We start from the raw sequence: 121,780 nt of genomic DNA, 5'->3' as shown, positions 1-121,780 counted from the left end.
ACATGACATCATAAAGTTCAGATTTGAAATCAGAGAAACTATACTAGGATAGAAGATATTCTTTGAACAAGAGTTTCAATAACATATACATCTACTCAGAAAAAAAACAGCAATTATAAAACATTAAAATTCTTTAGCATCCTTATTATAAAAGAGAAATATATATGTAATTGGGGCTTTTGGAAATTGTAATAGTCAGAATTCTTTTTTTCAGAATGGCTCCTAACATGGTGGCTAGTACTTTAATCTGCCGTTCTCTAAAGATTGTGCTCACTGTAAGTCTGAGGGATGGGGGGAGGGGGTGTAGGGAAGGGGCCCGACATTAGACTGGGGCCAAGAATGTGCTAGCTGAATATACTTTAAACTTTGCCCAGTCGCTCTGTGCATACATTAGACTGGGGCCAAGAATGTGCTAGCTGAATATACTTTAAACTTTGCCCAGTCGCTCTGTGCATAACCACCCAGTTTTATCTGCTAGCTTATTGTCACCAGCTACTGCTGTACTCAAAACAGCTACCAACAGGATCAGTATGTTCCAATTACTAGTGCTACTTAAGTAACCACCCAAACTTAGTGTCTTCAAACAATAAGCGTTCTATTATGCTCATGCTTCTGTGGCTCAGGAATTTGGACAGGGTACAATAGGGGTGGCTTTTCTCTATCCTGCAGTGTTTTGAGGCCTCGGCTGGGAAAACTAAGGACGAGGGGTGGCTCCAACAGCTGGTGGCTCTAATCTTCTGGAGTCGTCTTGACTCACATGGCTGATGACCGGGCTGAGATGACTTGAAGCCATCACTCAACCAGACCCACCTACACAAGGCCTGTCCACATGGCTTGGGCTTCTTGCAGCATGGCAGCTGGGTGTTGAGGGGCCATTGCAAAAGACCTGGAAGAAGCTGCCTTGGAAGCTGCGTGCAGCATTACTTCTGCTACAGTGTCTTGGTTCTAAGTGAGACGCTTGCTATAAAGCTGTATCAGATAGAAGGCCTTCAAAGAATGTGTGGACATGCTTTAAAGCTGCAACAGTACATACTGAAAGGAAGAGTTGGCCGTGTGCCACGATAGTTGGCCTTTAGGATTGCCATATCTTCAACAGAAATGTGGATCAGTAAGTCTTTTGTAACAGGGACTATTAGTACAAATCTTTAATGAGCAAGGACACAAAGGTGCCAGTGAATGTTAGTCTTGTGTCTGGTAACAAAGTGCAAATATTAGTCTGAACCTGGCAGTTGTGTCATCAACTCAGACCCTCTGTATTGTCAGTGCTCTTCAGCCAAAGACTATCAGGACCACACCTGTACCTGAATGTGCTGGGTTTAGTACTTGTTGTCGTGAGGCAGAATATACACCATGGGGAACTGTGGGGTATGTCAGTAAGAGGGTGTTCAAAAGAACTTATAGGATTTGGGCTTTGGTTGGATAATTTGGGAGAGGGCCTAAGAAACCGGAGGTACACTCTAGCTTAGATGCTGTCAGAAAGCAGGGGCAATTCTATGATTAGGTATTTCATTCAATCTTACCTGTAGGGAGGACAGTAGAGTACGGATTAAGTTGTAATTTGTTTAATAAAAAAATTGTCACATTTATCGAGAGAGGATGCTTGGTGTAAAAGAGTAAAAACCTGTCCAGGACTGAAGGACTGAAAATTAGCTCATACTGAAAAAGAAGGAAGTAGCCCTGCCTATTAATGAGTCTGGGAGGACAGACACAGGTAAAGCCAGCTGCAAATTTAACAGGAAACATTTTTCCCCAAGGCCATGACCACCTCTTTGTGTGACCACTGCTCTGTTAACAATGATGCCTCCAGACCTGCTTTGCTATCCTCACCCATCTTTTACTGGGGATACCCAATTGCTAAACTGCACTCACCTCATGATAACAGCCAGTCCCTCAGTTAAACCCTGCTTCTAATCCTGTGCAGAAACAGCATCCAACCAGGAAGTGTTCTCTCTTCCCTTAGAGCTTCCTCAGAATTCTTCAGCAGGAACCCAAACCTTACAACGATGACACCCTCCTCCCCCTGTGGAGAGCACCATTTGTGTTTCCTCTGAAGTGTGCTTCCTTCCTTACATGTCAAATATTTTGTCAGACTACAGGCTTGAGCCTGGTGGTCTTTGGCTGACTAGACTTTAGCAGATGTAAATAATTTAAGGTCATGTATGCTACTGCTGTATTGTGTAAGCCTAGCAAAATGCCAGCCCTGGATGAACTGGACACTGCTGCTGCATCCAAGCATCTGGAGGTCATGTTTCTGGTAGGTTTGTACTGCTATAAATTCATAGTCACCACCTTCATTTAGGCTGTCAGTGCTGCCTGTAATCTTACTATTTCTTCATTCTCTTGTTTAATTCAAACCCTCCCTACTCTGCTTGCCCCTTTATTCCCTAAAGACTTGCTTCACTGGAAAAAAAAAAAAGCCACCAGACAAATGTACACAAATGCATCTGCATGTACTTCATTCCTCCTCTTCCTGTATAAGAAGTATCCCTCCACCTATTAAAAACCAGTTACTCAACATGTGCTTGAATCCCATGCCCTCTCACTCTCATGAACTCTGTTGTTACTTGGTCTGTAATTTTTTAAAAAAATCTTTCTGCATCGGCCCTTTGCATGAGCTGTTGACCATGCCATTCCTCTCATCAAAAGAAATCTGGCCCTTACATTTCTCTCCAATTACAGTCCTATCTTTGGTTCCTAGTCAGACTTCTCAAGTGTTTTCCCATTTTTTTTCCATTTCCTTACCCATTTGCTCTTCAAACCCCCTATAGCTTCTGCCACCACTATATACAACAGACCTCATTAGTCAATAATGATGTCCATGTCATTAAGTTGAATAAAGACTTCATTCTTTAGCTTGTTCTCTAGGCAAGACACCAAAATTGAATACACCCAGGCATCTAGAATACAATAGCTTGCTTTCTAGCTTTTGTGCTGTTTCTCAGTGTTTGGGGGGATTCTTTTCCCTTACCTAATCTGTAAGAACTGGTGTTCCTCAAAGCTCAGTCCTAAGCATTCTTTTCTCATGTCACAATTTCCTTGGACTATTTCATCTTCTCCTGAAGCTTCAGTTAGCATCTATCACCGTTGACCTCCATATTTATTTCTAATCTCCTGATTCTAGACCTTTACTAACTTGTTTCCACTGGGAGGTCTCACAAAATTTGGCATACTATTCCCTAAGTTTACTCTTCTTACATTCCCCTCTCATTGATGGCACTGACACCTACTCACTTTCCCCAATCAGAAACCCCTGGAATTGTTTTTAACTCCTACTCTTAAATCATCCCCAAGACCAAAGAGTTGATCTAAATATTTCTTGGAGCTATGCTCTCCATTCTCACTGTCCAGTCTTGAGTCTGAACTGCCATCATCTCTCCTGTTGCTCTTTCAAAAGCCTTTTACTGGGCTCCACACGTCTGTTCTCATATCCTACAATCCACTCTCTATTCAGCAGTTCCAGGAATTTTTCTAAAGTACAAAAAGCACCACAAAACCCCTCTGTAGTAGACAGAATTTATATATAGGAGGTTCTTATACAATGGAGGGGGAAAAGGTGGGAGTTGGATAGGACCTAAGTTAGCACTGTGTAATAAAACTGATGTTACAGATCAATGAAAACATGGCTGTCTGAGGATGCCCTTATTACACTTTACATAAGATTGAGGTCAATTTGCATATAAGACTTTTAAAAATGGAGATGAATTTAAGGAGCTATACTTCAATCCCTTAGGGCTGCCACCTTTTGCTTAAAGCCCTTGTAATAGTTTACCACTGCTATTAAGATAAAGTCCATAATTCATATATCTGTACTACCTACCTCTATAGCCCAATTTCAGGCTTCTCTCCCCTAAGAAGAGCCTCTCTCTTCTCTTTAATCATTCTTAAACCAAACTGGCTTTTTTTTCAGCCCTTTTAAGGGGCCAGATCTTTCCTTTGGGCCTCAGAGCCTTAACACAAGGCTGTTACCTCTGCTTGAAACACTTTCCCCCTCTACTTGGCTAACACCTACTTAGCCTTTGGATTTCAGTGAAAATATTTCTTCAGTCTAGGTTAGGTCTGCCCACTATATACTCCCACAGACCTCTGTATTTTATCTTAGGAACACTTATCACAACTGTGATCAAATTATTGTCCAGTCGTTTCTTTCCAGTTAATCTCCAGCCCCCATCCTCAACCCGGGTCTCATTCGCTGCTTTATCCCCAGCACGCCCAGCACGTAAAAGGCTCTCCATAAATACTTGTTTTAATGGAAATAAATAAATATAGCAGACGCGTCCACTTGCCATTGTAGAAAAAGATTTAAAAGGTGCAGAGAAACTGTTGAAAGACATTTTCTGATACCAAACTAGGAAAAGAAGGTCTCTATCTTTGCCCAATTTTTTAACGGCTTTATTGACGTATAATTGCTTAGATTATTTAAATAAGCATTACTCCACTAAATTATACCTCTGTAGCTATCTCGGATAGACCATCAGAATGCAAGTCCCAACCAGGCTTGAAACAACCAGGTCAGACCAGCTCCTTGTGGGGTACCGGAAGTAAAAACCGGAGAGGAGCGGACCAGCTTCCGGACTGGGAGCCCCCGCCTCCCCTACTTCCGGTCCCGCCCCCAAGTGCGAGCGGAGGGCGGGGTCAGGTCGGGACTTCCGGTCTTCATTTGTAAAGTGGGGCGGCTTTTCTAGGATGCGGGAAGGTTTGAATCGCAGCTGTTTGCCATCGCTTCCTCTCCGGGGTCAGAGCTGTCGCTGCTGCTGCCGCTGCTCCTCCGCTCCTCTGACTCGACGAAAGACCGCCAAATACTCTCCCTGTGGCCTTATTCCTCTCGGTTATGATTGTTTTCTTTCATCGAGAAACATAACTTGCTGGTAATTTGTTAAACTCAAGACAAATTCCTCGAGAAGCAGTCGTGGGCAGGCGCAGACGTTTCTACTCCGACCATTTTGGCAATTCAAAAGCACAAGGGCCGTTGATTGTCCTCATTTCCACGACTTTTCAGCTCAGAACTGCTTGCTGTGTGAGTTTAAGATGTTGGTTGTTGTTTTGATGAGGCCTTTTTCTGTAACTAGATAGCGCATTTTGAAAAATGAGGTTCCCGTTTATGTCAAGAACAAACTTGTGGCTTTTTGATCGTTAAATGTACTCGGACGTAATGTGCTGGGTAGTGAAAACACAAACAGGAATAGGACAGTAGAGATGAGGCTGGAAATTTAGGTTGGAGCTGGATTTTTTTTTTTATGATGCCAGGAACTTTAGACATTTCTACTGTTTCTTGTGTATGCTTGATTATTTAAATAATCTAAACAACAATTATACCCCAATGAGCTGTTAAAAAAAAAAAAGAAAACTTGTTTAAAGATAAAGACCTTTTTCCAATTGTCATCAGAAAATATGTTTTCCAACTGTGTATCTGCACTTGTTTTTTTCAGAAATAGCAAGTTGATATCATGCATATATATGATACATATAGCTGCAATATAAATATATTTATTGCTATGAATATTTATTGCCGTTTAACAAGTATGTAGACAAGTGATGTAAAGCTTTTGGTATGGTCGGGTTGTGGAAAGTTACTTGTGAGGGCAGTACTGGAGATGGATTGGAGAGGGGAAAAACTGGAAAAAGGTCCCAGACAGTCTACAGGAATGGAGGGGAAAGTTGAGGCCTGAAATAGGAAAAGGAGGAGCCAGATTTATGGGGGAGACTGACTAAATCAACAGGACTTGTTACTTGGATGTAAAGGGAAACACTGAGAAATCAAATATTGCTAACATTGAGATGCCATTAACTCAAATTGCAAATTCAGGAGGAGCAAGAATTTTAAAATTCACTTATATATTCTTATATATTACTTATATATTTATCATTTAAAAAAATTTATTGCACCCTTATTATTGGCCAAGTATTGTTTTAGGTGCCAGGGATAGAACTGTGAATAAGACAGATGAGGGCCCTGCTCTGACTGAGTTTATGTCCTAGTGGGAAAAGACTAAAAGCAAGTAAATAAATAGAACAGTTTTGATAGTAATAGATATTATGAAGAAAAACGATGAAATGGTTAAAAAGTGATTGGGAGATGGTTGGGAACAACTTTAACTGGTCAAGTTAGGCCTTTGAGGAAGTTAGAAATTTGTGCTGAGATATTAACGGTGCCAAAGAACCAGCCATGTGATGAGCCAGGGAAAGGACATGCTAGGCAGAAGGAACAGTGCAAAGGTTCTGACATGTGATACAGCTTTCTTAAAAAACATTAAAAAGGCCAACGTAGCTAAGTTGTCCTGAACAAGGAGGAGAGGGTTAGGAGATGACATTGGAGAGGTAGAAGATGACATTGGAGAGGTAGATGGGGGCAGGTTGTATGGCTTTTATAGGCTGTGGTTAAGAATTTGAGTTTGGGGCTTCCCTGGTGGTGCAGTGGTTAAGAATCCACCTGCCAATGCAGGGCTCACGGGTTTGAGCCCTGGTTCGGGAAGATCCCACATGCCAAGGAGCAACTAAGCCCATGCACCGCAACTACTGAGCCTGTGCTCTAGAGCCCATGAGCCGCAATTACTGAGCCGGTGTGCCACAACTGAAGCCCATGTGCCTAGAGCCTGTGCTCCGCAACAAGAGAAGCCACCGCAATGAGAAGCCTGCGCACCACAACGAAGAGTAACACCCGATCGCTGCAACTAGAGAAAGCCCGTGCACAGCAAAGAAGACCCAATGCAGCCAAAAATAAATAAATAAAATAAATTAATTAAAAAAAAATTATTCAGGTTTTATCTAAGTGCAAATGTTGGGTTGTAAGTCAAGAAGGGTTAGATCTCATTTTTATTTTAAAAGGTCCCTCTAGCTACTGTTTGTAGACTGGCCTCCAGGGAGTTGAGTGAAAGTGAATTAGGGGGTATTACTGAAGTCTGCTTTTGGTGGGAGTGATTAAGTTCCATTTTAGTCATGTGGCGTTTGATGTATCTGTGGAACAGGGACATGAAGAGAGGTCCTGCAGGCAACTGAAAGCTCTGGAGAGAGGTCAGGTAGATTTGGAAGTTCTCTAGAGAAAGAAAATGATTAAAGTTGTGTGAATTTCCTCAGGAGAGCTCATTTAATATTGGTTTAATATTTACTTATATGCTGACATATTCTGCAAAAGATTATAGGCTATATCATATGTAGCTAATTATATACATTGAAAAGGGGTAAGATTTTTTTTAAAAAGCAAGGGTGAGCATAAAAGCAACATGAGTGTATCTAGTAAGAAGAGATGAAATGGGGACTAACTAAGGTCAGGTGCTGATGAATCCTTGATTTGAGAGAATGGTGAAGAAAAGGAATGATTAAACTAAAAAGAGCAATAGATATAGAGGGGGTGGTGGAGGAGGGACCATGGCGCACCCCCCACCCTTTTTTTAAAAAAATAAGAGGCAGAGGAAGAAGAAGTTTGGTGCAAGGGAAGATAGAGAACATTGTCACACGTTGACCAGTTTAGTAGGGTGAAGACTGAAGTCATTGGGTATAGGAAGATACTGGTAACCGTTGTGAAACAATTTCAGTAGAGAGGTGGAGGAGGAAGCTGGATTGCAATTCATCGCAGATTGTTGGGAGAGAAAGCTGACACTGAGTGGATACTATACCTGAGAAGTTTATTGGTAGGAAATAGAGGTAAACTGGGGAAAGTGGTATCCATGGAAAGTTTTTTTTTTCTGACAGGTGAAACTTTATCACCTGAGTAACAGAAGGAGATGATGTCCTAGAAGGGGATGGAGTTAGTTTTAGAAAGAATCATAAAATTTACTAAGCTCCTACAAGGCAACATTCACACTACTGGCACTGTCATACATGTTGTCTCATTTAATCCTCACAACGATCCTGTTACCCCCATTTTACAAATAAGGAAACAACCAACCCAGCCAACCTGTGGTTTATAGCTATGAGCTAGTGGAGTTGGAACCCAGCCCTCCATTCCCCTTCCGTCATACCTATATGGAAAGTGTAAGTGAAAATACAGAGACATTTCAGAGGTAAAGAAGAGGAAATTGAATTCAATGAAATAAGGATGAATCTAAGACACTAGCTGGTTAATTAGCTTTCTGAGTCGTGACATGGATCTACTTCCTTAATGCCAGGCTAGGGGCAAGAATCCAGGTGTTCTTTTCCCTTAGGCCTAATAGTTACTTTTGGCCTGCCTTTTACATGTCCTACAAATGATTTGCTGTATTCTTTTTGCAAAGATGGAATTTGCTTGTTATTTGAAATGAGATACCGAGCATACAATTTTCAGAAGTTAAACTTCAGAAGTAAAGCTACTAAAATGATAAGGGCATTTATAACTTGGTGGGCCATCTCCCTCTCAGTTATCTTCCACACTGAAGTAGAGCCCTTGGGTTAATGAAGGCATTCAGATCACATAAGCGTGTATAGCAAGATAATCACTTTTCATTCAACAAAAGTAAATGCAATGGCAATTTTGTGTTTTGCTTATGTTCACTTATTTTGATAGAACTTTTGTACAGGAAGAGAACTATTTGGTGCTACTGTATTTCTTATTTCCTCAGCCTTTGCCTTGGAAGGACATTTTAGCCATAGTCACATTAATGGCGGCTGAAGTGCAAATAGTACTTTATGAAGATGACTCAGTGGAGGTACAATATGTTGATGGTTCCAGATTGCAGCTTTCTCCCTGTGGCTCTGAATTTTTATTTGAAAAAGCACCTCCTATTTCAGCACATCCTTTACAACAACCAGAAAGAATTCGCCAAAGGACACACTTTGTTATTAGCACGTACCGAGTAAGTAAAGATGACACAAAAACTACTCTTTTTAATACTAAAATATTGTTGAGGTGGCCAGAATATGGAAAATAGTTAGGATTCCAGATTACTGTCATTCTAAATTGATTTTCAAATCATTTTTTAAAATTATTTTGTATTTCTTTTTGTAGGAGCAGCTACAGCGAGCCCTAGATTTCCGTAACTCCTTTGCTACTTGCCCTTTTTTATCTGAAAGCATCATACCTTCTGAAAGGAAAAAGGTAATATTTTTTAAACTTCATTTTTAAAACAAATATTTGAGGACAAGTAATTACAAACAGGTAGTTTAATATTTAGTCTTTTTCTTCATGACACTTTGAGCATAGACATGTTGCTATAAAACACATAGGCCTATATATTTCCACAGACTAGGGTGTTTTGATATTTTGTACATTGAGACACAGAAGTTATATAGTTTCTCTCTCTGCCTTTTTTTTTCCTTTAACATCTTTATTGGAGTATAATTGCTTTACAATGTTGTGTTAGTTTCTGCTGTATAACAAAGTGAATCAGCTATACATATACATATATCCCCATATCCCCTCCCTCTTGCGTCTCCCTACCACCCTCCCTATCCTACCCCTCTAGGTGGTTGCAAAGCACCGAGCTGATCTCCCTGTGCTAGGCGGCTGCTTCCCACTAGCTATCTATTTTACATTTGGTAGTGTATATATGTCCATGCCACTCTTTCACTTCGTCCCAGCTTACCCTTCCCGCTCCCTGCGTCCTCAAGTCCATTCTCTATGTCTGCATCTTTATTCCTGTCCTGCCCTAGGTTCTTCAGAACCATTTATATGTGTTAGCATATATATGTGTTAGATTCCATATATATGTGTTAGCATACGGTATTTGTTTTTCTCTTTCTGACTTCACTCTGCATGACCGACTCTAGGTCCATCCACCCCACTACAAATAACTCAATTTCGTTTCTTTTTATGGCTGAGTAATATTCCATTGTATATATGTGCCACATCTTTATCCATTCGTCTGTCAATGGACACTTAGGTTGCTTCCATGTCCTGGCTATTGTAAATACTGCTGCAGTGAATACTGTGGCACATGACTCTTTTTGATTATGATTTTCTCAGGGTATATGCCCAGTAGTGGGATTGCTGGTTCGTATGGTAGTTCTATTTTTAGTTTTTTAAGGAACTTCCATACTGTTCTCCATAGTGGCTGTATCAATTTACATTCCCACCAACAGTGCAGGAGGGTTCCCTTTTCTCCACACCCTCTCCAGCATTTATTGTTTGTAGATTTTTTGATGACTCTCTGCCTTTTTTTTTTGTAGAAGAGGATTATACTCAGAACTTTACAGATTGGTGACTTATTGATTCTCAGAGGTGTCAAAATTAAATTTTGTGGCCATTTTAAGTAGCTTATGTGTAGTTATTTGTTAATGTGTAGTACCGATGTGTAATTACCTATGGGTATACACATTTTATTCTATTTTGAACTTCTAGGAGTAATAATAACCATCATTTCTTGAGGGTTTACTATGTGCCAAGAACTAGGAATAGTATTAAAAATATTTAATAACACCAGTATGGCATGGGTACCTGTTGATCAAAATGGATGTCCAAACAATCAAAACCAGGTGTATTGGCTACCTACCAAACCCCTTTTTACAGGTGAGGGAACTAAATCTCAGAGAGTTTACCTACTATGTCCATGAACATTTTCTAAGTGGCAAGGTCAGGATCTGAACCCCGTCTGTCTGACTCTGAAGACTGTGTCTCTTAATTACTTTCTGCTACAGTCATGATGCTTGCCTGCTTACTGAGTAACTTTCTGTTGTATTGTCTCATGGCAAAGGAGTCAAGAAAAATTGTAAGCTAATAACTTAGTTTACAAGGCCATTTTTTCCATTGTATCTTTTTTTTTTTCCCATCTGCATTGGGTCTTTGTTGCTGTGGGCGGGGGCTACTGTTCGTTGCGGTGCACAGGCTTCTTATTGCGGTGGCTTCTCTTGTTGGGCAGCACAGGCTCTAGGCGCATGAGCTTCAGTAGTTGCAGCATGTGGCCTCAGTATTTGCAGTGCATGGGCTCTAGGGCATGCAGGCTTCAGTAGTTGTGGCGCACAGTAATTGTGGTGCACGGGCTTCAGTAGTTGTGGCACACAGGCTCTACAGCACAGGCTCCATAGTTGTGGCGCACGGGCTTAGTTGCTCCACAGCATGTGGGATCTTCCCGGACCAGGGATCAAACCTGTGTCCCCTGCATTGGCAGGTGGATTCTTAACCACCGTGCCACCAAGGAAGTCCATCCACTGTATCTTTTGAGTGGTTACGCAGTATTCATTGAAACTACGTAACTTGCTGCTGATGCTGCAGTAGGATCATTAGGTTGTCTAATTCTAGAAAAAAGAATTGTCTGAACTGACCATCCTTATAAAGCAGCTTTGCCATCAATGACTATTGCCCTTAACTTTTTTTATATAATTTTTTTAATTGAAGTATAGTTGATTTACAATGTCGTGCCAATCTGCTGTACAGCAAAGTGACTCAGTTATACACATATAGACATTCTTTTTTTTTTTTTTTTTTTTTGCAGTACGTGGGCCTCTCACTGTTGTGGCCTCTCCCGTTGCGGAGCACAGGCTCCGGACGCACAGGCTCAGCGGCCATGGCTCACGGGCCCAGCCACTCCGCGGCATGTGGGATCTTCCCAGACCGGGGCACGAACCCATGTCGCCTGCATCAGCAGGCGGACTCTTAACCACTGCGCCAGCAGGGAAGCCCGACATTCTTTTTTTTAATATTCTTTTCCATTATGGCTTATCCCAGGAGATTGGATATAGTTCCCTGTGTTATACAGTAGACCTTGTTGTTTATCCATTCTAAATGTAATAGTTTGCATCTACCAACCCCAAATTCCCAGTCCATCCCTCTCCCTTCCCCCCCACACCCCCTTGGCAACCACAAGTCTGATCTGTATGTCTGTGAGTCTGTTTCTGTTTAGTAGATAGGTTCATTTGTGCCACATTTTATTTCTTTATATTTATTTATTTATTTGTTTTATTTTTGGCTGTGTTGGGTCTTCGTTGCTGCATATGGGCTTTCTCTAGTTGCGGTGAGCAGGGGCTACTCTTCGTTTTGGTGTGTGGGCGTCTCATTGCGGTGGCTTCTCTTGTTGTGGAGCACGGGCCCTAGGCGCGCGGGCTTCAGTCATTGTGGCTTACGGGCTTAGTTGCTCCGCGGCATGTGGGATCTTTCCAGACCAGGGCTCGAACCCGTGTTCCCTGCGTTGGCAGGTGGATTCTTAACCACTGCGCCACCTGGGAAGCCCTGTGCCACACTTTAGATTCCACATATATGTGATATCATATGGTATTTGTCTTTCCCTTTCTGACTTACTTCACTTAGTACAGTAATCTCTAGTTGTATCCATGTTGCTGCAAATGGTATGAATACTTCCCTTAATTTTAGCATACTAACATCTGTACACATAGATAGCACTGTAAATTTACAAGGCTTTCTTGACAGTAGTTTTCGTAAATCTAAGGTTTTATATAAATGGAAGGTGAAATGTGTAAATTGGCAAGCTTAACTGATTAAAAGACTGTTATGTGACACTTGCCATTTTTATCTTATATGAAAAGATGCAACAGGCACTGTTACCTGTTATGAATCTGTTTGCTGTTGGTCCAGATCAGTTTACCTTTGAGTAATTCGATTTTTTTAAATGTTGCCCTTTAAGGCACCTGGAATTTAGTGTGTGCTGTACCTGGTGCTATGTAGGACGAGTACCTTATACATGTTATCCTATTTAGTCCATGTGATAATCCTTTGAGATAGCATTTCCCAAATGCTGTTCAATAATTTCAGTACCATTTATTAAATATGTAATTCTCCCTTTCCCCCCTTGTTTTGAAAAACTTATGTTATCGTATGTAACATTTTGAGATACGGTTGAGTCTGTTTCTGTGTTCTCTAAATTGTTCTGTCAGTGATTGTTATTCTGGTTCCATACCATTTAGGTTATGATTGCTTTTCATACAGTAGTGCTGGTCTTCCCTCATTTATATTCTTTTTCAGAGTAGACTTTTGGAGAGGGGCTGCAAATCTATTTATCTCTGATGCATTGTACACTTTAAATCAAACTACGTTTAACATTAAATATAACCAAGATGATTTTTCTTTTTCTTCTTTTCTGTCCTTTTTGTCAGAGAGTGTGTGTGTGTGTGTGTGTGTGTGTGTGTTTTATGTCTACTTTTCTAAGAAATAATCTTAACAATATCAAGTGTTCTCTGGAAAACCATATATAGGCTGACATTTTTCATTCTTTCTAGGTAGTAGAACACAAAACTTTAAGAGCTTTCTTAAGTAACATGTAAGTATCAAATGTATGGAAAAATGGGACTGTTAACAGAAAATACCATCCCTTTTTCTCCCCTCAACTCAGCGTATCTTCACTGACATCTCAGAAGTAAGATGGCCCGGTCTTGATACTGATGATGGCATGATATGTATGCAGAGTGGCACCGTGAAGATATCATCTTTAGATGGTCACGCATACCTTTGCCTGCCCAAATCTCAGCATGAATTTACAGTACATTTTTTGTGTAAAGTAAGCCAGAAGCCAGACTCATCTATCCTACTGTCAGAAAAAAATAATAAAGCCAAAAAGGACAAAGAGGCTGAAAAAGCTGGCAAAATCTGTACATATGGAAGTTTATCAGGACAGAGACTGAAGAATAAAGAAAATGAACTTTATTATCAGATCACGAAATCCAAAGAACCTTTAGAGAAGAGTTGTGTAAATGGAACTGAAGGGAGGGAGGCGCTGTCTTCACCTGGGACAAAAGACACGTGTGTATACACATGGGTAAAGCAGTGCTGGTCAGTGGCCTCCTGTCCGGAGGAATGGGAATATCCTTTGTCTTTAGCACTTCGTTTTCGTAATAAAATCAGCAATATGTCTGGAACTGATGCAGATATCACCCAGAAGAGAATTTTAACTTCTGACGTTTCTGAGGAAAGAGGAAAAGAAGTTTCTGTTCTTCCCAGGGCCCTGTTACTAAGCTGTCCTGTCCCACACCTGCACAGGTAATGGAAGAATGACTTATTTGTCCTAATGCTTTTGGACATTACCTAAGACCTTACCTAAGGATCATTTTTCTTTCGGAATCATCTGATACCATTCATAAGGAAAGTTCAATTGATCTAAAACTTTGCTTGTAACGGATAGTAAATAATGTCCCTGGCTAATGTGTTGCTTATATTTCTTACTTCACATCCATGCATTGGATGTTGGTGGAAGGCTGACTACACTGGGTACTTTGTTAAGCATGGAGACTGTAGAGATGAAGAGTCCCTGCTTTCTAGGAGCTTAGAGTCTAGTAAGGGTCACTATCACTGAAAAGATTATTAAAGTGTGGTAAGTGACGGCACAGAGCTCTGTGGGAGCGAGCCCTGGGAAGCATCCGCTGCTGCCCAGTGGAACCTTTTAGTTCTGTTGCTGGAGCATGGACCTGACGTGTGTGATCATGGGTTCTTTCTTTCATCCATAGCCTCAGAGGACACCTTGTCTTTGGTTAACTGACTGTAAATATGTCCATCTTCAACAGGGATAAACATGGAGAGGCTTCTGGATAGCTAGGTACAGACTTTTACCTTCACTAAGAAATGAATAGCCTAATGGTTATAGATTTGTAACATGAACTCTGTATAAGTAATGTAGTAATAATGATAATAGCTAACACAGAGCACTTACTTTGTGCCAGGCATGGTTATACTTTACCTATTTTGTCCTCATAGTAACCCCATGAGGTAGGTACTATTATCAACCCCATTTTGTAGAGGAACTTGAGACAGAAATGTTGAATAACTCAAGCACAGTCTCACACCTAGTGCTTGTAGAATTGGGATATGATCCCAGGTAGTCTTCTGAGTACATATTTGTTATTGGAAACAAAAAATGGGAATGATTTTTAGCCTTGTCATGATTATGTAGTTAGAATTGGGAATTCCAGTATTATAAGTACACATCAAAAGAGATTTATGCTTCTAAATTAACAGTTTTTCAATAACTTGCCACTGGCCTTGATTGAAATCCATTATCCTTAGGCATGGCTTAACAGGCCTTCTGTTATATGGTCTTTTCGTGGGTCTGTAATCCTCACCACTCTTGCCCTTGCTTTCTCTACTCTTGCTAAACTGGACTTCTTGCGGTCCATAGAATTCTTGCCCAAGCTTTCTTTTACCATGGCACCTACTCTTTCCATGCCAGGAACACTCCTTTTATCTCTCTCAGCTCGCTAACTTATGCTCATTTTCAGGTCTTAGCATAAATAAGCCTTTCTTCCTTAGGGCCATTATTCTGAAGTCCCTAGATTGGATTAGGCTCTGTACAATCCCATAGCATACAGTAATTCTCTTTTCTTTATGTTCAGTATCTACTACTTTATGTCCCTGCTAGATAGAATCTCCATTGAGGGCAGGGACCATGTCTGCTTTCTTGGGTGTCATATCCATAGTGTGTATTGCACAGTGCCTGGCTCACCATAGATATTTCAGTAAATATTTATTGTTTGAATCCTAAATTTTAAAGGTTAGTGAAACTTAATTTATGTATTTATGCTGAGATTCAATAATGAGATTATTAAAAATACTAAGAAAAATACATGGAAAAATAAGATTACAGTTGACTCTTGGACAACACGGATTTGAACTGTGTGGGTCCACTTATACACAGATTTTTTCAATAAATATAGTGCTGTATTTTTATTTTTCAGATCTTTAAATGAACTAAGTATGGCGGGAAAGTTTGTGTTCGATTAGAGATCACAATTTGGGGAATGAACAGAGCTAGGGTTTGAGTGCTGATTTTATCCAAACTGTTTCAGCTTCCTGCCCTTGGGTGAGTCATTTATAAACTCCTGTGTTTTTGAGGCAGAGATAAACAGTACTCGGTTTTCTACTGCACTGGGGTTAGTGCCCCCAACCCCCATGTTGTTCAAGGGTCAACTGTAGTTTTAAATTTCATTAATGCACTTTCATATTAATTTTTACTTTTCTTTGATCTAATGACTTAAGCAAGAAATAAATTTTACTACAGTAGCACTGTTCTGTTCACTTCTAAAGGTAATTACATTAGGCAACCAGAATTAATAGCTTGTATTTTGTCCTTCACAGGTGGGAGTTTTGTGATTCACTTTCACAGAGACAGTTTGTTGAAGAAGAATATTCCTATCCTGAACTAGTGAAAGTGGTTTGGTACAAGGGTATTACCTATAGGTAAGGCACTTGTGTTGCATTTGGAGCTATTTAGCAATGTCACAGAGGGTATAGGACTACCCTTGTGGATAGACTCCCCCGTGAGTACAGTTTTGCCTGGGGCCACCATTCTCCTGTGTTTGGCCCTGAGTTTTACAGATCTCTATGTGTACTAATAAAATTTAAATTAAATTTAATTTAATTAAAACTGAATAAAATTTAATTAATAATTTTATTAGTCCACATAGATGTCTTGTGACTAATTCACATTAACCATATTCACAAGATTTTTGTGACAGCTCCAAAGCCAATGAGGGATTAGTTTTGCTTGTGAATGAAATATTTTGCCAGTTATTTAGGATACCCCTTCCAAGCAATAGGGGATCTAGTCATCTGAATTAGTCACGTCAGAAGGATGCCTGTTGAGCATGGAATTAGAGGAGAAGTTAGCTAGCCTAGAAGAGATTTCAGCCACCATTCATGCCACAAATATTCACTGAATGTCTCCTCTGTGTCTGAACTATTCTATTGAATTATCTCTATTCTACCACAAAGTACACCTCGCTAGTGACTGGAATACTAGTGTTGGCTAGATTCAGAGTTTCACTTCTGTAAATAATGCTAGAAGAGATCTGTGAAATTTTTGTTCTTTGGGGTCTCCTTTTCCTGCATGAAAACCACCTCTTTCTCTTTTTTTTTTTGTTTGTTTTTATTTTTTACTTTTATTTAAAAAAAATTTTTATTGAAGTATAGTTTACAATGTTGTGTTAGTTTCAGGTGTACAGCAAAGTGATTCAGTTATACATATATATGTATGTGTGTGTATATATATATATGTATGTGTATGTGTATGTATATACATATATTCTTTTTCAGATTCTTTTCCCTTAGAGATTATTAAAAAATATTGAGTATAGTTCTCTGTGCTATACAGTAGGTCCCTGTTGGTTATCTATTTTTTATATAGTAGTGTGTATATGTTAATCCCAAACTCCCAATTTATCCCTCCTGCCCTTTCCCCTTTGGTAACCACAAGTTTGTTTTCTATGTCTGTGGGTCTATTTCCGTTTTACAAATAAGTTCATTTGTTTTGTTTTGTTCTGTTTTTTAAGATTCCACATGTAAGTGATATCATATGATACTTGTCTTTCTCTGTCTGGCTTACTTCACTTAGTATGATAATCTCTGGGTCCATCCATGTTGCTGCAAATGGCATTATTTCATTCTTTTTTAAGGCCAAGTGGTATTCCATTGTATATTATACCACATCTTCTTTATCCATTCATCTGTCAACAGACATTTAGGTTGCTACTGTGTCTTGGCTATTGTAAATAGTGCTGCTATGAACATTGGGGTGCATGTATCTTTTTGAATTAGAAATTTCGTCTTTTCTGGATATGTACCCAGGAGTGGGACTCCTGGATCATATGGTAACTCTATTTTTAGTTTTTTAAGGAACCTCCATACTATTCTCCATAGTGGCTACACCAATTTACATTCCCACCAACAGTGTAGGAGGGTTCCCTTTTCTCCACATCCTCACCAACATTTGTTATTTGTGATCTTTTTGATGATGGTCATTCTGACTGGTGTGAGGTGATACAGCATTGTAGTTTTTTTTGTTTTTTTTTTTTTTTTGCGGTACGCGGGCCTCTCACTGTTGTGGCCTCTCCCGTTGCGGAGCACAGGCTCCGCACGCGCAGGCTCAGCGGCCACGGCTCACGTGCCCAGCCGCTCCGCGGCATGTGGGATCTTCCTGGACCGGGGCACGAACCCGTGTCCCCTGGATCGGCAGGCAGACTCTCAACCACTGTGCCACCAGGGAAGCACCCTCATTGTAGTTTTGATTTGCATTTCTCTAATAATTAGCAATGTTGAGCAGCTTTTCATGTGCCTGTTGGCCATCTGTATGTCTTCTTTGGAGAAATGTCTATTTAGATCTTCTGCCCATTTTTTAATTGGGTTGTTTGTTTTTTTGATATTGAGCTATGTGAGCTGTTTATATATTTTGGAAATTAATCCCTGGTCAGTAGCATCATTTGCAGATATATTCTCCCAGTCCATAGGTTGCCTTTTCATTTTGTTTATTGTTTCCTTTGCTGTGCAAAAGCTTTTAAGTTTAATTAGGTTTAGAGAAACTTAGAGAAATTAAAGAAACAATTCCATTTACCATCACATCAAAAAGAATAAAATACCTAGGAATAAACCTACCTAAGGAGACAAAAGACCTGTACTCCGAAAACTGTAAGACACTGATGAAAGAAATTGAAGACGACACAAACAGATGGAAAGATATACTGTGTTCTTGGATTGGAAACATCGACATTGTTAAAATGACTATACTACCCAAGGCAATCTACAGATTCATTGCAATCCCTATCAAATTACCAATGGCATTTTTCACAGAACTTGAACAAAAAAATCTTAAAATTTGTATGGAGACACAAAAGACCCCAAATAGCCAAAGTAATCTTGAGAAAGAAAAATGGAGCTGGAAGAATCAGGCTCCCTGACTTCAGACTATACTACAAAGCTACAGTAATCAAAGTTGTATGGTACTGGCACAAAAACAGACATATAGATCAATGGAATAGGTTAGAAAGCGCAGAAATAAATCCACGCACCTCTGGTCAATTAATCTATGACAAAGGAGGCAAGACTATACAATGGAGAAAAGACAGTCTCTTCAATAAGTGGTGCTGGGGAAACTGGACAGCTACATGTAAAAGAATGAAATTAGAACATTCTCTAACACTATATACAAAAACAAAAATAAACTCATAATAAATAAAAAAAAACCTCATAAATAAAAATAAACTCAAAATGGATTAAAGACTTAAATGTAAGACTGGAAACCATAAAACTCCTAGAGGAAAATATAGGCAGAACACTCCAAAGAGTGTTCAAAAGATAAGTTGCAGCAATATCTTTTTGGATCTGTCTCCTAGAGTAATGGAAATAAACACAAAAATAAACAAATGAGACCTAAACCCACCCCCTTCTGACAATATGTTCTTCATATATGTTTGGATAAAATTGACTTGGCCTAAGTTTTTATAAATTATGTACCCAGTACCTTGATTGTACCTGGCTGCTCCAGGTACAGTCACCTTCTCTTAGGGGTGGCTCTTTTTACACATGGCTAACCTCATCCATCAGGTATTGATTCTACTAGTTTCATTTTTACAGAATAATATTATTTTTAGTTTCTGGAGTTGTCATATTTAACTCCTATGCAATGGGCATTGCTTTGATTACTATAATGTACCAGCCACTGTGAGTGGCAGTGGGATACCAGGATGATAAGACAAGATGCCTGACTTCTAGAAGTTGAGCTTAGCTGAAATAGATACATTAACCAATTCTGGGTGTTCTGTTTATTTTTTGCAAAAAAATTAATTTAGCTGGTTGATGTACAGAATATGAAATTATCCATTTTTTTTAGATAGGCAAAAAAAACCCTCATACTACCTTTTTTTAATATGATTGCCATCATCAATATGTTAATCTCAATGAGAAAAATATTTTTTTAATGATTATTTCTTTTCCTTAGACTTACCCACAAAAATATGAACTCAATAGAGGTTTATCCTGGAGATGGATCTGTTTTCAAATCAGAAGGAGCTTATTTGGGAAACTATTTTATATATTATTCCATTCAAGAAGGATCAGAAGAGGTAAGTTGACAACGAGGTCTCAGCTCAAGAAGATTTTTGGTACATGGCTGTTTCTTAATAATTCTGAATATATATATATATATATATATATATATGGGAAATTTGACCTTCTATAAAATTTCTTGCTACTACTTCTTAGTCTAGAGAATTAATATAATCTTACTGCCAGCATTGGCACAGTAATTACTAACCACCTTATTTTTGCTGTATTCTCATCCAGTATTCTGTCATCCATTTGCCTAAGCAGTTTGTTTTTAAATCAGAAATTAAATTTCTTCTGTCATAGAACTTATCAATAGGAAACACTGAAACCAGCAATACTATTTGGAATCAGTATACTTCTTTGAGTTAATATTTGCATATTAAAAAGCACATTCTTTTCTCTCCACATACAATTGCTTGCATATTTAAAACACCTCTTAACTCCTAAATCTTCATATACAATTAGAGCATTGGACAGGATTGTTCTGTTGTTGAAAACAGTGAAACATAACATGATCTATTTAATATATCAGACCAAAATGTAATCATGTGGAAATTTTGTTAATAGTCTAAATTTGCTTGTTCCCAGTCTGACATTTGAAATCCACCCTTTTATAGGGATTACTATAGTATCACACAGCTTTGCTTCACAGGATGGAACATAATACGTTTTCTTTCTCTATTACAGAGTATTTGAGTGATAAGATTATCATGGTTGCTAGGAAGAAGACTTAAAACTAGAGCAGATTTAACTAGGGAAAATTTCAAACATATGCAAAAGCAGAAAGACTAGCGTAACAGACCTTCATGTACCCATTACCCAGCTTGTTCCATCTATACTTCCCACTGCCGCCTCCACTTCCTATTTATTTCTAAGTAAATCCCAAGTATCATTTTATTCATAAATATTTTAGTATATATTAGAGCAGATTCCCTACTGAAGTCTATTTGTAGGAAAGTATTTATTCAATAAATATTAATTGAACATTCATAGGCAGGCACTCTGTTAAGCACTGGGTAAAGGTGAAGCGTTCTTGCAGTCAAGAGTTCACAGTCTAGTAGTCAGTCAGTCAGGCAAACAGGCAAATGAGATGAAAGCATGACCAGTAGTGTGTGTATGTGTGTGCGTGTGCACGCACACACATGTGTAGTGCATGAGATGATTCAGTAAACAGGCAAATAGAATGGGCATGCATATACATCCACACTACTGACTGCTATGTATCGAGAGTTCAAAAAACTACAAGGCAAATACAGAACATCTTCCTGGAGCTTCGGTTTTACTCAAAGGTGTCGTGGGGAGGGGGTGATAATTTTTATACTGAAGCAAACATATCACATGTGCTTTGGAGATAAAACAAAACTTCCAGACAAGTTAGTTGTGCCTTTGTGGTGGACTGCTTTGGGCTTTACACACTCAGACCCCAGTGAGCAACACATTCATTCTTCTCTGTCTACTTGAGTGAAAAGATTTTGGGAGTAAAATTGTTTGCTCCTTACTTTAACCCATATTCCAAAATAAATTCCAGGTGGATTAAAGGGCTAAATGTAAGAAACCAAACTTTATATTTATTAATAAAGAAAATAAAAGGACAGTGTTTATAGTGTTGTGATAGGGAAGGCCTTCTTAAGTACAATACACAAAACCAGACGGCATAAAGAAAAGTTTGATCAGCTTGAAATTTTTAAATGTATGTTAAATTTTAAATATTTAACTTTTGTTAAATTAGATAAAGTAAAAAAGACAAAGGCCTGGAAGAAAATATTGTACACTATAAATCATTAATAAAAAGACCAGAAAAAAACCTAACAGAAAAATGAGCAAAGGATAAGAATGATTATGCCATGTAACCCATAGTATTTGAAGACATGTTCAACTTTACTACTTGCATCAAAGAAATGCAGATTAAAATAACAATGATATAATATTTTTCACTCATCAAATTGTCAAAAGGTTGATAATATCTACTGCCAGCAAGGGTATGGGGGAAAGGGGTGCTTTCATAGTGTTAATTGGAGTGTAAATTGATTCAGCCTTCATGAAGGCCAACTTGATAATATCAAGTAAAATTGGCTAGAAATTCTGCTTCTAAGGTATCTATCCTAGAAAACTATGAGCACATATATACAAAGAAGCATGGCCAAGGATGTGGACTGTGGCCTTGTTTGTAGTAGCGAAAAACTGGAAGTAATCTAAATGTTCATCAGTAGAAAATGGTGAAATAAGCTGTGGTGATCAGGTCGTGGGAATGTTGGAAGCAGTTTAAAAGAGTGAGGAAGATGTAGACGCATAGAAAGACAGATATTGAAAGATCTCCAAAATGCTGTTGAGTGAAAGAAAAGTTGCATGAGAAGATGTACAATGATATCTTCTGTGTAAAGAACAAAAAACAAACCCCAAACCCAATTATATTACTGTATATAATACATGTGTAAATGCACAGGGAAAGATCTGGGCAGATAAAAACTAAACTGAAGTGGTTACTTTTGGGGAGGAATCTGGGATTTTGTGAGGGAGGAAGAGTTGGGAGGGACTGAAATCTTATATTTTTGAACTCTTTCCCCCTCCCCAAATGTAGTAATGTATCATTGCTTGTATAATTAAAAATTTAAAGAGGAAAGATTGACAGGGACTGACAGTGTAAGTGCTTCCATAGAGATAAACACTTGGTGCTTTGGGTCCACATAAGGAAGGGTACCTGACCCTGTTTGGGAGGCTCCAGGAAAGCCTTCTGGAGGAAGACATGGCAGGAGGAGTTATGCAAAAGAGGGATGGATGTTAGAGGAGCATATAGCTAAGGGAACACTGTTCTTGCTCAACTCTTTGCATGGCTGGCCTTTTGTCATTAGAATTTCTATTTAAATGCCACCTCCCCAAGGAAGCTTTTCCTGACTATCCAGATTAAAGAAGCTACCCATGACACTCCCTATCAAGGTATCCTCCTCTTTTTTTCTTCTTGGCATTTAGTACTTTGTGACATTTTCATATTGATCAATGTTTGTTTACTAACTAACCCACCTAGAGGTAAGCCTTGTCTTGTTCAACACACTATTTTACTAGTTCATAGAACAGTAGATAAATGTCATCTAACTGGAGGCAAGAGTCTGGGGCCAGTATGGAATGCTGAAGGAAATGAAATGGTAGGCTGTAGTAGACTAAAACAGAGGTAGAATGGTGGGGGAAATGTCCACAGAAGAGATTAGACCAAGTTGAGCCAGTTCATTAATGGAGCATGAGAAACCCTATTGCTTTTGGAGAGCCACTGAAGGATTTAAGTAGGGAAGTGACATCATATTTTTGTTAGGTCTTTTCAGAGGAAGATGAACTGAGATGGGGAAGCAGTGGCACTTCAAGCTGTAGAACCAGTTAGAAGACATGTATAGTAGTGCAGAGAAGGAAGTATGAGGGCCAGGCAGTGGTAATGAGAATGGAAAGATAAGAATGGACCCAAGAAGTATTAAGGAGACAGAACTAATGCCTGAACGGGATATTGGGGATGAGGAAGGAGTTGAAAATGATGCCAAGTTATTGAATTAATCAATGAGTGGTGGTACCAGGCACTGGATTAAACCAAAAAAATTTTTAAACCAAAAGTGTATTGATGATGGCATTTTTTGAAGTTACCAAGAGATTTCCATAAAAGATTTAAATTCTATTATAGTTCATTCCCATCTGCCTGATAGTAATTGAAAGAAACTCTTAATTGTAAGATGCATCTTTATTTCAGAGAGGTTAAATTGTGAAAAATAAGCATTTTAGAATTGATGAAATTAGGCAGTGGAAAAAGACAAGAACCTTCGAGGGACTCAGTATCCGATAGAGAAGGACATAAATAATTAAGGTGTGATATTTTGAGTGCCTACCATGTGACTTAGCTGAGCAAAACAGATTCAGCCCCTACCTTCACGAAGCTCCATTCTAGCAGAGAAGACCAACATTAAGTATAAAACATTAAATTGAAATTGTAATGGAAACCAAGAAGCAGGAATAGAGGTTTTCTGTGCTTGTAGACATAACTAGGGGATTTCACCTAGCGTATGGGACCTCCTTAATGGCTTCCCTGATGCTGAAGGAAAAGTAGGAGTTAGTCAGACAAAGGGAGGCGATGGAGGGAGGGAGCTGAGTTCTAGGAAGAGGGAATAACATGTAATGATTGACATACCAGAGGTAAATATGAAGTAGGAGAGAGGGAAAAAATGCAGATTTTGAAGGGAAGGTAATTTCATTTTGACATGTTGAAGTTGAAATGTCTTTGTGATATCTGGTAGAGATTTAGATATTCAAGTCTACAGTCCAGGATAAAAGAGGAGAGATTATTTTTGAGTACCATACTATAGACTAAATTCTGTCCCAGTTGCTTTATATATGTATTATTTTATTAATCCTCGGGACAATGTGGATTGTATCACAGAGAAGGATGAATACAAGGTAGTATCCCCATTTCATAGGTTGTAGGCACTGAGACTTAACACAAGTTTGTATAACCTGCCCATCATTATAGTAGTAAAAGGCACACCTGTGATTTGAATCCAGCTCCGACTTTGAAGCTTATTTTCTCTCACTGATGGTAGAGTATAGGCAACACTCTCTTGTGGTTCAATTCAGACCTCTACTACTACTTAGCCCTCAAGCCTCAGTTTCCTTATCTAAAAAATAGACGTTAGTAGTTCATATCTCTCAGGATTATTTTGAGGAGTAAATGAGATAATCCTTTGTAAACTACATAGCATAGCACCTAGCACATATTATCATCTGTTTAATAAATGTTAGTTGTTGCTGTTGTGATATTTATTATGAACACAGTTTTGGACCCTCCTGGGATTACCCAAGAAGAAACGGGAAATCAGAAGAGAAGGCTGGAGACAGAGTCCTGGTAAACACTAGCATGAAAGAGTCTCAGAAAGAGGAAATTCAGAGGGAATAACAAAACAACATTTTTTTCTAATTCAAGAAGTTGAGCTTGTAAATAATAATATTGTCTTACACAAACTAGCAATTGTTCTTCCATTAATAAAATACAACAAAATGATATAGTCATTCAATTAAAATGGTAATTAAAACAGTTTTTTAAGCCTATTTAGCCGCCGCCTTCTTTTTTTTTTTTTTGTCTAAAGGGAAAATGGGGCTTATGGTAGGTTTCCTGTTAATGCACAGGGAAATTAGTTTGTTAATTTGAGTACAGCCAAGATTTAAATTGAGCAGTAAGTTATAGGCTATTAGAATGTAATTTTTGAGTAGGATAACTTTTGATAGGAGGAATTCTAGACTTTTAAAAAAAAAGGGAAAATGGAAAAGCATCATAAAATACCTTTTAAAGTTACCTTTTATGGGCTGTTGATTAACTTAAAATAACTGCTTGCCTTTTCACTGTATAAATACATATTTTAAGGAAAAAAAATAGCTAAGTAATAATGGCCAAAATTTATTATTGAATCTTTTTTAAAATTTTAAACTAATTTACAGAGAGAAGAGAAAACTTATTCAGTAAATAACCTTCCTCCAGATAGACCAGGAAGTCCATTTTCTGTTTGTTCTCTAATTAAACAGGCAACCAGGTAAGTGCTTCACGTTCAACTGAATCAAGTGTTATGTGTCTGAGAAACTTGATACATTTTCTAGTGGTTCGGATAAGATTAAGAATTGGTGGGTACAGTGGAAATGTCTTTAGTAAAATCTGTCAACTTTTCTGGTCTCATCATTTATAAAATAAAGTGATCACAATGTCATTATAAGAGTACTTCTTGGCACTTCCCTGGTGGTCCAGTGGCTACCACACTCCCAATGCAGGGGGGCCCAGGTTCGATCCCTGGTCAGGGAACTGGATCCCACGTGTTGCAACTAAGAGTTTGCATGCCACAACTAAAAGATCCTGCATGCCGCAGCTAAAGATCCCACATACCACAACAAAAATCCCTTGTGCCACAACCAAGACCCGGCACAGCCAAATAAATAAATAAAGATTAAAACAACAGCAACAACAAAATCCCAATTATTAAAAAAAAAAAAAGTACTTCTGGCTTTGAAATTTGAAGTTAAATATGGAGAAACATCCACATATGGCAAGCAACTGCTGGAAGAAAATAAGTGCCTTTTCTCTAGGTAAGTGTGGCATCATGATTGTTCCTTGGAATCAAGTTGAAGATTTGATGATACATTTGAATTTTCATACTTCTTTATTATCCTAGGAGTAATAATGATTTCTGAGAATGAACAGAAGGTGAACTGTAGTTTGGTTCTTTGGTTCATATGTTTTTTAATTCATTAATCAGTCTGTGGCACCGAGAGGAATGAAAGTGGATTGTTGAATTAAATTATTTGTTTTATAAACTTATGTTTAAGCAACTTCTAAAGTAGATTTGAAGGAGCAGAACTGGTCATTTGATTTTCTAGGGACAGTTGATTCATATCCCCACCACTCTTAGACTATGCTAAACCTTTCAGGTGCTGTGAATCTGTCACTTCTTAAAAAGGAGCAAATTCTGAAAATCCTCTCCATTTGGAGTCATTTCATTGCTAAAAATTAGAGGAATAACCTTAATTATGTAAGATTAGCACAAAGGGAAGCAACAGTAGTAGTTCCCTTCTAGGGGCTTAAGGAAGAAAGAGGTCCAAACGTATTATTGTGGAAACAAGTTACTTGCCTAAAATGTTGTATAGCAGTGAGAATGGGTTGCTAGAATTGGAAAATGACATTATTTGCAAATGTTTAAGTAGTATTTTTCTTGTTGACAGAATTCTTCAGCATTGTGCCAAGATGAAGCTTTCTTTAAGCCATAACTATCATATATGCTGCTGGAAAATGGTATCTTAAATTATTTTAAAAGCAAGATATTTTTAATTGCTTTATTATTTGTATACATACATATAAGTTCAAATTACTTTCATCTAAGTCATGTGAGAAAGTCTTTGTAATATTAATACTGGTTTATTTAAAAAATCCATTTAATAGATAAACACTGCAAAACTGGGCTTTTATGTTATACTTTTACTGTATATAGTTTGTTGTTTCTTTTTTCTTAGAGGGGGAGGACAGGGGAATTGATTGGATTTGAAGTATGTGAAAACATAGTTATTTTGAAACATATTACAGTATTCATTCTATTTCCATAACTGTAAAAGTAAATTTTTTTTAATGCTGACTTGGAGGAAGTGATTCTCAGACCTTGATTTCTGTATCTATACTGCTTTGATTATAAACCTATATGTTGCTGTAGTTCCTAATCTTTGTCTATTTTCTATGTAAAGTTCAGCAGAATGGTGACTTTCCAAAGGTATTAGTACTTAATCTGCTTACAATAGACTCTTTTGGGTAGCCACTTCTGGAAAAGTCAAAGCATCCATAAGGGTTCTACAATATTCAACTTCTGAATGAGAATCTGAAGTTGCCTCAGTGTTCATTAATCATTTCAATCTTATTAGTGGATAACTGTCTTTCTTGCTATTTTTATTTTCTGGTTTTAGGTACCTGGGATAAATGATAGCAATATACTGCCTTTGCTTTTGAGAGAATCGTTCATACCCAACGTGGGAAGATTTCTTGCATACTCTGATGACAAAGTACATGCTGTCTTTTTAGATGGCATTACTCTAACCCTGAATTGGAATTTCAGCTCTCTTATTGAAAAGAGACAGGTAATTATACTTCAGACTTAAATCTATTATTTATTTATTTATTTTTAATCTGTGGAAATAGTACAAAGAAAATGAAGTACCACAGTATCTCTATTTTTTGAAGTATAAAATCTGTCAAGAGGCTTTACTGATCTCATTAGATTTCCTAGCAGAAATCAGAAAGGTGTGACAAATCATCATTTTTATAAAGGTAACTCATTATAGAGAGAGGGACTAGTATTTTTGTTCTTTTGATAATTATCTATATAAGGGTGGTGGTTAAATAATACCCATATCCCATGTAAAACAAAACTTTTAAGTTAGTCAAAATAAAGTTTTAATGATTCATCTACTTCTTTTTTTTTTTTACTGAAACTTAATTAAAAAGAAGGTTTTGTTTTTCAGTTCTAGAATACTAAAACTTACCTTTCCCCCTTGCTTCTTAAGGTAAATCGAGGTCTCAATTTAGGTTGGTGTAAGTTAACTTTTCCTGATGGACAAAATCAGTTAATTCAGATTCAACACCCTGGACCGTATGAAAGGTACTGGAAAGCAATTAAAAAAATAATTTCATGTTAGTAAACAACTTCCTTTTAGACAGAGAGGAAGCATAAAAACATTATTTAAATGTTGTATATATTTTTAGTTTTTCCATGTGGAAAATGCATAAAGTCATTTCAGCGGGTTTCAGTAGCTGCATTGTTTTTGTTTTTGTTTTTGTTTTTTTGGCCATACCGTGTGGCTTGTGGGATCTTAGTTCCCCGACTGGGGATCGAACTCACGCCCCCTATAGTGGAAGCGCAGAGTCTTAACCACTGGACCTCCAGGGAATTCCTCAGCAGGTTTCAGGGTTTACAGTTATATTGGTCTCTAGCATAACTAAATAGATCAGGTCAGCTTTAATCATTTCCATTTGTACTCTAGTGATTTTTCAAAAGAAATGTGTTATAGATATAACTGGCTTGCTGTGGAGGTTGGACTGTGGTCAGCTGTGTTAACCAGTTAACTAATTAATCCCCTAACCAATTTAAACTAAGGCTTACAGCCACAAATAACTAAACGTATGTATTATTTCTGTAAAGTGAAATAAAACAAACTAGCTAACGATTATTCTTAAAATGGAGAAGATTCTTGAAATCAGCTTTTTATGAATATGCTTTTTCTCTTTTGGCTTATGTAATTTGTTATAATAATCATTCTCTTTGTGATGTTCTTGACATGTTAGTGATTTTACTTGAGGATGTTCACAAAACAATTGCTTTTTTTACCTCTTGAATTTATTTTTCTGTTGGGAGTTATTGCATTTTGGTTTAAATGCTCCAACCTTCATTGCTAGTTTGAATAAGTTGCCTCAAAAGATAGTGTCTGTTTAGCAAACATTAACTATTTATTTCAGCCAGTCACTCCAAATCATTCATTTTATTGAACTTGATACTTGTTTTGTGTGTTTGATGAGTTATATGTAATTCTGGATGTGTGTGTGTGTGCATTAACATGTGTGTTCTGGTTTAAATTTTAGAAAGCAAATGCTCACTTAGTCTTGTGTGTAAAGACATTTTCATGATAAAATTTAATGAAATTCATTTTACTTTGAAAAACTAAAAGGAGAATTTAGGTATTAGAACTTTGAATGAAATCCAAGTGTTAACCTGTGTTCTGATTCTTAAATCTCATCTTTATTAATCATATATGTGAGTAAATCATCTTATTCCTGATGAATGAGAAAAACTTGCTTTTTCTTTTTCCAATGAAAACGATTTAAAAATTGCCCTACTTTAGAATTTTTTCTTTATTCTTTTTTCCCAAACTGTCTTAATGATTTTTCCAATTTTTAAATGCTTTTATAAATATTCTACAAGTTCGTTTTTCAAATATCTGTCTTAATGTATTCAATCTAGATATGTGACAACAGTAATATCATGGTGCAGAAGACTGACCCAGACTAGTCAGAAAGAAATGCCTACACATCCTTCATCTTCTGTTCCGGAAGAAAACTGGTATTTGTATTTATTTTAAACTTAATCTGTGTAGAAGAGCCAAGTAATCCTCAAAAATTAAAATGTTAAAAGGTAAACTGACTCTTTTTCCCAAAAAAGCTTTCTCTTAGTTAAATATATTTAACTCCTATGATGTTTTGATAGCTTAAATCTTGAAAATATCTTTAATTGGATATCTCATTTTACATTTCATCATAGTATATTTCATCTGAAGATTTGAAAACTTCATATCAAAATGGGTGACTCTTTTAGTGTAATAAATTCATCCTGAAAACTTTATGGAAAAATTTAGAGGATATATATTTTTTTATCTTAGTAATATTAAAGGAAATAAAATGTTGACTAACATAACAAGCTTTCAGGAAAAGTTGATTTTTAAATAATTTCTATTATATTAATTGCCTCCCCCAAATTAATTGATAAATCAACAAATAAAGCAAGATTTCAGTCCCTCCTGTGTGCCTTTCAGTGTGTATGGGACTAGAACTGGGCTCCGAAGGAATATTTAGGGAAATTAAGACATTTTAGGGAGGAAGCAAGGGCAGAGGTAAAAACGGGTATTTTGGCTTGTGGAGATAGTAAGAAGTTAGTTTTTATGGAGCACACACTTACCTGCTTGGGTGTAGTGTGACTCTGATGGATAGGAATAGACCTTGTAATCAATAGAGGAATTCAGACTTCATAGAATTACAAGTTCCTATATGGAAAAATGACAGGAAGAAAGAGCCTTAGGAAGGTTAGTGTCACTGCAAGAGTATAATCTGATTATATTGGAAAAGAAGGATATCAGGAACAATTTAGGAAGCTTTAAATTAAAGTAAGTTGTAAGAGGACTTACCTGGTGGTCCAGGTGTTAAGACTACGAACTCTCAATGCAGGGGGCCCAGATTGGATCCCTGGTCAGGGAACTAGATCCCACATGCCGTAACTAAGAGCCCACATGCTGCAACTAAAGATCCTGCGTGCCGCAACTAAGACCTGGCACAGCCAAATAAATAAATAAAAAGAATAAAGTAAGCTGTAAGGTGTCTTAGTGCATGGTGAAAAAATATATATACAATAAGCTTGATTTTTATCACCTTTTCCTAAGTTACTTAGAGAAAGAGGTACAATCAAATCAGTAGATGTTATTTGAATATCCAGATATCTTAAGGATTCAGCTTTCCAGGTCCCTCTCTTCAGCTACAGTTTGGGAGCAGAAAAGTTGCCTTAATAGCTAGCAAAAAACATAGTTGGGACGAAAGGGAAATTGTACATGGCTATAAAATTGGTTACTTCATCATTGCTCAGCTGGCAAAGTTTGTAAAATGCTAGCCTTTTTATATGAAAGCTTAGAAGAGGATAACTGTCAAGACAAACTGAGAAGTGAGGGGGTAAGAGAAGTACAGATTGGTGAAAGCAGCTATGTATGGGTGGAAGCAACGCGGAGCAGAGGGGAGACAGGAATTGAGGAGGGGGGAGGGGAGATACGGCACTTGAACAGCTCCATTCCCCTCCCAAAGCCTAAGACATCTCCACAAGAATCAGATGATTCTTGTTTTCTTGTCAAAGTGGATAGGTTGAAGGGAGAGAAGAGATCACATAATAAACAGTTACCTAAATTGTATTTCAGCTGTAAACATAATATACAGCTACCTAAATTGTATTTCAATATTTTATTTCCAACTCACCTTATATTATTAGCTTACTCGTTCAACTTTTTAATAGGAATGCTTGTCAAAAAATAGTACAGGAGATATTTTGTAAGACGTTGGTTTATCATATGAGTGACAGCATTAAAGGTAGTTTGTATGGTTCTGGGTGTACCCAGAAAATGTGTCTCATGTTTAAAAAAGGCAGGGGGAGTGTGTTTTGCAATGATGAAGAGTCGGCGGGTTTTGGAGTAAGTCATATCCAGGTTTTTACTACAGATGCTTAAAATGATGAAAGATCTCTTTTATTCTCCGTTCATAGGCTGGAGTACAAGGAAAGAGTGCAGGCTGATGAGGTGCATGTGGTCCATTGTCTGCCAGTAAAGCAGACAAGTCGTATACCCTATTGTGAGCTGTGAAAAGACTTTTCTAGTGACTTGAATAAAGAGATGTTTTAGCATGAATGTCCTCATTAATTTTGCAGAGCTAGTCCAGTTACACTATTTTCTAGTTGTGTGCCACTGCTCATATTTCATCTAGTGATGAGGGAAAACACAAAGAACACACACATAAGAGGTTCTGCTGGATTTGTGTACATTTAGCCTTCTATCCCACACCAGTTGCCCCAGTATCTGTTTCTGTGGAACATGGTAAGGGCTAATGTTCATATATTAACCCTTCAAGTCAAGAAGAGAATGTTTAGTATACTGTGCTTAAGAAAACAGTGAAATGGTAGTCTATTCCAGAAGAAATTTAATAGAAAGTAGTTATTATGTTTTGACACCTAATTCAGTCGTATAAAAAGTTGGCCCTGGAGACCGTCCATTCCCTAAGAGTTCCATATAAATGAGGTCTTAACTATATGTGTAAGATCCCTTCTCCTCCAAAGAAACTATCTAGGTATGAAGATCAGAAAATTAAATAGTTCAAGAGAAAGCATTACAAAGAAGTTTATGATTAATTAACATACTCCTGTAGGAATTCAAAGGAGAGAGTATTTCTTTCATAGAAGTGATGAGATTTTAGTAGGTTTTTAAAGTTTTAGTAAACCATGAGGAGGAAAGTAGAAGATATGCCATGTCAGTACTGAGTTGTAGCAGGAAGGCTCATTACCTTCAAACCTCAATACTTAATTCAAAAGTCCTGGAGGTGGAGGACTTTTATTCACTTGCCTTACTCGTGAAAGGCACTCAGTAAGCATCAGTTGAGTCAAGGTGATTTGTTGCTAAATAAAGCCAATATAAAGAGAATTCTTAACCTCTAGGTTCTTATGTCAAAAATTCTAACCTTTATGAAAAAAAAATTAAGTATGCTCATTTGAAATATTGTGCATACTTATATAAAAGAATCAGACAACTAGCATGAGGTTTTTTTTGCACAGGTCTGTGGCTTCTGAACTTGAAAAGATACAGAAGTTTAACTGTATCCTTTAAACAGAATGTATTGTCCTGCATAATTTCTCTCTTTCCATTGTAGGCTTAATTCATGACTCTGTACTTTATATTAATCCATACTTATATATTACAGAGCTTTATTGAATAATATTTAAGATTGTAATTTAAGATGTATCTTGTCTATAGGAGGTACATCATGTTAGCATTTGTACTTTTCATTGGGTTTAACTCAGCAAAGGACAGTGAACTGGGGTCAAGATGTCCTATGGAGACTTTCACACTTATATAATTATATTCTAAATTATAACTGAGAACTGTCTCTGACTTCTTTCTTTTTTAAAATTTGTAGGATTTTTATATACTATTATTTGTAAAAAATTTCAGCTTTATTGAGGTATAATTGAAAAAATTATAAGATACTTAAATAGTATATCATAGTGACCTGACACACATACACATTGTGAAAGGATCACCCTGTCTTGTTAATTAACACATATATCACTTCACATATCTATCTTCCTCCTCTCCTCTACCTCACCAACCCTCCCGGGGTAGGTGGTGGTGAGAACATCTGATTTCCACCCTCCTAACAAACCTCAGTCATACAACACAGTGCTATCAGCTACAGTCACCATGTTATACATTAGATCCTCAGACCTTATTCATCTCATAGCTGAAAGTTCATATGCTTTTACCAACCTCTCCCTCTTTCCCCACCCCCAGCCCCTGGCAACTATCAGTCTACATTCTGTTTCCATGAGTTTGACTTTTTAAAAAATTCCACATATGAGTGACACCATGTATTTGTCTTTCTCTGTCTAGCTTAGTTCACTTAGCAAAATGCCGTCAAGGTCCATCCGTGTTGTTGCAAATGTCAGAATTTCGTTCTTTCTCACGGCTGAGTAGTATTCCATTGTGTGTATGTATATGTACCACATCTTCTTTATCCATTCATCCAACAGTGGACACTTAGGTTGTCTTCATATCTTGGCTATTGTGAAAAATGCTGCAGTGAACAAAAGAGTACAGCTGTCTCTTCAATAGACTGTTTTCATTTCTATTTTTTTGTTTTTGTTTTTGTTTTTTTTGCGGAACGTGGGCCTCTCGCTGTTGTGGCCTCTCCCGTTGCGGAGCACAGGCTCCAGACGCGCAGGCTTAGTGGCCATGGCTCATGGGCCCAGCTGCTCCGCGGCATGTGGGATCTTCCCGGACCGGGGCACGAACCCGTGTCCCCTGCATCGGCAGGTGGACTCTCAACCACTGCGCCACCAGGGAAGCCCCGACTGTTTTCATTTCTTTTGGATATATACCCAGAAGTAAGATTGCTGGATCATATGGTAGTTCTATTTGTAAATTTTTGAGGAAACTTCCATACTGTTTTCCACAGTGGCTGTACTAATTTATATTTCTACCAAGGTACACAAGGGTTCTCTTTTCTCCATATCTTTACCAACACTTGTTATGTCTTATCTTTTTGATGATAGCCGTTCTAACAGGTGTGAGGTGATATCTCATTGGTTTTGATTTGCATTTCCCATGATGATTAGTGATGTTGAGCACCTTTTCATGTACCTGTTGGCCATCTGTATGTCTTTGGAAAAGTACCTATTCAGTTCCTCTGCTCATTTTTTAATTTTTTTTTTTTTTTTTTTTTTTTTGCTATTGAGTTGTATGAGTTGTTTGAATATCTTGGATATTAACCTCTTATCAGAAATATAATTTGCAATATTTTCTTCCATTCCATAGGTTGCCTTTTCATTTTGTTGAAGGTGTCCTCTGCTGTGCAAGAGCTTTTTAGTTTGACAAGTACCGCTTGTTTATTTTTGCTTTTGTTTTCTTTGCTTTTGGTGTCAAAAAGTCATTGCCAAGACTGATGTCAAGGAGTTTATTACACCCTATGTTTTCTTCTAGGGGTTTTATGGTCTCAGGTCTTACATTCAAGTCTTTAATCCATTTTGAGTTGATTTTTGTGTATGGTGTAAGGTAGAGGTCCAGTTTTCCCAGCATCGTTTATTGAAGAGTCTATCCTTTCTCCATTGTATATTTTTGACTGTTTGTTGTAAATTAATTGACCATTACAGACATACGTGACTTTATTTCTGGACTTTTTATTCTGTTCCATTGATCTATATTTCTGGTTTCTGCCAATGTCATACTGTTTTGATTACCATAGTTTGAAATCAGAAAACTTCCAGCGTTGTTCTTTCTCAAGTTTGCTTTGGCTATTTGAGGTATTTTTTGGTTCCATACAAATTTCAGTACTGTTTGTTCTATTTCTGTGAAAAATGCCATTAGAATTTTGTATTGTTCAATACATTGAATATTATATTGAATCTGTAGATTGCTTTGTGTAGTATGGACATTTTAACAATATTAATTCTTCCAATTCATGAGTACAGAATATCTTTCCATTTATTTGTGTCTTATTCTGTTTCATCTAATGTCTTATAGTTTTCAATGTACAGATCTTTCACCTTTTTGTTTAAATTTATTCCTAGGTATTTTATTCTTTTTGATGTAATTGTAAATGGAATTGTTTTCCTAATTTCTTTTTCTGATAATTCATTATTTATTTTTATAAATTTATTTTATTTATTTATTTATTTTTGGCTGTATTGGGTCTTCGTTGCTGTGCGCAGGCTTTCTCTAGTTGTGTCAAGCGGGGGCTGCTCTTTGTTGTGGTGTGCGGGCTTCTCACTGCAGTGGCTTCTCTTGTTGCAGAGCATGGGCTCTAGGCATGCAGGCTTCAGTAGTTGTGGCGCGTGTACTCAGTAGTTGTGGTTCATGGGCTCTAGAGCTCAGGCTCAGTAGTTGTGGGACACGGGCTTAGTTGCTCCGCGGCCTGTGAGATCTTCCCGAACCAGGGCTCAAACCCATATACCTGCATTGGCAGGCAGATTCTTAACCACTGCGCCACCAGGGAAGCCCAGGTAATTCATTATTAATGTATAGAAATGCAGCTTATTTTTTTATATTGATTTTGTATCCTGCAACTTTACTAAATTTATTAGTTCTACCAGGTTTTTGGTGGAGACTTTAGCAGAGTCTATATATAATATCATATCATCTGCAAATAGAGACAGCTTTACTTCTTCCCTTCTGATTTGTATGCCTTTTATTTCTTCTTTTTTTTTTTTGTCTAATTGCTCTGGCTGGGACTTCCAGTACTATATTGAATAAAAGGGGTTGAGAGTGAGCATTACTGTCTTATTTCTTATTTTAGAAGAAAAGCTTTCAGCTTTTCACTGTTGAATATGATATTAGTTGTAGGCTAATCATATATAGCCTTTATTATGTTCAGGTATGTTCCCTCTATACCCAGTTTGTTGAGTGTTTTTCTGCATCTATTGACATATGATTTCTATCCTTCATTTTGTTAATGTGGTGTACCACATTAATTTTCATATGTTTAACCATCCTTGTATCCCTAGAATAAATCCCACTTGATCATGGTGTATGACCATTTTAATATATTGTTGAATTTGGTTTGCTAATGTTTTGTTGAGGACTTTTGCATCTATGTTCATCAGAGATACTGGCCTGTAATTTTCTTTTCTTGTAGTGTCTTTATCTGGTTCTGGTTGTCAGGGTAACCGTGGCCTCGTAAAATTAGTTTTGAGGTATATTCTCTCCTCTTCCATTTTTTGGAAGAGTTTGAGAAGGATTGGTATTAATTCTTGTTTAAATATTTAGTAGAATTCACCAGTGAAACCATTTGTGTTGGGAGGTATTTGATTACTGATTCAATTTCCTTACTAGTAATCAGCCTGGATTCAGTATGTTTCTAGGAATCTATCCGTTTCTTTTAGGTTGTCCAATATCTTGGCCTATAATTGTTCATAGTAGTCTCTTATGATCCTTTGTATTGTGTGGTATTGGTTGTGATTTCTCTTCTTTCATTTCTAATTTTATTTGTTTGAGTTTTCTTTTTTCTTGATAAGTCTAGCTAAAGGTTTGTCTATTTTATCTTTGCAAAAAAAACCCAGCTCTTTGTTTCACTGACATTTTCTTTTGTGTATAAGCTCCTTCCAGGGAGATAGCAGCAACCTTGAGTAGGCCAGAGAAAGAATGTGGAGATATCATCTGCCAGCCTCCTGAGTCTCCAGGGAGGATCACATTCAGCCCCTAGGCACATGCTAAATTAGAAGCTTTTAAAACATGCAGATAGGCATACCTCAGGCAGCAGCTTTTAAAGTATGCAAATAGCCCTCTTTGAGGGAAAGACTGGGAGATGGGTGTTTCTGTCTGCTCAGAACTAGGAGTTTTAGGGGCCTGTCCCACACTTAGGAGTCTTAAAAGTTGGAGCATTAGATCTTGGGGCAAACTGTTTACTCCTCAGGGAGAAGCTGGGAATTGTGAGTTCCCCCCTATTGTGCTAAGGGTGGGGCTTATAGTGAAAGTGTGTCTCAACCTTTCTTACCCATTTAATTGTGGATATATTCTTATTCACTCAGTGTATAGGAGTCACTCGGGTAGTTCCTGGATTTCTGACAGCGAGAATTTCTCCATGTGTAGCTGTAGATTCAGTGTCACATTTGTGGGAGGAGGTGAGTTCAGGAACCTCCTACATCACCAGCTTGGACTGGACTCTTACTTCTTTTTCTTATTAAACCTTTTGTTCTGTACATTCCTATCCCACTCATCTAAATTTCTTTTATCCTGTTATTTTTCCATAATCCTATTCAAATAATAAAGTAGCTCTGCAACAGAGGACAGATTCTTTTCACTTTAGATGTTTTAAGTTAAAAATACCCTACACAGATTGTTTGTATTCCTCTCACCCCTACTTTGGTTCCCTTTTATTCCCATATCACTTCTTCATTTAAAGAAATGTTACTGAGGTTTTAATTCTTTTATTTCCTCCCTGTCACCAAACTTCCATCCAAATACAGACATACATACTCTTTTTTCCTTTCCCCCTCTTATAGTCCTAACTAGTCTCTTCATCTATAAGGGATAGACTTGATAAATTCTGAAGTCCCAACTGTATTGTGAATCCAAGAAATCTTCCTCCCAATGGAGAAATAATATTTTAATATGAAGGCTAGTCTTTCTGAATTAAAAACAATTGTAATGAAAAATATGGGGAAAAAGCTCCTTAACTAAGAAACTTAGTATTATTGGAGAACAGTGGTGTCCTAAGCCAGATTTCTAACAAGAAAAATGAACAGTCTTTGGATCACTGTAAACCAAAATCTTCAGAAAACTTGCTAAAAGAAGTTAATGAAAAGAGTGTATCAGTGGCATTGAAAAAAACCTCTGAAATCCTTCAGGATATTGACTGTCTTCTATCAAACTCTAAAAGGTGAAATATGGAATTATTACAATATATTATTAAACCTTGAGGATGTTATTTCAAGCGACTGGTAGAAAATTACTAGAAAGCCAAGAAATTATATATATGACTTCTGTACAATGATTTTATGAGAAATGACATTTAACTTTGGAGGTATTTTACCTGACTTGTAAATTTTAAAATATGTATTTTATTAATAAAGAACTATTTAAAAAATTTGAACAATTTCTTATCTCAGATTTGAGAAAAAATTTTATAAAACTGTAGTTGCTGTTTTGTCTTGTGGAGCATTCACTGTTAATCAAGTTTCTTTCATTTTACTTATGCAGAATTGTGTACATTGATCATTTGCTATTTAGTCTCTCTACTGCAAGTATTTTTCAGTAGAACCATGAAAAGAGAATTAGATCTTAAATAAACAAAACGAAAAACCTTAATGTGGGCAATATTGCTTCAAGCTAAGAATCGAGCACTTTAGCTAAGACTAAATTTTATCTGGACTATCTCATGTACCAGATATTTTCATTTGTTTTGAACATCTCCAAAGATTTATGCTACAAAGTGTATGAAACCAAAAGAGGAATGAGCTCACCAAAAGTGCTATGTATTACACCTGTCTCTTGGGAAAGAACAAAACCATACATCTAAAAAGACTTCAAGACTATACCAGACATAATCAGAAATGTTCAAATTAACTTATGATTTCTTGAAAAGACCAGTCTCTTCACATAAAAGAGAAGAAGCAACAGAGGAAACAACGAGAAAAATAGAGAGCAAAGCAAGCAGAGTGTAGTAGGTTAGGAGAGGTAATGTAAGCAATTTGAATGGGCACAATGCTCTCTTTAGCTCACAGTGGACTCCCTGCCACCTTCAGGTCTCAGCACAAATATCCCTGCCTCAGAGGGGCCTCCCCCAGTTACTATTACATCACCATGTTTACTTCCTTTAGAGCACATATTTCAGTCATTCAACTTCTTTGTGGTCTATATCGTCCGCTAGAACTTGAGCTCCGTAAAGTTATTTTATAGTCTTATTACCAGGCATAGTGCCTGGCATATTGAGAGCGCTCAGTATGTATTGTGTAATGAACAGTTCCTTTGGGCAGCAGACTGTCCACAGAGAAAATAACTAAGTTGTTTTGGTTGCAGGAAACCACCTATGTTGTCCCTAAATAACTCCAGAAAGCCTAGACTATAAGAAATGCACCCATGCTGCCATAAGGGTAATGCCAAACTGTTACTGCATTCAGACAGAAAATATTTGTTCTTAACATGACTAAAAGCACCCAATATTGTGGTTAATGTGTTCAGTAATATTTTTAATAAGCTTTTAAGCTGTGCAGGTAAAATATGTATAATTTCCTCCCTCAGTTGAGTCTTTCCCGTTGGCTAAGAACCAAGAGTGTGACAAGCAATGAAAAGTTCTGTAACAGAAACTCAGCCACACTTTAAGGTTCCGTGAAAGACCTAGAAGTTTGCTTGAGATAGAAGATTCGGATTCTCTATGGTCTCCTTCAACTATGTACTTAATATAATCCCATTGCCGCCCCTGCATTACATCCAACACTTGTTTTGAAAAACCAGGTAGGAAGGAGAAAGAAATTTTCCTCTTTGAGCCCCCGCTTTTCGCCCAGTGCTTACTAGAGCCACATGTCAAGCTCGATGTCTCCTTGGTGCTCACAGAGCAGCCACCACTCCGAGGCAGGGAGTCGGGATGGGAACTGGCCACAGACCCGCTAAACAAGCTGCACCTTGTCCGTCCAGTTAATCAGAGTCAAGCCACCCTTTATGTTGTCTCTTTTTCCGACTCTTGGGCATTCAGTAGTCATGATTAAGCGTTCTAGCCTTCTCACTGCTGTCCACAAGAAAAAGCTGCCCCCAACGTATACCGCACAGCGCCAAAGAGTAATTATCAAGAGCTCCCCAAGGGGGCGGTGGAGCGCCACAGAGGAGCGTAAGGTCCGCAAAGTCGCCCGGTCTTGCGGAGTGAAAAACTCTCTCCTACGCCCACCCTAAAGGATCCCATGCAGGAAGTCGGAAACACCTCTACATCTCCGGGACAGACGGCGGCACCTCTGGGCAGAAGCCCGCGCGTCCCATATTCGGTGAGGTTAATTCGCGTCCCCGGCTTCCCGCCGCCGCGTGGGCGCGCTGTGGACGGCGCCGGCTAAGCCGAGAATGAATCCTCAGGGTCGAGAGAGGGGAACCAACAAGGCACTTTTCACTTCCCACCCGTCGTCCCAAATGTGTCCTTTTGGGGAGCACGACGGTAGGGGAACTCGAGGTACCCAACCCCTCGGCTTAAGAGCCCTCAAGCCGCGTTCCTGGCCGCTTACAGTGGAACCAGTATCCCGGCGTCCTATCGGCCTGCGTCGCGGGCTAGAGCCGCTCAGGCCCGCGGCCGGCGTCTCTATGGTACCGACGGAAGCGGGTGTAGAGGGGCGGAGCCGCCGTTCGCGCGGCTGGCTTGTTTCAGCTGGGGGAGCAGACGGTGGGTGCGGCTGATCCTCAGCGAGGGACCGGGCCGGGGGGTGATTGTATGGACGCTGCGAAACTGCGTCCTGAGGTGGCAGGCCGGAGGCGGGAACCACCTGAACCTGAAGTCTAGAAGATCCAGGTTCCCGATGGGGAAGGCGTGGAGGGGCGGCAGTCGCGTGGGACCCGAGAGCAGGAGGGGTGTGCTCGACAGACACTGGCCGGTGTCTCCGGGATCTGCGCGATCCCTGCACGGCCCTCCTGCTTCGTCGCGCCTTATAGATCCCATGGGCGTCAAGCCCTCGCCTAGGCTTCGCGCCCCTGGCGTTTCCCTGGCTCTGGGCGGGTTGCCGGCGATCTTGCCAGAGTTGCCCATTGCCACCTTACCAGCCACGAGGGCCCTTAAGGCGCCCAGGCTCCCGGGAGGCGTGATTGTGGAGATTGTAACTTGTTCCCTTCCCTGCAGACGCCAGGGCTTTCCATCTATTTTCTTAATCGACATTTTAAAAATTATTGAATCATGCCAACCTTAGGAAAGAATGACTTTGGGAATTTGCTAAGACTTGTTGAAATTCAGAATCGTCTGTATTTGTAATGGTTATAGGAAAGAAACATTCTACATGCAGGTTACGAAGAGTATCCGTGAAAGTGAGCAAGATTTGTGTTTCCTTTCTTTGCAAATTAGCTGAATTAGATTTGGCATCTGCTTTGAGCACTATAGCATTAAAGAAAGTAAATATATATTAAGTTTCACAGCAACTACAGTTCATTGAGGAGGACTTATTTGTAAAGCATAATAAAGGCAGTTTTCGGATTCTAGACGGTGCTTTTTCCTCAGGTTTTTGTAAATATTTGTGATGGGGTTTGGGGTGGGGGAGAAGGGGTGAAGCAGAAAAGGACATTTCTGTTGGGAATTTGCCACCTCTTATTTTTTTGGTAGGAATAACGTCAGAGATTATTAACAAACAATGCACAACAGTGTGTAAAGTAACTGGCTAAGTATGTGTTTGTCGAGTTAAGGAAAGGGAGGATTACTGCTAGGTATACTTTGAAGACCCCATAGTTGATGGCATAGTACTCTTATGGGAATGGTGCGTGGCAGAGTTTGGCCATTGCCGAAAATGGCTCCCGCAAGTCATAGAGAGACATTTATGATCTGGGTAACTGGCTGTTATGGCAGAAATCATTCCAAATAATATCTTCAGTTCACAGGCTGAGGATTGCTAACCTGCTTACCCCCTGTATTAGTATAATGAAATATTAAACACCTTGAGCACATTAACTTCATGCATGACAAGTTTAACAAAATTATAATTACTGCTCTTAATGAACTTACCCAACAAAAGTGAATATGTAAAATAAAGGTGTTTTACAGTTTAAGAGGTTCTGGAGTCCATTCTATTAATGCGGGAGGAGCAGGAAGTGGAAAAAGGAATCAGAGAGAAGAAAAATGGGACATTTAGGTGTTCTAGTCAGAGACAATAAATAAGATGAAGTACAACTACTAAATTACTGTCTCATACTCAGAATCTACTCTAAGTATCTGCACCAGTAGTTGGAGTGGAGTAGATGTCGGAACTGTGTTTCTGGGACCATAATTATACCTTTCTTGAAAAGAGAAACTACTGTTTTAGCTATCCATGCTGCATAACAAATTACCCCAAAACTTAGAGGCTTAAAACAGTAAACAGTTATTATCTCACTGTACCTTTGGGCCAGAACTTTTGGAAGAGGCTTAGCTGGATGGTTCTGCTCAGGGTCTCATGAAGTTGTAGTCCAGATGTTGGCAGTGCTGCAGGCATCTGTAGGCTTGACTAGGGCTGAAAGGATCTGCTTCTGAGTTCGCCCAGGTGAGCTTTTTGTTCCTCTCTCATCAAGCAAGCTGTTTAAACTTTCCATTTAAAATGCATTTTGTGCTGCCCCATTATGTGTATCTGTTCCTATTCATAAACTACTACAGTATATAGACATTTGGAAAACAGTAAGTTTTTCTTTTTCACGTCGCTTTAAATTTGGATCATCATTTAAATACCTTAAGTGATCTTTTCATGTTTCACTTTGCTCATGACACTTAATTAGCTACTCGATCCTTTTTTGTATCTGAACTCATCGAGTAAAACATTAGATGAGTACATTTAAATATATTTAGTGATGACAAAAATTGTTCAGTGAGTAAAAGAAGATGGATGTAATGAAATGGCTTTATAGAGACATCATGCAATTTGCAATTAGGTGTATAATGACCTTTTGTCTGCTTTCTAGGATGAGACTTGACAATAAATTTGCAATTAAATGCATACAGAAGCATAGTTTGAGCGGCAGAAGAGCTTTTCTGTTAGGCCTCTGTGTATACTGTGCCCAGCCTACGTTCTCCTCACAACTCATCCATCTGACTGGCCTTCTTTCTTAGGGCTAATTTACAGGCCACGGCTTACCGAAGGAGGGGGATATTGCTCTGCGGCTATACCTCTCTGGCTTGGTCATTAATTCAAGCTTTCTGTGTCCCAGTTCCCATCCAGCTAAGGGGATAATGATATTATCTTTGGTTCAAAGGAATATTTTATGAACTTTAAAATTATATACACTGAGCCTTTAAACACATTGACTTCTTTATCCATTCAGGTGTCAGATGTTTACTTTGCAAAGCAGAGACCTGATTCATGATGTGTGGAACTATAAATCCTAAGGTATATGGAAAGGATTCATGACCTTGGAGGTTTCTTTTGCATTTTGGTCATATCTCTTGGTTGAAAGTATCTTGAAATCATTATTTCCTAATCCTGGAAGAATCTGTAGACTATAACTCAATCTTAGTGCTTTAGAGAACAATTTTCATTTTTCCAAATGACTAAGAATTTGAGGATGGTTTTAGATTCCATTGTCATTAACAAAATAGTTGTTCTCTGCAAAGCAAGTATTCTTCGCACTAATAAAAAAACTTAAAGGAACCTGCATAAGTTTATTTCATCTGGAGATACAGAAATCTTTCATACAGGCTTTTCATGTACCAACTAATACATAAATGTAAATACATTATTTTTATATTATACTATAAATTTGATGTGAGATTTGCATACAATTTTATTAATGTTATATATTCTAATATTTTATTAATATTTATAATGTTATAAATATGTTTCTACATTTTTAAAAATTATACTTTAAGAAACTGAGCTTAGCATCATGGTCTGAGTTATTAATTCTGACTTTTCAAAGGAGCTTTATTGGTTTTGTTTTCATGATAGTAATAACATTAAAAATTTTTATGAAATCAAAGAAAAGGGAAAAAAAGTAATGATCACATGTAAGCCCACTAGTGAGGGACAAGCCAATTGAACAGCCTTCCAGATTTTTTATGCATATGTACATATTTTTAACAAAAATGTAATATTTTACATACTATTTTTAGGCTACCTTTTAAATTTTAGTATCTATTGAGCATTTCCTATGTCAACAAATATGGGAGTAAGTATTTTTTTAATGACTGCATAATTGTATGGAATTTATTTCACTAGCCCTGTATTTTGGACACATAGTTTCTAATTTTTCCTTATTATAAACAATGCTGTGCTGAACATCCATGTGTAACTCTTTGTATTTATCTAATTCGTTTCTTAGGATAATTTCCTAGAATTGGAAATCCTGAGTCAAGTGTTTGCTCATTTATTAATCATTTTTGATACATATTGTCAAATTGTCTGCTAGAAGAGTTATACCAATTTATACAACTGCTAATACTGAGTGATCGTTTCCTCACCACAAACAAATCATTAGCAATCTTTCGTCGATCTTATGTTGAAATCTCATTGTTTTAAATTCAATTGATTACCAATAAAGTTGAAATCTTTTAATAGTTTTCTTTGACCGTTTGTATTTATTCCTTTTCCAAATTGCCTTTTCATAGACATTGCCATGTTATTATTGGGATACGTATTTTTTCTTCTTGTTAGTTTTAAAAGCCCTTAGTAAAGTAGGGCTTCTAATCTTTCTCCATCATAAATGTTCAAAATTTCCTCCATTTATTAGTCTTTAATTTTGACATGCAGCAGTCTACATTTTTATATAGTTATGTCTATCAGTATTTTTTTTATTTTTATTTTTTTGCGGTATGCAGGCCTCTCACTGTTGTGGCCTCTTCCGTTGCGGAGCATAGGCTCCGCACGCGCAGGCCCAGCGGCCATGGTTCACGGGCCCAGCCGCTCCGCGGCATGTGGGATCTTCCCAGACCGGGGCACGAACCCGTGTCCCCTGCATCGGCAGGCGGACTCTCAACCACTGCGCCACCAGGGAAGCCCCCAACTCCAAGTTTTGAGAGCAAAGAAACAAATATGCCAAGAATCTTTTATGACAGCAGCAGATAGGGCAGTACTAGCAGCAATGCCAATGATAATATGTGGTGATGGGTCAGGCAGTGTAAGCTGGGCTCAGGGTCAGAGAGGTCTTCACCACAGGTGTCTGGTGTCATTTTCACTGAGGTGCTTGAGGCAGAGTTTGAAGCCTGGTTCTTGAAACCTGGCAAGTCTGTGATTTCCCAATATCCTTTTAATGGTTTTTGCTTTTACTTAGAGTCCTTTCTCTTCCGTGCACTTAAGAACCCTAACTGACACAGGATCTGAGCGAAATAATTGTTCCTTACCAATTTGGAATTATACATACATTTCCGCCTTCCCCAAACACACACTTGACCTGTCTCAGACTTTGCATTTACCTTTCAGTATTCATATTACTCTGCTTTTGCAAGTTTATTGGCATTAACTCTTTCGACTGCCAATCTGAAAATGTTTTGTGAAGTTGCTAAAAGAAAATCTCTTTTATGATTTTGATGAGAGTTACATTAAATTTATAGATTAATTTGAGGAGGATAATACCATCCATGTTGTCTTCTTCCTCAGTAAAATGGTCTGGCTCTTGTATCAGTAAAGTTCCATCAAAGGAACAGAACTACTTTGCGTGCTAAGGAATAAGAAGTTTAGACCTGCTGTAATCGTGGGGCTCGGAGGGCAGGCGCTGCAGGCTGTTGCCTCTGAGTCTGTTTTTGAACCTGAATCTGCAGCAAGTCGGGAGGGGAAGGTAGATGTGGATGAGAACAAGGACAGAATGGAACCCGCACTGGCCTCTCACCAAATCCAGTTTTGATGCTGTGGGTGACCTGCAGGAGAGGCTGGCACTCTTGACCTTGGGGCTGCACATGCAGGCCCAGGATTTGGAGAAGCTGAAGGAAGATACGGTGAAGGCTGAAGGAGCTGCAGGCCTAGCTGCTTGCTCATGCCAGCAAGGTGAGCTGACAGATCAGCAGCAAGACGTGCGAGCTCCATGGTGCGTCCAGCACCAACCTTTAGAGTTAAAAAGTGTGGCTGCTGCTTCACTTCCGCCTTCCAAGTCCCATGTACAGTGTCTCCTGTAGCCAGCACTACAAAGAACTATAAAAGGAAGGGGATTCTCGGAAATGTCCTTCCAACTTAGCTGCGTTAACATAGCACAAAGCCACCAGAGCTCTAAACAGCTGATTGATAAAGCACAGTTTTGACATTTTCTTCACATGCATTACCTGTTTAGTTTATTCCTTGATGTTTGAATTTTTATTGCTGTTGTGAACGTTCATTTTCCTGTATTTTCCCCTTATGATTATTGCTGGTATATTAATAATTTATCTTGAATTAGCCGCCTTTTGCAACTTAAATTCTAACAATTTTCAATTTATTCTCTTGGATAGGCAGTCATTTCACTTACAAACTAATATAATTGTTTTCTTCCTGATAAGGTAATGATACATTTTCTCTCTCCCTCCCTCTATCCCTTCCTTGCCTCATTACATTGATTAAAACTGCCAGAACAATATTATAATAGCTGTACTGTTTTGACTTTAAAGGTAATGTTTCTTGGTTTTCATTCATTTTGGTTTCTTATAACCTAGCAGTTCTTAATGTTTAGTGAACGTAAGAATTACCTGGTATTCACACTTGCTAAAAATGGAGATTTCCAGGAACACATGCTACATTTTACTAAATGCCATTTAATCATTTAATAGGCAATACCTGGTGGATAACAGATACAGTGTATGATGATTTTTATTTAATTCATTCAATAAATACTTGTTGAGCATCCACTGTGTGCTAAAAGATAGTGGTGAACAGATAGACAAAGTCTGCTCTCTGAGCTTTTGTTTTCTTTCCTGAAATGTTTATAGAGCATAAACACTTGAAAAGTAAGCAAGTCTTTTGGCTCTAACAGAATTATTTGCACCACCATTTAAGCTTAGTTTCTTCGAGCTAATCAGGTCACTGTTTTTCTTTTAAGCAGTTTAAAAGTGATGAATTATATATTGCATTGTGGTCAGAGAATTTGGCCTGAACATTTCCACTTTTTAGATTTTGTTGAAGTTTTTCTTGTGCATGAGTAAATGTGTAATTAAATTTTATAAGTGAGCCACAGACATTTGGAAATAATGTGTATTCTATGTAATATACACAGTTTTAGACCTGTATATGAAATAAAATTTGTAATTAAATTATTCAGACTGTCTGTATCTTTTTTTTTTTTTTGACATGTAAGCATCTTCTTATCTAACTTTACTATGACTTGAATATTTTATCCCTTTTAGTCCCACTAAGTCTTTTGCCATAAATTGTGATTGATGGTAGTATTACCACAGCTGCTTAGTTTTGTTTGTGTTTTCTAGGTATGTATTTTCTCATCTCTTTATTTTCTATATTGCTAAGACTTTTTGTTTGAGATGTTTTCTTATGAACAGTAACTTGGGAGATATTTACTTCTGTTCCAATCTGTCTCTTTATAGAGAAATTTAATACATTCACATATATTATAGTATTTGTGTTTGATGTGTTTGTTTCCTTTTTTACTTTTTTGGTGGGTGGGGGTGGGAGTAAAATTTTCTTCTTCATTTTTTTCCTTTTCTGTTTTGCTATATTGAGCAAGTTTTCTGTATTCCTCTCTTCTTCCCCTAGAAATTTAGAAGTGCTGCTCCTTATTTTTTCCCCAGAAATCATATATAAAAGTGTTATAATTTCTAAGGTAAAAATCTTAAAATTTGCAGTTGTCACATAGGGGCCATAATTTAGTTGTTTAGAACCCTATTGTCATAGTCCTGTTCTCCCAGAGCTCTGTAATTGTTGTCCCGCAATATTTGGTGTTGATGTTAATCACATTCTCTTTCTTTTGCAGATAACCATTGTTGTTGATGATGATGTGTTTTTTGGACATGGAAACTCTTAAGGATTTTCTCTATATTTTTATTTTTTTAACGGTTTTTATACACTATTTATACATTAATTATAAACAATAGCAGTAAAAGCTTTCCAAACATTGGCAAGAAAAGCCAAAAAATTGTTGGTCTTCCTTACATTTTCTTGAAATTCTGCTAGGCACTCAAAATGAGGAGCGCTATCTGACACCTCATAGTCCCTTGCTTCATTTAGGCTCAGGGAAAACATAAATAGGCTCTCAGGATGCTTAGGGTCAATATTAGTGAATAGAAACTGCAACTTATCACCATAAATTTTTCGAATTTCTAGTCCCACTCGACCTGTATACAGGTCTGCAGATTTCTGTAGCCTTTTCAACCTCTCTTCTTTAGCTTTGTTAGCAGTGGAAATAGTTTCCCTCTTTCTAGCATATTCTTCCTTAAGGTCCTGGATGTCTGCAGTCAGTGCGTCCAGGTCCTGCTTTTTGTCTTTTACTTCAGCAATCAACTTCAACACATTCTCTTTCTTTTCTTGAGTGAGCTTATTCTGCCTGCAGATCTGATTTTGATATTCCAGAAACATCTCAACCATTCGTTCTTCTTCCTTTAATTTCACAGCCAGCTTTTCTGCAAATGCTTTAATGGAATCCTTGTAGGTATCTCTTAGGCCCACCATCTGACAGGAGGTGTCACTGACAGTGCTTTTGAACTTATTCCAAAATTCATTTATGCTTTTATCGAATAGTGCCAGTTCGTCCTCTACCATTGTGTAAGACAATGCGATACCAGCCAACAGCGGGTCTCCAGAATCAGATCCCGCAGCCGCGCCAACTTTCCTATTTCAAAACTCTCTTTATTGTTTGAATTTGTTTTTTCTTTCAATGCCCACCTCTTTGTCCTTTTTTTCTCCCTCAAGCTTTGGGAAAATTCTTTGAAAGTATTTTTACTCACTAATTGTGTTTTTTAAAGCATTCATTTTACTATGCATTGCTTCTATTGACTTTTATTTGGGCCATCAGGTTTTTTATCCCCATAATCTCTTTCTTGTTTTCAGATGTTCCTTTTACATGAAAGGCTGCTACTGTTACTGACAATAAAATGTTTTCCCTAACTTTTTAACATCTTTATTGGAGTATAATTGACATGTAATAAACTGTACATATTTAAAATGTGCGATTTTATATGTTTTGATGTGGGTATGAGACTATGAACCGTGAAACTGTTACCACAATCAAGATGATGAACGTATCTGTCCCTCCAGTTTCCTTATGATCCTTTTTTTTTTTTGGCGGTACGTGGGCATCTCACCGCCGCGGCCTCTCCAGTTACGGAGCTCAGGCTCCGGACACGCAGGCTCAGCGGCCATGGCTCACAGGCCCAGCCGCTCCGCGGCATGTGGGATCTTCCTGGACGGGGGCACGAACCCGTGTCCCCTGCATCGGCAGGTGGACTCTCAACCACTGCGCCACCAGGGAAGCCCTTACGCTCCTTTTGAATCCTTCCTGCCCTTCCGGTCTCCAGGCAACCACTGATCTGCTTTCTGTCACTTAGATTAGTTTGTATTTTCTAGAATTGTATATAAATGGAATCATACTATGTACTCTTTTAAAACAATATTTCTAAATGAAAATTTCAAACATAAAAGGAGTATAATGAACTAAAGTATATCCATTACCTAAATTTAACAATTATAATATTTTCACATACTTGCTTCAATTATTTACTTTTTAAAAATAGACTTTTTTTTTTTTTATAGTAGCTTTAGGTTTACGGGAAAATGGAGCAGAGTAGAGTGTTCCCATATATTCCTTCTACCTCTGCACACATTTCTCCCTATTAACTTTTTGCATGAGTGTGGCACATTTGTTACAATTAATGAACCAATATTGATACATTATTATTGACTAAAGTCCACAGTTTACATTAGGGTTCATTCTTTGTGTTATACAGTTCTATGGGTTTTGACTATGTAATCTTTTTTTTTTTTTTTTGGTCTGGTTTAGTGTTATTTTAAGGTTCATTCATGTTTTTGTATGATTCACATTTTGGTTTCTTTTTATTTCTTTTTTTCCACATTTTGTGTATCCAGTTGGGTTGTTTCCAGCTTGGAGCTAATGTAAAGAAAGCTGCTGTGAGCATTGATGTGCCCATCTTTGATGTGCAAGTCTTTGTGCAGATGTTTGCTCTCATTTCTCGTAGGTAAATACCTAGGAATAGAATGACTGAGTCATATGGTAGGAGTATGTTCAACTTTTTCAGAAACTGGAAAGTTGTATCATTTTACATTTCTACCAGCAGTGTATGAGAGTTCTGGTTGCTCCACATCTTGTCAACATTTGGAATGGTCAGTCTTAAATTTTAGCAGTTCTAATAGTTATGTTTGGAATCTCATTGTGGTTTTAGTTTCCATTTCCCTAATCATGAATGATGTTGAACATATTTCATGAGCCTCTTGACCACCTGTATATCATCGTTGTAAAGTACCTTTTCAGATCTTTCACCCAACTTTGTATCAGTCTGTTTTTCTGTTATCATGTTTTGAGAATTCTTTGCTCTGTGTACAAATCCTTTATCAAATATGAGATATGCAAATATTTTCTCCCAGTCTGTGTCTTGTCTTTTCATTCTCTTAACATTGTCTTTCAAAGAGCAGAAGTTCTTAACTTTGATGAAATTCAGTATATCAACTTTTTAAAACAGATGGAGCTTTTGATACTGACACTAAGAACTCTTTGTATAACCCAAGGACAAAAATATTCTCCTGTGTTTTCTTCCAGAAGTTTTACAGTTTTGTTTTACTTTTAGGTCTGTGATCCATTTTGAGTTAATTTTTGTATAGGGAGGAAGGTATGGATTGAGGTTCATTATTTTTGCATATGGCTATCCAATTGTTCCAGCACCATTTGTTGAAAGGAATATCTTTTCTCCATTGACTTTCCTTAGCACGTTTGTCAAATAATCAATTGACCATTATGTGTGGATCTATTTGTGATCCCACTCTCTATTCTGTTGCATTGATATATTTGTCCATCTTCATAACGATACCACATTCTTCATTACTGTAGCTTTATAATAGACTTGAAATCAGATGGTGTAAGTCCTTCAACTTAGTCTTTTTTAAAGGTGTTTTCCTATTCTAGGTTTTTTGCATTTCCCTATAAATTTTAGAATATATACAATGAGCTATGCATAGTTTTTATTACAGAATGGAGGTTGAATCATTCTCAATAAATCATTTAGTTATTCTTTAAGTCTCAGAACTAAAACAAAATAATACAAAAACTTCAGGTATCACACAATGTTGATAACTTTAACTAGATAAATGATTTCAATATTCTATGCCAGGCAAGCACTCAGAATTATGATTGCCTTTTTATGTCAGTTAAGGTTCTTTGGTTAGAGGTAACAGAAGGGAAAAGGGGGCTTATTGGGAAGATCCTGAGGTAGCTCATGGAAGGTGAAAGGTGAGCTGCAGGAACCAGGTCAGCTCTGAGAACCTTAGAGCTTGGACCTGAGGACTTGATGTCCTTATGATTCCTAGGCTGTCCCATGTAGTGGAGTCCATGGTCTGTAAGAAGAAAAAGAACTTTCCCCATCAGCTCCACTAGGGAAAATTCTGGAAGGGAGTCTGGATTGGCCCAGCTGGGGTCACCTTCATAAGCAGAGTAATCACTACTAATCACTACTATAAAATTATTACTAATTAGTAATTGCTTGTTAATCACTACTATTAATAAGGGATACAGGGAATTCTAATTGGTCAGCTCCAGAGTTTGGGTATTTTGATGAGTTTTCCCAAGGGAAGTGGATGCTGTTATCAGAAAGAGTATGGAAAGCAGTTGCTGGGTACACAGACGTAATGGATCCCCACTACTGTGTAGTACACATTGCTGAAAGAACTATTTGATGACCTCAGAGTAGTGGATTAGTCAGTGGGCTTTCTTAAATTTCCCTGGATACATGCTACCATCTAAACTGTTGTTCCTACAAAGCTAATCTGTTCTCTTTGGGCCACATGGCATATTATGTATAAATGTAAGAAATACCATTTCTTTTAATACAAAAGTTGCTAAGAGAGTATATCGTAAATGTTCTCATCACACTCACACAAAGGTAACCATGTAAAGTCACGAATGTGTTAACTAACCTTATTGTGGTAATCATTTCACAATACTTATGTATATCAAATCATCATGTTGTGTAAGATAAACTTACACAGTGCTATGTACCAGTTATATCTCAATAAAGCTGGAAAAAATAAAATGAAATTACTGATAACAGTTAAAGAAAAAAAGAAATACCAGTTTTTACAACTTGGTTTTATACTTGTAAAATTATTCTCGATATTGTTTTGTTTATATATTATAATGGCCGCCCATAATCTTCATTTTCTCTGCTTTCTATTTTAGGGTGACTGAGAATGTAAACAAGAATAAGCTGTTTGTTTCCTGATGGCTTTTAGCATATACTGACATACCATTTGTGATGGCATCCGAGACTGAGAAGACCCATGCTTTACTCCAGTCTTGTAGCACTGAATCTCTTATTTCCAGCCTTGGTCTGGGCATTTTCTGCCTAGTAGCTGACAGACTTCTTCAGTTTTCCATAATTCAACAAAATGACTGGCTTCGTGCACTCTCAGATAATTCAGTACATTGCGTGATTGGCATGTGGTCATGGGCAATAGTCATTGGAATCAAGAAGAAGACTGACATTGGAGAAATCGTCTTAGCTGGATTTTTGGCCTCTGTTATTGATATAGACCACTTTTTTCTAGCTGGATCCCTATCTTTAAAGGTAAGAAACCTATATGTTTAATTTTTCTGGTCTTTCATTTTTTTTAACATCATTTTATTTATCTTCACAGCATCATTCTACTTAGAGCTAGAGAAGATTACCCTTATTTTAAAACAGGAAAGCCCATTCTTCCAACTTTTTTGAGCACCAAGTAGTTCCCTGAGGGCACAGACATGTTGCTGACAACATTATATGGCATCACAAAGTGTCGTGGATGCACCCAGAGCAAGGGCTCACTAACTGTACCGAAGGAGTTCCATTCTGGCTTTACAGAGGATGTGTTTAGCCAAGTCTTTTTTTTTTTTTTTAATTGAAGTATAGTTAATTTACAATGTTGTGTTAATTTCTGCTCTACAGCAAAGTGGTTCAGTTACATGTATATATACATTCTTTTTTTCTAATATTTTTTTCCATTATGGTTTATCATAGGATATTGAATAGAGTTCCCTGTGCTATAAATAGGATATTGTTGTTTATCCATTACCCAAGTCTTGAAGGAAAGATTAGCTAACTGCTTTAAAGTAATGGGGGTCATTCTCAAGGCCATCCTAGTCCTTTTTGTATCAAGGTTCTTTCTTTAGGACCACACTTAAAATTTTCCCCTATTCTTCGTGTTTTACAGTTAATATGAAGCTCCTATGTGCTCCATAACAGCTGAATAGCTTTAAGATGATTCCTAGACCTGGGGAATGACTGTAGTGGATTCATTCATTCCTCAAGTCCCTCTTGAGGCCAAGGTGTGCATTTCAGCAGGCTGATCAGGACACAGTCCCTGGTGGAAAATTGAGGAATTTCATTGAGGCTTTAGGGGTATAGCTTATACAATGACCTATTAGTATAGCTTATACAGTGACCTATTAGTATTTAAGCCTAAAATGGCAGTTCAGATAATATTTTCTAAGTGTCAACAGATTTACCTACTGTTTGTGTAGTTATGATCTATAAACACATCAGGAAAGAAATACAAACTTGTAGAGCAAGGACTTAGCTTTGTTCACCACTGGCTAGAACACTGTCTGGCTTACCTAGTAGGTAGGTGTTCAGTAAACATGTGTTGAATGAATAAGAAATGATCTTTTGTTCTTCCCAGTATGTGTCAAGTCCCGCACCAGGTACTTCTCAGAGGTTGTCTCACTTATTTAGAAATTTAATCAGTAAGGAATCAGTAATTCCTGATTAAAGACAAATTTTAACTTTTTTTTTTTTTTTTTTTTTGCTATAAGTAAAGGCAGCCTAACATTGCTGTTTAAGATTGGAATCAGAAGATCAGAGTTTAAATCCTAGTATATGGTCTCAGCAGAGCACTTTTCTTCCTTAAGTCTCAATTTTGTCATCTCTAAAGTGTGGATTGTAACGTTACTGCCCTCATAGGGTTGTTGTGAGGATTAAGTGAGTACGTTAAGTGACACACCCTGGCAAATAGTTGGTAAAAAGTGTGATTTAGGAGAGCTGCCAAGATGGTGGAGTAGAAAGACCCTGAGCTCACCTCCTCTCATGAGCACACCAAAATCACAACTATCTGCAGAGCAACCATCAACGAAAGACTGGAACCTACCAGAAAAGATCTTCTACAGCTAAAGACATACAGAAGGAACCACAACGAGGTGGGCAGGAGGGGCAGACTCGTGATACAATCAAATCCCATACCCCCTGGGTGGGTGAACCACAAACTGGAGAATAGTTATACTGCAGAGGTTCTCCCACAGGAGTAAGAGTTCTGAACCCCATGGCAGGCTTCCCAGCCTGGAGGTCTGGCACCAGGAAGACAAGCCCCCAGAGCATTTGGCTTTGATGCCAGCAGGGTTTAATTGCAGGAGCCTCACAAGACTGGGGGAAAGAGACTTCACGCTTAAAGGGTGCACACAAAATCTCATGTGCGCTGGGACCCAGAGCAAAAACGTTAATTTGATAGGAGCCTGGGCCAGACCTACTTGCTGGTCTTGGAGAGTCTCCCGGAGAGACGGGGCAGCTATGGCTCAACCTGGAGACATAGACATTGGTGGCAGAGATATTGGGAAATATTCAAGTGTGTAAATACTGCTGCTGGGGGCTGCCATCTTAGCTCATTAGTGCCAAAACCTGGCCCCACCCAACAGCCTGTAGGCGCCAATGATGCCTCAGGCCAAACAACTAACTGGGTGGGGAATAGCCCCACCAGTTAGCAGAAAGTCTGCCTAAAGATTTCTGACCCAGACACACCGCTAGACATGGCCCTTCCCACCAGAGAGCCAAGACCCACCTCTAGCCACCAGTGGACAGGCACCAGCCCTTCCCACCAGGAAGCCTATACTAGTCTCTAGACTAGCCTCACCCACCAGGGGGCACACGCCAGTAGCAGAAAAATACAGTCCTTCAGCCTGCAGACCAAGCCTGCCAACAGCAAGCCAGACCTGACCCTGAGACAAGCTGGGCCCTGCCCCTGCCCACTAGCATGCCAACGCAATCTTTGGGACACTCCACACACTATACCCAACTGTGTCAGGAGCTGCCCCCCACCGCCCCACCAGCCAGTGATATGAAACACGCTTTGGGATCCCTGGGCCCTGCAGTCAGACCAGGAACGAGCTCTGCCTGCCAGTAGTCCAGCACTAACCCCAGGATCTAGCTTCACCTGCCAGTGGGTAGGCAATAGCGCCAGTGTCTTCAGGACCCTGACTCTGCTCAGCAGTAAGCCAACACTAGCTGCAGGGCCCCATAGAGTTCTGCAGCCAGCTGCCTCATGACCAGGCCCCGCTAAACAGCAGCCAGCAGCATCCACACAAGACAGGGCCTGGCAACCAACTGGACTAAGAGCCAACCAAGCCTACCAGGCCACCCACATAGTCAGCCCAACACAAAAGAAGGACCCACACAGCCCTCTTAGGGGGACCCCTAGACCATATAGCTTGGGTGATGAGAGGGGAGTGCACTGCTGGGATGCATAGGATGTCTCCTACAAAAGGCTACTTCTCCAAAGTTGAGAAATGTAACTAACCTACCACATACACAAAAATGCAGATAGCAACCTATGACAGAATGAAGCAGCAGAGGAATATGTTTCAGACGAAGGAACAAGATAAAAACCCAGAAGAACTAAGTGAAGTGGAGTAGGCTGTCTACCTGAGAAAGTTCAGAGTAATGATTGTAAAGGTGATCAAAGAACTCAGGAGGAGAATGGATGCACAGAGTGAAAAGTTAGAAGTTTTTAACAAAGAGTTAGAAAATATAAAGAAAAACCAAACAGAAATGAAGAATACAATACTGAAATGAAAAATGCACTAGAAGGGATCAATAGTAGACTAAATGATACAGAAGAATGGATCAGTGAGCTAAAAGACAGAGTACTGGAAATCACTGCTGCTGAACAGAAAAAAAGAATGAAAAGAAATAAGGACAGTTTAAGAGACCTCTGGGACAACATCGAATGCACTAATATTCACATTGTAGTGGTCCTGGAAGGGGAAGAGAGAGACAAAGGGCCTGAGAAAATATTGAAGAGATAACAGCTGAAAACTTCCCTAACGTGGGAAAAGAAATAGTTACCCAAGTCCAGGAATTGCAGAGTCCCATGCAGGATTAACCCAAAGAGGAAGACACCAAGACACACTGTAATCAAAATGACAAAAATTAAAGAAAAAGAGAGAATATTAAAAGTAGCAAGGGAAAAGCAACAAATAACATACATGGGAACTCCCGTAAGGCTATCAGCTGATTTTTCAGCAGAAAACTCTGCAGGCCAGAAGGGAGTGGCAGGATATATTTAAAGTGATGAAAGGGGAAAACCTACAACCAAGAACACTCCACCCAGCAAGGCTCTTGTTCAGATTTCAGTGAGAAAGCAAAAGCTTTATAGACAAGCAAAAGCTAAAAGAATTCAGCACCACCAACCCAGCTTTACAACAAATGTTAAAGGAAATTCTCTAGGCCAAAAAGGAAAGTCTGCAACTAGCAACAAGAAAATTATGAAAGAAAAAACTCATGGTAAAGGCAAACCTACAGTAAAGGTGGGAAATCATCCAAACACAAAGCTAGTAGGGAGGTTAAAAGACAAAAGTAGTAAAAAACATCTGTATCCACAATAAGCGGTTAAGAGATACACAGAACAATTAGATGTAAAATATGACATCAAAAGCAGTAATTGTGAGGGCAGGAGAGTACAAATGCATGGTGTCTAAAATGCATTTGAAATTAAGAGATCAACAACTTAAAACAATCATATATATACATATATATATATATATATATATATATATATAGAGAGAGAGAGAGAGAGAGAGAGAGAGAGAGAGAGAGAGAGACTCTGTTACAAAAACCTCATGGTAATTGCAAACCAAAAATCTCTAATAGATATACACACAAAAAGAAAAAGGAATCCAGACATAACACCAAAGATAGTCATCAAATCACAAGAAAACAAAAGAAGAAAGGGGGGAAAACACATACAAAAAGAAATCCAAAACAATTAACAAAATGAGAATAAGAACATACATATAGATAACTACCTTAAATGTAAATGGACTAAATGCTCCAAACAAAAGACTTAGAGTGGCTGAATGGATAAGAAAATAAGACCCGTATATATTCTGCCTACAAGTGACTCACTTCAGATCCAGAGACACATACAGACTGAAAGCAAGAGTATAGAAAAGGGTATTCCATGCAAATAGAAATCAAAAGAAAACCAGAATAGCAATACTTATATCAAACAAAATAGTCGTTAAAATAAAGACTGTTACCAGAGACAAAGAAGGACACTACACAATGACCAAGGGATGAATCCAAGAAGAAGATATAATAATTATAAATATATGCACCCAACTTAGAAGCACCCCAATATATAAGGCAAATATAACAGCTACAAAAGGAGAAATCAACAATAACACAATAATAATAGGGGACCTTAACACCCCACTTACATCAATGGACAAATCATCCAGACAGAAATCAATAAGGAAACACAAGCCTTAAATAACACGTTAGACCAAATGAACTTAATTGATATGTAGAGAGCATTCCATCCGAAAGCAGCAGAATACACATTCTTTTCAAGTTGGAACATTTTCCAGGACAGATCACATGCTAGGCCACAAAACAAGCCTCGGTAAATTTAAGAAGACTGAAATCATATCAAGCATCTTTTCCAACCAAAACACTGTGAGACTAGAAATCAACTACAAGGAAAAAAACTGCATGAAACACAAACATGTGGAGGCTAAACAGTATGCTACTAAACAACAAATGAATTACTGAAGAAATAGAGGAAATCAAACAATACCTAGAAACAAATGATAACAAAAACATGATGAGCCAAAACTTATGGGATGCAGTAAAAGCAGTTCTAAGAGGGATGTTTATAGCGATATAAGCTTACCTTCGGAAACAAGAAAAATCTCAAATAAATAACCTAACTTTACACCTAAAGGAGCTAGAGAAAGAAGAAAAAACAAAACCAAAGTTAGTAGAAGGAAAGAAATCATAAAGATCAGAGCAGAAATCAATGAAATAGACATGAAGAAAACAATAGAAACGATCAACGAAACTAAAAGCTGGTTCTTTGAAAAGGTAAACAAAATTGATAAACCTTTAGCCACACTCATCAAGAAAAACAGAGAGAGGGCCCAAATCAATAAAATTAGAAATGAAAAATAAGAAGTTACAACTGACACAACAGAAATACAAAGGATCATAAGAGACTACTATGAGGAACTATATGCAAATAAAATGGACAAGCTCTAAGAGATGGACAAATTCTTGGATGGGTACATTCTCCCAAGACTGAACAAGGAAGAAACAGATAATATGAACAGACCAATTACCAGTACTGAAATTTAATCAGTAATTTTAAAACTCCCAACAAGGGACTTCCCTGGTGGTCCAGTGGGTAAGTCTCCACACTCCCAATGCAGGGGACCCGGGTTCGATCCCTAGTTGGGGAACTAGATCCCGCATGCATGCCACAACTAAAAGTTCACATGCTGCAACTAAGTCTGCATGCTGCAACTAAGAGTCTGCATGCTGCAACTAAGAAGGCCACATGCCACAACTAAGAAGGCCGCATGCCACAACTAAGAAGCCCAAGCCTGCATGCCGCAACTAAAAGATCCCACGTGCCGCAACTAAAGATCCCGCATGCTGCAGCGAAGATCCCATGTGCTGCAGCTATGACCCGGCGCAGCCTAAATAAATTAATTAATAAATTAAAAAAAAAAAAACTCCCAACAAACAAAAGTCCAGGATTAGTTGGCTTCACAGGTTAATTCTACCAAACAAATAGAGAAAAGTTAACACCTATCCTTCTGAAACTGTTCCAAAAAATTGCAGAGGAAAGAATACTTCCAAACTCATTCTATGAGGCCACCATCACCCTGATACCAAAACCAGACACAGATACCACAAAAAAAGAAAATTACAGGCCAGTATCACTGATGAACATAGATGTAAAAATCATCAACAAAATACTAGCAAACTGACTCCAACAATACATTAAAAGGACCATACACCATGATCAAGTGGATTTATCCTAGGGATGCAATGATTTTTCAATATCCACAAATCAATCAGTGTGATACACCACATTAACAAACTGAAAAATAAAAACCATATGATCATCTCAATAGATGCAGAATAAGCTTTTGATAAAATTCTATATATATTATTAAAAAATTCTCCAGAAAGTGGGCATAGAGGGAACATACCTCAACATAATAAAGGCCGTACATGACAAACCCACAGCTAACATCATAGTCAATGCTGAAAAGCTGAAAGCGTTTCCTTTAAGATCAGGAACAAGACAAGGATGTCCACTCTTGCTGCTTTTATTCAACATAGTTTTGGAAATCCTAATCACAGCAATCAGAGAAGAAAAGGAAATAAAAGGAATCCAAATTGGAAAGAAGTAAAGCTGTCAGTGTTTGCAGGTGACATGATACTATACATAGAAATTCATAAACATGCCACCAGAAAACTACTAAAGCTCGTCAATGAATTCAGTAAAGTTGCAGGATACAAAATTAATATACAGAAATATATTGCATTTCTATACACTAACAATGAAATATAAAAGAGAAAAAAAGAAACAATTCCATTTACCATCACATCAAAAAGAATAAAATACCTAGGAATAAACCTATCTAAAGAGGCAAAAGACCTGTACTCAGAAAATTATGAGACCCTGATGAAATAAATTGAAGATGACACAAACAGATGGAAAGATATGCCATGTTCTTGGATTACAAAATCAATATTGTTAAAATGACCATACTATCCAAGGCAATCTACAGATTCAATGCAATCCCTATAAAATACCAATGGCATTTTTCACATAACTAGAACAAATCATTTTAAAATTTGTCTGGAAACACAAAAGACCCCGATTAGCCAAGACAGTCTTGAGAAAGAAGAACAGAGCTGGAGGCATCAGGCTCCATGACTTCGGCCTATACTGCAAACTACAGTAATCAAAACAGTATGGTACTGACACAAAAACAAACACATAGATCAATGGAACAGGATAGCCCAGAAATAAACCCATGCACTTATGCTCAATTAATCTACCACAAAGGAGGCAAGAATATACAAGGGAGAAAAGGCAGTCTTTTCAGTAAGTGGTGCTGGGAAAACTTGACAGCTACATGTGAAAGAATGAAATTAGAACATTTTCTAACACCATATACAAAAATAAACCCAAAATGGATTAAAGACCTAAATATAAGACCAAATACTATAAAACTTGTAGAGGAAAACATAGGCAGAACACTCTTTGACATTATATCACACCAGTATTTTTTTGGGTCTGTCTCCTAGAGTAGTGGAAATAAAAGCAAAGATAAACAAGTTGGACCTAATTAAACTTAAAAACTTTCATACAGCAAAGGAAATTGTAAACAAAATGAAAAAACAACCTATGGAATAAGAGAAAATATTTGCAAACGATGCAACTGACAAGGGATTAATTTCCAAAATGTATAAATACCTCACATAGCTCAATATCAAAAAAACAAACAACCCAATCAAAAAATGAGCAGAAGAACTGAATAGACACTTTTCCAAAGAGGAAATGCAGGTGGCCAACAGGCACATGAAAAGATGCTCAACATTGCTAACCATCAGGGAAATGCAAATCAAAACCACAGTGAGATATCACCTCACACCTGTTAGAATATCATGAAAAAGATTACGAATAACAAATGTTGGTGATGATGTGGAGAAAAGGTTGGTAAGAATGTAAATTGTGTAGCCACTATGGAGAACAGTATGAAGTTTCCATTAAAAACTAAAAATAGAGCTACCACATGATCCTGCAATCCCACTCCTGGGCGTATATCCAGAAAAGATGAAAACTCTAATTTGAAAAGATATATGCACCTCAGTGTTCATAGTAGCAGTATTTACAATAGCCGAGACATGGAAGCAACCTAAATGTCCATTGTGTGTGTATACACACACACAATGGAATATGTCATTTGCAGCAGTATGGATGGACCTAGAGATTATCATGCTAAGTGAAGTCAGACAGAGAAAGGCAAATATATGACATCACTTATATGTGGAATCTTAAAAAAACGATATGATCTTATTTACAAAACAGAAATTGACTCACAGACATAGAAAACCAACTTATGGTTATCCAAGGGGAAAGGTGGGGGAGGAAGGGATAAATAAGGAGTTTGGGATTAACAGATACACACTACTATATAGAAAATATTGAATAGATAGACAACAAAGACATACTGTAGAGCACAGGGAACTATATTCAATATCTTGTAATAACCTATAATGGAAAATAATCTGAAAATGAATAAATATATGTGTATAACTGAATCACTTTCCTGTATACCTGAATCTAACACAACATTGTAAATCAACTGTACTTCAATTAGAAACAAAAACAAAAAAGGAAAAGTGTAATTTATAAATGCATTCATCTAGAATTTAAGTATTTCTATTGTAATTCTTAAAAAACATTTAGGCTGTATACTGTATTTATTCCCTGATTCATTGATAAGCAGTAGTGTTAAGAATATGAGCCATAGAGTCAGGCAGATCCAGTATTAGATTCCAACTCTGCCACTTGATAACTGCACACTGTGGGGAAGTTACTTAGTCTCTCTAAGTCCCAGTTTCCTCCTCTATAAAATAATCCCTAACTCATAGGGCTATTTCTAGGATTAAATGAGATACTGTACATAAAGTATAGCATACTGCATGTATTGATCCTTATATTTTAACATCTTTATTGGAGTATAATTGCTTTACAATGTTGTGTTAGTTTCTGTTGTATTACAAAATGAATCAGCTATATGTATACACATATCCCCATATCCCCTCCCTCTTGTGTCTCCCTCCCACCGTCCCTATCCCACCCCTCTAGGTGGTCACAAAGCACAGACGTGATCTCCCTGTGCTATGCAGCTGCTTCTCACTAGCTATCTGTTTTACATTTCGTAGTGTATATATGTCAATGCCACTCACTCACTTCGTCCCAGCCTACTATTCCCTGTCCCCGTGTCCTCAAGTCCATTCTCTATGTCTGCATCTTTATTCCTGTCCTGCCCCAGGGTTCTTCAGAACTTTTTTCTTTAGATTCAAAATATATGTGTTAGCATACGGTATTTGTTTTTCTTTTTCTGACTTACCTCACTCTGTATGACAAACTCTAGGTCCATCCACCCCACTACAAATAACTGAATTTCATTTCTTTTTATGGTTGAGTAATATTCCATTGTATATATATGCCACATCTTCTTTATCCATTCATCTGTTGATGGACACTTAGGTTGCTTCCATGTCCTAGTGATTGTAAATAGTGATGCAATGAACATTGTGGTACTGTCTTTTTTGAATTATGGTTTTCTCAAGGTATATGCCCAGTAGTGGGATTGCTGGGTCGTATGGCGGTTCTATTTTTAGTTTTTAAAGGAACCTCCGTACTGTTCTCCATAGTGACTGTATCAATTTACATTCCCACCAACAGTGCAAGAGGGTTCCATTTTCTCCACACCCTCTCCAGCATTTATTTTTGTAGATTTTCTGATGATGGCCATTCTGATTGGTGTGAAGTGATACCTCATTGTAGTTTTGATTTGCATTTCTCTAATAATTAATGCTGTTGAGCAGCTTTTCATGTGCTTCTTGGCCATCTGTGTGTCTTCTTCAGAGAAATGTCTATTTAGGTGTTCTGCCCATTTTTGATTCGTTTTTTTTTTTTTTTTAATATTGAGCTGCATGAGCTGTTTATATATTTTGGAGATTGATCCTTTTTCCGTTGATTCGTTTGCAAATATTTTCTCCCATCTGAGGGTTCTCTTTTTCCCTTGTTTGTAGTTTCCTTTGCTTTGCAAAAGCTTTTAAGTTTCATTAGGTCCCATTTGTTTATTTTAGTTTTTATTTCCATTACTCTAGGAGGTGGATAAAAAAAGATCCTGCTGTGATTTATGTCAAAGAGTGTTCTCCCTATGTTTTCCTCTAAGAGTTTCATAGTGTCCAGTCTTACATTTAGGTCTCTAATCCATTTTGAGTTTATTTTTGTGGGTGGTGTTAGGCAGTGTCCTAATTTCATTGTTTTACATGTAGCTGTCCAGTTTTCCCAGCACCACTTATTGAAGAGACTGTCTTTTCTCCATTGTATATCCTTGCCTCCTTTGTCATAGATTAGTTGACCATAGGTGTGTGGGTTTATCTCTGGGCTTTCTATCCTATTCCATTGATCTATATTTCTGTTTTTGTGCCAGTACCATACTGTCTTGATTACTGTAGCTTTGTAGTATAGTCTGAAGTCAGGGAGTCTGATTCCTCCAGCTCTGCTTTTTTTTTCCCTCAAGACTGCTCTGGCTATTCGGGGTCTTTTGTGTCTCCAAAGAAATTTTAAGATTTTTTTTTTCTAGATCTGTAAAATATGCCATTGGTAACTTGATAGGGATTGCATTGGATCTGTAGATTGCTTTGGATAGTATAGTCATTTTCACAATATTGATTCTTCCAATCCAAGAACATGGTATATCTCTCCATCTGTTTGTGTCATCTTTGATTTCTTTCATCAGTGTCTTATAGTTTTCTGAGTACAGGTCTTTTACCTCCTTAGGTAGGTTTATTCCTAGGTATTTTATTCTTTTTGTTGCAATGGTGAATGGGATTGTTTCCTTAATTTCTCTTTCTGATCCTTCATTGTTAGTGTACAGGAATGCAAGAGATTTCTGTGCATTAATTTTGTAGCCTGCAACTTTACCAGATTCATTGATTAGCTCTAGTAGTTTTCTGGTGACATCTTTAGGATTCTCTATGTATAGTATCATGTCATCTGCAAACAGTGACAGTTTTACTTCTTCTCTTCCAATTTGTATTCCTTTTATTTCTTTTTCTTCACTGATTGCCGTGGCTAGGACTTCCAAAACTATGTTGAATGATAGTGACAAGAGTGGACATCCTTGCCTTGTTCCTGATCTTAGAGGAAATGTTTTCAGTTTTTTTCCATTGAGAATGATGTTTGCTGTGCGTTTGTCATATATGGCCTTTATTATGTTGAGGTAGGTTCCCTCTATGCCCACTTTCTGGAGGGTTTTTATCATAAATGGGTGTTGAATTTTGTCAAAAGCTTTTTCTGCATCTATTGAGATGATCATATGGTTTTTATTCTTCAGTTTGTTAATATGGTGTATCACATTGATTGATTTGCGTATATTGAAGAATCCTTGCATTCCTGGGATAAACCCTACTTGACCATGGTGTATGATCCTTTTAATGTGTTGTTGGATTCTGTTTGCTAGTATTCTGTTGAGGATTTTTGCATCTATATTCATCAGTGATATTGGTCTGTAATTTGTGTGTGTGTGTGTGTGTGTGTGTGTGTGTGTGGTACACGGGCCTCTCACTGTTGTGGCCTCTCCCGTTGCTGAACACAAGTTCCGGACGCACAGGCTCAGCAGCCACGGCTCATGGGCCTAGCCGCTCTGCAGCATGTGGGATCTTCCCAGATCGGGGCATGAACCCATGTCCACTGCAATGGCAGGCGGACTCTCAACCACTGCGCCACCAGGAAAGCCCTGTAATTTTCTTTTTTTGTAGTATCTTTTTCTGGTTTTGGTATCAGGGTGATGGTGGCCTCATAGAATGAGTTTGGGAGTGTTCCTTTCTCTGCAATTTTTTGGAAGGCTTGAGAAGGATGGGTGTTAGCTCTTCTCTAAATGTTTGATAGAATTCACCTGTGAAGCCATCTGGTCCTGGACTGTTGTTTGTTGGAAGATTTTTAATCATGGTTTCAATTTCATTACTTGTGATTGATCTGTTCATATTTTCTATTTTTCCCTGGTTCAGTCTTAGAAGGTTTTACCTTTCTAAGGATTTGTCCATTTCTTCCAGGTTGTCCATTTTATTGGCATAGAGTTGCTTGTAGTAGTCTCTTATGCTGCTTTGTATTTCTGCAGTGTCTGTTGTAACTTCTCCTCTTTCATTTCTAATTTTATTGATTTGAGTCCTCTCCCTCTTTTTCTTGATGAGTCTGGGTAAAGGTTTAACAATTTTGTTTATCTTCTCAAAGAACCAGCTTTTAGTTTTATTTATCTTTGATATTGTTTTCTTTGTTTCTATTTCATTTCTTTTATTTATTTATTTATGCATGCCTGTGTTGGGTCTTCGTTGCTGTGCAGGCTTTCTCTAGTTGTGGTGAGCGGGGGCTACTCTTCATTGCAGTCTGCAGGCTTCTCATTGTTGTGGCTTCTCTTGTTGCAGAGCACAGGCTCTAGGCACGCAGGCTTCAGTAGTTCTGGCACGTGGGCTCAGTACTTGTGGCTTGTGGGCTCTAGAGCTCAGGCTCCATAGTTGTGGTGCCTGGGCTTAGTTGCCCCGTGGCATGTGGGATCTTCCCGGGCCAGGGCTTGAACCCGTGTACCCTGCCTTGGCAGGTGGATTCTCGACCACTGCGCCACCAGGTAAGGCCTATTTACTTCTGCTCTGATGTTTATGATTTCTTTCCTTCTACTAACTTTGGGTTTTGTTTGTTCTTCTTTCTCTAGTTCCTTTAGGTGTAAGGTTAGATTGTTTAGCTGAGATTTTTCTTGTTTCTTGAGGTCGGCTTGTATTGGCATAAACTTACCTCTTAGAACTGCTTTTGCTGCACCCCATAGGTTTTGGATCATCGTGTTTTCATTGTCATTTGTCTCTACGTATTTTTTTATTTCCTCTTTGATTTCTTCAGTGATCTCTTGGTTAGTTAGTTATGTATTGTTTAGCCTCCATATGTTTGTGTTTTTTACGTTTTTTCCCCTGTAATTGATTTCTAATCTCATAGCATTGTGGTCAGAAAGATGCTTGATATGATTTCAATTTTCTTAAATATACTGAGGCTTGATTTGTGACCCAAGATGTGATCAGTCCTGGAGAATGTTCTGTGTGCACTTGAGAAGAAAGTGTAATCTGCTGTTTTTGGATGGAATGTCCTATAAATATCAATTAAATCTATCTGGTCTATTGTGTCATTTAAAGCTTGTGTTTCCTTATTAATTTTCTGTCTGGATGATCTGTCCATTGATGTAAGTTAGATGTTGAAGTCCCCCACTATTATTGTGTTACTGTCGATTTCCTGTTTTATAGCTGTTAGTAGTTGCCTTATGTATTGAGGAGCTCCTATGTTGGGTGCATACATATTTATAATTGTTATATCTTCTTCTTGGATTGATCCCTTGATCATATGTAGTGTCCTTCCTTGTCTCTTGTAACATCCTTTATTTTAAAGTCTATTTTGTCTGATATGAGTATTGCTACTCCAGCTTTCTTTTGATTTCTATTTGCATGGAATATGTTTTTCCATCCCCTCACTTTCAGTTTGTATGTGTCCCTAGGTCTGAAGTGGGCCTCTTTTAGACAGCGTATATATGGGTCTTGTTTTTGTATCCATTCAGCGAGCCTGTGTCTTTTGGTTGGAGCATTTAATCCATTTACGTTTAAGGTAATTATCGATATGTATGTTCCTTTTACCATTTTCTTAATTGTTTTGGGTTTGATTTTGTAGGTCCTTTTCTTCTCTTGTGTTTCCCACTTAGAGAAGTTCCTTTAGCATTTGTTGTAGAGCTGGTTTGGTGGTGCTGAATTCTCTTAGCTCTTGCTTGTCTGTAAAGATTTTGATTTCTCTGTCAAATCTTAATGAGATCCTTGCCAGTTAGAGTAATCCTGGTTGTAGGTTCTTCCCTTTCATCACTTTAAATATATCATGCCACTCCCTTCTGGCTTGTAGAGTTTCTGCTGAGAAATCAGCTGTTAACCTTATGGGAGTTCCCTTGTATGTTATTTGTCATTTTTCCCTCGTTGCTTTTAATAATTTTTCTTTAATTTTTGTCAATTTGATTACTATGTGTCTCAGCATGTTTCTCCTTGGGTTTATATTCCCTGGGACTCTCTGTGCTTCCTGGACTTGGGTGGCTATTTCCTTTCCCATGTTAGGGAAGTTTTCGGCAATAATCTCTTCAAATATTTTCTTGGGTCCTTTCTCTCTCTCTTCTCCTTCTGGGACCCCTATAATGTGAATATTGTTGAATTTAATGTTGTCCCAGAGGTCTCTTAGGCTGTCTTCATTTCTTTTCATTCTTATTTTCTTTATTCTGTTCCACGGCAGTGAATTCTACCATTCTGTCTTCCAGGTCACTTATCCGTTCTTCTCCCTCAGTTATGCTGCTATTGATTCCTTCTAGTGTATCTTTCACTTCAGTTATTGTATTGTTCATCTCTGTTTGTTTTTAATTCTTCTAGGTGTTTATTCTTTAATTCTTCTAGGTCTTTGTTAAACATTTCTTGCATCCTCTCAATCTTTGCCTCCATTCTTTGTCCGAGGTCCTGGATTATCTTCAGTGTCATTATTCTGAATTCTTTTTCTGGGAGGTTGCCTATCTCCACATCATTTAGTTATTTTTCTGCAGTTTCATCTTGTTCCTTCATCTGGTACATAGTCCTCTCCCTTTTCATTTTGTCTATCTTTCTGTGAATGTGGCTTTCCTTCCACAGGCTGCAAAATTGTAGTTCTCCTTGCTTCTGCTGTCTGCCCTCTGATGGATGATGCTATCTAAGAGGCTTGTGCAAGCTTCCTGATGGGAGGGACTGGTGGTGGGTAGCTACTTCTATTTTTAAGATATCTATTTTTACTTGTATAATTTTATGATATGTCTTTGTTTTATTATTTATCTATGAATGGAAAATTTGCATGAATATTTTAGAAATTAGGCAAGCAACAGAAACTTCTTGTTTCTTCCTTAGCAACTATTAATATAAATAGACTTCACAAATGAAATTGTGAAGTCAGTATCCCTCCACACATCCAGAGCACAACTGCTAATCATCTCAACATGAGGCTATTGCTCTCCTCCAAGTACTGATTACTGTAGCCCATCCTGCCCCCCATCCCACGCTGCTATTGAGGAGCATGATATATTGTGGGTATATAACTTAAAAACAAAGGTGGAGGCTAAAATGGCATAATACAGAAATGTTATGTGTTCTGACAATGTAAAAATAAAACAACTAAAAATGTGGAGGAGTAGGGAGAGGGAATTAGGAATGTAGAATAAATAAACTCTTTGATGTTCAGCGGGTAGGTGGGGATTAAAGAATACTGGTTTAAGGAGTGGCTTTACAAGATACCCAGTTTAAGGTTGGTCTGATTTGACAGTGTTGCAAGGTACAGTCTCTTTAATGGATGATTTTTTTTTTAATGTGGTGGGAAGGTTGTGTCCTCTATTTTTTAAAAAATAGGAACCTGACTTTTGCCTTTACTCCTTCTTTTTTCCCTTTACCACCCGAGTCTCCAAAGGCTACCTCTCCCTTCCTTTGTACCATCTTCTCCTGGAAAACTAATGCTTTTCAGAGTCTTGAATCATGGCCACTTTTAAGTCCTTTCTGTGTAGTTAGTGCTCTTATGTACCAGGACCCCACACTTGGGTTGAACTTTCTCTTTCTAGTGGTAACTTTAGATCAATCTTAGATTTCCTGTCATCTTTCTTCAATGCAGGTTTTTTTGGCTTGAGGGGGGAGTGTGAGAGAGTGCTCACTGACTTGGTGTTTAATACTTTAGAGTAATTGAAGTTTGGGCATTCTCTGACTTCTGGCTAATGCTAAGTGGGGCTTGGTATAGTTTTATTTGTCGTTGTTCTGTAGTGTTTTTGAAGATGTGTGGGGAGATTCCAAATCAGGCAATCTTCTCTATCTTCAGCTTTATTTTTATTAGAAATTATCTAGTTGGAAATTAGCCTTTAGAATGTGTGAGAATGAAACCTTACTCATGGATCATTCAGGTGTTAAGCCTGAAATTTTCACTTGTTTAGATATTGATTACATTTTTACAATGGTTTAGAAATGCTATTGGTTTATTTAACTCAACTTTCAAATACTTGTTTAAAATAATATACTGCCTCTAAATGTTGTTATAAATAAATTCTGAAAGTATTCAAGGCTAATATAAATGGTTACAACAAAAATACTCATCTTTTATGCATTTATTAATTGAAGAGTGGGGTGGGGGGAGGGACAAGAGAGGGGAAGGAGATTAAGAGGTACAGACTATTAGGTATAAAATAATTAAGATACAAGGATGTAACGTACAGCACAGGGAATATAACCAGTATTTTATAATAACGTTAAATGGAGTATAATCAATAAAAATATATGTTGTACACCTGAAACTAATATAACATTATATATCAACTATACTCCAATTTTAAAAAGTTTAATTGAAGAGTATTTTATTCAGTTGTGAGACTTTTTCAATGCTCTTAGAGGTCCCAGACAATTCTTTAAAACTCCAAATTTACACTAACCATACATTTAGGATATAAATTGTTTGTATTGTGACTTTTCTAAGTAAATAATAGGAAGCTTTTAAAAATTAATCACATGTTCCTGAGATTGTGATTTCATTTTTAGTGCAAAGTGGTTTTGGAGGAGGTGGCATAGAAAATGTTTCCTTTGCATTTCCATAGCCTGCAGGAAAACAGATGGTTACAATATTAGGAAGCAGCTATAAAATTTTGTTTGCCAAGAAGGAAATGATACTAGCTACCGTGCTTTCCCTGTGCAGGCTGCTATTACTCTTCCACGAAGACCTTTCCTTCACTGTTCTACTGTGATACCTGCTGTGGTTCTGACCCTGAAGTTTACGATGCACCTTTTCAAGCTCAAAGATTCATGGTGCTTTCTTCCCTGGATGTTATTTATATCCTGGACCTCACACCATGTTCGAGATGGAATTCGCCATGGCTTGTGGATATGCCCATTTGGAGAAACTTCTCCTTTGCCATTTTGGCTTTATGTAATAATCACATCATCTTTACCTCACATCTGTTCATTCGTTATGTATTTCACAGGGACGAACCAAGTGATGTCTTCAAAACATGGAAATTATATTGATGTCTGAGATAACCATATGGCCGTCTTAAAGAACCAATGGTTGAGATAATGACAGCCAACATTAAAGTGAATTTTAAAAACATGTTAGGTACTTATATTAATTATAAGATGTATAATGAATGCTAACGTTTCTTTATTTCATATATTTTGATCCTGACTGAAGTTTAATTTGCCAAGTGCTTTAGTGAGTTGTGATTACTGGCAGAAACTGCTTTTGTGCACTTATGTTATAATATTCTTAAAAGACAGTAACATTAGACCTAGGTTATTGTTTCAGAAATAACTTTAGGAAATAATTATTATAATATGTTGACTGTAGTAACATTCTACCAAAGTAGTATTTTTTCATTATCTTTGCTCTCAAATCTCATGTGTTGGAGTTTTAACTGTTTTGAAAAACATAACTAAATTTAACAAAATATTTGTTTAAAATTAACATTAACAAAATATTGATACTTGACTCATGACCATAAAATCCACAAAAAAGGACCTAACCAATAATGTCATTTCAAATGTAAACTCCTGAATGTGCCATTAAAATTGTTTTAGTTGCTATCAATTTGTTTACATACTATTCTAAAATATTATACCAGTTAAATCATTTTTTAAAAATTTGCCTGATACTAAGAGACAAAACAATTTTTTTTCAAAAAAGTAGTTTTAGGAAATTGGCTTTTTCCTTTGTTCTTTCAGGATATCTTCTGTTAAAAATGATTAACCTTTATTAGAGAAGGAAAATTGAGTTGCTGTAAGTTTTACATTTGCACAGTTTAATATACTTTGACATAACAATCAGTGCCCCAAAGGCACCTGTTTTTTGGTAGCATTTGTACCAGCTGCTGTCTTCAGATTTTCTTACACATTTGTGTTTGTAATGCTGGTGACTGTGTGCCTTAATCTCTGAGAAGTGATGAAACAGTGCCTTATCCAAAGCAGATTTTTCTCATTAAGTTAAACAGAGTTCTGTAAATTGTTATAAAGGGTCAGCCTCTTTACTTTTTGTTGTTAAGCAATTGGTTGCAATCTGTTATATTTTATAATTTATTAGCTCTTACAATGTATTATTGTCTTTTGAGAGCAATTATTGTCAATTTAGTTGGTTTAATAGTAAACATTATATAGTGGGGGTAAATTTGATTAAGGTAGAGATTTTTAAAAAGCATATGATTTTAGAAATCCCTGGAAATAAAGCATATATGTTGTGTAACTCTTTCTGACTAAATCACAAAACTCTCCCTTTTTTAATTTCTCCGTATTAAACAAATGAATATCATAAAAATATAAGGCCTTATTTAAGAATGTCACATTGACATTTTGGGGGTTGTCCTAACTTTATTAGAATGGGAACTCACTTTGACCATGAGTCCTTGCTTAAACAATAACTGAAAATTTTAAGTGTGGGTTTATCTTCATCTTGTTCCTACCTCATCAGAAATGTTCCTTGTCCTCTAAGTGGTCTCTGAAAGCTGTAGTTGTAACTTCAAGAGATATAGTAAGCAACTTCCCATGCCGCCATTTTGTCCCTTTTCTTAGAGAAAGAGTTTGCTTCAATACAACTTATGTTGAAAGTTGGAGTGTATCTTCTTTGCACGGGTGTGTTTTCTCCATTCTCCAGACGTCCTCCTTTCACTTAGTGTTCTCTCTTGGCTGTTTCACTGATCTGACCTCCCGATCTACTGTTTTCTTGAGCCATGTTCATTATGCTGGCTACTCAGGAGAACTTCCACCACTGAACTATTTTCTACTCATCCCAAGCCTACTTTCTTTTAGCGGTGGGCTAAGAACCTCGTTGTGTATGGGTTCAAACTCCCATTTATCCTCACCTCCTTTCTTTAACTTAGACCTCTCTTCTCCCAGGCAGCCACCCTCTTTCTCCCAATCAGACACATACTTCTTGACACCTTTCTCTTTTGGCTGGTGGAACAATTACTTTGTTTTTCCCATTTTTCCCAACTGAAGGGGAGAGGAATAGGGGCTATTCTGGTACTTGCTCACCACTGTCACAGCTAAACCATTTATCCAACACAGTTCTGTCTTCTTCCTTTGATATCTCATTATTCCTTCCAAATCCTCTTCACCCTCACATGCTACCCTCTAAGACTCAGTTTCACCTTCTTTGATGATATGAGCAACTGGATCACTTTTTTCCCTTTTATTCTAACCCTTGATTTTATCCTCAGTCATCAGATGACTCACCTGACATCGGGACTTCAGTGTCCCCTCTTCTTCTGTGCCACTAATTCTCATCACATCATATCAGCCATCCGCCAGCACAGTAGGCCTCTGTACCTCCTTTTTAGGTGACACTGCTCATCTAGGAGAGCTCCAACTTTGTTTCCTTTTTCTAAACCAGTAGTTCTCAAACTGACATACATCAGAATCACCTATAAGGCTTGTTAAAACAGGGATTGCTTGAGGCCCACCCCAGAATTTTGACTTGGTACATCCTGAGAATTTGCACTTCCAGCAAGGTCCCAATTGATATTGATGCTGCTGTTCAGGAACCATCCGTTTAGAGCCACTGCTCTAGACACATCCTGTTTAACTTCATTTTTCTCCCCTCCCTTCTCTTCATTGAGCCAACTCTTTGCCTTACTGATATGTTTAATTTTTCTTAACCTTCCCTTGTCAGCAGGTCCACCAGCCCGCTTCTGGGTACATTTAATTCTGTCCTGGCTCCACATATGCAGTGTGTAAGTTACTATGTCAATACCCTAATACCCCAGACTTTCTTGTGTGCTATCCAATTAGCCAACCCAGAATAATCCATAGCCTGCTTTCCCCAGTTCTCCTTTAGATTACATGTCTTTAAAGTAGTTATGGATCCACGCTGACTTGGCCTGCTACAATTCATACTGTCTAACTTTGACTGGGTACTTAATAATACTTTGCTCACTGCCAAACAATTTTTTCCCAAATATTGTACTAGACAAGCCGAGCCTCAGAATATCTGCCCATGTTAGATCCAGCCACAAGCCAGGAAGTTCACAGCATTTCACTGATCTGAGAAACTCTTGTTAATAATCAATCTCCACAGTTACTTTGCACTTTGCATAAATCCAAAGCATTGCCACATTCGTCCCTTGGCATTTCTTTACTTCCCAGGGATCGTGATAATAATCAAAGGATTTCTGAAGCATATTACCCTTTTGACTGATCTTGCAAGGAGTTATTTGGCTTATATACCCAGCAGCACTAATTAATGCTGCTTCAAGGTTTGGGCAGGCTTCCAATTCCATCTGCCCCATGATGGCCTGAAAAGGAGGGGAATGTCAGATTAGGGCTCTAACACTCTGATATTCCTCAAATACCTGTGTGAGCTCGCAAAGAAAGCACCCATCTGAATTCACACATCCTTACTCATTCAATATTCATTTGATTTAATTTAAGCACTGTCCAGGTTCTCAGATTAGCAATATTGATACCATGCACATAAAGTGGAAGTCAGAGAAAATTTTCCATAAATGTCTGGGTGATGTTAAATAAAGTGTAAAAATGTGGTATAGTGGTCACATAACAGACCGCATACAGGGGTGGCATATCTAAATAACAGTGGTCATAACCTCGCTACCCTGAGCTATTTCACGCAATCGCAGGGAGTAATTGGAGCTTTTTGAAGTTTCATAAGAGATCCTATCAGGACCACAATGTATGCGGCAGAGGCCCTGCTTGGAAAGCCATGTGTAAATACCATACTTCCCTCTTCCTGGAACTCTGTGGCTGTTTGCCCAGAATCAATAACAATAGTCTCTCAGTGTTAGGCCTGTTCCATGGCCAGCAAAGACTGTGTCGTTTCTCTAGATTCTAAACTGATTGGCACAAGGCTGCCTTTGGTCAATCTGGACTCACAAAATGTTGCATGAGCCCCAGGCCAATCTTTCTGGAAAGGGCTCTGCCATTTCTAGGGTGTGAGACCCAGAGCAAATCACTCCGCAAGCCCTCTGCTCCCACCTCAACATATCAACCCAAGTGAGATGGGATTAGATAACTCCCACAAGATCTCTAAAGGGTAAGAACACTACAGAAGAGTGAGAAGAAATTATGGACAAGAGATGGGAAGCCTGCCTATTTGGCCTGCTTACAATGTGTGTAGCCTACATTACTCTTCTCTTGATGCTGTAACAAATTACTGTAACTCAGTGGTTTGAAACAAATGTATTATCTTACTGTTGTGTATGTCAGAAATCCCACACAGGTCTCACTGGGCTAAAATCAAGACATCAGCAGGGATGCCTTCCACCTGGAGGCTCTAGGGGATGCTCAGCTTCCTTGCCTCTTTCAGCTTCTAGTTGCCGCCTGCACTCCTTGGCTCATGGTGCCCTTATTCCATCTGCAATGGCAGGTCAGCTTCCTTTTCACATTGCATCTTTCTGATCCTCCATCCATAGTCATGTCTCCCTCTGACCACAGCTGGGGAAGATTCTCCGCTCTAAGGGCCCATGTGATTAGATTGGGTCCATCTGAATAATACAGGATAAACGCCTCATCTCAAGGTTCTTAATCACATTTGCAAAGCCTCTTTTGCTGTGTAAGGTAACATTCACAGGTTCCGGAGATTAGGATGTAGAGAGCTTTGGGGCCATTTATTCTGCTTACTCTTTGATTCTAGCCCTGGTGTCTTTGAACAAGTCATTCGTCTTCTTTTAAGCCAATCAGGAATAAGCCAGGTGCTTTCCAAGACTCCCTTCCTGCTCTTTCTATAATCTTCATCTCCTTGTCCTAGTAATGGGCATCCTCAGTTTCTGGGGAAATGACCTCCAACTTGTCAGAGCTAAATTTAACCTTGGGATAATAATGTCCTTTTCTCCCCTGCTATTAACACCTTTGGTTGTTACTTCTCTTTATTTTTTCCATGTGGAACTACTGAATCTTCATACATACCCTTTCTCTATTCTCCATGGGGAAAAAATAATTAATTAAATTCATAAAATTCTTAGCCAGTAAAACACTCAGCATTCCTTTGGGTGAAAATGAACACAGTACCTACCCTCACATGACACCAGTTCAGTCAGCTCTGAAACAAATGTTTAATGTATTCCTGCTGTGTTGCAGACTTTCCATTAAAAACTAATGTTCTAATGGTGAAAATGACAATCTCTACATTAAAAGAACAGCTAGGCTAGTAGTGGGGACATACAAGAGACAGCACATCTCAGTACAGCGTGTTAAGTGCTGCAATAAGCAAGTGCAGGGCCTCTGAGGTCCCACTATGGGAGAAAGGGGGGTTCCCTGAAACTAAAAGAAAAGCAGGAGAGCTCCAGTGAAGGTGAGAGTGAGGCGATGGGAGGTGGGCGGGAAGATCCCCACAGGCAGAGGGAACAGTGTTTACAAAAGCCTGGCGAGACTCCAGATTGTAGGTAATTCAGCATTGCTGGAGCAGGGTGTTTGAAGTGGGAGAGTGGTGAGGGTTGATGGCAGTCGGCTGACCATGACTAGGGCCTGGAAAACCTTGTTTACCTGTTAAGAAGTTGGGAATTTATGTTGAGGGCAATGTGGAAGCATTGAAAGGTTTAAGTCTGAGGTTGGCATGATCAGGTTTGCCTTTTTTCCTGGAGACTCTAATTGGGAGCTCAATCCAAGAGCTCCTGCGTTTTAACTGCTGTCACGTAATCATGCGGCCTTCCCATGAAGGACTTTGGAGGTTAGAGGCACAACAGCAATAAGAAGCCTATGTTTGGGCTTCCCTGGTGGCGCAGTGGTTGAGAATCTGCCTGCCAATGCAGGGGACACGGGTTCGAGCCCTGGTCTGGGAAGATCCCACATGCTGCGGAGCAACTGGGCCCGTGAGCCACAACTACTGAGCCTGCGCGTCTGGAGCCTGTGCTACGCAACGAGAGAGGCCGCGACAGTGAGAGGCCCGCGCACCGCGATGAAGAGTGGCCCCCGCTCACCACAACTAGAGAAAGCCCTCGCACAGAAACGAAGAGCCAACACAGCCAAAAATAAATTAAATAAATTAAAAGAAGGCTCAACATTTAAAAAAAAAAAAAAGAAGCCTATGTTCTCGGTGCCACTTGCCTCTGAATCTGGCTACTCATAATCTAAGAATAAAACACTAGAAATACTATGTAAGCAAAATCACCCCTACCTTAAGCAAACCAGGGATGTGGTCCCTCTCCCACTGATTGCAGCTGTTTGGTTCGGGTCTGGCCCCTTTACATGGAGCACTGGACTCTCCGCGGTGCCTGGAATGAACCGTGCTCCACAACACCTTTGTGCACATGCTGGACTGGAAGCCATTTCCTTCCCCACTCAGGCGTCAGGGTAGCTCTTACTCTCCCTTCAAGACTCACCACAAGTGTGTCCTATCAGTAAATCATTTAAATCCTCTCAATTCAGCCTCCAAGTTTGAGCTAGGGTTCCACTTCAGTAAAGTGTTCTGCCTCCCTCTGTTTTGTGGCTATCAACTACGATGCAGGCTAAATGCTTTCCTGGTCCGACTACTCCCCGTCACCACCACCACTACAAAGTCCAGAGGAGAAGTCTTGTAACTAGAGCAGATCTGGATGTGCACCCTTTGTTACCAATGCAGAATGCTTGGTAAGGCGAATGCTATCTTAGTATAGCAGCCCCAGGATATTAATTAACAAGAAACCAGTTCAGAGATATGTGAATGAAAGTGTTAGGACTTTCTCATCTCACCAGGGGTTCGCATGGGAATTAATCTTGGGGTGTTGAACCAACCCTAACCCTGCATAACTTCTCCCCACACCCACCTTTGCTGGGCAGCAGTAACTGGGCAGAGGAGGAAAGGACGGGGATGCAAAATCTGCAAGTCTCAAGGCACTGGTGAGGACAGAGACTTGATCATTTCCATAGGGAGGTGCCAGCGCCTGTGCGGAGGACTGTGAAATGGCAGAGCGCTGAGGGGAGAGGGCTGCTGGGAGGGAAACGGGGCACTGAGGTGGGAAATGAGGATGCCCTCTGAAGGCCCAGGGAGAAGGCCCTGAAGGAGGCCCAGGTGATAAGCCTTGCCCCTGACAAGGAATGGCTCAAATAATGTGTTCCCTGCGGAGAAAAATATCAGGAAGTATCAGGAAAATTGATAGATGAGGTACTCAAGGTTCCCAAACTTTTTTTTCAACATACCACTAGGCCAAAAGAAATACCAAATAGTGCCTGTTATTTGGTTGGATCCAAATGACTTCATAGTGGTAGTTGTGTGGCATCTGACAGTTGTCCTTGTATGTCTCTCAATAATTTAGAATATCCCACAGCACCTCTAAGAGTTCGTTTCAGCACCTGGGTGGGCCTCAGCACACAGTTTGGGAACTACATTACCAATGCAAGAGCAGCCTTCTTTTTGAGGACTTGGGTTCTAGGAAGCATCAATCCCAGACAAGACGAAGATTCACCGAAGACCTGTAAGGTTGCTTGTTTTGATTTGCTCCACTTCAGAGTAACCTAGGGCTCACCCTGAGGAACAGAATAGGACAGAACCTATCACAGGAATTAACATTGTAATTTTTGATTTTCTTTCACTCTCCCTCCACCAGCAAGGATTCCTTGAGGGCAAACACGCTGTCTGCACCTCTTACTCTTTCCCTAGAGCTGTGCTCAACACAAGGTGGGGACTCAATACAGACACACCTCCCTTTATTGCACTTTGCAGATGTGTACTGCATTTTTGACAGATTGAAGATTTTGGCAACCCTGCGTTGAGCACGTCCATTGGTGCCATTTTCCCACCAGCATTTGCTCACTCTATGTGTCTCTATGTCACATTTTGGTAATTCTCGCAATATTTCAAACTTTTTCATCATTATTATATGTTATGGTGGCCCGTGATCTGTGATCTTTGTAGTTACTATGACTCCCTGAATGCTCCGATAATGGTTAGCATTTTTTAGCAATAAAGTGTTTTAAAATTAAGGCATGTACATTGTTTTTTTAGACATAATGCTATTGCATACTTAATAGACTACAGTATAGTTTAAACATAACTTTTATATGCACCAGGAAACCAAAGAATTTGCTTGACTCACCTTATTGTTGTACTTGCTCTATTGTGGAGTCTGGAACAGAACCCACAGTGTCTCCAAGGTATGCCTGTACCTTTTTGTTGAATGAATGACTGAAGGGTTATATCTATTTCACCCTTCCCTATTTTCTTCGAAGATACGCGCTGACATGTCCTTGACAGTCCTAACTCAGGACTCTTTCCTGAAATATCAGCCAAAAAAAGGAAAATATAATTATCCAGGTTCAAAGCCAGCAGCAAAGACCTGGTGGGAGCTTAAAATTTCATTTATTCTCCACCCTAAGGGAAATGTAAGGGGAAAGGTGACCTAGGAGCAGAAACACAGGAAAAAGAAAGATGGACATTACTTTGATGTTTTATTATTTAAGATTGTGGGGCCTTTGATGCTTTTAAAGAATTGCTAAATTATTGGGGTGCTTTGGGTACAAGCTAGCACTGAGATAGAGGAATACATTAATCACCCATTTAGAGGCAGTTCACAGCAATATTTCAGGTTCTCATGCTTTTCCAGAGCCTTGCCACTTTCCATCGAGAGGTAAAGTCTATTTCTCCTTCCTTTCAACCTGTGTAGAACTTTGTGACTGCCCCAGCTAATCGAATGCAATAGAAATGAACCTGCATAAGTTTCCAAGACAAGTCATAGAAGGCCATATAACTTCCACCTGGTTCACTCTCTTGCTCATGGGATACTCCTTGGAAGCCAGCCACCAGGCTGTGAGGAAGACAAACTAGTCCCATGGAGAGGCCCATGCAGAGACCAACCGAGGTCCCCAGCTGACAGCCAGCATGAACTGCCAGGCATGGGAATAAGCCCTCCAGATGATTCAGGCTCCCAGCCTTCAAATTACTCCAGGTGATGCTGAGTGGAGCAGATGTGAGCCATCCACTGCCTCAAGTGCAGATTCATGAGCAAAATAAACACTGATTTTTTTTTTTTCCACCCCACGTGGCATGCAGGAGATCTTAGTTTCCCGACCAGGGATCGAACCCGTGACCCCTGCAGTGGAAGCATGGAGTCCTGACCACAGGTCCACCAGGGAATTCCCCAACGTTGTGGTTGTTTAAGCCACAAGTGTTGGCATATTTGTTATGCAGCCTCAGTCAAAAAAATTTTTTTACCACTGTATTTGAAAAATGTATACATAGTGTAGTAAGGAACACAGAACTCTGAACATAGAATGCCTGGGTTCCAATGCTAGCTCCAATACTTACTAGCTTTCAACCTGGGGTAAATCACTTAACCTCATGCCTGTTTCCTTATCTATAAAATGAAGGTAACAACAGTTCCTACTTCATAGGATGGCGCTAATCATTAGGTGACTTAATATGTGCAAAGTGTTTAGAACTGTGTCCACTACGAAATAAGCTCTACATAAGGACTGGATATTGCTGTGGTGGTGATGGTGGTCTTATAGTTGGTAATGTTGGTGTGTTCGGCAGAATTCTAAAACCCCAGTGACTCCTGCTTCATGGAATCCTGTCACTTGCTTCTAGTCAATAGATGTAATTAAAGTCCCTAAAACTAACTTTAAGTGAATCAAAAGGGAGATTATCCTGGGTGGACCTCACCTAATCAGGTAAGCCCTTTAAAAAGAGCTCTTTAAAAGAGGACCTAGAGATCAGACTCTCTTGCTGGCCTGGAAGAAGCCAGCCACCAGGAGTTCAACAACTGTGAGGAAATGAAAGCTAACTACCACAGGAACTTGGAAAGGACCCCCAGCCTCAGGAGAAACTGCAACCATGGCTGACACTTTGACTGCAGCTTGTGAGATGCTGAGCAGAGGATCCAGATAAGAAATCATACTTGACTCCTGACCCGTGGAAACCGTGAGCCAATAAATAAACAGATGTTGTTTTAAGTCACTAAGTTTGTGCTAATCTTATTCAGCAATAAAAACAAATACAATTAGTAAAAATTCAAACCACAACAAAGTATATACAATGAAAAGTAGATTTTTCTACCACCCTGGACATTCATCTTCCTCAGAGGCAACTACTAGGAAAAACCTGTGTCTCATCATTCCAGAAATTTTCTATGCATATGAAAACACTTACATGCATCTGTATTTCCTCCATACACACACACACAAGGATATATAGATAGTGTACATATATATATATAATATGGATATATATCTTGAGACATGGGCCAAGGGCAGTGAGTAAGTGTGTTATCTCAGAAATCTGTATTCTTTAGAAACAATATAGAACATCTTCCAGCTGAAATGGCTTTTAGGAGAGACAGGATAGGTCCTCTTAAGTGCTTAGGTGGTTTCATGATTTACACTCTGTATTTAAATGTGTGATGGGGTTGGGCATTAGTCTGCCAGAGTAGAGAAGAAAGACAATTTTTCCACTGCTTTCCACTTTTTTTTCCTTTCACTTACAGACCAGAGATCTTTACTTACAACACCTTATCTTTACTGCTACAGTAAAGTCCATCGTGTTGTGTGCCATGATTTATTTTTCCAGCACCCTACTGATAGGTATGCAGGTTGTCTTTAATAGTTTGCTATTAAAAAATGCTACATTGAGATTCTTATGCTTACATATTTGCATACATGTGTCTGTAGCATAAACTCAATAGTCAAACTCTTACGTCTTCATTTTAAATTGATAGGTATTGCCAAACTAATGTCCTAAGACTTTGCACCAAATCACACTCCTTCTAACCACTTGTGATAAATAGATACTTGCTAACACACTTTGACCTTTGCCACTCTCATAGGTGAAAAATGTATCACACTTTGTTTTCTTTTTATTTGTTTACATAGTTTTGAATAATGTTGAATAATGTTTATAAGCCTTATTTTTGTGAACTACATGTTCATATCCATAGCCAAATTTTCCATTAAGTCACTGGCCTCTTCCTTATTGATATACAAGATCTCTTTATATAATAGCCCTTTGTCTGTTGTCTTACCAATGTCACCCCCCTCCACATGCAACTTTATGCCATTTGTCTTTTATAGTTTTATTTTTCCATGACAGAATTTCACTTTTTTGTACAGTCAAATTTTTCATTCTTTTCCTTATGACTTCTGAGTCTTGTTTTATGCTTAAAAAGTTGTTTCCTGCTCTATTTTTTTAAGTTCATATTTCCTTTGGATACCTTTATATTTTATTTACATTAAATATGTAATACGTCTGGAATTCAAAGCCTCAACTTTTTTTTCACATGGTTAACCAGTTGTTTCAAACAATTCATTGAATAATCCAGTTTTTCCTGATGTAAAATGCTAACTTTACTACGTAGTAAATTCACACATTATATTTTCTGGATTTATGCACTGGTGTCTTGTGTCTACTGTAACTCTTTTAATGATAGTAGATTTACAATATATTTTGACATCCAGAAAGACTAGTCATCACTCACAGCTCTTCTTTCTCAGATTTCCCTGAGGAGATTCTTTTTGTTTTTATTAGCTTGAGGTACTATTCTGCTTTGATTCCCAAATTATTGACTAATCTTAGGCAAGTCACTATATTTCTGTACCTCACCATCATAAAAGGCTGACGATACTGGACTGAATCTGGATTATTTATATATATGGAAAGCATGAATGCTAAAAAAGAAAAGTTATAAATTTAAGTCTGGAACAGAAACTACAGTGTTAACCAGGAATAAGAAATCCAGTGAGAGGGAAATTCCCTACTGAGGCTCTCAGGTTATACTGTTTCTACTTAGTCCTGCATTCTTTGCTCTGTTTACTTTGGCATACCTGATACCCAGCCCCATCAAACATTTAGTTAAGAGTATAAATCAGAAACTGTGGCACTAAAAGAGACCTAGCATGGCTCTCCTAAAAGCCATCTCAGCTGAAAGATGTTCTAACTCATTTCTAAAGAATACAAGTTTCTGAAATATCACATACTCACTCTCTCACTCAATCACTCACCCTTGACCCTTGTTTGAAGCATACAAATTCCCTGGTGATATGTATTTTTACAACTAACCGTCCTCCATGCTTTAAGGAAAACTCAGTGCATAGTTTTTTTGTTTTCTGTGTGGTATAGAAAACAACTCCTTCTGAGAAATGAATATTTGAAATATTATTACCAATTAGACTATAGATATTCAGAAGAGGCCACAAGTACCAACCGTGGGCATCTGTGACCACATTGGCAAGATTTTGCCCATATAGTGAAGGCTTGTTCGAATAATCCAATTTCTTGTTCATTCAACACTAAGCCTCTAGTATTTGCTGAGCACTGAATGAGGCACTGGGGGTATAATGATGAGTAAGATACAGGCCCTGTCCTAACTGAGCCCCACTCTATTGGAGGGCAGAGGCACACACGTATATACAACAACAGTGTGAGATAAGTTGGCAATATACATTAAAAAGTGACTTAAATGGGCATACCCTTTGAGAAGTTCCATTTCTAAGAATTTATTTAAGAAAATTTTGAGATGAATGAAGAAAGTGTATAGAACTTATTATCATAGCATTTCTGTAATAGTAATACCAGAAAAGGGAAAAACCAAACTACCTAAATATCCAAAAACTGAGTAGAATCTAGTAAATAAACTATGGCAAAACCATGTGATTGAATACTAGTAAACCCTTTCAAGATAAAAAAAAAATACAGGGCTTCCCTGGTGGTGCAGTGTTTGGGAGTCCACCTGCCAATGCAGGGGACACGGGTTCGAGCCCTGGTCTGGGAAGATCCCACATGCCGTGGAGCAAGTAAGCCCATGTGCCACAACTACTGAGCCTGTGCTCTAGAGCCCGCGAGCCACAACTACTAAAGTCCGCACGCCTAGAGCCCACGCTCTGCAACGAGAAGCCGCCGCAATGAGAAGCCTGCGCACCGAAACGAAGAGTAGCCCCCTTTCTCTGCAACGAGAGAAAGCCCGCGTGCAGCAACAAAGACCCAGCTTAGACATAAATAAATAAATAATTTTATTTAAAAAAACAACAACAATACAGATCCATAGGTTTGGCTATGGAGAGCTATTCCTGATTAATGTAAAGTCACAAAACAGAGGGGGGAGGGGCAAAATAGGGGCGTGGGATTAATAGATACAAACTACTATGTATAAAATAGATAAGCAACAAGGGTATATTGCATAGCACGGAATTATAGCCATTATCTAGTAATAACTTTTAATGGAGAGTAATCTATAAAAATGCTGAATCACTATACTGTATACCTGAAACTACTATAATATTCTAAATCAACTACCCTTCAATTTTTTTAAAAAGTCACAAAACAGAAAGTGTTATATGACTCTATTTTTGTAAGAATAAACTATACTTACAGATAAAAAATCAAAAAGATAAACACCCAGATGTTGCGCTTCCCTGGTGGCACAGTGGTTGAGAGTCCGCCTGCCAATGCAGGGGACGCGGGTTCGTGCCCCGGTCCGGGAAGATCCCACATGCCGCGGAGCGGCTGTGCCCGTGAGCCATGGCCGCTGAGCCTGCGCGTCCGGAGCCTGTGCTCCACAACGGGAGAGGTCACAACAGTGAAAGGCCCGCGTACCGCAAAAAAAAAAGAGTAGATCCCCAATAAAGGTTTATTCAATGAATGAATATGCACAGAAATGACACTGGAGGAATATGCACCAAAGGTTAAGAAACTTTATTTCTGGATATTTAAACATTTTCCTTCTTTATATATTTTTTACATATTCCAATTTTTTTACAGTGGACCCAATATAATTTTATAATCAGAAGAGAACAACATACTATATTCAAAAATGGTAACTCAGAGCCTACCATAAAGTATTTGAAGCTCAGTTTTGAAACAGAGACCCCTGTTTGGCTCTTCATATCACAGAGGTTAAAAGGTGATTATTCTCATCACCAAAAGATTAATGAAGGAGCCCATTAAATTTTAAATTCTTCTAGGACATTTAAAAGTTGACATGGGGACTTCTCTGGCAGTCCAGTGGTTAGAACTCCACGCTTCTACTGCAGGGGACAGGGGTTCGATCCCTGGTCGGGGAACTAAGATCCTGCATGCCGTGTGATGTGGCCAAAAAATAAAAATAGAACAAAAATAAAAGTTGACATGATTTTCAAAATATCAATCTATATACTTATTTCAAGACAAATCTTCAAGGGGAATTAATTTTATTTTGTGAAAGCTACTGTTTAGAAATCTTCATCTCCCTAACCCAAACTGGCCATTTCTAGGGCCTGGATGGCATCAAGTATTTTTATGACAGTCGGAGGTTCACACTTTACTTCTCTTTAAAGTGAAAACGATTTGGTTTTTCCGGGTAAAATATATGTATGTGCGTGTGTGTGTGTGTGTGAGTGTATATATAAATTTTTTTTGTTTTTAAGTTTGCAACCTGGTATTCTTTGCCAAGGACAACGGAAAACACAAAACCATACAGTTTTAGATTGTACTCAAACTGTTTCATTCTATTGCTCTACCCTCCAACTATCTTTCCCCTAGGTCCTAAAGGCATACGTTTCCCAGGCTCCTCCTCATTTGGTTTTGTAGAAGCCCTGAGCCCAGATAACAATATTTAAATAATCAAAGTTGCTCTAATACCACTCGGTTTTGTTTTGTTTTGTTTTTGCGGTACGCGGGCGTCTCACTGTTGTGGCCTCTCCCGTTGCGGAGCACAGGCTCCGGACGCGCAGGCTCAGCAGCCATGGCTCACGGGCCCAGCCGCTCCGCGGCATGTGGGATCTTCCCGGACCGGGGCACGAACCCGTGTCCCCCGCATCGGCAGGCGGACTCTCAACCACTGGGCCACCAGGGAAGCCCTGATACCACTCTTGAAGCTCCTTCCCAGTTAATTCTGGTCCACAACTGCCTAGTGAACACCCTGTCACACACATACATACACACCCCATAATTACAGCTTGCACCATGTTCTCTCCAGACAAAGTCCCATCCCAATTTTGCCCTCACCCCAGTCAAACTGATCTGCTGGTGGATGTCAAGTTTGCTTTTTAACACCAGGCTGACTTAATGCCTTGCCCCAAGGCTGCCATTCTAAAGGTGGTAATTTCACAAGTGCAAGCTTTAATGCTTTTGGTTCCATGAGCCACACCAACTGTCTTCAGGTTACCACTACCCAAGCCACCATCTCAGCAGTGACCCCCAGGAAGGAGAGGGAAAGTACTAATAACCTGTGACACTCAAGGAGGGGCTCCTGTGCTCTCCAAGTCCAGATTCTGTCCCTAGGTCTTTTTCCTGGAAGGCCCATGGTGACATTTCCTAGCAGAGGAGACAGGCACACAGTGAAAGGGAAGCTTTCCTGTTAAACAGAGAAACAAGTAAGAGTTCTCGAAAAAGTACACAGGGTCTGTCTAATCCCAGGTTCGTCAAAACCGAGCCCAGCCTTCCTGTTTGATTAAAATCACTCCTATTACCCAATAGTCATCCTTCATTTCATCTGAACAGAGGCTTTTTTCTACTGCACAGAAGCCACCCTCAAGAAGGCCTCTTAGGGCAGGAGCTTCAGGCACAGTGGCAGGCTGGTGACTGAATGTTTATGTACCTGTGTTGTTTCTGTAAATCAAAATAATTTCTTAACTGTGGCTGTTTCAGAACATAACTTCTGTGCAGCTTCCCTGACTCACCTTCAGAGCACCTGGTCCTCTGCTAGGTCCAGAGGCTGCGCAGTTGTGGTGGGCACATATAGCTTCATGGGCCTTGACAGTCACCTCTGCAGGATCTCTGTGCTCTATTTCCGAGAACTTCAGCAAGAGTCTTAAGACCTTTGCTTAGTGGCAGAGTCTGGAACGGCTGCTCTACATGACTAGGTCTTCCCATTCTTGGCCTAGCCCTGTGCCCACAAAGCTCCCATTTCCTATTGTACTATAACTCCAGTTCTTGATAGTGAAATTAGAGCTTGGTTAAGTACCACAACTTGACAGCTGGGGGACAATTCTGACCTCGAGCTCTTGACCTTATAAAGTAGCGCTGCCCAATGCAAATACAGTGTAAGCTACATAAGTAATTTAGAACTTTCTGAGTAGTCACATTAAAAAAAGTAAAAAAGCAGGTGAATAATTTTAATAATATAGCTTATGAAACTCAATATATCAAATATTATCATTTCAGCATATAACCAATACAAAAATTATTAACAAGATATTTTATATTTCTTTGTACCAAGTCTTTGAAATTCGGTGTGTATTTTACACTTATAGCACATGTGAATTTGGACTAGCACATTTCAAATGCTAAAGGACCACATATGGACAAGAAGCTACTGCATGAGACAGTGCAGACAGTGCAGTTAGAGGAAGCATGGCAGGACTTTGGAGGTCATCCAGCCTGACTTCTTACTTAAAGTTAAGAACATTTGCTAAGGTTATGTAACCAGTTAGTAGAAAAGGCAGGATTAGAACCCAGCTATCCTCAGCCTACCCTATAGTTTTATTCACAAAGCTGATTAGTGACAAAGCTGGACTAGAGCCCACACCTCCTCATGCCTGCTCACACCTGCTCTAGGGCTCTTTTTTTACCAGGCATAGCCCCTCTACCTGTCTTATTACCTTTCTCCTAAATAAACTAACAGCCTCACTGGAAACACTTTGGCTGCAGACCAAGACCAGAATGGGGTTGAATTTTCCCATCTTTCCACCAGATAATGTTTTTTATGACTTGCCACCTTTGTCCCTAGAAACTCAGTTTCAATAAGCTACTAAAAAACTGATTCCTTTACACAATGGTTCTCAATAGAGGTATCCATCAGTCACCTACGGAGCTTTTTAAAACTTCAAATTACTGGTTCTCTACTCCAAAATTCTGATTTATAACTGTGGAGGAATTCATATAGGTAGCTATTTTTAATGGTCCCCAAATTGATGCACACCTCCAAACTCACAGCAATCTCACCAGAGGTCAGATCACCACAGACATCACCTCATCCCTCAGGTGGTTGAACACAGGTCTGGTCTTAAGAAAGAGCCTGGTTTCAAGGAAAGAAACATGAGAAAGAGGTACCCTAGCACCTACCAGGGTGGAGCTTTCTGGCTTGCTTTCCTCCACGCTCTTTCTCTGCACCCAAGGGCACTTTTAGCCTCATTTCCTGATCTTAACAGGCTCACCTGCGGTGCTGTCGAGCTGCTGGGGCAGGCAGGAATGCAGCGGACAGGACTCGCTCTCGTGGCCTTGGCTGCCTGGGTGGCTCTTCAGCCCTCGGAAGGTGAGTGGCCGGCTGGCTATCTAAGCCTCCAGGGGAAGGAGGGGGGCTGCCTTCCAAGACGGAGCTGGAAGGAGTGAGGTACTCCTGCAATTAGGGGTCAGATTTCCAATTATCTACATGAGAGTGGCGTTGGTTTAAATTCCTCATCTCCAAGAGGCAATTTCAGGAAGGAACCTCATTTGCACTTAAATATCAGTAATTTGCCACCAGTGCAACTTTGAGCAGTGCTTTCTTTTCTGATGATAGTGTCTTAAGAGAATCCCTGGGTAGAGGCTGGAGGAAAGCCCCTATTATTCAACTGTCTTCCCCCTTACCCTGACCTGCTGAACTGTCTGAATACAAGTGTGCATATTCCTGGAAGAAAGACAGACTGGACCTCTGGTTTATGTTTTGGTAAGTTGCAAGCTTTCTGATCAAAGTCAGCCCTGTGGTTACTGAAAACCAAAACTTCAGTCTGATCTTTAAAAAGGGACACAGGATGAAGGAGGTGATTGAACCATACAAATTATATCAAAGAGAACTTCTATTGTGATTTGCTAGCATATATATGGAGACTATAACTGCGTCTGGACTGGAGGCAATCTTTTCTACTGTATTTAGGAAACCCTAAATATAGGTATTTAATACTTGACTGATTTGACTCTTTTCCACTGTCTTCTGAAACTTTACCCTGAATAGAGTCTCTAAATTCAGAAGAGGTGAAATGTAAGTTTTGTTTGGTCTGCTTTTTGAAAAATTAAACCAACATTTTTTTTTTAATTTAAAAAATTTTTATTTATTTATTTTTGGCCGCACCGGGCGGCCTATGGGATCTTAGTTCCCCAACCAGGGATCGAGCGGGTGCCCCCTGCAGTGGAAGCGCGGAGTCTTAACCCCTGGACCACCAGGGAAGTCCCGAGCCAACGTTTTTAAACTGACAGATTCCAAATACACATACTCATATATACACACATACGAATTAGATTTTAGAGCTTCTCTTGAAAAATCAGATCTGGCAACAATGGTTCCACATTCCCCGGCAAGAACTAGCTAGAGCAGACCAGCCTCTGTCCTACTCTGGAGTTGGCTATCATTCTACGACTCCCAATAGAGTGCCCCAATCTACTGAGCTTTATTACTGAGCACAGTTCTTCATCTCTAGCCACTTATCTTAGCAAAACAAAAAGGTTTTCAGTTTATATGTTTCTGTAAATTTTTCAGAAAATTTCACCATTAAAATTTTAGGACTCACCCCCATTGTTAAACAAAAGTCTACCAGCTAAGGCTTTATTCCTAGTCTTGGCAATGCAGTTGTTTTTTTTCTCACATAAAGCTTTGAAATAAAAGTGTATGCAACTCCCCGTTCAGCTTCCGGGCCTATTTTATAATCCAGCCGCAGGAGCAGCAGCAGCCCTCCTCCCGGAGAGGAGGGAGGGAGGGAGGGGCCGGCGGAGGGGGCAGGGTAATGAGGGAAGCCCTGCCAGACCCAAGGCCAAGGTCTGCTTGGGACTGAGCTCTGGCAGAGAGGGTGGGACCACAAAACACAGAGGTGTTTGAAAAGGAACAGTTGGTGATGATAAGAAAGAGCTGAGGAGACCCAACAGTAACTTTCTGGGTTAGTCTTGGGGCTTTTTCCTAAGGCAGTTTGGGTCACAGGGAAATCACATTGTCTGGGAAGCTCCAGCTTTCTGCAATTTAAAAATAAGTGATGTCGGGGTTAAAATACATGAGAGTAGGCCTGAGAACAGTTGTGGAACTGAGGGGCAAGCCCACTGCTTTCCGTGCCAAACTTCCATTCAAGTGTCTGTGTGTCTCAGGTGCCTTGTGGGAGGTTGTAATGAATTCAAGCTGGGAGAAAGGTCAGGTTGGGAGGGAGAGAGGGAGAGAGGGAGGGAGGGAGGGAGGGAGGGAGGGAGGAAAGTGAATACTGAGCAGCGCAGGGAAGGAGGTATACATGGCCCTGGCAATTGTCTCAGGCTGAGGGAGGGGATAGGGAAGTGGCCCGTGGCAGTGTGGGACTTTGGGAAATACATTTTGTTTTTTGAGGCATTAAATGTTCCATTCTCTTAATGGTGCCTGAAGTGTCCATCTTGATGTGATGGCTCAGTAACTGGCATCCCCAAAATATTCTGCATAAATCAGGGAGCAGTTGACTTACCCATAATTAGAAGCCCTGGATTCTCCTCAAAGATAGGGCATACTCCACACCTGCTGACGTGGCTGCTGGCTCCCAGAACTCAATTCCGACTCCATAAAAATGTCTATCATCCAGTGGCCAAGAGCCAGATTATTTAAAGCCACAACCTAGAGCTTTGTGGGCCTTGCTGTTTTTATTGTGCGTTAAAGACTAAGGGTCCACTTTGTCCAGCAGATACAAGTTGGGGGATTTTGCTTAAGTCCCAAATTGGCTTTCTTCCAATTTCCTGTGACAACCTACTTTCTCAGTGTAGGATGGCTCCTGATTAGAGATACTTGCTAGGGACTTGCTGCTTGCATCCTAAAAGAAAACTTTATCTTTTGTTTGTTTTAATCATAGAAGACTCACTAAGGAGGGTTGGAAGAATATACATTTGTGCTTGAAAGTTGTTCTGAACAGTTGGGACTCTGTTTCACCAGGAGTGCTTCCTGAGAAGCCAGACAAGACGTGCCCAGTAAACCTGCCCTTCAGTTTCTCTCCAAGTGTGCCCTTTAGTTAAAACAATAGGTCCTGATTTCCCTGAGTTCAATAACATTATTGGATTTAGCATCTAGATTTGGTTAAAAAAACCCCAATCATCATCTTTATAAGGTAGTTCAGGTTTGTTTTTTTTAATGTCTTTTTCTATATCTAGAGAAGCAGACTGGCTTCTTATAATAGCAATCTTCTCAAATTTCTGTCATATATGGGCCCCTTTAAAGAAAAACATTCTCTTTATTCTCAATGATGACTTTTAAATTATTTTACTACATCACTTGATGTATAAACATATAACTAGGTATAAACCCCATATATATGTGTTTATGTATGTATCTTCTGCAATTGTAAAACCAAAATAAATTTAAAATTTAAATAAAACCACAACTACAAAGCCAAGAAGATTTAAATGTAACAATATTAATTTAACCTAATGTTAATGTTTGGCCAAAACGAAAATCGCTATTCCAAACATGAATATAGCACTGATACTCGAGGTGCAGGTTTTGAGTTTCATGTGCATTAACTACCCTGTTCAGAATAAGAAGTGTTTTTTTCCCCACCATCTTTTTCTGTTTGAACCCTGATGGTATAATTTGCCCCTCCCTTAGCATGAATCCATTTTGAAATTCCACTCTGTTCTCTTCTTATTGGCCTGGGACAATTAAGACAGTATCTGACTTGGTAACAACACTAGCATAAACTTAAAGCAAAATTCAAATGTCCTGCAAGTGCTCCTTTAAGATGGTCTTCCAGAAGGTCCGGAACATGTCTATGCAAAGATTATCATTGAGATGAAATATTAAATTTAGGCATTGTCTGGAGAGCTCACGGACCCTGAGAACACATCCCCAGAGGTCTATGAAACCCAGTTTAAGAAATGCTGGCATACTGGGAAGAGTGTGAGCTTTGGACTCCAAAACGCCAGGTCAGAATTCTAACTACATGAACTTGGGGAACTGCTTAACCATGCATAACCACACAGATTTTTAAAAACATTAAATAGGACCATGAAAACGTTCCTGTACCCAATTCCAACATGTGTGTAGGTTTCCCCAGACCAACAAACAACACTGAACTCCTCTCAATTCTGACACTATCTACCCAGAGATAGAATCAGATTCCACAGGCAAAGGGGTCAGCCCCACAAGGCTGCCCTCCACTTCAGGTGCCAATTGCAAGCCCACATTGTTACCTGTGCTTCTGACCAACTGGCTATAAATGGGTGGTTCCAATGATCTCCCTCCTTGGGTTTGATTAATTTGTTAGAGGGCTCATAGAATTTAGGAAAACCTGCTTACTCACCAGATTACTATTACAAAGGATATCAAAGGATACGAATCAACAGCTGGGTGAAGAGATACATAGGGTGAGGTCCCGAACAAAGGAGCTTCTGTCCTGTGGAGCTTTGGGCCCAGCATGGCGGCACATGGAAGCATTTTGGTTCCCCAACATAGAAGCTCTCCAAACCCCCTCCTTATTTTTGGCTCTTATGGAGGCTTTATTACATAGGCATGGTTGATTAACTCACTGGCCATTGGTGATTTTTATTTATTTATTTTTGGCCATGCTGTGCAGCTTGTGGTGTCTTAGTTCTCTGACTAGGGGTCGAACCTGAGCCCTCAGCAGTGAAAGCGAGGAGTCCTGGCCACTGGACTGCCAGGGAATTCCCAGCCATTGGTGATTGATTCAACCTCCAGCCCCTCTCTCCTCCCTGTAAATCGGGGTGGAACTAAAAGCTCCAACCCTAACCAGCCCGCATCCTTAGGCGCTTTGCAAAAGTTACCTTCATTAACATGAACCCAGTTGTGGTGGAAAGGGCTTATTACCAATAATGACCAGACACTCATTTCACCTTTATGGTTTGAAGCATTTTTGGGAACTGAGGACAAGAAAACCAAATATTTTAACAAAAGATGCTCCCATTGCTCTTATTACAAGGCAATTCCAAGCGTTTTGGGAGTTGTGAGCCAGGAACTCACGTATATTTGAAGATCAAATATATCTGAGAAATATATTTTGGTCATGTGAATGACCTATATTTTGGTTGTCTGAATGTCCAAATATAAATATTTCTTATAAATCACAGAGCACAATCTACATACTGCTTTATTTTTTGTTCCACTTAATCAGAGGTAACAGCATATCTGTACAACACATATAGTCATTTCTTAAAAGTTTGCATCATTCATCTTAACAGACAACAAACTTCTTGGAACATTAAAGTTTCATTCATTCATTATCAATTAAGAGTCCTATCAAGAGACAGAAACCAGACAATAATTTGAACAGCAAAAGTTTAATACAACAAATTATCAACTATAACAAGAGATAGGCTAGAAAGAGGACACTAAAGCACACAGGAATAGCAGATTTTCCCAGGACAAAATAGAGTACTCAAGGAAGAGATACTGCACCCCTTCCCTGCCCAGCTGAGACCAAGACCTTGTTGGAGGGCACAGCCACGCTCACTGAATGGCAAAAAAAAATCACCAGGTCTGCCCTCCAGTTTGCAGGGGAAAGTTCTTCACAGGGAGGTGTCTCACTGGAGGGAGAGGGGGCCAAGGATGGGGCAGTCTGGCTCTTTAGTTGTGCAGCTGACAATATGTTTATTCTGTGGATGCCTCTGAAATGGATGCATTGGCAATCAAAAGCTTAATGTCAGGCACTTACATTACAATCAAAAAAGGTGGCTTTCAGGCACTTACACTACAAGGGCCCATCTTAATTTCACAGAATAGGCAATTAAGGGTGAATTTGAAGCTAAGGGGCAATACATTGACAATGGACACATTCCACAAACACTCAGACACCTGGATACCTACTATGGAGCTGGCATTGTGCTGTATATTGACCTCCAGATGATGTCTTTTTTGTTTCCATTTATTGTTTACTATTTGTCACTTCTGTTCTAAGCACTTAAATGTATAAACTCATACAAGCCTCACAACCCCATGAGGTAGGTGTATTACTATCTCCATATTGCAGATAAAGAAACTGGGACACAGAGTATTAAGTAACTCACCCAACATCAGCTAGTAAGTGGCAGAGCCAGGGCTTGAACCTGGTAGTCTGTCTCCACACACCTAATAACTGTGCAGTAATGCCTGTCAGCATGTCTCTATGGCAAAAAATTACCTAACCCCCTTCGAGACTACCCCCTGAGCACTCCAGTGTCCATGATGTAAGAAGTACTGGTGACCAAATCTGTTCAGATTAACTAAAGAAAAACCCTCATTCACTCTCCATTACACAAACATTATCTCAGGGCTTCAAGAAGTCTCTGGGAGAACTTTATTTGGGCACAGCAGTTTCATGCATCATATCTTCGTGACTCCTTCTTGCCTATATGGTGACCGCAGTGGACACCTTTGTCTGTAGGCATCCACAGTGTGATGTGGCTCCATTAAGGTGTGAAGTTCACTGGAAGGGGAAATGTGTCCCCAACCATATTTGGAACATTTCTTTAACTACTATCATTCTTTTTATAATTAAAAAAAATTTTTTTGTACCTATTGCCATTCTTAAGTTACACTTATGGACTTGAGATACTGACAGCAGCCAAGTGAATCTTTCTTATCATTTTTATCTTTATCCTGGGAATATTTCTCTAACAATGGCATGTACCTTTGCTCTGTTTCCTTTCTGCTGTGTTCCATAAAGTATTCTTGTAAGGCCAACTGGCCCGAGGCAGGGGAACACAATCAGATTCACAGGTTCCATCAGACCGAAACTCTCCGGACCACCCAGTCCAGAAACTGACCTGGAGACTTTCCGGACCACCCAGTTCCAGGAACTGACCTGGGGACTTTGAACCCGGCCCAGCCTTCCCGCCTTTCGAGGGGCGGGACTAACGGTCCCCCAGGATACCCGAAAAGACCACCAAATAAGGAATACCCTGCGCCCTCCCAGATTCACCACACCCCTTTCCCTTCTTCCCCTATAAAATCTTGCCCAACCCTCGCCCGGGTGCAACTTCTCTGGCCCCTTTCTCTCGGACCAGTGAACCTCGCCCGGGAGCGCTCCCTAATAAAGCTCACTTGAAGCTTTCCTCTGTTTCGCGGTGCTGTTTGTTAAGATCCGACCTTACAATTCTTTGTACTGGTGCTTTTCAAACTGCATTTCTAATAAGCCCCCAAGGGACAACCATACTGCAGCTCTGGGAACCATACTTAGCCATCCATCTAAGGAAGAGAGGAAACTGGGTCACCTCTGTACATTAACAGAATCCTTTCCTTAAAACCCAGAATCTAATCTTTATATCCAAATTTGATGTGCAGTGTTTTAGTGCTGGTCTTAAAAGGTCTTGAGTCGGGAAATCTTTAAAGCCTTCTAGTTACTGACTAAAACTGGATCAGACATAAAATCAAATCAGGGACAGACATTCCCATTAACCATCCAACTCTGACACTTAATACTGGAAACAATGATGACAACCCCAAACCAACAGAATCAACGGCAATAACACTATAATAAGAAAAGATAATGCTTTTAATGATACTAATAACATCATCTTTAAAATATTAAATATAATATTATATAAAATTATATAATATTTAATTATATAAAATTAAATATAATGGACAAATGATTCATCATACTGAATTGACCCCTAATTACTTGAGGGTGGGGGGATGGTATGTTTCTGAAAAGCACTGTGTAATTTTAGGACACTTGGGACATAAGACCTTGATCAAAAAAATGATAATCTTATTTTTAAAAAAAGGAAAAATATTTAATATTTAAAAGCCTTAAAACAAGATAAAAGGAGACATGATATAAGACTACAACAGAGTTTAGATCAGCTTAAGAGACATTCAGCACTAATGCCAGGCACTGTGCTATGTGGTATGGGTATAAAGATATGCTGAGGGAGTTCACAGTCAAAAGACAGTCGTGTAAACGCTTAATTTTATATATGGTAAAGACAGAAAAGCACAGGGCGTTGTGAGACCTCAGATCCATGTGGGGGAAGAGCAAGACTGGGAAAACGGAGGCAACTGGGAGGGTCAGTTGGCCAGGAGCAAACTGATGAGGTTTGGAATTTGGGCAGTGGTAACAGGGACGAAAAGGGGGAGACAAATCTGAGAAATGTCCAGGGAGTAAAATTTACAGGTGTTTGTGACTGGCTGTGGAGTGCAGGAGGATGGAATGACATACGGGTTTCTGGCTTGGGTAACTGTAAACGATGGTTAAATGAGATGAGAAAATGAAAAGGAGTAAGTTTAAAGTGGCAGGAGATAACGTCCTCAGTTGGATACAGAGGAAAGACTGTATTAGGGGAATGACGAATTTAGTGTCTTGAAAATCAGGGATATGGAAAATTTCTAGGACGGAAAGGGTAAAAATGTCACATGCAGCAAGGAGGTCTTCTAAGATATTAGGAAATTGCTAGGGTAGGGACTCTGAGTTCAGGTACAGTGACTCACTAATTTTTGTATACTTAGTGCCTGGAACAATGACTGACACAAGGCAGGCGCTCAATAAACGCTGCTGAATTGTACTGATGTGGCAATTACCTTCATTAGTAAAATAATACTTGATTCAAACTCAAAAAGGTTTGTATGAGATATTGTTGCTCTTCTCCCAGGGAAGTTTTTTCTTGACCTAACCAAGCCTAAATTTTCATTAAAAAAACTTTTGAAGGAAATGTATTAAACTTATCAATCCAACCGAAGGGGAAAAAAAGCAAAGAAAAAAGATGACTGAAAATACAAAATAAGATGGATAAATAAATTTAACCAAAAGTTTAGTGTCATGCTATTAATATCAGAAAAACAGAATTTACGCAAAAGTCTGTAATAGCACTAGAGGAATCTTAGGGAAGGATAAGTACAATCAATTCACCAAGAAGGTTCACCCAAGGCTGAGAATAGGGTGGGGAAGTGATGTGACCGAGGTGAGTCGTGCAAGGGCAGGGTCGAATTTTGTTTTTATTTAAAATTGCAGTATTTCATTCATCACATATGTCTTTGTATTAATTCTTATTTTAAAAAATGCTGCATTAAAATGTGACTGTCTTCGTTACTGAGTTTTTTGGCGCCCCTTTAAATTTGGCAACCGAGGCTAGTGCTTCTACTCCAATCCCGGCTGCATACCGGAAGGGTACTTGTACGCGTTTGAAAATATAACCCCCAAGCGATGCATTGTAAAAGCTGACAGACTGGCAAGGAAAAAAAAAAAATCTGACATAATCTCAACAACAGTGTAAGATTTCTTACCTATGTGCATCAGAAACGGATAGATCAAGCACCCAAAACACTAACGAAGGTAGGAAAGACGTGCCCAGCGCAACTGACTTTGCCCCACAGCTCCAGGAAGGACAGCCCGCGGTAGGCCAGGCTGGCCCTGCGCGCCCCGGCCAGGCTCTCCCGCCCCGCCAGAGCGCGTCCTCAGGAGCCTCCGGGCAGAGGCAGGACTCGCGCTTCCGCTCGGGGAGGTCCGGGCGACGGGCGCAGGTGTCAGCTGTTTCAGGGTCGCGGCCGGGGAGGCTCGCGCTGGTTGACGTCCGTGGGCGCGTGAGCAGCCCAGCCACCACGCCGATCGCGTGATGTTACCCTCCCGGAGGCGCACTCCTTATACTTGCCCCCTTCTCCGCTCCCGCGCCCTCCCTGCGCCGCACGCACCAAACACCCGCTGAGCGAAAAGCAGGCCCACCTTGCCTGTGGCGCCCAGCAGGTTGCACAGGTGCAGAGACCGGAAAAGCGGCGGGACGTGGCCCAGACAAGCGACGACAAGCACCACCCGCTGCCCGCAGCTGTCGCCCCGCACTCCTCCTCCTCCTCCTCCCCTTCTTTGGGCCGGGGCTTCGGCTTCAGCACCTAGTTTCCCGATCCACGGCCGCCTTGCCTACAGATAGGTGTAGCGCGACAGCCGTAAAGCGCCGCAGCGTCGTGCTGGTGTCTTTTTCCCATCTTCGTTTTAGTTTCCTCTGATTTTCCTTTTCTAGGGTCGCGAGTTGAACCTTTTATTTTATCGTGTTTGTGTTTTAAATAAATGCACTTAGGCTAAATTTAGCTGTATCCTACCTGTTATAATAAATAGCACCTCCGCTGTTTTCCAGAATAAATGTTTCGTGATTTCACTTTTAACGAATGAGTTCAATACATTTTTTTAGTTTCTAAGAAAATGATTTTTGTAAATTTATAAATATATTTTATTTATTATTTAGACCCAGATTTTTAAACGGTTACTTTGCACAGGAACTGCCTCTTCAAACACTGTATACTAAAAAAGAACTCAACTGTAGATACGGTAAGATAGTGCTGTGATGTAGGGAAGGAAAAAAAATTTTTTCCTTCTACCCTTCTAGGTTCTGTACTAGGACCCCTGTAACAAAAGACAGATTAACAAGAGAAAAGCATACAAATTTATTTAATGGGTGCCTTTGAGGCAGGAGATAGATGGGCCCCAAGCTAGGCATTTACAACTGGCCTCCCGTTTACATTTCTTGGGGTAGGAAAAAAGTGGGCTTCAGGCAGGACCCTTACAACTAGCCTCCTGTTTGCATTTCCTGAGACAGGAGTTAGATGGGCTCCAGGTTAGACATTTAAAATCAGCCTCCTGTTTACTCTCCAAAATGGAAGCTATAACAGGGACAGGGTAAATAGCCAAGCTTTGTCTCTTGTGGATGCCTTAAGATAACAGTTATGGCAAGAACAAAGAGGGGCAAAACCTTGTTTGAGTAAAGGATCAAGGGATCTCCGTTCCCCCCCTCCTTGGGGCAAGGGAGACACTAAACATGCAAAGAAAGTCTCCTTGGGGGTCAAAAGTCAGGGAACAACGCCAGGCCATGATGAGTCTTGCTTCCCCCCCCACCCAATCCTTTGTGTGGAGATCCATCTTAGCTGAGAAGTGCGTGCGCACCTACGGGGAGGGTCCTGAGACAAATTAGCCTAGGGGGACAAAGCAAGATGATTGGCCAGAAGGGAGACAAGGACCCAGAAAACTGGCCCCTCATAAAGGATTTAAACTTCCCAAAGGTGCGACTCTCTCTCTCGGAGTTTGCCTGTGCGCCTGTGTGTCTTTCCACATGTACTGTCCTTTTCCAAAAAACTTTTTACATTTCTCTTTACCTTCTGCCTCCTCGCTTGAATTCTTTCCTGACAAGGCAGGCAAGAACTGGGGGTTTAGGCCCTAGCCGCTGGCTTCTGTGGTTTAGCAGTTAGGACTCCCGGTCAGGGAACTAAGATCTTGCTTCCAACTACTGCTCACTGCTGCTTGTTACAAGCTGCTGCTTACTGCTGCGTGCGTCCGAAATCACCTTCACAAGGAAATGAAGACCCAAAGAAGCAGTCTGAGTTACTGAAATGGAGCAGGACCCTATGGTCCTTCCCCCCACCCCCCATGTCCTCAGCCTGCCTTTTATCTGTGGAAAAAATTGAGCCAAAGAATAAGTTTCATCAGAGAAGTGAGAAAATGCAGAAACAGGAAAACAGTCAAAGGAGACCAAATTATAATAGTTTAGTCATTAAGCAAAATCAAGGACTTTTAGTTTCTCCTTAAGGTCCATAGACAATATTCTGAGCCATATCCGGTGAGCTGTACATAAGCTGCCACAGTTCCAAGAACTGGCCTCGCAAGAAATGGGAACAAACCAATCCCGGAACTGAAGATTAACTGTACCTAAAACAATCGATATGACGCTGGTCAGACCACCGATGACTGTCAGAGCTTCTGCACCACGTAGCCCCCTCCCTCTGTCTATAAAAACTCTTGCCCCCTGATTGTCAGGGGGGGAGTCGGCCTTTGGACAGGAGTCTGCCCTCCATACCCTGCCCCCACCCCGGTTTCCGGCATCCAAAATAAAGTAAACTTTCCTTTCCACCAACCTCGCCTCTTTATTGGCTTTTGAGCGGCAAGCAGCTGGACCTGGGTTCGGTAACATTACGACTTATATATTAAGTTGGACAAAGAGTGGTAATTGTGAAAACGTGAGAAGACAAAGGAACTTGGGCTAAAGTAGTTAACCATGGAAAAGTGACTAGGAACATAAGGCTTAGTTTAACAAGGTTCGTTTGTGGTTCGTTTGTGCAGATTTTCCTTGGCTTCAGCTTCCTGTGGGGTGGAGATACCATCTCACTTCACCCAGAAGGTGGGGTGGTACCACCCTCTGCTGCTAAAAATTTCTTTCTTCCCCAGGTGTTGGGAGAGTACCTTTTACGTGGAAGTTTTCTCTCTTGCTTTTAGGAAGGTCAGAGTACCATTTCTGCATCTGTTGGTTTTTTAAGTGGCTTTAACTTAAAATAATCAACATGCCAGAGTGGCATATTTTGGGGTGGCGTGTTCCGAACTCTTTCAGTGACAAAACATTAGAAATTGTAGATGAAATGTACAATTTCTTAGAAAGCTAAGATATCAAAATTGACTGGAGAAGTTACAGAAAATCTAAATAAACATGTAACTACTAAGGAAGTTAAGTCAGAATTGAACATCTTTTCTTCAGACAGACAGTAGACCTAAATGGTTTTAGAGGTTTTACCAAACATTGGAGGGACAGGTAATCCTTGTCTTACACAAACTTTTTCAAATAATAGAAAAACAGAGAAAGCTACCCAATGCATTGTTGAGATTAATATAACGTTAACACTCAGAACATTCAAGGATGATATCGGGGATAAAAGTATGGAGTAATCTTTTTTATAAACATAGATGCAAAAATATAAAAATGCAAAAATAAAAATATGTTTTTATATTTATATTTATCATCGAAATCAGAGGAAGTTCCTGGTGGTTCTTTCAAAATGGAAATATTGATAGGAAGCTGCTCTAGAAAACCTCTAGGGGGCGATGTTATCTAAAAGACTCTTACCTTTGCCCTAATCCAAACCACCCTGTTAAGATTCTTCATTGCTTAACTCCTTGTGCACGCTTCAGAGGATTCCATCTTTCTTGGCCTTTTACATTTCCAGCTGCCTCACTAGGGCACCAGTCACATCTGTGAACATATGATAAATGCTGGCCTGACTCTTGCCTTTCGATAGTTAATCTGTCTTAGGTTAAGTGATCTCCAGGTGAGCCCAGCCTACCTTTATATCTGAGAAATATAATTCAGTTTATTAAGTACATATAGGTCCTGAGTGCTTTCCTGGCTTAAAACTGTGCTTTGAATTGATGTCAGCACTCCGAAAACTCAAATTCTTAAGCACATAGGTTTGCCTATGATTCTTAATTCCCACAATGCTTCTGAAAGTCCATTTCATATTTTATAGTTGCCTGGGTTACAACTAATAACAGAAGTATGTGTAGTAGTAACTCTTCATCTTTCTACCCCCAAGGTCCAGCATAGTGATTCACTGTAAAAGAGCTCGTAGACATAAATATAGATAGTATTTCATTTATAAGAATTCACATAGTAATTCTTATATAGTAAGATGGGTGAATGAATGAATGGTTACATGAATAAACCCAAAACCTTGTTTGGGATAGTAAAGCAGTTTGACTTGGAGAATAGGAAGCACAGCGTAGCTAAAGAAAGAAACAATTAGTTTAAGGAAATCAATGCATTAATAAATGTGAGGACAATCAGTGTCCTTCTCCCATCGTACTTTTTAAAACATTGAAATAAGGAATTCCCTGGTGGTCCAGTGGTTAGGACTTGGCGCTTTGCTGCTGTGGGCCTAGGTTCAAAGCTCAGCACGCCCCCACCCTCCAAAAACAGCATATAATTCGGGAAGTTCCCTGGTGGCCTAGTGGTTAGGATTCCGGGCTTTCACTGTCGTGGCCCCGGGTTCAATCCTTGGTCAGGGAACTGAGATCCCTCAAGCTGCGGGATGCGGCTAAAAAAACCCAAAAAAACCAAAGACAAACAAAAAAAGGGGTACAATTCAGTGATTTTTAATATATTCACAGAATTGTACAACCATTACCACTGTCTAATTTCAGCCTGTTTCATCAACCCAAAAAGAGACCCTGCACCTATTAGCAGTCATGTCCCATTCCCTCCTACTCCCACCCCTGGCAACCACTAATCTCCTTTCTGTCTTTATGGATTTGCCTATTCTGAACATTTCATATAAATGGGATCATACAATATGTGGCTTTTTGAATCTGGCGTCTTTCACTTATAATCTCTCCTTGTCCCAAGAGCAGGGACCTCTATGGCTTAGAGCTGACACCACTGAGGGGTTTTACTCATTTCTTTTAACCTCTAATTCAGGGGCTAACTTCTGTCTGTTATTATGAGACTGCCACCTGCAGCCACTGTTGACTATAATTTCTAATTTTTAAAAAAAAAATGTATTACCCACTTGGAAGAATGGGGAGCATAGAATACTGTATGTGGCACGTAGGAATTTGCAGATACACATTTTAGTAGGAGATTAGGTTTCCTTGCATATTTGTGTTGCCCTTTTCTCCTTATAGCTGGGTAACATAAGCTCCTCCTAACCTGACTTCCTGCCCCGGTCACTCCTCCCTTATATTATCCCCACTTGCTCATCACTGCAAGACAAATTTTCCTAAAACCCTTCTCCTTTCTCAAATATTTAATGGACTCCATTTCATAAAAGATAAACCTCCTTAGACTGACATTCAATGGGGTGTGACCTCAGTCTATGCTTTGAACATACCTCCCATTAGTCAGCTTCCCAGCCGCTCAGTTCACACCAAGTGGTCTATTTTTCTCTATTCTCTAAATATGCCCTGGGCTTTCCTATCTCAGAACTCTTGACCATGCACTTCCTTTGGCCTGGACAAGTTTTCTCCATTTTTCTCCACCCATCCAAGTCCTTAAAGATTCAGTTAAGAACTTCCCTGGTGGGTCCATTTCAAACCTGCTCCAGGGACCCATGTGGTTGCTCCCTTCGGAGCTCACGGGACACTTTGTCAACCTCACCTCTGAGGTTGCAAGTACGGTTGCAACCCCAGTAACATCATCTAAAGCTGTTTCTCAACTCTTGCCTTGTTTTGTGTCTTTGCTTGTGCTTAGTTTTATCTCCCCGCCCCCAATACAGTGTAAGTTCTGTAGGGTAGAGACGTGTCCTGCCCTGGAGTCTGCATGTACAAAGCCCCCAGTAAGTGTTTGCCTCTTGCTTCAGTGGGTTAACATTCTGTTTCTCTAGAGTCTTCAAGATAAGAGCCAGGCCAGTGTTTGGTAAACTGTGAGAGTTCACATTTCTTTCTTCTCCTCTTTTAGCCATACTTCCCATTGCCTCCAGCTGCTGCACTGAGGTTTCACATCATATTTCCAGAAGGCTTCTGGAAAGAGTGACTACATGTAGCATTCAGAGAGCTGACGGGGATTGTGACTTGGCTGCTGTCATGTGAGTGTTCTTGGGCAGGGAGGTCTAGACCTGCTGAGTGGTTGTTTCTTGTCTAGTGAACAATAGGTTGGGGAGACTTTGCCTGATACGCAGCATACAAATAATTATTTGAACAAGGGAGGGGAGGGTGGCGTGAATGCGCACTCTCTCTGTGCCAGGATGTCCAGAGGCACATGCTAACCCTCCGTTCCCTGCACTGCACTGCTGTGTTGAGAGGGAAATGCCTTTAGTCACCAGACAGTGTGCACGACTTTCCTCAGCCAAACAAGGGACATTCTGAGTGAAAACAAAAGCAAAAGCAAAAATAAAAACAGAAGGTGACTCTATTCAATTTCATGGCTTTAACTATAATTTTTCCCTGCAAGTAATGGGCTGCTATCATTTTTCCTCTCTGAATTCAACAGAAGTGTATGTAAGATTCAAACAGAAGCATGGAGGTGTCCATACCTGTCACAAGTGCTACATGCAATCAAGTTCAAATGCCCTTCTTTGCTTTTGATTCTGGGCTATTGCTCTCACCCCTCCTACCTCCACCCATGGCTCAGCTATTCAAAACTCTGGACTTACATATGTACTCAACGTCTCCACATAGACTTTAGAATCGGAAATGCATTGGTACTTAGCAAATCTGGGTTCTAACAATAATGCTGTGAGGAAGGCATAAATCATATCCATGTCACACAGGAGAACGCTGTCACTGAGCAGATGACATAGCTCACCTGGTGACAGATAGCTAGTGAACAGCAGAAATGGGATGAGAACCCAGGTCTCTTCATTCAGAACACTATATTCCAAGGTCTCTCAGAACAACGGTGGGACTACCCATAAAATGTTCTCCCAAACTCCAAAGCATTTGGCACCTTTAAATCATAACAAGGGCACATTAGGCATCTCCCAGGAGTGCTGGTTTTAATACCACTTGTGGCTCCAGGTGACACAAATAAGCCCAATGCTGATGCCTGGGTTCCTGAGTCACTGGGGAACCTCTTCATTAATTGAATGAATTCAACAAATATATATTGATTAGCCATTATGTACCAAGTACCTTTCTATGTGCAAAGATACAGCAGTAACAAAACAGACTCTGCCCTCCTGCAGTCCCCAGGAGACTCTATCCAACTGGGTCCTGCAGACCATTCTCTGAGATTTAAGATACATTTTCCCCCCTTTCAAAGGAATCCATCCATTACTCATCCTTGAGAAACACTTCTCCAAGAAAAGATTCTCAGAAGTTCAGAGGAAGAGTTTGTAAGCTGTCCATGGATAGACTTTCTTCAGGTCAGGGGGCTGTGAATTCCCTGAAATTTGTGGGTATGAATGTGTGAGCATTTTCTTAGGGAGAGGGTCCATAGAATTCACAAGCTCCTCAAAAGGATCTCATATCCAACAAAGTTTAAATATCACACTTGGGGTTACATGTACGGAGGAAAACAATTCCTGACCCAAACTTTTAATAAGCACAGGTGTCTGTGGGGGAGAAGCGAGAGGACCGGAAATTCTCTCAGTGTCTCCTCAGATCACGCCCCTCACTGGCACTGTCAGCTCAGGAGGGTTAGTCGGCAGGAACCAGTGACTCCCATAGCAATCCGGGGAATACTAACTGACAAGCTCCCTTCTGAGGGGATGCTTCACGTTCCCAGTGGGCTTGAAAAGCTCCCATAGTATATGCCTGGCCAAGATCCCATCAGTTTTTATTTAATCTGAATAAATAGTGCTGGTAATAGTTGCAGAGTGAAAATTCATAGGCAGTTCACGGATAGGCAATGCTCTGGAAAATTGGAAACACCTGGGTATTTGTGTCAGCCCTACCTAGCTGAAGTAAATCTGCCTGAGGCTGCTCTCAGAAATGCTAGATTCTCAGCTTTCAATTCCCTCCACCTCACTGGCATATGTCACCTCAGACTAAAAAAGCCTTCAGAACTTGTAAGGGCTCCCGTGGGACTCCCAGAAAGCCACAGAGAAAGAACCAGAGGAGGTGTCTGTGTGTATATGAGTAAGAGATAGATGCTGGGGACTCTCAGGGGACACTATTCTCAGAATTTTCAGAGAAGTTTCTTTGGATTAAGCAGGTGTGAGATAGAGATCTAAAAGGTATAGGTACAGGGACTTCCCTGGTGGTCCAGTGGGTAAGACTCCATGCTCCCAATGCAGGGGCCCTGGGTTTGATCCCTGGTCGGGGAAATAGATTCCCCACGCCAGAGCTAAGAAGCCTGCATGCCGCACTAAAAAGTATGCATGCCTCAACTAAAGATCCCACATGCCGCAACTAAAGATCCCACATGCCGCAACTAAGACCCAGTGCAGCCAAAATAAATAAATAAATGAATAAAATAATAAATAAATATTAAAAAATAAAAGGTATAGGTACAGAAATATTGCAAATCCTCACTTCGATAAGGGAAAATATGATCAAAAACATGATTCTTCATTTTAAAAAGGACTCAATTTTAATTAAAGGGAAACTCTGAAGCCAATCACTTGGATCTAAAAATACTTCATCCAAGTACAAGTTTTTAAATTGGCCCCTCTGTGCTGATAAGACAGCTGAAAAATATAGAGTAGTTATGACTTAGTCTCAAATAAGATGAAATTGGACTATGTAGTATTTTGTAATCATAAATTACAGGTCATCTCTGTTGTGTTTTCTGATTCAACATAAATAAATAAATGTTCTCTTGTTTTCAAATTGTTTTACTACAGATCATGTTTTTACTTATCCAAAATGTAGTCCCTTAACCTTGACTGTGTATAAAGACATTAAGGTTTGAGACAAGTGTTTTAGATGTAGAAAATATTGCAAGCGTTGAAAATACAATTCCCAAAAAGCATGTATCAATATTATTAATCACAATTAACTAATATAAATTAACTTACATTGAACTCACTAGATTTATTTCCTTGTCCTTTCTGCCTAGAAATAGGTCCTTTGTTTCACACCCTTTAAACAATCACTGGAATATTTGATGTCTGAGACAGCAGTTTGTTTAAAATTTCTCTACAGTGATTTCATTAAAGAGCTTCTAGCTCTTTCTAAACATAAACACAAGGCAAAGTTGTATATCTTGAGCAGAGCACTGCGTTTTTTTGTTTCTGTTTTTGTTTTCATCTTTTGGCCATGGCGTGCAGCATGTGGGATCTTATTTCCCAGACCAGGGATTGAACCCTTGACCCCTGCAGTGGAAGCGCAGAGTCTTAACCACTGGACCGCCAGGGAAGTCCCTGAGTTTTCTTGAATCATATAGACATTATCCGTTGGGAAGAAAATTTGTAGTTATTGAATAAAGATATTTGGGGATCTTTAGTACCTTTTCAAAAGTGGTGTTGAAGGGCTGTTGTGCTTAGAGGAATAGGTAAAGAAATAAAGTTTAGGGATCAATTATAGGTATAATCTATGGCAGGGCCACCCCTTTAAATCCACTGGACTGTCGCTAGCTACTCTCTTATGGGTAAAAAAAAAAAAAAATCAAGGGATCAGCCTAATGGTTTCTTAGAGTCAAACCTCTTCACCTAGAAATTTACAACTGGGTGGGTCAGTGCCATCAGAATATTGTGGAGTTGGGGGAAGGGGAGGGAGTGTGAAATAGGCTACCTCCTTGCCCCACATGACCTCATCTCTTTTTATCCTGATGGAGACACATGGGATACAAGTGGAAGTTTAAGCAGTCTTTAAATTTTAGGGTTTTAAAACATCAGAGCATCTTGGATTTTGGAGCTGTGCTCTGGCAGTTGACTTTTTTTTTTTTTTCGGTACCTGGGCCTCTCACTGTTGTGGCCTCTCCCGTTGCGGAGCACAGGCTCCGGACGCGCAGGCTCAGCGGCCATGGCTCACGGGCCCAGACGCTCCGCGGCATGTGGGATCTCCCCGGACCGGGGCACGAACCCGTGTCCCCTGCATCGGCAGGCGGACTCTCAACCACTGCGCCACCAGGGAAGCCCTAGCTGCTGATTTTTCCCTTTGTATTACACTGAGAGGTTGCGGCCCCAATGCGTACGCCTTTGAAAAGGGGCCCACATGGCAGGTGTTGCCTGTTTTCCTGTGGCTGTCTTCCTCCCTGGATCCTCTGTCTGTATTCCCCCATCCAGGGCTCTCCTGCAGCCCCAGAGCCAATGCCCCTCCCTGAGGCTCCCCCAGGAATAGTGGCGTTGCGTCCTAGTTCTCTCCTGTGTAACCAATGGGCTTATCTGGGTGTCGGTGGAGTCTTTCTCCACTGGATGTCTGCTCAGGTTCTTGCTGACACCACAGGGAGAGGAGAGAATTTAGTCCTTTGGAAAGGGTAGGAGCTTCAGCTCTTTCTTGTTTGTTGTTTTTTCCTCCACATTAATGCTGTAGCCACGTTTTCTCCTATAATAGCTTAAGGCAAACCAACTGGCCATAGTGAGAAGTAGCTTCTCTTTTGAAGACCTCTCAATCTACTACACTTAGAGAATGTGTTGTCCTCCTATTAAGATGCCTCACTTCTTTCAAATTAACAATCCCACATGCTGGCTTTATTATGCTCAAGTGCATTCAAGCCTTTCCCAACCTTTTCTCCCATTTTAGGAGTCCCCACATTAGCTGATGGGTCCTCTTGGACTGCTGGAGAAATGGCAGCCTGCTCTCTATCACGGTTTTTCCCCCCATAGAAAAGGGTAGGGGGTTTCAATTTATCCAGATACAGAAATATTGTATATGTAGAGCCAGCAGGATCTGCAACATTTCATAAAAAGCTGGATGGCATCTGATGGGGTATTAGAAGTCACAATATCTTTTGTAACAAGAAATTCTTCTAGTTACCAGAAATTGTGAATGGTGCTCTAGGAGTCTCCCACCCCAATGTCAACATTTCATACAGAAAAATGAAAACGAAAACAAATTCTGAGACATGGTATAGATCTATATTATATTAAAATGTTAATAAATGTCTAGTACATTTTAGTTGATTGTTTTGTTGAAACAAAACCAGATTGTCCTTATTTTGAACAATTTTCGCTTCATATCTACAACTAATTACTGGATTCCTGCTCTGAACAAGGCCTTTTCAAGACACTTCCAAACTATTCCTCCTTCAAGGCTCCACAGAAAAAGGAGAGAGTCTGAGACAAGTACTCAGATAAAAGGTGGAGTAAACTAAGTGTCAGAAGAGAGGTAACAAGCACCACGGAGATTCAAAGGAAAAAAGAGGGCATTTAGCTGAGAGGATCTAGAAAAACCTTAAGGAGGAGGATGTGTTTAAGATGGGCAGTGAGGAAGGAATTGGTTTTGTTGGGTGCTTGGGGTCAGGAAAGAGAATTGTTTTCACATGGTTTCTCTCCTTCCCTCCCCTCCCCCTCCCCTCCCCTCCCCCTCCCCTCCCCTCCCCCTCCCCTCCCCTCCCCTCCCCCTCCCCTCCCCTCCCCCTTCCCCTCCCCTCCCCTCCCCCTCCCCCTCCCCTCCCCTCCCCCTCCCCCTCCCCCTCCCCTCCCCCTCCCCCTCCCCCTCCCCTCCCCTCCCCCTCCCCCTCCCCCTCCCCCTCCAGTTCCTTCTCCTTCTCCTTTTAGTATTTTCTGCAGGTGTTTGAGGAACCACAGGCAGCACCATAGTAAGGACTCATCCTTGTGGTCCTCAGCTTTAGGATTCAGTCTATGTCCAAAGATACACTGTCCCAAAGTGGGAACTGCCTATAAGTTCACTAAGTTTTTACTGACTTGTATTTTCTATCAGTGATTTTTTTTTCTTCCCTTCTTGGCAGCCTTCACATCAAGCGCAGAAGAATCTGTGTCAGCCCGCACAATCACGTTGTTAAGCAGTGGATGAAAGAACAAGCAGCCAAGAAAGATGCTAAAGGCAACATTTGCCGTAAGAAGAAACACCACAGCAGGAGGAACAGTAAAGGGGCACATCAGGGGAGGCATCAAACACATGGCCATAAAACTCCTTATTAGAGAGAGTACAGATGAAGCTACACAGATGAGTCCTGAGTGAACTTGGCCACGGCTGGCTATAAATATATCATGTGAATGTTCCAACAGGGAACAGGGCAAAGCAAAATATATATTTTTAAAGGAACAATTATACAGATGCAAATGTAGCCAATAATATACTCAACTGAAAAGTGAAATGAAGAGAGAATGCTTACCTTCACATAACATTTTAAGCGCAGCATACAAATCGAATTTCTCCAAACTTTTTATTATGATGTTTTCCAAACCTACAGAGAAGTGGAAAGAATGGTACCGCGAACATCTGTATGCCTTTACCTAGATTAATCCTTGGTAATATTCTGCCACATTTGTTTTGTTTTCTCTCTTCTCTCCTTGTACATGTATATATAAAACATTATATACATAAAAATATAATTTTTTTTGCTGAACCGTTAACCATTTGAAAATGTTACAAACATCATGACATTTCATTCCTAAACTTTTTTTAGTGTTACAACTTGGCATCCCTCAAGAATAAAGACATTCTCTATATAATCGCATAATCAGCTTTATACCTAGCAACAATTTCATCATATATATGATATAATATATATGTTTAGATTCCACATTCAAATTTTTCCAACTATCTCCAGAGCATAGATTTTTTTCCAACCAGTTAATCAAGGTTCACATATTGCAATTGTTATATTTCTTTTTTTTTGGAATTTTTGAATTTTATTTATTTTTTTATACAGCAGGTTCTCATTAGTTATCCATTTTATACATATTAGTGTATATATGTCAATCCCAATCTCCCAATGCATCACAGCACCACCCCCCACCGCTTTCCCCCTTTGGTGTCCATACGTTTGTTTTCTACACCTGTGTCTCAATTTCTGCCCTGCAAACCGGTTCATTGTACCATTTTTCTAGGTTCCACATATATGCGTTAATATATGATATTTGTTTTTCTCTTTCTGACTTACTTCACTCTGTATGACAGTCTCTAGATCCACCCACATCTCTATATATTTCTTTAGTATCTTTTCATCTAAGAAAGTCCCTCTGCTTTTTTTCTTTCTTTCTTCCCATGGCATGAACTTTTAAAAAAAAAGAAGTGTAGGCCAGAACCTGATCTACATTCTGGGTTTGTCTGTTTCCTCAGGCTCATGTTCAGATTTAACATTTTTTGGTAAGAATGCTTCCTTTGTGAATTAGTATATTTCTTATTGCACCATTTAGAGTTCATGAACAGTGGAGTTCATTTTCTACATAGAAAACTTTTAGATGAATATCACCTTAAAACATGGACTAGTTTGAGTATCTGCTGTTGTTTGGACTGACAAATTTGGATGCTGAAAAAAACGCCTGCTTTGCTCTGGGGGCCATCTGCCTCCTAGAGTCAGTTCTTGGCGCTTGTAAGCAGTCCAGAGTTGGGTCCTGTGTGGGATGATTTTATGGTTTCCCAAACAAGGAGCCTACATTCTTTCATTCCTAACGCACCTTTCAAGGCTCTGCTGCTCTTTTGGCCTCCTTGCTCACAGAGGCTTCGCGATGTAGAGTAAGAGGTAGTTTTCATAAACAGCCACCAGATGGCAGGAGCACAGGGTCCACTGAGCCAAGTGTCAGGCGTCTGAGTCGCTGCCGGCCACTCTGGCACTGGTGTTGCCAGCATGACTTGGAGGTGTTAATGAAGCACACGGAGGTGCTGAACCTAATGTAGGTTAAAAATATCACCAAATGACCGATTGTCTAATACTCCTCATTGACACTAATTTAGCATGTGATTTATTTATTCTTACCATCAATCCTGCGAGTTTTGTATTGATGTTTCCACTTTATGGATGAGGAAACCAGAAGCTCATGGGGTAAAATGACTTGCTCAAAGGCACACAGTAAGTGGCAGAGACAGCCTTGTACCCAGGTCTCCAGACACTTCCTGTTCTCCCATCAGCCCCAGCAGTCGAGCCTAGAAGGAGTGGACATGGAAGTGGGGCAGAAGAGGAGGAATTCAGGTAAAGATCTGGGCATCAGGTACTCCACAAAGGGCCGGGGATGCCTGCTGACAGTTTTGCTTGGGTCTAGAATTAAGACATGTTGCTACTGGCGTTGGTGCTAATACTGGCAAAAAACGTCTTCATAGATTAGAACAGGCCCCAACATGATTTTATTGAGTTTTGCACTCTTAGGAAGTGAAGGAAACTGCACACTATTTATGGCCTTTGTTCTGCAAAATCTCCCTCACCAGCTGCTTCTTTTCAACTTAAAGACAGATTTTGTCAGAAAATGAGGCATGCTTCCACTCAACTCCATCATGCTTTTTAATATGCTAATATGATATAGCAGGTAATCCTGAGGAAAATAATTCCTAAACGTCTTAGTCCGTTCCAGCTGCAATAACAAAATCTAATACCGCAGATTGGGAGACTTACAAACAAACCTTTATTTCTCACAGTTCTGGAGGCTGGGAAGTCCAGGATCACAGTGTTGGCAGATTCGGTGTCTGGTGAGGGCTCTGTTCTGGGTTGGAGACTGCTGACTTCTCTCTGTGTCCTCACAAGGTGGAAAGGACTAGGGAGCTCTCTGGAACCTCTGTCTCAGGGCACTAACCCCATTCATGAGGGTTCTATGCTCATGACAAAAGCACCTCCTGGACCCCGTCTACTGATACCATCAACTTTTGGGGTTAAGATATCAACATACGAGTTTTAGGGGGACACAAACATTCAGACCATAGTGCTAAATACTCGTTTTGATATTGTAGTCCTATCATCCAATGTCATCAAATTGCAGGTTCTAAAAGCTGAAGAAAGTGACATTGAATTAAAAATAATTAATAAAATAAGATAATAATATGGGAGTAACTTAAAGTCAATCACAAGTTTTAAAATTAATTAATCAGGGCTTCCCTGGTGGCACAGTGGTTGGGGGTCCGCCTGCTGATGGGGGGGACACGGGTTCGTGCCCCGGTCCGGGGGGATCCCACATGCCGCGGAGCTGCTGGGCCCGTGAGCCATGGCTGCTGGGCCTGCGTGTCCAGAGCCTGTGCTCCGCATCGGGAGGGGGCCGCGTACCGCAATAAATAAATAAATAAATAAAATTAATTAATCATGACAGACAACATTAATGTAAAATAAAAACATTGGTCTCTAATCTTCTCAACCAACAACTTGAATTATTTTCAATTTTGTCTCCCTTCCAGTCCAGGTCCAGAATTCTACACAATTTTTTGTAGCTATAAGGACAGTAAGTTTTATGCGATATTTAAAAATTTTGATTTTACTGCAATGCAAATAAATGAAGCTTTGTATAAGGACCACATGCCTGGGAGAACAGCTTCTTAAAGAAATTCCATTTTACAGGCCATCACATGTGCTTATTAAAACATTACTGTGTCACCAATACTGCACTGTGAATATATCACCAAGGTTAACCCTCTAAGTTTTTTTTTTAGATTACATTTTTATTAAAATAATGCAAGTGTGTATTAAAATATAAAAGAAAAAGTGCAGCAGAATTTATCATGAAAAACAACAGCCTCTCACTCTGTCCTCCCTCTTCCCAGACTGCTTCTTTGAGGCACACTCTTAACCTTTTTAAAAGTTTTCCTTCTTCTGGAGGTGTAGGGGAGGAAAAAGTTTTTCTCCTCCTTCTTATTGTCCCTGGCTGGGTCTGCAAACTAAACTGACAAAGACAGATTAACAAGAGAAAACGTACACATTTATTTAATATACATTTTATGTGACATAGGAGCCTTCAAAGGGAAATGAAGACCCAAAGAAACAGACCTGAGTATTTTTATGCCGAGTTTGATGGTGAGTGGATAGTCATAGAGAAATGTGATAGGTCAAAGAATATGAAGGCAGTGTAGTCAACTGGGGGAAACTTAGAAAAGAATCCTAACAAACAGGTCTTGCTATGTCCCTTTGTCCTCAGAAATAAGGCTGCTCTTCTCCTCCATGTATAGGGAGAACACCTGTCACCTGAGGGTTTTATGACCTGTTTCAGGGAGGAAGGGTGGGGGAAGGTCAGAGTGACCTTCCTGCTTCTGCTGTTTTCTCAAACTCCTTCAGCCTAAAATATTCAATATTCAAGGTGCCGTATTTTGGGGTAGTGTGTACAGAACCCCATCAGTGGTTACCTCCATAATTTCAAGTGAAATGCTTAAAATATTATTTATTTGTTTATCAATTTTAGGCACTCTCTGTTGTCTCCTCATTACTTCCTATTTCCCTTCCCTTCTCCCTCCTCATCTTGATAGTTTTTCCTTATCTTTATAACTTACAATATACCCACCTTCCATTCATTAGTCTGTTAATCCTAGAATTTCAGTCTCCTCTTTATGTAAGATGTAGATAATACCCCATTCTCCTTTTCTTTTCCTCCTATCCTTCCATCTTGCATCTTGTGTCATATCAGCTATATTTTTACACTTATGTAACTATAATTCTGTACTATAATAATAATCATCTTTCATGCTTTTAGGCAGGGTCTCTCAACTCTAGCACTACTGACATCTTGGGCTGGGTAATTCTTTACTGTGAGGACTCTCCTATACCTATAGGTGGATTAGCAGTATCTCTGCCCCCTACCTACTACATGACATTCAGAATTGTCTCCATATATTGCCAAATATCTCCTAGGAGAGAGGAGTAAAATTACTCCCAACCCTAGTTGGGAATCACTAGTCTAGAATCTAAGGTAGGTTCTAAAATTGAAAACTATATTGCTGGAAATTTTCTAAAATGATCCCCAAAATTCCCTGCCCTGACACACACCTTCTCCCAAATGCTAATCTAGGTATTGCAGCAAAAATTTTTAAGGTCACAAATCAGTTGACCTTAAGATAGGGAGGGACTTCCCTGGGGGTCCAGTGTTTAAGACTCCACTCTCCCGGTGCAGGGAGCCCAGGTTCGATCCCTGGTCAGGGTACTAGATCCCATGTGCTGTAACTAAGACCCGGCGCAGCCAAATAAATAAATATTAAAAAAAAAAAAAGTTAGGGAGATTATCTGGGTGGGAATGACTTAATCACAGGAACCCTGTAAGTCTGGGTCTAGAGGTCAAAGACAGGGTAGTCAGAGAGTTTCAAAACATGAGAAGAATTCAACATGCCATACCTGGCTTTGAAAACAGGCGGGCCAAGTCCCAAGGAATGTGGATGGCCTGTAGTTGCTGAGAGAAGCCCCAGGCTGACAGATAGCAAAGAAACAGGTACCTCAGTCCCACAACTATAAGGAACCTCATTCAGCCAGGAACAAGAATGACCCTGCAGCAGATTCTCCTGCGGAGCCTCCAGAGGGAATGTAGTCCAGCCAATATCTTGAAGATTTGAAATCTAGAAGATTTCAGCCTTCTGAAACCCTAAGCAGAGAACCCAGTCACACCACGTCTGGACTTCTGGTGTACAGACAGTGAGCTAATAAATGGGTGTGGTTTTAAGTGGTTAAATTCATGGTACTTTGTTATGCAGCGATAGGAAATTAACACAACCAGTAAATGGCGCTTTTATTTACCATCCTGACTATGTAAGTATTGTTCGCTGCCAGGCCAAGTAGTGTGCTAGAGTTTAATACCCTTCTCTAACAATGAACTGTTACATATATGATTCACTATTCAGGCAGCTTGAGCCTAATGAAACATGACTACTTTCTACATTATTTGTGTGGTTTAGGTATTTTACTTCTTTCTCAGGAGTAGCCAGGTCTCCCTGTGAGCTCTGGGTTTTTATATTATCCATGAACAAATAGAAATCTGATGTGTTTCACAATTTACATAACCAATTTGATGCTCTTTTGACAATTGTAGCCATTTTCTTCTTATTATTTTATTTTTATAAAATCATGCTTTCCCTGGGGTAAATATAAGAGAACTCCAAGTTCATCCCATCCTACCCCCAATGCTGTGATTATGCTCTTCCTTATAACTCACTGACAGATAATTTGATCAATTGGTATATTGTAGTCTCTCCATCTTGTTGCCATTCTACCACTGCAGAAACTATTGAAAAAGTAGACATCTCCTTCTTTCATTCAGGGTTTAGCACATAGTAGGTACTCAGATAAATATTTACTGAGAGAACATTTGTAGGCAACTGACCTCTTGCTTGGCCAATTCCAATGAAAATAAGACACCACAGAAGAGTCCTGCATTCCTGTAATGATCAGCCTCTACTGAAGAGTGACAGGGATACTAAGGGTTAAATTCTGCAAGGTCCTGGCCTGGGAGAGTACACTAACTAAACCCAGGATGACTGGGCTCCATTGTCTCCAAGCTTTTCTTAATCTCAGAATTGTTATTTTTTTTTACCTCTTCCCTACATCTCTGACTCCAGCCTGTTCATAACATGGGCTTTATCTTCATTTCTGATTATCTTTCTCCCAGGGCACAGTCATCTGTATCAGGGAATTACAGAACTTTCTTTGCAGAGCAGGTAGGGCAGAAGAAACAGCTTCTGGTAGATTGACTTTGCTAAACCCAGATCACAGTGAAGGCAAATTGTACAATCTGCGAGAAAACCTAGGTTTAGGAAGAAGTGGGGTGATAGGGGTTTTGGGGATTATAAAGGGTGAAGAAAAGAGGTGACTCCCTGTTTGATTCTCAACTTTCAGAGTTACCCAGGACCCACCAAAATGGTTAAAATTAAAAAGACAGAGAGGGCTTCCCTGGTGGTGCAGTGGTTAAGAATTCGCCTGCCAATGCTGGAGACACGGGTTCGAGCCCTGGTCCGGGAAGATCCCACGTGCCGTGGAGCAACTAAGCCCGTGTGCCACGACCGCTGAGCCTGAGCACTAGAGCCTGCAAGCCACAGCTACTGAGCCCGTGTGCCACAACTACTGAGGCCCACATGCCTAGAGCCTGTGCTCTGCAACAAGAGAAGCCACCACAGTGAGAAGCCTGAGCACTGCAACCAAGAGTAGCCCCCGCTCTCCGCAACTAGGGAAAGCCCGCACGCAGCAACGAAGACCCAATGCAGCCGAAAAAAAAAAAGGCGAAGATACCAAATGTTGGTGAGGATATGGGGTAATTGGGACCCTTATGTGTGCTGGTGGGGATGCAAACTAATAAAAATCACTTTGGAAAACTGTTCAGTAGTATCTACTAAAGCCAGATACCTACCTTATGACCCAGAAATTCCACACTTAAGCAATATCTGGGTAAGTAAATATGTTCACCAAAACACATGCATAAGAATGTTCAGGGCTTCCCTGGTGGCGCAGTGGTTGAGAGTCCTCCTGCCGATGCAGGGGACACGGGTTCGTGCCCCGGTCCGGGAAGATCCCACATGCCGCGGAGTGGCTGGGCCTGTGAACCATGGCCGCTGAGCCTGCGCGTCCGGAGCCTGTGCTCCGCAACGGGAGAGGCCGCAACAGTGAGAGGCCCACGTATCGCAAAAAAAAAAAAAAAAAAAAAAAAAAATGTTCATAGCACCCCCAAAATTACAACTACCGAAGTGCCCATCAACAGTAGAATGGATAGATTTTAAATGTTACAGTCATTACTGGAGAGGGTATGGAGAAAATGGAACCCTCCTACACTGTTTGTGAGAATGTAAATTGGTGCAGCCACTATGGAAAACAGTATGGACTTTTCTTTAAAAAGGGCTTTTCTTTAAAAAACTGAAAATAGAGTTACCATATGATCTAGCAATCCCACTCCTGGGCATATATCCAGACAAAACTCTAACTCGAAAAGATACATGCACCTCAATGTTCATAGCAGCAATATTTACAATAGCCAAGACATGGAAGCAACCTAAATGTCCATCAACAGATGAATGGATAAAGAAGATGTGAGTGGAATGTAATACTACTCAGCCATAAAAAAGCATGAAATAATGCCACTTGCAGCAATATGGATGGACCTAGAAATTATCATACTAAGTGAAGTAAGTCAGAAAGAGAAAGACAAATACCATATGATATCACTTATATGTGGAATCTGAAAAAATGATACAAATGAACTTATTTACAAAAGAGAAACAGACTCATAGACACAGAAAACAAACTTATGGTGACCAAAGGGGAAGTGCTGGGGAGGGATAAATTAGGAGTTTGGGATTAGCAGATATGAACTACTGTGTATAAAACAGATAAACAACAAGGTCCTACTGTATAGCACAGGGAACCATATTCAATATCTTTTAATAAACTATAATGGAAAATGATCTGAAAAAGATCTGAGTCACTTTGTTGTACACCAGAAACAAACACAACATTGTAAATCAACTATACTTCAGTAAAAAAAAAAGTTACATTCATAAAATGAAATAGCATTCATCAATGAGAAATGACAATCTATAACTCATGCATCAACATGGATGTATCTCACACGTATATTGATCAGACACAAAGGAGCCAGTATTATTTATCTATTGATATGTAACAAATTAATCCAAAACTTAGTGCTTAAAGTGGCTTAGCTGGATGATTCTGGCTCAGGGTCTCTCATGAGGTTGCAGTCAAAAAGTTGGCAGGGGCTGCAGGCATCTGACGGCTTGACTGGGGCAGGAGGACCCTCTTCTAAGGTGACCTGCTCACTTGGCTGTTGGCAGGAGTCCTCGGTTCCTTGCTTATCTGAGTGTTGGTAGAATGCTTTGTGATCCTCCTCTTGCTGGCACTCTCTCTTGTGTTCTTGGCTTACTTGCTCTATTATTTTCCTAGGGCTGCCCTAACAAAGTACCACAAACTGGGTGGCTTAAACAATAGAAATGTATTGTTTCACAGCTCTGGAGTCTAGAAATCAAGGTGTAGGAAGGGTTGGTTCCTTCTGAGGGCTGTGAGGAAGAATCTGTTCCATGCCTTTCCCCCAGTGGTTTGCTGGCAATTGGCATTCCTTGACATGTGTAAACAGGAGCCTGATCCCTGCCTTCGTCTTTGCAGGGTGTTCTTTCTGTGTGCATATATATATGTTCAGATTTCCCCCTTTTATAGAGACATCAGTCCATATTAGATCAGGGCCTACCTTAACGACTCCATGTTAACTGATTACGTCTGTGATGATCCTATTTAGAAATAAGGTCACATTCTGACACACAGGGGGTTGGGACTTCAACATATGAATTTGTGTCACACAATTAAACCCTTAACACTTGTCTTAATGAAGCAAGTTGCCATGTGAGAAAGGCCAACTTGGCAAGGAACTGAGGGTGACCTCTAGCCAATAGCCATTGAGTATCAGAGTCCAGTGGCCTGTGAAGAACTGAATCCAGTCAACAGCCATGTGCGTGAGCTTGGAAGTGGATCCTTCCCCAGTTGAGACTTGAGATGACTACAGCCCTGACCAACACCTTGATGACAGCTTGTGAGAGGCCCTGGGCTGACATCTTGATTGAGCCTTTTTTTTGGGGGGGGAGGAGGTGAAGTAGAAAGGAATAGCTTTATTGTTTTGCCAGGCAAAGGGGGCCACAGCAAGCTGATGCCCTCAAAACTGTGTGTCCCAACCTGGAGGGAGTAGTGAGAAGTTTTAGAGTAGCGGTTCAAAGAGGGTGTGATCAACTTATGGACATTCTTCTGATTGGTTGGTGGTGAGGTAAGTGGGAGTCAGCGTCATCCACCTTCTAGTTCCAACTGGTCTGGGGTCTCCGTGCTGGTGGACAGTGTACCGTTAACTTCTCCCAGCTGGCGGGGGTTTCAGTATACTGTATTTCCGAGCCTCTAGTACCTCTCATTTTAGGGTGATCCAGGAAACACACCCGTATGGGTGTAGATATGCACATTTGGAGGCTCTGGGCCAAAATTAAATTGCTCTGGTCTCAGGACTTAATGAAGCTCAGGTTCTTGATGTCTCATTGCAGAAAGAATTCAGTGACGGACAAAGTGATGAAGTGGATTTATTTAGAGAGATACGCATTCCATAGACAGAATGCAGTCCGTCTCAAAAGGCTAGAGCAGCTCCAGGGCATGGGGTTGTCTTGGAAAGTGAGAGCGGCCAAGGGCGAAACCAACTCCTCAGAGTATGGGTCATCTCAGAAGGCAAGAGGCCCTTGATTGAGCCTTTTGAGCGAGTCTGAAGCAAAGCACCAAGCTAAGCTGTACCTGGATTACTGACGCACAAATATTGTAAGATAATACAGGTGTGTTGTTTTAAGCCATAAAGTTTGAGGCAATTGGTTATGCAGCAATAGATAATGAATATAAAGAGATAGTGTAATCAAAGAAAAGCAAAAATGGCAACAAATTCTACAATTAAAGAACACACACACACACTGAGGACTGGGAATCAGATGAGGTAGCTTCTTTTTTCTTATTGTACTTTTAAAAATATTTATTTATTTATTTACTTACTTACTTATTTATTTTGGCTGTGCCGGGTCTCAGTTGTGGCCTGCGGACTCAGTTGCGGCAGGCATATGGGATCTAGTTCTCTTACCAGGGATCGAACCTGAGCCCCCTGCATTGGGAGCATGGAGTCTTAACCACTGGACCACCAGGGAAGTTCTGAGTTAGCTTCTTTTAAATATATTAATAGAAAATATGGCTGACAGTGAGAGCTATAGATATAAAAGGCAAAGAGAAGCTGAGGAAAAAGGAAGAGTTTAACTTCAAACACAGATATTCGAAGGCTGGCAGTAACCTGAGTGACAGAATATCTGAAGTCAAACGGAGTGAGAATGAGAGGAATGTTTGTGTTTGAATCTGATATTATCATGAGATGTCAGAAAAGACACTGAGGAATAAGAGGAATTGTTTCTTATTTAATAATTTGAGAAGATCCCATTTCTGATTATATGAAAGCCAAATACTAGAATCAAATATCTTTCATTGTCATTGACACGGTGCCATACATCTAAATATTTTTAAATTAATTAATAAATTTATTTATTTATTTATTTATGGCTTCATTGGGTCTTTATTGCTGTGTGCGGGCTTTCTCTTGTTGCGGCGAGCGGGGGCTACTCTTCGTTGCGGTGACTTCTCTTGTTGCGGAGCACGGGCTCTAGGCGCGCGGACTTCAGTATATGTGGCTCACAGGCTCTAGAGCGCAGGCTCAAGTAGCTGTGGCGCACGGGCTTAGTTGCTCTGCGTCATGTGGGATCTTCCCGGACCAGGGCTCGAACCCGTGTCCCCTGCATTGGCAGGCGGATTCTTAACCACTGCGCCACCAGGGAAGTCTCATACATCTGAATTTTTTAAAATCCTGATAATTATCTGATTTTGTTTTCAGTCAGACTCAGCCTAAAATCTGCTGATCAAAGAAGCTCTATTCATTGCAGTTCCCCAGGAAGTTCAAAGCCCAAACCAGAGGGCAAAATATTAAAAAAAAATACACTTACAAGGAAGTAAATGCTCTAATGGGGAGGAGGATAATAATTAGTAGATGCAATAATAATAATAATTAGTATAGGAACTAATTTGAGTAGCAAGAGAACCAGTTATCTGAAGAAAACTAGACAAGATCATTTTTTTCAACCACATAATGCCCTGAGAACAGTTCACTGAATTTTGACTTTTTGCCTTTGAATGGTTATATTTCATTCACAGGAGTGAGTGTGCCCATTTTCTCCCTTCCTCCAACCCCAAATTATAAATATCTTCCATCCAAAATAGAACATTCCGCTTAGCTAAGAGTTACACTGAATGCTGCCTCAGACAGCCTCCTCTGGTGAACAGGCTGTTTATTAATCACTGTTTGTTTTAGTTAGGACTCTGGTCCAGATTCTGAAACAAAAAGTAGTCCAAACCAGACACAAGTTTATTTCTCTCTCCTCACATAGCACTCCAAGTGTAAACAGTCCAGGGCTGAAATGGTGCCTCCGTGCTGCCTTTTGCCTTGTTTCTCTGCTGTCCTCTTGTCCACATGATCAAACACGGCTCACCACCATGTGTGCTGGGGCCACCCCAGGCTGCAGTAAGAGTGCCTTAGTCTGCTAGGGCTGTCATAACAAAGTACTAGAAACGGGATGACGTAAACAGCAGGAATTTATTTTCTCAATGTTCTGGAGGCTAGAAGTCTGAAATCAAGGTGTTGGTAGTCGTGGGTCTTTCTGAGGTCTGTGAGGGAAGGAGCAGCTCCCGGCATCCTCCTTGGCTTCTCCATGGTCGTCTTCTCCCTGTGTCTCTCCCCAACATCTTTTCTCTACACATGCCTATTTCTGTGCCCCAATTTCCCCCTTATATAATATAAGGACACCAGTTATACTGCATTAGGGCCCACCCTAATGACCTCACCTTAACTAATTACATCGAAAACAACCCTATTTCTAAACAAGTCACATCCTGGGGTACTGGGGGAGTAGGACTTCAATGTAAGAATTTGGGGGCGGGGAGCACAATTCATCCCAGAAGAGGGAGGATGAGTGAGGTGGGAATGAGGGAGGAAATGCTCTTTCCTTTTAAGCGCATGACCCAGAGGTTGTATATAACACTCCCTCGAATCCTTCAGCCAGGAATGAGCCACATGCACACCCAACTTCAAAAGAAAAAGGAAACATAGTTTCTTGTTGGTGGTCACATGCTCAACTAAAACTATTATTAGAGGAAGAATGGGAGGATGGATATCAGGGCAACAAGTAGCTTTAGACATATTACAGTTTGCAAAAATCTTAGGAAGCAGAGAGCTAACGTCTTCCTCCAAAGTGCACTGATAATTACTCTTTGAGTACTGCCTACCATACCAGAAATGTTATATTTAGTTCTCACAATAACTCTGAAAAGTTGATATTTTTTCCCCACGTATTTCAAAAAAGGAAACCCGGGCTCAGAGAGATTAAGCAACTTGCCCGAAGCTGAAACTATTAAAAGCTGGAGCCTGGAATCCAGCTGAAGATTTTGTCTGGTGCTGAAGCCTGATGAATTTCACCACACCCACCGCATCCTGAACACTGGCCAGCAGCTCTCAGCATGCCTGCCTTACTGGTAACTGCTCAATTTCAGCTCACTTCAGCCTCCGTTCTGGTCGATGACTTGAAGATTTGTATGGGAGACATCAGAAATGCCCATTTCTAGACTTCATGGGTTAGCAAAGTGATAGGCAACCAAAATTTCATATACAGACACACAATGGCATAAATATATAAAAGATTATATATATATAACACCCTACACAATACACATGCACGCATAGGTGCACACACATGTACCCCACCCCCACACACACATTTTGCTTTTGTGGAAAACTACTATTGAGACAGGAAGGGGGTTAGGGCACAACCTTTAAAAGAATGGCAGCCGTTGAAGACACGACATAAACTGGTTGGAACCAACTAGGTCCAAAATGGCGGACAAGTCAACTTCCACTAGACTTTGAGCCTCAGTATACGCTCATTGTAACACATCAGCGTGCTAAATGACACATCCACAGGTGTCATGACAGTTCCAAGTTCAACCATAAAGGTCAAAAAGTGGGCGGTGGCCCAATTCCTGGAAATCCCCACCCCTTCCCCAAAATAGCTGGAATACTCCCACTCATTAGCCTGTGAAATTACCCAGCCCTATAAAAACTGACAACCCCATACCCTGGTGTCTCTCGCCTTGAGATGGCCCACACTCTGTCTGTGGAGTGTGTATCTCCCTGAATAAACCATCTTTCACTTTACTATGGCTCGCTCTTGAATTCTTTCCTGCGCGAAGCCAAGATCCCACACTTGGCCGTCCCAGGGACTCGCCCGAGACCTGGGACGTGAGCATCTTCTCGTGTCCCACTTCCTTTGCTGCAACACTATCCTTTCTTTCTTGCCTCCCCACCTCCACCCCCAAGGCATCACTTTGCTCTGTGTTGCTCTAGTTAAAAAATAATCAAATATGATCTCTCGTATGTGGAAACTAAAAAAAACCCCAAATTCGTAGAAATGGAGAACAAATTGGTGGTTGCCAGAGGCGGGGTTGGGGCAGTGGGCAAAATGGGTGAAGGTGATCAAAAGGTACAAGCTTCCAATAGTAAGATAAATAAGTCCTGAGGAAGTAATATATAGCACGGTGACGACAGTGAACAATACTTTATCGTATATTTGAAATTTGCTGAGAAAGTATATCCTGAAAGTTCTCGTCACAAGAAAAAAAACTGTAACTGTGTGTGATGATGCATGTTAACTGTGTTGTGGTGATCGTTTTGCAATATATATGTAGGTCAAATCATCATCTTTGCACACCTAAAACTAATATAATGTTTTATGTCGATTATATCTCAGTTAAAAAAAAACCCACAATGTTTATAGAAAATGAATTCTATAAATAAGAATTCTCTGGAGTTAAGCAGAGAAACTTTCATCCCTCTCCTTCTCCCCAAAGACAGAGACAGGTAAAGCAGTGCTGTTATTGTTTCAATGGTCTTAGCCTCTTTCCTTCTAGGCAGACAGAAAGTCACCTTGGGATGGTGATTTGCTAGTCTCAATTTTTCTGTGAAGGGTTTCCTGAGTGGCTTCCTTTTGCTGCATAAATGTAAGGTCAGTGGATGTAGGCAAATGTCACAGTAAGAGCTCCCTCTCCCCTTTATGGCTTAGGAGCAGTTTCT

The 121,780-nt window shown here is 39.8% G+C and overlaps 3 protein-coding genes and 1 pseudogene across 5 annotated transcripts; 3 read left to right on the top strand and 1 right to left on the bottom strand.

Annotated features, from left to right (window-relative positions):
• The first annotated feature begins 4,644 nt into the window (after positions 1-4,644).
• Positions 4,645-39,236, top strand: C3H5orf34 (chromosome 3 C5orf34 homolog). 2 transcript variants are annotated; one of them, XR_016392639.1, is made up of 13 exons: positions 4,645-5,014; positions 8,532-8,765; positions 8,918-9,007; positions 13,191-13,834; positions 15,923-16,024; positions 19,557-19,680; positions 25,127-25,218; positions 26,396-26,465; positions 27,125-27,295; positions 27,722-27,816; positions 29,173-29,271; positions 31,225-32,324; positions 37,412-39,236. XR_016392639.1 is itself a non-coding variant. In XM_022597983.2 (13 exons), the coding sequence occupies exons 2-13, from the start codon at positions 8,571-8,573 to the stop codon at positions 37,603-37,605; spliced, it is 1,917 nt and encodes a 638-aa protein (XP_022453691.2). In that variant the 5' UTR covers positions 4,645-5,014; positions 8,532-8,570; the 3' UTR covers positions 37,606-39,236. The 2 variants fall into 2 exon arrangements, 1 of the variants encoding a protein (XP_022453691.2); XM_022597983.2 differs by having other exon boundaries at positions 32,284-32,324.
• Positions 39,237-39,266: 30 nt separating this feature from the next.
• On the top strand, positions 39,267-71,043 carry TMEM267 (transmembrane protein 267). Of its 2 annotated transcripts, XM_022598005.3 has the most exons (3): positions 39,267-39,696; positions 51,677-52,064; positions 69,097-71,043. In XM_022598005.3, exons 2-3 carry the CDS (start codon positions 51,753-51,755, stop codon positions 69,430-69,432), a joined length of 648 nt encoding a protein of 215 aa, XP_022453713.1. In that variant the 5' UTR covers positions 39,267-39,696; positions 51,677-51,752; the 3' UTR covers positions 69,433-71,043. The 2 variants fall into 2 exon arrangements, with proteins under 2 accessions (XP_022453713.1, XP_089764962.1); XM_089908836.1 differs by lacking the exon at positions 39,267-39,696 and having other exon boundaries at positions 50,664-52,064.
• LOC149749546 (kinetochore protein Spc25 pseudogene) lies at positions 47,145-50,287 on the bottom strand (annotated as a pseudogene).
• Positions 71,044-97,099: 26,056 nt separating the features above from the next.
• CCL28 (C-C motif chemokine ligand 28) lies at positions 97,100-108,066 on the top strand. The gene is made up of 3 exons (XM_089908560.1): positions 97,100-97,168; positions 101,295-101,449; positions 107,158-108,066. Exons 1-3 carry the CDS (start codon positions 97,100-97,102, stop codon positions 107,348-107,350), a joined length of 417 nt encoding a protein of 138 aa, XP_089764686.1. The 3' UTR covers positions 107,351-108,066.
• Positions 108,067-121,780: the final 13,714 nt, after the last annotated feature.

The sequence above is a fragment of the Delphinapterus leucas genome, chromosome 3 (genome assembly GCF_059928025.1).
Source record: "Delphinapterus leucas isolate spDelLeu-1000000601 "Yukka" chromosome 3, BTC_Dleu_Yukka2, whole genome shotgun sequence".
Classification (NCBI taxonomy): Eukaryota; Metazoa; Chordata; class Mammalia; order Artiodactyla; family Monodontidae; genus Delphinapterus; species Delphinapterus leucas.
This window is presented reverse-complemented; position numbering and strand designations above follow the sequence as displayed.

Bases quoted from the DNA above. Each gene is read 5' to 3' on its own strand.
- C3H5orf34 (XM_022597983.2), top strand. From the start codon at position 8,571: ATGGCGGCTGAAGTGCAAATAGTACTTTATGAAGATGACTCAGTGGAG. The intron at 16,025-19,556 runs GTAAGGCACTTG...TCTTTTCCTTAG, and splicing joins TACAAGGGTATTACCTATAG to ACTTACCCACAAAAATATGA. The intron at 29,272-32,283 runs GTATTTGTATTT...TTTTTTGCACAG, and splicing joins TCTGTTCCGGAAGAAAACTG to GTCTGTGGCTTCTGAACTTG.
- TMEM267 (XM_022598005.3), top strand. From the start codon at position 51,753: ATGGCATCCGAGACTGAGAAGACCCATGCTTTACTCCAGTCTTGTAGC. The intron at 52,065-69,096 runs GTAAGAAACCTA...TTCCCTGTGCAG, and splicing joins CTGGATCCCTATCTTTAAAG to GCTGCTATTACTCTTCCACG.
- CCL28 (XM_089908560.1), top strand. From the start codon at position 97,100: ATGATTGGCCAGAAGGGAGACAAGGACCCAGAAAACTGGCCCCTCATA. The intron at 97,169-101,294 runs GTGCGACTCTCT...AAACTGTGAGAG, and splicing joins AGGATTTAAACTTCCCAAAG to TTCACATTTCTTTCTTCTCC. The intron at 101,450-107,157 runs GTGAGTGTTCTT...CCTTCTTGGCAG, and splicing joins TGTGACTTGGCTGCTGTCAT to CCTTCACATCAAGCGCAGAA.